General features: G+C 40.8%; 3 protein-coding genes and 1 long non-coding RNA gene across 5 annotated transcripts; 1 reads left to right on the forward strand and 3 right to left on the reverse strand.

The window, feature by feature from the left end:
- Nucleotides 1-19,764: 19,764 nt before the first annotated feature.
- LOC132072865 (uncharacterized) lies at nt 19,765-36,592 on the reverse strand. Its single transcript, XR_009418418.1, has 3 exons — nt 36,434-36,592; nt 33,536-33,668; nt 19,765-20,056 (listed from the first exon to the last, which is right to left on the reverse strand). It is a non-coding gene; the product is annotated as an uncharacterized LOC132072865 (long non-coding RNA).
- Nucleotides 36,593-40,140: 3,548 nt separating this feature from the next.
- Nucleotides 40,141-45,827, reverse strand: SMIM20 (small integral membrane protein 20). Its single transcript, XM_059470346.1, has 3 exons — nt 45,578-45,827; nt 41,864-41,920; nt 40,141-40,584 (listed from the first exon to the last, which is right to left on the reverse strand). The coding sequence occupies exons 1-3, from the start codon at nt 45,684-45,686 to the stop codon at nt 40,547-40,549; spliced, it is 204 nt and encodes a 67-aa protein (XP_059326329.1). The 5' UTR covers nt 45,687-45,827; the 3' UTR covers nt 40,141-40,546.
- Nucleotides 45,828-46,092: 265 nt separating this feature from the next.
- On the forward strand, nt 46,093-79,905 carry SEL1L3 (SEL1L family member 3). Of its 2 annotated transcripts, none has more exons than XM_059470345.1 (24): nt 46,093-46,315; nt 50,450-51,017; nt 52,584-52,710; nt 55,506-55,627; nt 56,974-57,089; nt 57,828-57,883; nt 58,922-59,054; nt 59,689-59,821; nt 60,507-60,653; nt 61,082-61,284; nt 62,824-63,003; nt 64,104-64,223; nt 64,844-64,984; nt 66,090-66,152; nt 67,565-67,741; nt 69,279-69,406; nt 70,042-70,125; nt 72,429-72,519; nt 72,631-72,715; nt 74,424-74,533; nt 75,801-75,928; nt 77,638-77,740; nt 77,835-77,907; nt 78,687-79,905. In XM_059470345.1, exons 1-24 carry the CDS (start codon nt 46,259-46,261, stop codon nt 78,794-78,796), a joined length of 3,255 nt encoding a protein of 1,084 aa, XP_059326328.1. In that variant the 5' UTR covers nt 46,093-46,258; the 3' UTR covers nt 78,797-79,905. The 2 variants fall into 2 exon arrangements, with proteins under 2 accessions (XP_059326328.1, XP_059326327.1); XM_059470344.1 differs by having other exon boundaries at nt 46,094-46,315; nt 61,079-61,284.
- Nucleotides 79,906-94,965: 15,060 nt separating this feature from the next.
- Nucleotides 94,966-115,922, reverse strand: SLC34A2 (solute carrier family 34 member 2). Its single transcript, XM_059470384.1, has 14 exons — nt 115,890-115,922; nt 115,744-115,799; nt 109,943-110,057; nt 109,703-109,840; nt 109,101-109,229; nt 108,102-108,245; nt 107,324-107,435; nt 106,036-106,231; nt 105,230-105,325; nt 102,348-102,468; nt 101,459-101,626; nt 99,965-100,081; nt 99,752-99,876; nt 94,966-98,437 (listed from the first exon to the last, which is right to left on the reverse strand). The coding sequence occupies exons 3-14, from the start codon at nt 110,046-110,048 to the stop codon at nt 97,862-97,864; spliced, it is 2,028 nt and encodes a 675-aa protein (XP_059326367.1). The 5' UTR covers nt 110,049-110,057; nt 115,744-115,799; nt 115,890-115,922; the 3' UTR covers nt 94,966-97,861.
- Between the last annotated feature and the right edge of the window lie 20,571 nt (nt 115,923-136,493).

Below are 136,493 nucleotides of genomic sequence, written 5' to 3' on the forward strand. Positions count from 1 at the left end.
TAAATCTGTTATGAAAAGTAATTTCTTTTTAGTGGTTTAAACATATTGTTATTGACATTTCATGTAGTAGTTTAGAAATGCTGTCTAAAAGGATGTGTAATGTACAATGCTGTCAATATTCTATGAGTTGATTTTCATGTTTTATTTTATAAGTGGACAGCTGTATCTAAATCAAGGGAGAAACCCTTTACAGATTGGGAAGCCTTCTGTTTGTACTGTGACACATTTTTTACAGAGTATTTCAACAGAATTTCCATTCTACAGGAAGTTTCAAACTGTTTTGTTTCTGAAGGAGAGCAATTTGCAAAGTGACAATATTTTCCATGACAGGGAAATCCCAGCTTTTAACTCATTTCTGTCCCAAAGCAAGGAACTGTGTGGGTTCACTCTCACTCCTAGCCCCAGTGCCACTTCTTGCATTACTTACTGTTGTTTTTCAGCACAGAATTTGTGTCTCCAAAGTTAGCAGGTATGATTCTGAGTGCAGGATTAGGAAGATTTCATAAAATGAGCACACCATATTTTTGGAGGTCTCTCTCTTCAGATCAGAATCACACTCTACAGCCAAAGTCACAGCCCAAGATTTTATATTCTGTGTAACCAAGCCTTGCATTTTCCAAGTCATAAGAGTTATTACGAGCTGGTTTTAAAGGGAGTTGGGTCCTGAGCCATGCAACTAATTCTCAGATCCTTTTATTTGCATGAACAGCTTCATCTGTAATCATACTTGCACCGTATGCAAACTCTTGTTTGCAATTCACATAAATTATTAATTCACAGCTTAAGCTGCACATTTGCTCTATTAGTCACATTTCTTGGAGGCTTCTCATTACTACAGCATATGGAAGTCTTCTTTCCCTATGGTGCTGTGCAGTGATTAATTGTGGGAATCAAAAGATATGTAAAAAATATAATTTAGGACCAAACTCAACATAGAAATTTCCCTAGCGCAAACCCTGTCAAGCAAGCAATAGAGTTGCTGAAAGTTTACATTGCTACAAGCTTTTTCAGTGTTTGGAGACAATGTATTTTCATCTGGTCCAACGCTGAATGGACAACAGGAGTATGAGAACTGTGTGTAGGGACTAATGACTGACTGAGAAGAGCTAATGGCTCAAACACAGTTGAGGGCTATTAATTGTGGGCAGTCATTAATTCTCAGACAACACCCAGTGTCAGTGCTGTTACTCTTATGAATAGTTGTTTAAAATCTTGTCTGTGAATGTTTTTAGGGTTAGGTAGTTATAGTCAGCACATATGGGGCATTTCCAGAAAATTAATGCTTTGTATGTTGGGCAGATTGCTTATGTCAGCTCTCCCCATGGCTCTCATTTGCTAATACATTTTGAATGATGAATTGTGGTTTATGTTTTATACACTCCCAGTATTTAAGTTACATCTATTGATTTTCAGCAGCTTCTCTGTGTGTGTGTGTGTGTGTGTGTGTGTCTGTGTGTGTGTGTGTGTGTGTGCACTCACCTTTTTCAGAAGAGAAACTCCATGTTGATATATCTGACATGACTTGTAACAACCAAAGGAAGGAATTTTAGGTAAATCACAAATGAAACCAAAAACTGCCCAGCATGTTTCAGGTTATGTGAATATGCAAGAAAAGGACAAAGAAGGTAGAGCAAGCTGCTGCCAACAGCCGTATCAGCCAGGTATTTTAAAGTCAGTTGCAAACATGCAAACACATTCCTGTTGGACACACTGCAGATTGCTCCAAGATGGGTACAGGACTGGTAAGAAAGTGCAAGTTCAAAGAACTACAAGGAGCTCAGGAAAATTATGTTGGCCTCCAATTAAAACCTTGCCAATGATGACCTAAATAATTTTTTGTTGGGTTGTATGAAATGAAGGTGTAGTTTCAGTTCCAATCCCAGTAAAGGTCTATTTGCATTACCTAAGTCATCATCAGAGAAGATGTTAATATGACTTCCTTAATGGGGAAGCCAAGACCTAAGGGACCATGGAAAATGAAGCTTCCTTTTCCTATTAGAGTTGTTTGTTCCAGGTTGAGCTGGAAAGATATTGGTAGTGAAACATAAAAATTATTCCTGTCCTATGTATGTCTCCCAGGTGTCTCAGCATGCTTACTTAACAGCTTTCGTGACTGCAAGATTCATTTTAATGGGCATTTTAAGGAAAGAAAAATCTATTGGTTTTTTGAGTATGACTACTAAAGCCAGCAAGCAGACATATAAAAAAAAAGAGAGCATATGAACAGCTGCAGATGTAATCCAGGCAGCCAAAAGACTAGTGTGAGCTTACTCTTCCAGAACTCAAAGCCTGCCAGAGGACACCCTCCCTTCTCCTTCTCCTTCTCCTTCTCCTTCTCCTTCTCCTTCTCCTTCTCCTTCTCCTTCTCCTTCTCCTTCTCCTTCTCCTTCTCCTTCTCCTTCTCCTTCTCCTTCTCCTTCTCCTTCTCCTTCTCCTTCTCCTTCTCCTTCTCCTTCTTTCTCCTTCTCCCCTTCTCCTTCTCCTTGTCTTGCAGATTTATTTATTTTCTCTACAATTCCATAGATTCTGATGGTTTTCCTCACATAAGAAAATAAAACTCAAGTTACTGGTAGGAAGACTTAGAAGGCTTACTGAGATCAAATTACTGTAAGAACAAGCCAATATAACCTCATTATAACCTTATTAATTATTTTGCTTCATATAGTGTTTTCTCTGAGGGCAGTGCATTTTAGAAGCTTTAGATTGTTCTGTAGGGGAAAATTTTATCTTTTGCACATGGAAAACAGAAGGGTCAAGGAAAGAGGTAAGGAAAGAGTTTAATTGTCAGACAAAATTAGGTACTTAATTCACCCTTATATAACATAGAGACAACTCTGCAAATCTGAGAGATGTGTATTTTCATGACGGGGGAACTGCCTCATCTGCAGATGCAGTTGTGTATTTATGCACACCTGTTTGACTGCACAACAGCTCAGATTCTTGATCTGACCACTGCAATGAACTTTTCACAAGCAGGTCCCTGTGCGTAGGTGCATTTTTTGATAATGTGGCCTCTAAGTCTTTCTTCAGAATAGTTTTATGGTTTCCATGAACTTTGCTCAAAAATGTGCCAAAAGACTTCCAAGTAACAAACATGCTTTTGCAATTTACTGAAACTTTCCCCTTATGTTCCAGAGAAGCAACCTCCCCATTAGTCACCAGAGAGACACATGAGCCAAGGAGGAAGGAAAGGGAATCAGCTCGTAAAAACAGTCAATTCCCTTCTTTAGTGTCTACACTTGGTCATTAAATAAAAAAAAGAAGTGAAATCCAAACTTTTTTTTTCCAAATGGGTCATTACTTCAGTGCAGATTGAATAGATGAGGACTATTTGCATGTTGATTTTGATCAGGAATTTTTGTAATTAGTTGCTTTTTCCTGCACTTCATACCCAAGTGAGGGCTATTGTGCATTTGAGGTACTCTGCATCCTTCCAAAGGAATGCAGTCTCCCAGGTATATCTTTTTACGCTTCTTTAGATGACCAGTGAACTATATTACCCAATAAGCAAGGGGGTTGGAGTATGTTTGCCAGATACTAATTTTACTTAGAAAAAACCTGAGTCAAGGCCAAGGCACAAAGTTCATATCTAAATCAAATTCATTTTCCTCTAAAGATAGAATGTGTTGCAGTTTGAGGTTTCCAGCTGACTCCTTTTAAAAATGGACATTTAAATACTTGCAGTGTTGAGCCTGCTTGAGTTCTAGGCCTGGTTCAGTTGGGAAATGTTAATGTAGATTTTGCAAGCTGTGTCACATGGAAGGACAAGCAAAGGAGATTATAATGTCTCTTCTGGCCTTAAGAATATGGCACTCAAGTAGAAGTTGAGTTTTCAAAGCAAACTGTCAGTTGATGTGTGATGAAATGGTAATTCCTGTTCATTTCCCACTACAATGCATTCAAAGCCCAAGAGTGACATTCAAACCTTACTTCCTGCAAGACAGTGCTGTACTTAGTAACAAACTGTGTAGTATGAGTTGTACACTTGTAACCCACAAATCCCCCTGCAATTTTTCAATAGTCAGTGATAGGTAGCAAACCCCAAGCACATGGCTCCTTTTTCTTGAGTTTTTCTCTGAAACCTTTCTCCACAAAATCACTTGAAAGATTTTGGCAGGGGCAGGGAGAGGGGGTTAGCTCCTGGATGCTCATAATACTGAACTATAGAAATCCATAAAATAATCAGTGTTACATTGTCAGAGCACGTACTTTCCACGCATCCTGGCCAGAGCAAATTCTGAAAGGCTTTCTGGCGCCAAAGCAGTTGAATTAAATTTAAGAATAGCTAAATTTAGCCATCCCTCCAGATCTCAGTTTCTGAATATCATCTGGCTGCAAATGGAGGTGCAGAAGGACTCTCAATCAAGGGTCAAGTTTTTGTAAATCAGCTGAGGCCCTGGAAATACCTGGCTGCACACTTTTAGTTTGGCCAAATGCAGGGTAGTACAGCTTAGTTTAGCCATCTTTGCCTGCAGGCAAAGCTACACCAAATTGCCTTACATTTTCTGTGGGCTCAAAGCATTCACACTGGATTTACCACATTTCAGCTGACAGATGGCAACTTATTAAACATCAGTATGCTGATGAATATTTTGAGCCCACAAGATTTCTGAGACTTTGAAAAGAGGTAATTCCTACAGTATGCTACACAGCTTCCACCTACACTGCTGACTATATGTTTGCAAATGCTTTTTGGGTATGAGGTACCATATTTGCAAAACCAAGCAGACGTGGCACTTCAGTGCCTCTCTCCTCCCTCCTGCTTTAACAAATTAGCATCCTATTGAAACAAGCAAGCTGTTTGGCACAGCTGTAAGTGTGGTTACATAACAAGGCCAAAAAAAGCAGCTCCCACAAATCCAAACCACAGATTAAGTCCAGTTTTAGAAGATAATATGTATAGTAGTGACAATGAGAATTAATGCCATAAGAAGGAACAACTCTCTGGCACCATTACTCACAATAATTATGCTTAAAGGCTCATATGTAAACATTTCAAAATACAATAAAAATACAGTATAATAGTCTGGATGGCATTTTCCATTTAAATCTTTTCCCCACACCTATAAGCTCACATTGGAGATAAGCAAACTAGTTTGTAGTGGGCATTCTTTCATTCACCTAAAAGCTGACTCTAGAAGCAGTACTTAACAGCATTTTGTGTTTACACACACACACACACACACACACACACACACACACACAAAAAAAAAAAAGATGGAATAAGGAAAAGGAAGAAAGGCTGTAGGCTTCAGAACCAGTGTGTCTTGAGCTTCTGGAATGGTCCAAAAAGTGCACCTATAGAGTCTTAAGCAGCCTTTGCTGGGCCAGAATACCACTGGGTTCCTTTCTCAGGCACACATATTTTAGAGACAGATGCACAGCCATGTTCCTCTACCTGTGAGTACTGAGTAACAAGTGTTTGGAGATTTTTGGTACGTAAAACATACTTTTTCTCACTTCATTTGGGAAATGCTTCTCATTACCTTTTCCAGCAGTTTGAAATTATTCATGAAAGAACTGGTTGGCTGTCAGATAAGCTGAATATATGGGGCTCCTGAAATGTGTACCCTGAAGTGGAACTTGACAGTCACCTAGAGGTTCTTTGCTGTTTACTTTGGTTTTGTAATTTTGCATCATCATTAATAATGAGGCCAAGAATGAAAACTAAAAGATGTGTTCTTTGTTCATAGGAATTAGAACAAGAACGACGTATCTTTGGCTACACTTGAATGGAACAGTAGTTGAAAATATAATCAGAGAAAAGAACAAGAACTTTCTGAGGCTGTAAACTATGATATACAGAGGCTTAATAAAGTGTCACATGTGTCTTGAGATTCTGACCCTATTATGTGCATTTATTTCTTATCCCAGTGGTTGATGTAGGAAAAAATCTGCAGCTACCATTTTATGAAATACTTGGTAGCTCTGGAATTGATTATGAATGACAACAAAGAGAAATGAGTTTCAGATATTCCAGAAATAGAGTTCTCATTTAAAACACACACACACACACACACACACACACACACACACACAAAAAAAAAAACACCAAAAAAAAACCAACACAAAAAACCCCACTCAATAAATAAAGCAATCATTTAACCCAACCCTAAAGCTAAATTGTAGTATATGAAGCACAAGAATGAATTCCTTATTATTACCCTAATAGTTGTCTTAGATATGTAGGGAGCTTGAGTGGTGAGTAAGGACTAGACATCCTTGTCCAGGATAGTTTCTTATAATTTATGAGTCTACACAACTCTGTCTTTGTGAACAAATCACAGAATGAACCAATAGAGGGTGACCACATAGCTATTTAAAACCAGAATCTTCTAATGGACAGAGACCAATAAGAAAGTAGTATCTGTAAAGTTTTCACTGAAAATGGTCAAACAGAGAAAGCACTCTGGCTGAACAATGTACGTGCCCTACAGATCTTATGCATGGGACAGAACACTTTGGAGCTGCTGATGAGAGTGAAACCAACACACCACTTTTCTGGTTTGATTAGGATGCTACCAAGCCAAAGTTTCACTACTGCTTTCTCAGTGCTTTGGAGTTTTCTCACCAAACAGGTCTACTTCAGAAAAGAATCTCATCCCTGGAAAGGTCACTCACAAACAGAGTATGAATAATGCCTTAACCAGCAGCCCAATGCCTTGATGCTAATTGTTATCAACATGTAAATTCCAACCTGCATACACTGGTAGGTAATTCACCTAGTTCAGAGGTAGTTCAAGACCAATGAATCAGAGAGACGGAAATAATCCTTTTAAAAGTGTTGCACAGTAAAACCAGCAAAGGAAGTTCACTACAGAAAACAACTCATCAAGCCAGGCAGTTTAATTACAGTTTTAGATTGAAGCCCTGGAATCTGTGAAGAATCATCAAGACACAGGACTGGTAAGATCAAGTAAATCCACGTAGGGAATAAATGCTTCATCTTTCAACAGATACTATTATCTATTTCATCCCATCCCATATCCACATGGCAAAGCTTATGAAAAGTGCTAAAAAAATAGAACCATAAAAAAAAATGAATCAGTTTTGTGGCTTTCTGTATTGGTAACAATGCAGAAGAAGTTTGTCTGCCAAAGATGGAAATAGTCAGTGTCTCAGTCAGAGAGATTCACCTATCAAGCTCTTAGAAAAGTAAGTAGTTTTTCCACTCCTCAGGAAGGAAACATTATCCCAGTAGATGTCTGCAATTGCCATCTCATTTCTGGGCAAAATGATTAAAAACACAGTAATCAGAAAATGCCAGCAGCATACAAGTGCCAGCTTTCTGGAGGCCTCACAGTCAGGGTTCACATCAGGACACAGAATGGAGACTGTCTTTATTGCCACTCTGGCCATCACTAATATAGAAAAAACCCTGATACTCCCGTACAGAGCCATATGTAGGAGTGCAATAAGCCATGAAAATGCTGGATTTAGAAAAAGGTGACCCTGCTCCTGGTACCTGCCATGTCTTGTTTGAAGCAGAGCTCAGAGTGTTGTATAATTGTATCTTCTATCCAGCCTTTCACCTGCAGGGTCATGCACATCCTTTTTGTTAATCTCTGCTGGATACTCCAAGGTGACAGAGGCACAGCTGATAATATTGCAAGGACACTCATTCTCAATTGTTCAGCTATTACTATTATTGAAAAGACAAAACACCAACAGGAATTCAGCTCTTTGGTAAAATATGGCTGACTGCCTCATGCTGAACTCCAACAAGACTGAGTCAGTGTTAGTCAGACTGGGAAAAATACTTTGAGGGCCTGAAAATACTCCTGAAACTTTAAGAGCTATCGCAGCCATATGGTAAAACAGGTACTGAGTGATGCCCTCATAGGTGTGGATGGCTAGAAAGCTCTTCCCTCCTTTGGTCTGCTGGAAAACTTGTTCCTTACTACTTAGTGAAGATCAACCCATACCTTGGTCAGATAAAAAATCAGGCAGCTCCATTTGCTGTAGCAAAACAAAATACAACTTTTAAGCACTGACACACTTCCTCTGTCCTCTTTGTCATGGACTCAGACCCCTGTGTCAAGATGTCCTTCCAACAGCTGTGGAAACTGGTTTGAAAACTGAAACTGGTTTGAAAACTTGCTCCTGATTTCTAAAGCAGTTGATGGACTGAACTGCAGGAACTAAAATTAAATCTAATCAACAAGCCTCTGCAACTGCTTTATCCTCTGGACCAATGAAATCAATGCATCAAAACCTTCCTCCCCATCATGGATCTCATCTCAAATAAAACTCAAACAAGTTTATAACTCTGCAAAGAACTCTACCCTGAGCACTTAGAGTTTTCTTATGAGTATGACAATGTACCATGACATTTACTAGGTACTTTGATAATTTTTAGAGATAGCGTTTGCACATCATGGTAATAGACAGTGATACTGATCCCATAAACAGCTAAGCTCAATATTGAGGAGGAATGAAAACAGGAATATAGGCAGTCAGGCAAAAGAGTGATGCTAACAAGAACAGCAGAATAAACATGGGAGAAGCTGAAGGAAAAGGAAAGCTTTTTTTTTTTTTTTTCTTGTGGAAAGAAGGTGGGCAAGAACAGAAAGGCAGAAGCACAAGCTTATGAAGATGGGTTTCTCAGCTGAGTGTCCTAAATACTGCTTAGGTTTGTGGTAGATATAATGAAATTTTATGTTTCCACTAGGAAACTTGGATAGCTCGTATCACTTTTAACATAGACCATCCTAACAATAAAAATAGAAAAGCAACAGCCTGTGTATCTGGGCCAGAGTGAATGGGACATTTTTCTGCCATTCTGGTGATACAGAATGGCTGGAATGGACCTTGAATGTGTCTCCAAGATTTAACAACCTGGAATCTCAACTGACCTTTCCCCTTTTCCTTCTATTTTTTTTTAAACAGTTCCCCAGCAGTTCTCAAGAGGTGCTCCTCCTGCAGTGTGTACTAATCACCATTTCTGTGCTCCTAAGAATTAAGCACTGACTTCATTACATGGGAAGTCTTTTTAAAAATGTGGAGAGGTGTGTGTGGGGAAGTAATTTTAAGTGATATTCCAAGCCCCTCCTCCCTGGCTCCAAAGAGTAATTACTCATCTGGAAAAAGAAACAACACTGCTATTTCAGTGTGGCTTAGGACCTTGGGCCTGGTTTCATGTTTCAGATTAATGCTTTCTGTGCCTTTTGGAGATTCAGAATAGCAAAAAAAGCCACCCTTCTGAGAGAGCTGCATCTACAGATGCAAGGCCTTCTGGAGACATGTATGCCTTGCTGCCCCTTTCCTATTTCCCCCCATCCTATTGAGACACAGAGCTATTTTCCCTCCCACTTGCATGAACTTCTAACCTGCATCTACAAAGCCACATCTGTTCTTCCTGACCCTCTGTCCAGGTCTCCAGTTGCTCGGTGATGAATATTTAGTATTCTTTGTTGCAACATAACTAATAAAGAAAAACAGATTCAACCAAACAGTTTTGAAATGAAGTGCAAACATGAGCTGCATTCAGTCAACTGAAAAATCTGGTGTTATGATATCCTATGATCCTACCTAATTCTAGTGCTAGTGGCATGGCTGGCTAGAATCCCAGACCTTTAAAAAAGGGGCCAAAATTCTTTCCTCAGCATATTACTTTGTGTATTTCAGTTATGGCTCTACCATTTCTTATATTCCAGTGTGGTGGTGCAAGAATACAGACCCACCAGGACAATGGGGAAATGCCCCACAAGGAGAACTTCAACATCTCCCATCATTCTGAGGAACAAATTGAAGCAAGGCAACACTTTAAAGAAACAAGACGGCCTGAGACCGAAATTTGGAATGTGAGAAAAATTCTCATATTATCAGAATAAATTGAAGAATAGAAATTTCTAAAACTAACATGATCCAGAAATTAGCAGCAGCTAAGGAAAAAAAAATAAATTATAACAGTGACTCAGTAACTTGTCTTTCCAATATAATTATGGACCAGAATAAAATAAACTATGAACTCCATGAATACCTATATTCTCATTGCCACACATGTAAAGAATTATGGGAAGAAATGGATATAAGTTAAATAGAATGCTATAAACTGTCAGCTCCTTCCTTTATTTGTATGAAACTATTCTAGAAATGGTTTAATATAGGAATTTCCAGACTCACTTAGACACAAGGTCCATTTAGGCCAGAACATTTCCATTTAAGTGTCCAGCAGGAAAAGTTTCACCAAAGGGCACAAGAAGCCTCGCAGAAAAAAGAAAATTAAAAATTCAAATGTGTTATAATTTTAGCCTCAGTTTCCACCCCAGCTCTCCATGCACTCTCTTCTTCATCACTTATTAAATCATGTGGGTCCTTTTCAAAATTCTGAGTGCTCTTCGATATACCAACAAGAAGCCATACTGCTATAAATTTTTCCAGCAAAAGACAGTTTATTAAAAAAAAAACATGAGAAGATTGAATTCCCAAAGCTCTGAGTAGGACATTAACCTATAAATCCCACATACACCGTTGCCAGAGGTAACAGATCGTAGCAAATAGGCTGTGCAACATCAGATCCCACTGTCTGCCCTCTGCTGAGAATATTATAGACCAGGTGATTGTCTCTGTGAAGTCTGGGAATGTTTTCAAAAGCGCAAAAGCAGACACACAGACACACCTCAGGTCTACCATATGTGTAGAACAAATACCTGGTTGATTCTGAAAAGTTCCAAGCTCTTAAAGTTCTGGCAATGTGCATTTCACTTCTGCTTTACTAAGGTAAGCCTACAAAGTGCAAAAGTGATATCACAGTACTTCAAATAATTCTTTCCTATTGTAATAACTCAGATAATTTAAAATGTTTCATTGATCTCCAACAGGCTGCCTAGAGGCAATCACAAAGACTCCTACAAAACTTTGCATATTGTCACAATCTAAGATTGTGGTGAGGTGAAAACTGCCATCTTTTAGCTCTTTAACATTGAAAAGTAAATAAATCTCCAAAAAAGTCCAAATTGTCACTCTCTTTTCCTTATGAAAAGTCAGATAGCTCACCCACAGCAATAACAGGACTAGTTCACCATGTAAGTATATAAACAACTCCTCATTCTGTTTGATGTCTCACATCCCAGTTACTCTTTCAAACCTCCAAAACAATTCAGCCCTACCTAATGAGAGTCATATGAGAAAGTCAAAAGCTGCTGCTCAGGTGAACTTTAACTTTTCCTTCCATAGGTGCACAAGAGTCTTCTTGTTCTTAGAGCGATGACACCAGTGCCACCAAAGTGGCATCATCACTTTCTCCTATGTGTTACTGAATCTCCACAGGTACTGTATAAAACTTGCTTCAATCACAGCTATCTTTCAAGAAATTCAGCTTCTGTCAACACTGAACTTAAGGTTTAGCCTTTGTTTAGTGGAAGATATTACCCTCAGTCTACCTCCAGAAAATGGTGTGACTTTATTCTTAGATTTCTGAAATCTTCTGGGACCCACCATAACTTGCAGTTTCAGGGAGCTGTTTGAAGGTCTATGAACCAGGTTCCTAGAGAATAATGCAATATAGTGACAAAGTGACCTGGGCAGGGACAAAAATTACAGGGACAACTGAATAAAGATGGCTTTTGTTCCTTGTCTTACAGTATGAGTTCATATCTCTAGCTGAAGCCACAATAGTTAATTGGTTTCTTTTTCAACACAAATAAGTTCACTTAAGAAGAGAATATACAAATATTTTCTATCAAGCAAGGAAATTTACCCCACAAAAAAGCTACTTCCTTTTTTGAAGGGATGAGAGAGTCCAGTCCCATGCCCTTGCACAAATCCTTAGAACAAATAAAACAAGAGACATCAAGTTACATAATTCTTTAATAAAACACTTAAATAAATCTGAGATTCTTAGGGAGAGTTTGGTAGTAACATGTATGTGTTTGGATTCAACACCTTTTGTTTCACATTTTCTCTGCTTTCCACATTCTGACAGCAAAATAATTTTTGTTCAAGATCATGGAAACTGCAGACAATTTCTACTGCATGTGAAAAAGAACGAAATATATCCTGAGCTTCAGTTTGTGAATGATGGGGCAACAATTCAAAAGCTTCCCAGTTCAGTTCTGCATGCCCAAATTGTTTCACTGGCATTTTGGCTGACATAGGTGAATGAAATAATCTGAGGAATACAAGCTTGAAGTCTTCTAACACCAACCAAACATTACTGCCAGTAAGATGTCTGGATCTTATAAACAGAGGTTCATCCAAAAGAAGTTTAGGGATTGAGTTAAAATACCCATTGAATCTTTACACAAAAAGTTTTAAAACAAAATCCAACAAAAGATTTCAAGTTGAATTTCATTTGTGTGTTTGCTCATTTCATCCTGCAATGGAATTTAAGAAATTCAGTAGAATATGGGGATATTTCTTCTTTACTTTTTTCATGTCTGTTGTTTAACTTACTGAACAAACTTTCTTCCAGCTGGGAAACCTAGGGAGCAACAAAGCATTATGACTGTGGTGCCCTTTATAATGATGAAGCTTTAGAACAGGAAATAAACTCTTTGTATGTGATGACAACTGAACATTATAAAATTTTATGCTACACTTTCTTAAAAGGAGGAAAAAAATAAGAATACAAAACCCAAATATTTGCCCCTTATTTTTGTATGAAAATTCATTTCATGTCAAAGCCCATAATGGAATTGCAACAGAATTTTAAGATTTAGTTTTAATTAGCTTTTTTTTTTCACCTGCTGTATTTACTACTCTGTCAGAGCTGGCATGCATGGATTTTTCTTGCACAGCACTTACAATTTGAACATAATGGCTGAAGACATTGGAGGATCAGGACAGATTTTACATTTTAAAAGTGAAGTGGTAGCAGCTAGGACAGTGTAATCTACCAGACCACCAGGGCCCACAGATTTCCAGTGTGTTGGGCTAATTCCTGATAAATTTCCTAACAATTGCTTTGTCTCATGTTCTTCTCCTTTTTGCTACCTTTTCTTTACCTAACCTCTCTGGTCTCAGATGGACATTCCTCACATGTTATCAGTGTAATGCCTTCAATACAAGTAACTTTACTTGAGTAAAGTTAGTTAACTGTATCTAAAACATCTACAGAAAAAGAATATTAACAGTATCTCCCTTTGTACCTATTGTGAAATGCAAAGTATTTCTCCTGAGCAACACAGCCCAAGGTCTCGGTACTGCTGCTTTTTCATATTGATCACAATTCCTTGCTGCAGGAATTCTACCTAAAAAAAAATTATTAATCCCTTGTTTTTGTCTTCTTATTTCTCTCCAAAAAAGGAAATAACCTATTTCAAGAGACCAAAGATTCCTCACTGCCCAGGAGTCATGACAAATTCAGCCCTGGGGAGGAGCAGTGGCTCTATGTTAGCCAAAGTATACACTGAAATGCTGTTCTGGCACTTATGGTTTCCAAAGAAGTGTCATATGACAAAGATGTCACTTGGTACTTGATAGTTTAATCAAACCCTCAGGGATAGAAGATGTTAATTATCTCGTAGTACAAAAACATTATTCCCTTCCCAAAGTGACATCATTTCAGTATGACAAATGCATCACCCTTTCACTTTTCTGACTGGAAAGCTAACACCAAATAGTTCATCAGCAGTATCATTTCATCATTAACAGTGAAAAATATTGCACAAATGAAGAATATTGCCATGAGCACAGAGGTGAAAGTCAGGCCTCTGAAACAGATTGAAGCCTCTCCCATCCTGGCCTCTTTTCCTTAGCAGTTGTTAAGCAGCAGGTTATTCTCAGGTCCTACTTACCTAACCATGGCATTGGGATTCTCTCACCTGTCTACAGATGTTTAGCTCTCTATGAGATCACTTTTCAAATACTGAGTGCTCAACATTCTGCTTGGTTTTCCATTTAAATGTGCTCTGCTGATGGGCAATCTCAGTCTGGGTTTGCAGGGAGACCTCAATTCAAACCAGCACAAGCATTTTGATTTATCCAGAAGGCCAGGCTGGTGCTGAGGGTTTGCACTCACCTCTAACAAATGGCTCTGTTTGCTGCCTGGCCAGATGATCACTTTGTCTGGCTGCACCCAAGGGACATCAGTGCTCCTGAAGCACCTGAAGCTGTCCAGGAACACAGCCAGACCCCAGCAGCCACCCTCTTCTGGCAGAAGCATTACAGTCTGGTTTTGGATTAAACCCCAGGTTTATGACCCAGAGAAGGCCTGGGGGGAGCAGGGAGCAGGCAGGTGTGTCCATCCCCAGGCCCACAGCCACACAGCAGCTGCACAGACTGGAGCTGGGGCTGGAGAGCCAAAGTGGCCCTGAGGGCACTGCCACCCCCATGGCTTCCATATTTCACCCTGTCCAGGACCCCATTTCATTATCCCTTGGGTTTATTCGTCCCTGCCCCAGCAGAACCACAGCAAGATGGGTCTCCAGCCCCCCACATCCCTGCCCTGCCTGGTCACAGCAGCACATCCTGGTCCAGCCCCAGCCCTGGGAGGGTGCCTGGTGCCCAGGGCTGGTGCCCTCAGGCCTCCTGCTCCTGGCAGGGGCAGTGGCACAGAGCCTGGCTCCAGGCTCACAGCAGTCAGCAGCACTGGCCAAAAGGGGGGCTCTTGCCAGCAGCCCGTCAGGCAACAAAAGCATCCTGGCACCATTTTAGCTGAGGAAAACAGAAAGAGCTCTTGGATCTGCTGTAAAGCACCCACAGCTACCAGCATGGCTTTCATTTATTTCTGAGAATGTCCTTGCATGCAGCCATTACTATGCAAGGGGTACATTTCATTGCAAACAGCTCAGTTTCTGCTCTAGCTGGAAACTTCTTGGATATTTCAGAGGGTCTGGTTAACCAGGGTTGGCTGAAAATGGCCATTCCAGTGGTCATGGTCCACGGTGCCTGGGCCAGCACCCCTGCAGGAAATCAGCAGATGTCATCCCAGTGGAAACCCTGCAGCAAAGTGTCAGTTTGGGAATAACACTCCTTGGGATGCCTGTCTCCTTGAAGCATGGTGAGAGAATGTCTGACTCCCAAGAGCAACACAAAGCTGTCATACATGGTCCACTGGGAATCTGGGCCCTTAACAGGCACATAGGCATTTAAACAAGGTGCAAGATTGGGCTTAGCCAGTGTTAGCACAGGGCAAGCAAGAGGCACAGCACCCACTCCCAAGGAGCTTCTGGCAGCACCTTCTGTGCAGACCCTGCACAGCTCCTCAGTGCTTGGGGGGCTTGGGAGGAAGAAACAAAGCATGAGACAAAGAGAAGGAGACATAACAGACTCTTAGTCAGAAAGCTTAGCAGGGGGTGAATGAAAGCAGGGTGAAAAGATGGATTTTTGTCCTGATGTACAAGCACAGAGGTTTCCTCCTTTCAAGTGGAAGTGAGAGCTTGGCCATGCATGGTGAAATATTGTCATGGAGTTTCATATCCCCCAGACTCACCCACTCTTACAAGCATGTTCTGTACCACAGACCTGTGTTGCTCTCTGCACACTGGCTTCTCTCCACATGGCTGGCAGGTGCCATAATGGCATGGGTACTTCCACAGTGCTTTAGGCTCCCACCCACACTTTTCTGAGTGATAGCAGAGAGAAGAAAGGGCAGATACGATGAATCAGCATATTCTCCAGCAATTCTGCTTTGCGTGTAAGTTCAGAAAAGTGAGAAAAGGATTTCCTCTCCTACAGAGTGCCATTTTCTCCTCATTCATATCTGTAGGTTTGTCCCAAGTTGCAATCCTTTGATCTCACAACCTGCAGTTTTACCTTTACTTGTACCTTACTGTCCAGCACTGCATTCACTCTCTTGTTCACTTGACCTGCCTACATGACATTTATCTCCACTGCTCTTCCAGCTCCAGCCTGTGCCACCCTGGCACAAATAGGCGGCTAAACTGCACACCAGCACTCCTCTCTCCAGGAAGCCAATCCACTGACTCACAGGGTTTATTATAAGGTCCATTGCAGACAGATGTTTTGGCACTCAGGGCCAACTGGAAGCTACATGGCCATTTTAGAGAAGTGTTAAGCCACAGCTGCAAGTTTATGAGTTGGGCTTTGCAACCTGCTAATTACAGGCACAGCTGAGAGCACATGCAGAGGAAGCTCCTATCTGCTGGTGAGTGACCACACAGCCATAGATACAGTATGAGGAAGTAGCAATAAGAAAAGCAACATACAGAAATTTACTGGAATGAAGATACCTGGTATGTTCCATTTTGATAAAGTTCAGAGATGGGAAATTCAACTTTATGAAATCCAGCAGTGAGGAAATAAACAGGTATCACTGTGATAAGGTTATTAATCATGGAAGACTGAATGTCCTCTTTAAAATGAGCAGGACAAGGTGATAAAGACTATCAGTGAAAGTGAAACATCACAAAAAAAGTTGGGTTATCAAAATAACTGATTTTTTACATGACAGCTTGATCTGCATTAGTGGGGGAGAAAAGTGGTTTTTGACAGGCAGCACCTGTACACCAAAGCACACTGCAGTTTACCCTCTCTTTTATTAGATTAAATCAGACTATGTGTACCAAGCCTCAGATGTGGAGAAAAAAATCCATTTTCAGAGGATAACAGGGAAAGTTTCCTGTGAGCCTCTGGAGCCTTCCTGGATTCTGCCATGCTTGTATCTCAAAGCTTCATTGGTGGTTCATCTTACTCACCCTTCTTTCCCCTCATGCTTCCCAGCATTTGGTGCTGTCATTAGTGATTAGGATATGTTTAATGTTCAGGTGACTTAAATTACTCTTTCAGGCTGATAGCCACCTCCTTTCCACCCTCAGCTAAGATGTAATACTTCTCAGCAGATGAAAAGCATGTATGTCTTGTCTGGGCAATGATTTACTTACACCCCCCAGAGATGTTTCACGGTGAGGTATTTTACTTTACCCTGAAGCTAAACAGGAGCAGGCATTTAGATACAGACTTACTTCATTCTGTCTTAGGGAAGAGAGGGACAGGATAACACAGGATTAACATGTGCATTATCTTACTTGTGCTTGGCACTGCCATAAGTTTTTACTATTCTCAAACCGTTCAGGTCTCTCATCACATGGAAGAGGAAGCACAGTGCTGCTTTCTGTGATTCCTTCCATGTCCTGACTGCCTTGTAGCTTCAAGGCTGATGCTTTAAATCTTTAACTTCTTTGCTCTTAATTTTCCTCCCCAGAGTCTCTTTCCTCTTTCAGGCTTACCTGTAAAGCACATCAGGAAGTGGTGGTAAGACCACAAGTCTCAATGCTTGAATTACTAGCCAGGCATCAGCAAGTATCTGCCTACACACAACTACACATCTGCAGGAAGGAAGGGGTGAAACCACCTTAGATTGAAATCACAAATCAACCTGCCCGGCTGTAGCTCAAAGTGCCTTGTAAGTAAAAATGCAAAAGATACATATAACTTGCCAAAAAAAGTCTCTGTCTTACCACTTAATTGTACATGGCAACTAAGGGAGCCCAAACAATGTAAAAATCAATCTAATATAGGAAGTATAGGAATTGTTTTATGTGATGAGGGACCTGTAATACAGTGTACTGTCTTTATATTTTCCTATGCACTCAAAGAATATGCATCTGGAATGATTACACATTTTCAGCTTATAAAAACAAACTGTATATTTATTAGTCAATAGAAGTCAAACTAATTCCTGCATCCTGCATCAAAACCATGCTTTGATAACCAAATTACATATTTAACACTAGTCCATAGAATATAAGCTCTGACAGTTCCTGATCCAGCCTCCTCAGCTTCCAGTGAAATCCAGAGTCTCATTCAGCCCTGGATAAAACTTGAAGAACTGCACACAGCAAAATGGTTTGTGTGGAGAAAGGGCAGGAGAGCTGCAGCCAGCACACAGGGCTGTGTTGTCTGACAGCTTTCCAGGCACAATGTTGAAATGCCCTGAAGGTGTTAGAAAGTGATCCCATGCTAAGTAAGGACACTGAATGGATTTCATCTATTCTGACAGCCTCAGTCCAGTTGTCCACAGCTAGAGGGAGGGAAACAAAGTGTCATATGGACAGATTTCCAGGCACCATCCAGCTTGTCCACCTTATTACTTCTCCTAGTTTTTGGTTTCTTAAAACAGGCTTGGAAATTTATATTATTTCGTTCTTCTTTGTCATAGTTGAAGATGTACATTCCTCCTCAATGGGGTCATTTGTCATAGATATATTTTGGGTTCCTATCCTCTAAAAAGAAAAAACGCCAACAAATCCCATATCATAAGCATTGTTGAGCCTCTCCCAGGGTCAAGCAGTCTCACAGAGCAAGCTATTGCATGGGGAGGAGTCTGTGATGAGCAAACCCCACCTGCCCCTGAAGTGTGCGTGCAGCAGCGAGCCAGCAGCGTGCTGAGCCATGGCTCTGTTCCACAGAGACACTTTCCACATTTATTGCTCTTGATTAGAAAAACATCCCAAAGTTTAGAATTGACATTTAAGACTGAATAAAGTTCCAGTTTGGTTTTATCAGGGCAAACTTTAAAATAGATTATCTAATAGCCTTTGTAACAATATTTCCTTTATGAGTTGAGTGGGAAGAGCATTAAGGAAGGCTATAAATCAAATGCATACTTCTGGTGAGTGCAGGAAATCCTTTATGTTTCATAGAAATAGAAATAAATGTGGATCTATTCATATTGTCTACATTTTAAACATCATCCGAGGTAGCATTTCTAGAAGCAAAATTATCAGAAGAAATCAAAGGAAAAAAAATCCCCCAAAAATACAGTGGTGCCTAAAGCACTAATTAAAAGCCATTGCCTCCGACACATAGAAGATACAAAAAAATCCCAGCATTTTTGTTTTCTTTTGTTTTTTGGTGGGCTGGGGGATAAAAGAAATACCATGGTGTTGAGATTTAAGACAATTCTCTTAACACTGATAGCAAGCCAGCATGTCCACTGGAAAATAATCTGCCCTTAGTGACTAATTCCCAACAGAAAACTTGGCTGCTTGCCAAAATGTACATACCCCTTCATGTATGCAGGAAATAATTTTCAGCAAACCCAGAGCTGGCCAAGCAGGATGGGAGATTCTGAGCAAGGCCCCACTGATACATTCTATTGGAATGGGTTAAAAGACACTCACAGCAGCATGGTATGGATGATACCAGTGAGGATTTAAATATGCAGCATAATGGTAAAGCAATTAATAAGAGCAGTTGCTAACAGTTGCACAACAGAGGAGTGTTTTAAAATTCCTGTGCTCTTTAACAATAATGTGGAGAGACGCTGTGAAGGGGAAGGAGGGGAAAGCCTGGCATGGAAGGGACATTCCTTCAGTTCCTCTCAAAAGTTTGAAAAAAACCTCTGGATAGGAAAATACTATTGAGCAGCCAATTCTTTCCACATTTGGCTAAGCCCAATGCCCAAAATACACAGAACACTACTTCACTTTGAAAGGATTGCAATACTCCTATCTGAGTCATCTGAAAGCAAATAAAATGAGACCTAAACAAATAAACCTAATTGTGCATGGAAACAAATCCAGCTCTCCAGCTTGGCCATGGCTTTGTTTTTGTTAGTTTAAAGCCTACATATGCAGTTTTAGTGGCATCAGGAGTTATACAAATATTGACAACAAATTGCCAAATGTTGTTTTTTTCCCCTTCAGTGCACAGTGTAAAGAAGCTGGGGTAATGCTTCTAGGAACCTTCCCCAGTGCACTGAACCAAATCACAGCTTGATGGGATCCACTCCAGCCTCTTCTCTGAAGAGCAGACACTAATGAGATTGAGGTTGTTGATTGTTATCGTCAGAGACTTTTATTTTTCACTCATTAACTCTGCTGAACACAAATCCAGGCTTTCGAAACGTAGCTCAAATGTTTGCACCATAGCCAGGGCATTGTCACATGCTCTGTCCTCCACCCCGTGATTTGTTGCTAGCTTGTGTCATCCTTAACCTGCTTCTGGTGGTTTGGCCAGGAGAGAAACAAATAATGATGACAACTGAGAAAACCAAGCTGCTCTCTGACATTGCTCTTTTAAAATGCTAGAGCTACTTGCTGGCTGTGGAGAGGGGCAGTCGCCTTGAGACAGAAATCACTCATGAAATCCTGCTGTCATCTGTCAAAGGTATATTTCCATCAAGTTGGTCTGAATCCTTAGCAGCTTGCTAGGAAAAATGAGAATATGTCAAATCTTGATCTGTCACAAGCCAAAGTTAGAAAAAAGAAAAAAGAAAAAAGAAATCACATTTGACTTTTAAATGAAGCCCAGAATTTCCTCTCACAGAGAGCCAATAAATTAACACATATTCTTCCTCCTTGCTTCACGTTCACAAAACACCTACAACTTTTATTATTTTATGTGGATGGATAACAAGGTTTTCATTTTGTAAAACCATAAATTTGTAGTACCAGTAAAAAAGAAAAAGAGGAATTTTAGAACTGGATAACGACTCTGAGAGTTTTCACACAAAGAAGCCACAGAAATCAGACTCCTATATTCTCCTCAAAAGCTAGACGGTTAAGACACTTATCTACAGTACTGGAAAGATTAACTGATATTGCTGTTTCTTCTTATTCATCCAGAGAACTTACAACTTGGTCTTGTACATTTCAATGATCACCTAATGATCAGGTTATTGAACACCCTACAATATTGAACACCATCTTTTTCTCCTTTTCATCAGAAATTGCATTCTACACATAAGAAACTCCCCAAAGAGTTGCATCACAAGTACTGAATTTCCATGAAAAGTTTTAGGGTTTAGTGTTAAGATCCCCAGCAAAAAAAGTCCTTGACTAATTGTAAACCTCATAGCTGTGAGTGTTATACTATCCACTCTTCAGTTATTGTAGTTTTACCTGCTCCCCATATGCAGGCAGACCTCAGTATATTCAGGAAGCCACATGCAGAAGCATCTGCAAAGGCTTTCTGTAGTGCATTGCTTATCACAGTGCCCCCAAGATCCACCCTTTACTGGCACAGTAAAGGGTGGATCACTAAATCAGTGAAAGGGATAGCAGAAAGGCATGAGAGCTTGGGGGTTGTGAGAAAGTGAAGGAAAATGATCCTCTCAATTTCACTAACTCTGGACCTTCGTAAAAAACCCACACAATGCTTGGGACTGTTCGTGCTGTGAGCAAACACTGAAATATGACAAGGCATCAAGGCATGTTGTGTTACGTGATATTCAGGCAGCTGCTGTGATGGCAGTTTTAATCCACCAACTGGTGCAACGAAACAAATCTGAAATGTAAAAGCTAGATTTCCACCAAAATATTTCATTAATATTACATGCACGTAAGTCAGGGAACTCAGACTACTAATCCCCACAGCTACTCTAAGTCAGCCCTGAAGGACAAAGCAGCAACACAGCTGCACAGAGAGGTATTCTAGGTTTCAGTTTCCTGACAGAAGTATGCAAAATTTCTCTATCAATGTTCTGTTGGCGTATTTTCTTTGAAATTGGTTGAAGGGGGAAAATACACATTGTTTTTCAGAGGAATGTAAGTATGAAATGACTGTATACCAACATATGAAGATAGCCAGATATAGCCAAATTTGTGTGAACACCTACTAGTGGAAAGTTTCACCCAGCAGAACAGATCTCAGCAATATGTTTTAGGTCAGGGGAGGAGTGGAGAGCTGAATCTTCTTCTGTCCTTGACTGCAAATTGAGAACCAAGGAGCTTCCACAGCATTTGCCAACCTCAAAACCTGTCCTGCACTTATAACAGTGCCATGCCTGCCTCTCAGAAGCCCCACCAGCCAGTCTGTCAGCACAGAGCTGGTTGACATAAGCCCCTACAGCAACAGAGCCTTGCTTACTCAGCTAAAATACCCTGCAGGTCCCACACCATGGGGGAGGAGGTTGGGACCTACCCTCAGAAGTCACCCACCAAGGCAGGAGAAAAACACACTTCCAAGTGAAAGAAGAGAGGGAGAAGGTGAGAAGGTTTTGTCTGATTTAGCAAAACACCTTCTTTTCTTGGAGATGTGCATTCAAATCACTTTTAAACTTCCCTAGATTGAAGCAACAAGGAATAAGTAGAAAGGAAAGCAGCATCTGAAGCTGTCCGTAAAACAGGATACGGGTAGGTAACAGATCAGCAGATGTAAGGGCACCTCACCAGCCTGCTCTCTCCTCATGTCTCATTCTCTCACACACTCACCCACTCTTCCTTGGGCTGGGCACCTGTTTGTCCACTGAGGCAAGTCAATTAAAACCAAATTTAAACTACAATTATCTCAGATAGGAAGGAGACTCAGACAGCTACTACTTCCAGCTGGAACTGCGCAGGGGCGCTGAGTGCTGTCCCTCCCTCCTGCCAGCTCCTGCATCCTCCAGGTGCCACGATGTGGGGATGTCATCTCCCTCCACAGCACACAAACTGCCCACAAGCATGACAAGGCAAGTGTCATTTTCCACCCTGGCTGCCACTGTGGGTGGTCATGTTGGTGTCTGCTCGCATTTGCACGGTACTGGATGCTGTGGAGTGTACAAACTGTTCCATATGGCTCGTGGAGGGAGAGAGCCATGCTAGCAGTGCATTACAAAGCTGCATTTATGTTACCATATAGAGCCCCTGATCTGTATTTGTCTTAGCATGCCTATTAGAAGGATAGATGAAAAAAATCCTATTTCTCTGTTCTTGAAAGTGCAGGAAGAGTGGCTGCCGGCAGGACTGTGCCCTTTACCTTGGAGTTTCTACCTGTCACCCTCCTGCTCGGTAATTGTCACATGCTGAACTCCCCTAAGGTCTTAATTTTTCATTTCAATAGCTTTTACTCTTTAACTTTCCAGGCTACCTTCTTGTTTAATATCTGATCTTTTCCAGCAAATTAGTTGACTGCTATTTCTGAGACACCGTCAAGTTATTTACCTCGCTGAAGTGAGTTAAGTTCCTCCCCCCACGCCCCCATCCGCCCCCTGTCTGTCTGGTTTCCCCCTCTAGTCTAGCTGAAGTGACAAACTCTCTCCCCTAGCCAAACATTTGTTTTTACAAGGTATTTTTATACCATCACCTCTTCCCTGCATCTCCCCCGCCCACCCACCACAAACATATGCTGTAGTGGGAGGACATACTGGTTTCACATAATTTGCAATGTTAAGGTGACAAATTTCCCCTCCTTCAAGTATTTTTTTTTTAAGATCTGGTTTATAAAATGCAAATTCTAACGGGTTAGCTTCTCTTGCCTTTTTTACCCTGTGCATGGTGTCGTCCTTCTTTGCTTAGAAGTCAGTGGAAAACAAAAACCACTTGATTTGTATTATTCAAAACCTATTTTTGCCATAATAATATACAAAAATAGACAAAAATAATATTGTCTAGATTGATAGATTTCTCTTTATTCATCCCAAGAAAGACAGGAATTATGATAAATTCTGAGAAAGTAGGCAAATGTAACCACTTTACTGACTTCATTAGCTGGTCCCAGTATGTTTTTCTCTGTGTTAAAATCCACATGCAGTCACATTCACGCAGTAAAAACAACCTCAAGTGCTCTAAGCTCCAGGCTTGGAACCATGGAAAACATGACTGTGGCCTTCATCATACCCAATTAGGGGTACATGTAATTCACAGTGATTCTGGTGTGGTGGATAAATGCCTAAGCCAGCTTTAAAGCAGGCAGGAACAATCTAGTTAAAACAGCACAGAGCCCAAATTGGGCTCAGCCACTCTAAATATTTACCGTATTCTGAGCAGGAGGCTGCAGGGGCATGCATAGTACTACACTTGGAGAACTTCCAGTACCTGCATTCACCACTGCAAAGCAAGGTCTGCTGTGCTAAACATCCTGGTCATGCTAGCAGCACACATGCATGGAATGGGCCAAACTGTTTATAAAAACACTGAGTTTATGTGGCAGGATGACTGAAAAATGCTTTTTATATGTGCATGGTATCTAATCAGCACACACCATTAGACTTTCTGAGGAGGGAAAAAGTCTTATTTCTCATCCTAAGCCCAAATTGAGTACTATTCCAGAGTGTAATCTGCATTTTAATTCCCATTTTATGCAGAACTTTTAGTGCAGCACAAAACAACAACAAAAAAGTATGCATCAAAAATGCATCCCTGTTAATTTAATCTTGTGACTTTGTCTCATATAAGAAGGGCAAAGAAAGATAAATTTGAAAAACAAAACAGGGTAGGTCAACTCACTGCCAGCAGCAGAGGAACAGAATGGGAAAGTACTAAAGAGTGAAATTTATTTATACTGTGCAGCAACAGGCTCCAAAGGACAAATTGTTAGCAGAAGGAGCCACTCATAGCACATGCAAAGCTTCTCTCAAATCAAACAGATATGGCTGTCACTGTGGGAAGCCAAGGAGCAGAGAGAATGAAAGAGAGAGGAAAAAACCCTCTCCACAGACTGAAAACAATTGTAGTTAAGGGACTCAGAGTAGGACATGGGTAGTGCCTTCAGTTTCACTGTGGTTCGAGCAAAGTCATCTGGGGAAATGTCTGCAGCAAACCACCAGGAGTGAGCTAAGCAAATGAGAAGGGAACAAGCAAGTTTCTCAGTAAAATGTGTGAAGGAACTGGTTGTCTATTCCAAGAATTTTCATATTGGCCCCTTTTGTATGTCAAGAAAAAATGAGTAGAGGACCACCAGACCATCAGGGAGAAACCACTCACCCCAGTTGTCTGCTCTCATTCTGGAGCTATCAGCCTCCAGAGATCTGCAGGAAATAGTTCAGGGCTGTTCAGTTCTGTTGGCTCTTAACTCATTGTCAAACCTCTGGCACATACTCAGAAGCAGGTGATATTTATTTGGCAGCACGTTCTTTTCTAGAAAAACAACATGGAATCCTTGCATGAACACCCTCCTGTTGGCCAAAGATAGAGCCCTCTTCTGTGTGCCCTTGCAGATTAACAGGTGACCTCTGTGTCCCTAAAGAAGCATCCAAAGATGTATCCATGAGGTCCATGAGGAAAATATGCACACACGTGAAGAGACTGCTTCTCTCCCTGCTGGGTCACTGGACATTTTCCTGTATCAGACATTATCTGAGCATTCACTCAGCAGTTGGACATGGCACAACCTAGCCTGAACCTATTTTCATTTGTGACAATCTACACAATATTTCACTTTTCCCATTTCTCTCCCCTCAAAAACAGCAGTAGAAAGTAGAAATGTATCTTTGGGACTGATCTTCTGTCTTCAGTCCAGGTCACAGATCTTCTTGCCTCCTAAAAATAAGACAAATGTATTTTTTCTACTCAAGTGACCACAGCTCCTGTGTACCTACCTGAGCTAGCCACACAGTGGCCTGCTCAGGTCCAGTTACCACCATAACTTCATCAGCATCAGCTTGGCACCAGCTGCAGAAACCATCTCTGCAGTGAAGGAAATGGCTGGCCAAGCAGCCACAGCAGTACCAAACTCAGTGTAGGCTATATGGACAGCAGCATCCAAAACCTGGCTCAAACACATCTGCAAACACAGGCATTAGCCTATCCTTCTTAATGTTTTCAAAATGTTCAGAGATTTTTGGGTGAAAGATGCTGCTTCAGCACAAAAGCATTCCCAGAGCAGTAAACATACTTGGCTGGACCACTGCCTTTGTTTGAGCTCTGATTTGCTTCAAGAAAATGCAGTCATTTATAGCCTGTTTCACCTTCTAGTGGAACAGCTGCTGGCTGCAAGGAGCCAAACAGCAGACAGACTCTGTCCTCCTGAGATACCTCTGGCTAACAGCATGCACAGCTCTCCTCAGAGGCCAGCATGTCACTGAACAGTTGGTTTACTCTAAAATACTGCATGTTGTAGGTGCTTCCAGCTGCCTCATGAGGTATTTGTGTCAAAACCCATGTTCTGAGGAGCCTGTGCCATCTGAGCCATGTTTCATACCTACCCCAGAAGCAATATGTTACTTTTAAAGCAGTTCTTTCCATATCACAAACCAGAAAGTTTAGAGAGAAATGACCAGCTTTTCAGGGAAGGCCCGAAGTAGGGTGGAAGCAGAGGCTCTGAGAGTTTGTAACACTGCTTATCTTATGAGGAGAACATCTCTTTGGGAACAGGGAAGGATGTGAAGAAAATTATAAATAGAAGAAGACCACAAGGAAGTCAAAGGGTGCTGGACAGTCAAGACATACACAAGGAACAAAATGCAAACACTGGCTGGAAAAGCACTGAGGAATTTACATTTCATTCAAAACACAGTAAGCCAATAAAAATATTCAAAGGCAGAAGTAGATATGGCAGGAGCCAAAGGAATTTTTGCTGTCAGAGGACTGAATGGAAAGTACAGAAAGCAGGAGTGCTGCAGGCTGCAGGAGTTTGGCTGCAAGAGTCCTGTGTGAATCATGCTGCTCACCACATAGGGGGCACTGTTAGAGATCAGGTCTGAGAACACCGTGAAGCTGCAAAACAGAGAGAAGCCGAAGCAACCTTTGAAATGGACAACACACATTGCTCCTCCAAAATATGGAATAGGTTAATGCAATGCCTAGATTCTGTATAATGTATTTTTGGAGAAGATAAGCCAGACTCTTACTGGTTTAGACATCTGTGGAGTTTGGTTACTTTCATTGTCTGCAAAAGAGCTGCTCTCAGTTTACACCAGCTTAACCCTTGTACCCCCCTTCTGCACTCAGTATTACCCATTTAGATTTAACCACAGCATCAAGAAAGAGGAGAAAGTGATGCCAATCCAGACAGGAATTCTCCTGTGCTCTGTACCACTCAGAGAAGTTTTGGATATCACAAACAGATAATGACAGAAGGTGGCACACAGAGACCCCTGTGCTAAACTAAAGCTCAGCAGCTGAGGGTCTCCCTATATATCTGAGAAGGTGGGCTCACATCTACTCCTCCATTTCAGCTTTCAAAGGTTCAAGGAGAAAGAGCTAGGGATTGATGACTCTTTGGTTTTTTAATCTTTAGCCAAACTGTTTTCTTTTATTTTAACACACTGTATTTGCTTGGCCAGTTTAGTATAGATACAGGCTCCTCCACCCACTCCTGCCACTGAACTATCTCAGCCAGCTTGCCCCACTCTAAAACAAAACAGAATAGAAATATCACTACCTTTTACTCAAGGCTGAACAGTAGGAGCTTCTTCCACAAGGGCAAGATACACTCCAATAGGCAAACCATACCTGCTCTATGTGACACATAGACACTGTCCCTGGGCTCTGCACCTGAGGAGTTGTTTGCCTCAGTGCAATGCAGAAAACAGCTCTTGCACCTGCATCACACTGCCTGTAAGAACACAGCCTGCTCCAGGACTCACACAGCCAAGCTGAGCTCCAAGAAGTGGGGACAAAGCAGAGCACACTTAAAGAGCTGATGTGATGAACAACGAACAGAAGTGTGATTGTGGCTAGAGGGAAACTGAGCACTCTCTATTCCTATGTGTACCTATGTGTTCAAGAAAAAGCTCTTACTCCTTTTAACAGGCAGTATTCAGTGACTGACTTGAGGATCACCCTCTCTTTAGACAAGTATGTAACACGAAGTATTAACAGGAAGCAAGAACTGTGGGCAGAGGTAATGTGGCCAGCAACCATGGCCACTCATGTAGTCTGTACAAGTCTGGTGCACCAATAAATGTGTCCAAGAGGCAGAAGCTTTAGCAGGAGAGGATTGATTACCCAAAGGCAAGTAAGGTGATCTTGCCATTGGTACACTCTACAGGCACATGGGAGACTACCCAGGGACTGAAACTTGGATCCTTTGCATCCCCACGAGTGCTGTAAACACCTCACGATTGGCTAGTTTTGGGGAGGGAACGCACATTTCCATATCTTTGCACAATAAAACCTTCAAAAGATTTGTTTTCATCCCTGTGTAAAGAAAGGAACATAATTTTAAATCTCAGAATTTCAAGGAACAGGACGATTGTTTACGACACATGTTTGTAAAGAAAATAGTGCAGTTACGTCAAAGGTCATCATTTACCCTTACAGTACAAAGGTAAAGAGCCTTCAAACTAGATTGTTGAACTGAGAGCCAAAGACAGCTACATTTTAACCCTGCATTCAAAACCCCCCCCCCCAAAAGAATTTAACCATAACTATAAAGAGGCCTACTTGCCCCATCTACTGGCCATTGGGAAGACTGGATTTACGCTGCAATTAAAAGCATTAAAAGGCCACAATTCAGTCAATTCTCAGGTTATCAATTCTAAATTTAAACACATGCATAAGTGCTACTGAAGGTGCTAAGCACAGAAGGGCTCTACCAAACTGGAGCCCGAGGCCAATTATTTAGCATGGCAGAAATAGAAATAACAAACAAAGAGAAAAATATATTATTTTCAAAGGAAATACTAGGGCAGTCTATTCAGTAACACCAGTTTGTTCACCTTGAAAAATTAAATAAATATGCCTTCTTTTGTTCTGAAGTAGGCCAAGGTAAATTAATGCTATAAGACAGCAGCCTGCAGAACTTTTATCACAAAGCAGCCATACATACTGCAGGTCAGTAAGGTCATCACAAGGTTACCATGCCATCTTATGGATTTTTAAAATAAGCATTAGTTTAACAAATAGCTAGATAGCAAGTTAGGTTCCCTAAAGGCCTGTTGACATATTTTTCTTCTCTGCATGCAGTGAATCCATCCTTCTGAAGTGGGTCTATTCCTTTGAGGAACAGGCTGATGTCTAAAGGGAAAACATAAATTTTGGCTTGACTTGATGAGACCTTTTACCCTATCCTAGGAGGACCACTTGCTGGATCTCTCTATTTCAGCACATGCCTCACTCTCATCATGTTCTTCAAGGGCAGTGCCTGTGCTGGTACTGTAGCATCCCTCTGCTCCACGACCGCCCCTGCTGGTTGCCGGTGTAATCAGATGTACCTAGAGAAAAGCTGCAGCCAGAAAATGACCATCAAATACCCTGGCAGCAAGCTCCCCACCAGGTAACCCAATATACCTGCAAGCTGACTCACCATGAGATCTTACACACCCATCCTCTCTCCATGTGACCCCAGAGAGCCTCTGACAGTCTGCTTAGGCAGATCCTCAGTACGCAACTATATTTCCTGCAAGGCACACAAGCTCAAAGGACTTCTGGGTCTTGTAGATTCTAAGCAGAAACAGGACTGTCAGCATGTCTATCTAGGCCCAGGCATGAGGGCTCAGAGAGGAGTTATTGTCACACCACAACAGAGAATGATGAACCACCTTCTTCAGCAAGCAGAGCTCAGCATTGTCTTCAGGAAGTACAGGTGCAACCTTCCATTTTGAGGAGCTATGACCCCACCTACCCAGGAAACTCTGTAAGAATAAACTGGCCACAGCAGGGAATACACTGTGGGGGCCTGAATATATGTATTGTTATGGAGAGAGTCCCTGTTAAGATCTATGTACTGTAAGATCTGTGTGGGTCCTAGTTACTCTGAACGAGCTCCAGCTGCAAAGTCCTTAGTTGTGCAGCAGCTGTAGCTCGTGAAGGTAACTGGAATAAAAAGGGGTGGGTCAAGAGCCCAGGAGGAGCCCTTGAGAAGACACATGAAGAGCTGTGCTGCAGAGAAGAACAGTTTGGTACAGTATGTGACTTGAGAAATATGAATACAACAAGAATACAACAACTGGTGACCCTGTGTGAGGAAGAACACGCAGCCAAACATTGAGAGAAGGTATGGGACTTGAGAAATATGAATACAACAATACACTGTAAAGGAGGAACAGCATCCCATCCCCACTGAGGCTAATTCAACTCAGGGGACAAATCTGAGAAGCAATTATAACTACATTTAAATATATCATTTCTATACCAGATAGGGAAAGAAATCATTGGCAGTAGATCTAGACCTGGTGGTAAACCAAATGATGGGTTGTAGATGAAATTTCATAAAGCACGTGCACTACTCTGAGGATCATCACAAAAGGTTTGCTTAGCCCCCTTCCAGAAGTATATTTCTGATGAGTTTTGCCTTGAGGGAATGGTCAAATGTTTCAGAAATCACTCAAGTCCAAACTCTATAAAGCAAAAAAAACAGATGACAGTGCCTTGGTGCAAATTTTCGCACAAGCTCACAATTGCAGTGTAAGCTGGGATCCATTTCTAGATGACATTCCTAGAGGTCACAAAAAGGGCCAAGAGGTTTTTTCAGCTGAAGCATGTATATTCTAACATCCCAGTTATCCAGTGACTGCGGTAAAAGAAATACTGTCAGTGTCCAGAAGTATCTGCAAGGAAAACCCACTGAAGACAGGTCCTGAGGGCCCTCTGAGCCTCTCTGAGTTCTCTGAGCATCACAAGCCTGCTGAGAGGTTCCTCACAGGCACACAGCCACTTGGCATACTTCTATTCCACACTAGACATCAGGGGAAGCAATCAGCTGACAGCTGAGGTGTCACCTGGGACAGTGCACAGAGATGAGGACTACAGGCAGTGCCCAGAACTGCCTACAGTGCAAGCCGGTTTCCTCAAGAGCAGGACTTTTGGAGTTCTGTATCTAAGCTCATCTGACTTCCTCAATAATTCCTCATCTGCAAGGTACAAGTAGCACCACCTAAGATTACTTCAATTCTTCAGCATATAAGATACTAAGTAGTAGAAGAAAGACCAGTATTTACTCATGAGTAAACAGGTGCCAACTCTGCCTGGGCTTGTGAATTCATACACAACTCTCTGTGCATGAAGACCCACCCAGAGAAATATAACTCCTAACAGCTCAAGATTCCTCTCTCCTGAGAGGATGCACAACATTTAGCTCCCTGAGCTTCAATCCTGTTGTGCTGGGAGGACCCCCTGAGAGCAGCTGGTCATGTGGAAGCTGCTGGAAAAGGAGCCATAGCAGACAGCTGTCAAAGAGGCAGCCCTGCTGAAGAAAGACACTGAAAGGATGCTGGCCCATTTTTAATGGCCACAGAGTAGTGTTGCTCTCAAAAACAACCTCAACAGACAAGGGTGAGACTTCATTAATTCTCTAGTCCTCATGGCAGACACCTTTGACAGACCAAGTTCTGGCTTATTAGGCTGGGAAAAACCCACTCTGTTCGCTATGCAAAACCAGATTTAGACATCTGACTTACATCATGGGCCCCAAGCTTATTTTGTCAATCCAAGCTGATAAATAATCTTGAAACTGCAAAAGCAAATGTCTGGCAAGAGCTTTGAATATAAACCAGGCTCTAACTGAAAGCTACAATGATGACTGTAAATAAACCATTTATGCTTTCTTTCGCTGTTGCCATCACTGTACATGAGACAATCCTTATCCCACAACTTCCCATCTCTGCCCATTTTCAGTGCTCAGAAACAATCCTCAATTCTTATTTATGTTGCACTTGGCAGATTGAGGACCCTTTTTTTTTTCTTTTTGCAAAATAAGGTGAATGAAACATACTTGTTCCTCATTGTGAATAACTTCATAACTAATTATGCTAGTTACATACAAGACCTTTGAGGAGCAAAACATAGCATTGCTCTCTAAAAGAATTTTCTTAGTTACTTAACAGAACTAAATTAAATTTGTGTTTCCTATTAACTTTTTCCTGGGAAGAAAGTCTACATTCCTCAGCTGTGAACTTAGGTTGCTGCTCTGTTTTGGGGGTTTTGTTTCATTTTTTTTATTTAGTAATAAGAATAATGCACAAGAAGAAGACAAAGACAGGGCTCTCTAGAGACTGAACCACATATTTTATATAAAAAGAAAATTTGTTTCACTGGAAAATAAGCAGTCCAGAAAATACCAAATGAGAAGTTTCACTCTACATCTAGACACTTGGGAGTAGGCAATTATCCAGCTGACTAGTCCCTGTTTTGGGGGTTCTTCTGGAGTGCAGGGTAACTATATCTTTAGCAGCAGATATACTAACATTCAAGACAAAAGAAACATGCAAAGCAACTTCTTGCTACTACTACAAGCATTAAAAATATTCTTTAAAATGTCACTCACTCACCAAGAAACAAACATCAGAAGGAACTGGAAATCACTGCTTTGCCACCACTCAGGTCAGACACTGTTGCTTTGCTCCTCCTGGCAGAAGTCAGGCAGCACTTTCCAAGCACCACCTGCATCAGGCCACACTGTAATGTCCCACGGGCTCAGCCAGCTCACTTGGACATAAAACTAGGCACAGGTGCTGGAATCAGCCCAGGGGCTGAGCACCAGCTGGCACATCTGAAATGATTTCCAGCCCAAGGGAAATGAGAGAGGAGTGTTTGGAAAGACCTTGTGTGCAGAGACTTTCCAAATGTTAGTAGCCCTCCTTTAGAGAACCAGAAGTACTGACTAGGCTGAAGAGCAATAGATGGTGTGGACTGTTTGAGGTGTACTGGAGGGATAATTCTCTTATTGGGCACTGGGCTGGGCTGAGCAGCCCGCCTTCCTTTGCTGGACAGATGCCTAACATTCAGAGAAGACTTGTGGGATTGTGCTTTCACTTTGTTTTAGGCAAGGATATCCTTTCCTGTGCATAATTCCTCTTCAGAAGCTCCCTGTCATTTTTTACAACACCAAATATACAGCAACTATTGTACTAAACATAATATTTCCCCAGATATCCAGAATCTGCAAATATAAGTGTATGTATTCCTTATTGTATATGAAGTATCCCTGTGATGTTTTCTACAATGATACAAGATGGTAAAGCCATGAGAATGATGAGGAAGACTTTGAACATAACAGCTAGCATTCAACACAGAAATATTCATAAGAAGCTGTCCATAAAGAATACATACTTGGAATATGCAGATGATTTTAAGGGCTGTCACCTGCTGTGTTTCAGGAAGAAAAGTTTAATGGTAACAGGATAGTCAACACATCAACTAACACTAGAGAGCAGAGGGTAAGAGTCCTATGTCCATCCAGGTAAAATTAACAAAGCAGACATAAATATTATCATACCTCTTGTATACATTAGTAGTACAATTTCATAAGTTCTTCATTTCTAAGGATGCTATTTACCCAGAACACAGTCCTGAAAATTCCAGAAGTTATTTTCAGATAGTTGGGATCTGATAGCCCTGCTTAGGATCTATTTCAGGACAGAGTGAAGAAGATTGCTATACTGTAAATAGGAACTACAATTTTTTCTTTGATTTATCTCAAAAACTGCAGAGGAGACAAAATTGCTGACTCCTGAAAGAATTAAGTGGTTGAAGCCTCCTATCTGTTGTAGATATTGGCCCTAAGAGCCATGTTCCTAAGCAAGGCAGTCCTAAATGTCTCTTTGGAATGAAACTGGTTTGTGGTTATGCATTTCTGTACTACCAGCAGACCACTTAACACGGACACTTCTGGTATTGGAACTGTCTGCCCGCAAACATAGGTGGAAAAAATCATCTAGAAGATGAGAAACTTTCCATAGATTTAGGGCCAGAATTAGAAATTGGTTGTGAAGATTCATGGTAGTTTCAACAGAAAGTTGCCTGCCAACTTATGTTATCTTGGAAGACAGAAAATAACACAAACAAAACATCTTTTGCTCTTCTGAATTTTAGCTAGATCATACCATCACAGGAATATTCCTGAAAAAGGCTGGGCAGAGTGACTGATGGTAAATAGGGCATGAAATGGGATAAAGACATCTTTAGAGTTTCTAGGATCCAACAGGGCATACAGATCATAATCCAAGTAGCTCCCAAAGGAAGTGACACTTCACAAATGAATCACAAAGTGCCATCTGCATCACTCAACTAAAACTGGTGGCACAATTGAAAAATTATATTTTTACCTTTATCTGTGTCTCTTCTGTGATTCCAAAGAATTGAAGCAAAGGGAAACTTCTTATGTTCTTCACAGCAGTCATTATCTGGTTGGCATGCCTGCCTTGTCAGAGCCTTTTCAGGCAACAGGCACCTAATGACCTGTGGAAACCAGAACTGGGTGTGAACGCTTTTGCACCCCCCTAAATAATTTTGCTAATGAATGCAGATGTGACAATTCACTTAACCACATTTTGTCAATTGGACTTGACCACTGCCTTTCCTCTTCTTCAAGTCTGATGAGTGATGCTTTTTCTGACTAAATAAATCCATCCTTGTGCTCTTGTACTATTTACAGCAATTTTCTATTAGCCAAGCCTGGTTCTTATGAGTCAATAATCAGTGACAAAAGACAGGATGATTAGTAACTTCTGAACTTTTGAAATAAACTGATAGCAGCAAGCATCTCTCCTTCCTGCCTGGACTGGGGAGGCAGGTCACTCTCCAATGTTTAGGTACTTCTAACAGAATGGTTAATTTTATGTGCATCACAATGCATTCAAACAGATGGAGTATGAGAATGTCCAGGTACTTCCTTGGAAAACATCTGTCTACCTGTTCTTCTTTCCAGAAAAGTACACAAGAATCATAGCAAACTGTGACATAAAGAAAAGTGGGGACAGTGAAAAGTCCCAAAGTAGAATATGTCAAAGTATTACTTGTATTACCTAATCAGGTAACCAGCTTGTCAACCTGACAAAAATTCAGGGGATATATTCCCTCTGGACTTTAGCAAAGCATTTGGAATGATGTCACATGGGAAACAATTAGTAGCTGCAAGAACTGTGAGCCAAACATGAAAGTAGCTAAAAGCAGAAATGACAAACAGAAAGTCATTGGCATGGATGGATTTTACTGGTGGCATTCCTCAAAAGACTGTCCCAAATTTAACATAACTGTTTGGCACAAAACTCAAAGTATACTAATGAAATTTTCTGATTAAACAACTTGAGAGGCAACGTCAGAGCAAAGGAGTAGCTGGAATAGTAGCTATGGGACAAAATGTAACTGCTGAGTGCAAAAAGGAATAGCAAGTTTTTGCAATGAACCAAAAGCTTACCAACTGAAAGCAACCAGGAGGAACTCTGAGACATATTGCTAGGATTACCAGACTTCATGTATGGGAATGTGTCACTCAGATCCTCACAGCTCCTTACAGGCTCCTTCATTTCATGGTGTTTCTGGCATTGTTGCTTTGATCCAGAAGCACAGAGAGGTAGGCAGACAGGCCACAAAATCGCACAACCCATATTAAAAACATACAGAACATGCAAAGAATAGAAATGTCCCAAAAGTTTTCAGGTAGGACATGGGATTTTGGATTGAACCATAAGAAATTTGTTATATGGAACATCCAGCAAGCCCTCATCAGCCACTCACAGGATAACTGTAAGAACCAGAGGAAGACAGAAGCAGACAGTGAGGATACTAAGATTAGCTGCTTTCCAGGCTTCAGAGGACTCCTAATGGTACTGTTCATCCAGAAATGGCACAAGTTACAGTTCTTGTATGAACCTTCCTCATTTATGTAGATGTGAGGAGTTATGGCTCTAGAGCTGGCTTCCACAATCACTGGCACCCAAAAATTCATATAGAATAGATAAGGGAGCAAATACTTCTGGTTATATCCATAGTGGTTTCTCTTCATTCAGAGTGGAAGAATACATTCCTACATTGCACCTGAGCCATCCACTTGTGGGTTGCTGAGAACTCCTCCCACAGGAATTTCTGAAGCAAAGGGAATACCTTATTTTCCAGCCTTGAGTGGCATTGCTGATACTCATCCTTCTGAATTATGGAAAGAAGCTGAGAGGAGGCACCTTCCCTGCAACCTGGGGCCTGAAAGACACTTTTCAGCATGAGGTCCTTTCCAGCACAAATGATTCTGTGATATTTGGCCTCTTAAGGTAAGCTAGAGCAAAGGACAGCTATACAATTCCTCCTCAGATGCTCTCTTCTCATTATAACTTTGTCTTGCCTAGGAACTTTCTTTATAAAGGTTTACTTCCAATCTGCTGGGGAGGAAACAGAAAAGAGGTCAAGAGGTGTCACAATTTGCTCTGTGAGCTGCAGAGCCCACAATGGCTGTATATGCCAATGGATTTATGTCCTGTGTTCCTCATGCTCCCCCTCAACTGAATGCTGTCACCTCTCCATACCCACCACTCCACTTCCAAGAGCTCCTCTGGGGCTACAGGAGGAACACTCTTCCCAGCAGTATCTCAAGTTTTTTCTCATCTCCTTTCACTGTGCCCCAGTCTCCTCCACTTAGCACCTGTAACTCTTGGAAGGATTACAGTTGCTTTTTTGGCATGCCAAGGTCAGAAGGGAGTACTCATTGTTACAGAAAACAAGGGAAATAGCAACTCAAAATATTGAAAATTGCTGAATCTCAAAAAATTGCTGAGGCAGCTGGGCTGCCAAAATAAGCTGACCAATTTTCTGCTTTTTTTGTATATCTGTACAAAACACTCACATTCGGTTGAATTTCAACTCACTCATATTTGCAGTTCTTTCAAAAAATATTAGTATTGTGAAAAACAGATGAGTTTTCTGTTTGCCTCCCAAAATATAAAATTTCTATTCTCAGAACATAGTATTTCAGCAGTATGAAGATCTGGGAAATTTCATTGTAATTTTCTTTTGGAAAAGATTTTTCAAAACATTTTAAATTTCTGGAACCAAAATATCTGATTCTCACACAAATTCAGACCAACTTTTCCTAACCCTGAAGAAAACTTCTCAGACAAGAAATGTTCTCTAGAGCATCAAAAAACCCCACACTTCTGTATTTACCTTCAATTGCAAAGAAGGGGATCACTACCTGTGGCTATTTTACAGATGGAACTGAAGCTCAAATTACTTACCTGCTGCCAGACAAAAGCGTGGTGGAATATGGAACTGACTACAACAGTCCTATTTTCCAAGGCAGTGCCTTAAACACTGCACCATTTTTCCTGCAAGGCCCACACAGTCTGCACGATGGAGAGAGAGACCTCGGACCACAGTCCGACCTAAGCTTTGACCTGAACTTTGTGTTTTGCTCTCACCTCTTGCAAATTGTCCACACACAGAAACAGTGTATATTCCACAGCACTTTCTAAGAAGCTGGAGAATATTTTCCTTCCACAAGCAAACATACTTTTTGGGTTGTGTGGCACAACAGAAAAAGCCAATACAGCTTTTCATTTACTGCTGCATCTGCATGTTAACATGAAGGTCAGTAGGAATGTACACAATAGAAAGAAAATGAGTAGTTAATTATTGCTAGACTGCAAGAAGGGAAAACACATGCTTTAATTTGGTTTAGAAAAGAGCAAAACATGAGAACTGCTTCTTCTGGGCTGTTTTTTCATAGGAGGGCATACATAGAGTAAAATTCATGATAACTGGAAGCTATTTGATGTGCTTTGAGTATCACAGATAAAAAATCCCCTCCCATCATTTGGAATAATCTCAAGCAATAATTACAATATTCAGCAAGAAAAATCCCACTTGATTTTTTCAACATCCTGTGGGATTTTTCTTGCTGAATATGATACTCATTTACTGAGATTGTTCCTTCTCCCACATGTGTATAATCTGGCAATTTGCCCATATCTTTTGCCATATTTACTCCTTCTCATGTGTTTGTACTTGAGGGTTTCATTACATTGTCAACAATCTGCAGTGCTTCAAAACAAAGCTGTGTTTATTCTAAAATGCTATATTTGCTCTTTATGGTACAAGATTTAATAATTTCAAAACATCAGCATGCAACAGACCAAAACCTAGTACAACCAATTTCTCTTGGGATGTTAAACCACTGTTTAAAACTTTCCTTCAGTCCTTCAAGGGATGAAGGTGTATTTTTTTGCTGTTCACCATCCAGCTATAATAAATAAGCAAAATGCATTCATGTAACAGGGTAGAGATAACTGCTTTAAAAACATTTTAAGAAGGCATTTTTATCGAAACAATCAGAACAACTTGGACCAAACTGCCAAATTCAGTTGCTCTGCAGAATGCAGGCCTATTCCCTTCCAATCACCAAATTAATAGTAGTTGGAGGTTATGAAAGTAGTAAAGAACTCTTACTTCCAGAGCAAGGTAAGAGTCCTGGAGAGCAGAGTTCACTACATTGAACTTCACTTATCACTGATTCCTGAAAGAAGGGGCTTATGTCAAGCATCCATGAGCAGAACAAAGCATTGTCTCAAAGGCAGCTGCAGGACTAGAACCTAACACAGGAGAATTGGGCAAGTCTCCAGGCAACTGGCACATGCCAGAGCAATCAGAACATTTCAGTGTAAATTCTGGATAATTGTTGGAGTACATACCTTGCTGGCTTCACAGTTTTATGCAGACAGAATAGCAAAAATCTGAAAAAGACATTGACTATCCTAATGCTTTAAAGCCATGGTCCCTCAAAAGACATTCACTATCCCAATGCTTTAAAGCCATGGTCCATCAGCCCACTTCATTAGGTGGAACATGAATGGGAAGTGATGCTCATTAATACCAATGTACACTATTTTTAGAGTTTAGATTCACTTCAGTAGTGCTCAACTGATATAAACTGCTGTAAATTCTGTACAAATTGGCAATTACAAAACTTATCAAGCTTTTCTGCTCCAGAAGGAATTAGTGATCACGACCAACAAACATGTTTAGTTCCATAAATGCTAAATAACTGACTTCAGGTACTCAAATGCTTTGCAAAATTTAGGTAATATGAAGGCAAAAAGCTCAGTACCTGCCTCCAGCAGCCACTGCTCAGAAGCCATCCAACATTTTTCTAGGCAAGATCCAGACTCAGCAAATTGCTCAACTTCACAAAGTAAATGAGTAGCAGAGATTGTCTTATCTCTTAACCCCAAACTAAGTAATTTCACATTCTGTGTCACATCATTTATACTGATGGTTCCACACTACCATGATATATGATTTTTAAGCATTTATGTCACCAAGTGACAGAAGGTGCATAATGGAGAAATTCCCACATTCGCTGGAAAATCTTTGGTTTGCAGCTTGTCAGTTATAGATGGAGTATCTGCATTTCAGCAATGTTTTATTTTCACTGAGGAGGTATTTTACATGAAAGAACTTTGCTGAAATGGTCTCATTCATGAATGTTTTGTTCAAGAAAACAAAAAACCTACGGCTCCCTGATTTCTGCAGTCTCACTGAAGAAAGGTTTAAATTATAAAAACTTCTTTTTCAGCTCTATTCTTCTTTTCACAGCAAACACTGAATTAGCTTTGTGACAATGTTGCACTGTCCCATATAATGAAATTTCAGACTGAAAGAGGGTAGGTGTAGATGAGATATGAAGTTCTTCACTGTGAGGGTGATGAGGCACTGGAACAGGTAGCTCTGAGAAGCTGTGGATGCCTGGAAGTGTTCTAAGCCAAGCTGGATGGGGCCCTGGACAGCCTGGTCTAATGGAAGGTGTCCCAGCTCATGGCAGCAGGGTTGGAACCAATGCTCTAAGATTTAGCTTTCATATTTTCCAGATTCTGTACTGATTTAGTATAACTCTGAACTGCATATAAAGTGTTAGCAAGTTCTCTTCACAGTTTAGTTAGACAAAACAATCCTTTTCCAGCCTGAGAACCAAGGACACTGTTGCAGCTTCAGGCCCAAAAATTATAAACAACAGCAAATTGAAGAAAGCAATTTGGGAGGATGGGACTTCATAACCTGAAGGTATAATTGGACAATTAACCCCAATATGTAAATTGACCAAAACTTATAAAAGTGTGAAAACTCAGACCAGGCATCCATCTTGGGTGGAGCCACAGCCAGGCTCTTGTATTGCCCAAGGTGTATCCTTTGAAGGCCTTTTAATAAATACCTACTTTATTCCTTTAACTCTGTCTAGACTGTCTTCCAGGCAGCCTCTCAAGGCACCAGAACTAGATGAGCTTTAAGGTGCCTTCCAACCCAATCCAATCTATGATCCCTACACTGAATGGGTACACTCACTCTGGCTGCAACCATCATCCAAAATGACCTGAGAACCCAAAGGAATCAAACATGGCCACATTTTCCCAGCAGGCAAACAGAAAGTATCCTAATGCTTAGAGTGATAATAGAAGACTAAATAAAAACTGAGTCATAGGAGGAGAGGTGTGTCTGAGTGGGAGAGTAATGACAAAGACAGGTAGAAATAGAATAGCAAGTAGCAGGATGCAGTTTGGAAAGTAACACTAAACATGGAGTCTTTCATCTGTTGTCCCAACAGAAGTGTGTGACATCCAAAAAGATGACAAACATCTGCTAACATTAGGAATAACACTCTGCCCATACATTTTTCAAAGCATACAGCATCCTGCAATGACCTTTAAAATGCTGTGTGTCATAATTCTACTTATTTAGCTACATTAATTTTCTCCAAGTTGACTCTGTTTAGCCTACAAAAGTAACTGGTAAGAAATGTCCTTGTGTTTATCCAGACCCACGAGCTCTGTTACTCTGTTTACTCCCCTCGTCCACTGGAGGAGCAGGAGTAAGAATGGCCAGGGGAACACACCTGGCAGGCAGCCAAGGTACCTTCCACACACACTTGCAAAACAATGAAAAAAAGCACAAATTGGTTTAAATTTTTTAATGTACAAATTTACATTCACCATGTTGTAACTTTCAAACTAGGGAGGAAATTGCAGCAGTCTGCATGATTTACTCTATCCATAATTCTAAGTGTACAGATTAGAAGAAAACCCTTTTTCCTTTTCTCAAGGAAATAAATATTTCATTTCTATAATCAATAATCATTCAGCTTTCTAACAGTCTGTGAGCTATGCACCAGCATTCTCTCTCAAAACTAGCATGTTTTAAAACTAGCATCTCTTGGGATTCCAACCAGTAGCCTTTGTTGCTCCTCATGTGCCCACACAGCATATTCAGAATTCTGCTCCAGCGACACCTAAAGACACACTTCAGTGAAAGTAGCAGCTGAAGACGTCCATCTTCAGTTCTGCAATCCACCCAGCTGCCAATTACTTTCTTCCAAATGGATCTGACCACACTTTTAACCCTACAAATCAAACATCAGAATAGCAGCAGTTGATAATTTAGAATGTTGAAGAAAAATAAACAACAGGTCTGCTACTCCAGCTTTGGGTATTACAAATAATGAAAGAAGCCAACAATTTCTGCACTGAATTTTCACCTCTGCTTAAACTTACAAAAATATATAGAAAAACAACCTCATCTTGATCTTAAACTTCAGATAATGGAAAAATCTATGACATTCATAGGTAAGGTGTTCTAAAATTGTTGGATCATTTAGAATTGCACCTTACACTTAAATTTGTCCAGGTTTCCTTTTCAACTAATGGATTTTGTAACATATCAGCAGCTAAATTCAGATGAAAAGGAGAATTTACACTAAGAAGAACTGGTCATTAAGTACCTGCATCTTGGATAAATGAGCCAGTCTAGTCCTCTTGAATGTTTAGTAAAAAAGAAAGGTTTACAAGACCTCTATTTCACCCCACTTCTCTTCAGCATTTCCCCCACTTCCCTGGAAAGCAAGTCCTGCAGTAATGATCTAACCAATGCATGTAATAAGGTCATGGCTTTAATCCTGTTTGATTTTCACCTGCTGCTGATGTTAGGCTTTCTCAAAAACAAAAATATCCTTTAACATATTCATATATTACATGTTTCATCAAGACAGGCACTCTCACATCTTTAATCAAGAAATGCCAGCCTTGAGTAGACAAACCATTTAACATTATAAAAAAATGAACTACCAAGGATAGTCTGCTATACTTGAATTTTACTTCCCTCACATGCTTTTCTAAGCCTTCCACTGTCAGCAGCAAGGATCCAAAAGCCATTAGCACTGCATTCCAAATTTTCCTTCACATGTAGTGGACTTCTGCATGGCCCATCCACCCATGAAGCCAGAAGGCACTGCCAAAGTGCTGATGAACTGTGGTCCAGCAGTTTGGTATTCCACAAAATTAGGGTGCAACATTGCTTTTTATAGCTACAGCTCAGCCAATCCATGGTTCTTGCTCACTCTGAGCTGGTTCAGAAGTGGAAACTGGCCTCTATTTAACAAAGTGTGAGGACAACAGATACTCTGCAACTTATTTGGCCAGTTAAGTCACTTTAAGATGAGTTTCATTAAAACTGTAGCTTTTCAGTGAGGAATTAGCCTGAAAAAATAATTTAATGGCAAGTTCATTAAATATGTTTTCACTGAATGTATTTTTCACTGTATTATTTAAATCCATACAAATACTGAGGCCGTACTTCAAGGGAGTCTTTAAAACAACTGATGCAAACACATAAATCAAGTGTACCTGCAGGCTGAATATCCTCTTGAACAATACCAGCTCGGTTTATTGACTGCTCATTCTCTGGAAAACAGAACAGAAAGAACACTACTAAAAAAAAAAGAAAAGACCAGATATCTTGATTGCACCTAATAAAAGAATCTTGAAAATTTTATTAATTCGAGATGCTACATAGTAAAGTTCTGTTGAGTATCTACCTACAGAATACAAATATAGTATTCCTACTTCACTGAGAAATCAATAGCTAGTCTGTTTTGAGAGATTACAAACAATAAGATAATCATCCTCAAACAATGCCTACTGTTTAATAAAGATGCCAAAACACCAGTCATTCCTTAGTCAACACCTAAGGAATGACTAGTACTTTTAGAAGTTCATTAATATGCTCAACATAAAATGAGTCAAAATATTTTTTTTCTTTTGGCCAACTCCCGTTTTCAGGCCCTGAAAGATCTTGCAAATGGATTTCATGACAGCACCTACAAAATTACTGCTTGTAAACTTTGTGAAATTCAGCATCTGAGGGATATTTTCCCATACACCGGGCCTGTCTCAGGCTTTTCTTTTTTCTTTGAAAGATTTAACCACTTCCACAAAGAGAAATGGAGAAAACTATACTATTTCCCTTACTAAATGCCCCTCCTTTTTTTCTATTTTGTCATGCACTTCACCACCACGGTGCTACTCTGAAGCAGGAAGTCAAAGCTCAGGTGGATTCACCTTTTGCCCCCACCACTGAACTTCTGAGGCCTTTAAAAACCTGCAGGGTACACATTCCCAAAGGAAGCTCAGAACTAAGCTCACCTTAAAACTGGTATTTTTCATTATTCTATCCCAATGGGAATGCACTGGCACTACATGTTATCAGGCTGTCTGTGTACAAGCCTAATGCCACTGGAGACAGCAGTATATCACAGTAATTGATTCTCCTTGCAAGGGGTCAGGCACTAGAGGCACATCCAGGTTCTCCAGTTCTGTTCACTGAGCATGGTAATTCCATTTCATCCTTTTTAGCAGACAAAATCTCAGGGACCTGTCTAATTCCAAAGGAAAAGGCACAAAACCCAGAAAGGGAGAACAGAATAGATTAGGGCAGCAAAGGAGACTTCCTGTAGGACATGAAGGAAAAGGATATTCAGTCTTGAGTAGAAACTTGGATTAGAAGAGAGGCAGGAAAAATGGGAACCAATCTGAGAGTTCTGGGGACACACTTGGGTCGAACAGCAGGAGCTGTTAACTGGTCAGGCAAAGAAACCTGTGCAAAAATGTAAGAGATGATAAATACAGAGACAGGACACAGAACAGTCAATAGGGAGATTGCTGTGGGGCCTGCAAACAACTTGGAAGACAGGTAAGCCAGAAAAGAACAAGATTCAGTCTTGGTGACAGGAAAGCCACCTCACAGGATGGGGAAGAAACAGTCTCACAGTTCAGAAAATCAGGAAATCTGTGAAAATGTCACAAAGAGCAGCTGTCAAGCCCCTCTTTGTTTTAGTTAATCCATGTGGAAAAGGTCTGTGCTGACAGCCTCAAAGTTTCATCATTGCCACTAAACTGGATAAGCTAGATACTGACAAGAAAATATTAGAAACAGCAAAGCCACCAACTGAGGTACTAAAACCCTACAAAATTATAACATCTCCACATAAAATTAGGTCAAACTCCTTTGTGCACAATTTACGGTTCATATCAACAATTTGATTATATACAATTTTTCCAAGTAGCTTTCATCTTGTTTGTTAAATTGCTAGGAACTTCTCTGAAAGTTCCTAGAGAATCGTGCAGTAAAGTCTTCTTCCAGAACACTCATGTACTTCACTTCTACAGAATTTGGGAGATACACAAGAAAAACAAGAGTGAAGAAAGAAAAGATAGCACTTCATGTTTACATGGTTCAATGTCACTCCAGGTAACTAATATTCATTCTTGCCTTTTGCATGATTATTCTGTGATGCTAATCAGAACCCCCAACTTTGGGGACACAGCATCCCCAAACAGAAATACTGAGCATTCTCCCAGAGCTCAGGCCAACAGAGGGCAGGAGCTTCTACGTAAGTTGTCAGACAGCTTACTTGACTGTACTCAGAAAATCCTCTGTACTCCAAAGGTTAAAAACTTGGGTTCAAACACCACAACTGTGGTAGTTCACAGTCTCGCCTCAAATACTGTGATAACAAATGCTCGTGCCTCTCATACTGCAGTGATGATCAAGAAAAGCTCCTTGGAAATGAATAAAGGTGATATCAGATGGAGATTCAGCACCAGGCAGTAAGTTTAGAATCAGGTATCAAATCACAAGTTTGTGCACTTGCCAACTGTGCATCAATTCATTCTATGTCCTAAATAGACATTAAAAATCCCTAAACTGATAGGAAACATCTACTCACATAATTCACAAGTACAAAGGAGGACATTGCTCCACTAGTTCTGTCCTTTCCTTACTGCCAAGACACATTTCAAATACAGTAGTTTTGGAAAGTATAGAATAAGCAAAAAAGATTTAGTAATAATGTTTTCAAAGGGAACACAGAGTAGGAAACATAATTGTAGGAAGTTTCACAAACTACAATTCCTACATAGTATCCCTGAATAAAAACTTGCTTACAAGTTAAATTTTGATGCAAGGCCAAAGCCCCTCCAATAAAACCATTAAGTTTGCTATCGTTTTTTCTTTTCCTTCCTAGAAATCTTCAGTTGTCTTGGCAGATTAATCACATATATCTTCATATTTTTGGCTTGCTTAGTCTCATAAAAAAATAAAGTGGGGTGCAAGGCTGCTTGTACCCCCCACTTTTCCCCCATTTCCGTTGTCACTATCTCACAGAAGGCGAGGAGGAGTAATGGGTGCTCCCCCTACAGAGCACCTGCCTGGAGCTGCTGAGGCTTCACACCTGGAGCTGCAGGTGCCTTCGGGGCTTGGCAGGTTTTCCTGGCAGGAAAGTGGGATTTTCCTCAGGAGTCGGTTCCAGACTCAGCAGACTGAGACCAGCTCTAGCAAATCATCACAACTGGCTGCCAAGTTTTAAGTTAGATTCTCAATGGCAGCTGGAAAACAGAACTCAAACAGCTCATAGAATCATTGAACAGTCTGGGCTGGAAGGGACCTTTAAAGGTCATCTACACCACCTCTCCTCACTGAGCTGGGACATCAGCTAGATCAAGTTGCTTAGAGCCCTGTCCAACCTGATTTTGAATGTTTCCAGGTATGGGAAAACCCACCACTCCTCTGGGCAATCTGTTCTAGTGGTTCACCACCACCATCATAAAAAATGTATTCCTTCTATTTACTCTGAATTTACTCTGTTTCGTTTGAAACTATTACCTCTAGTCCTATTGCAACAGGGACTACTAAAAAGCCTGCCCCATCTTTCTTACAAGCTCTCTTCTAGTGTTCTACAAGGTTTTTCTGAAGCCTTCTCTTCTCCAGGCTGAAGAACCACAACTCTCTCAGCCTTTCTGCATGGGAGAGGGGCTCCATCTCTCTGACCTCAACTTCTTCAACAGCGTCTCAGTCCTCTGAGGAGCAACTAAAGGATGTTGTACTGGCTAATAATCTGAAATAAGAGCAACAGCGAGCTGTATTATTTTCGTTTTCAGGTATCTCCTAGACGAGCAGAAAGCCCCTAGGGAGTCACTCGCCGAGCAGCAGCCCCGCATTCCCCCAAGCCCGGGCACAGACCGGGCCATGGCGCAGCCAGCTCCCCCCGCGCACGGACTCACTGTACTCCTCGGGCAGCAGCAGCGGCCGGAAATAAATGGGGTAGAGGGCGGCTCCCACCATGGCCACGAAGGCGCCGAAGATGCCGATGGTGCGGGACAGCGCGGCCATGGCCGGGCGGACACGGAGCGGAGCCGGAGCGGGGCCTTCCGGGGCACCGCCCGGCCCGCCGGGAGAGCGCCTCCGTGCGGCCGGCGGGGCGCAGCGCGGGCACGGGGCCGCTGCGCCCGCGCCGTCAGCCCGGCCCGGGCAGCCCGAGACGATGCGCCCCAGTCCCGCCGCCCCGCCCTAAAGCGCCTCGCCCGCCAGCGGGAGCTGGCCCGGCCCGGGACTGTCCGGGTAGCGCAGCGCCCAGCCGGGAGAGCGGGGGCCGCCGCGGAGCCACCAAGGGAGTGGGCGGGCGCGGCCCTGCGCGGGGATCCCTCCCGGGCCGCCGCCCGGCGCCTGCTGTACGGAGCTGCCAGGAGCCCCTAAGGAGCTGCGCAGCACGGCCGGGGCTCGGCGTCTTCTGGCCCAGCCCCTGCGCACCTGCGGCGGCGGAGCGGGGCCCTGCCCTGCCCTGCCCTGCCGTGCCCGGGCGGCGGCCCCTCCTCCAGGAAGCCGGATCTGCCGCATCCTTGTCGCCGAGCCGGCCGCGCAGTGCCTGCCGCGCTGGGCACCGCCGCAGCGGCAGCAGCAGCAGCATGCGGCCCCCGGCCGACCCCCGCCGGCCCGCTCCGCTGCTCCTCGTCCTGCTCACGGTGAGTGCCGTCGGCCCCGCACCTGCTCCGCGGACCCAGCCCGGGCAGGGCCGGCCCGTGCGGGGCCGCGGGTCGTTCCCGCAGCGCGGAGGGAGCCGAGCCGGGTCCGGCGGGGCTCGGGGGGCTCGGGCCGGGGCCGCCCCTCGGAGCCAGCCCCGGTGTCCGGCCTGGCTCCGCGCCCCCTGCCAGCCCCGCGGTTCCTGCGGCCTGGCTTACCGAGCTGGGGACGCCGAGCCGTCACAGCCAGGTGTTAAGCTTTCTGCCCTGGGTGACCATAAACTTCTAGAGTGGGAAAAATGGGGGGGCCTTTGATATCTGCGTACAGATGCACGACTGAACATAGTGCTGCACTGGCTTATGGAAACAACCGTGGGTTAGGGCCAGTTACTAAACTACTTTTTCATCTCTTTAGTTGCTAAGCATAAGCTCTGGTCTAAGTGTTTGTGTGCCTGTGCCATGTTGGTGCTGATGGAGAGCAGCAGATCAACACCCTTTCTCGTCATGTCTTCTTTTCACTCTTGATAAAAATGTAGCATGACGTGTTGGGCGTTTGCAGGTGAAGAACTGCACTTATCTTCAGGTTTTGTGCAAACAGGTGCAGGTTTCATAGGGTTTTGTGGAATGTCCTCAGGGCTGAACTCATGAAGGGTCCTATTGAGACCTCCAGCAAATGAAAGAATACTTGCTCAATCATTTCTGTATTATTACAGTGCTCAAAATTGTTCCGTTTCCTAATGCTTGCCGTGTTTGCCTCCCACATTGATTCTTATCCCAAGATCTGATGGGATTACTTGGGCTAAATCATTTAGATTCAGCAGGATTTAAGAAAAGAAAAAAGAAAAACAAACCCAAAACCATTTACAGGTTTAAGTTGCCCCACACAACAAAACCTTTGTGTCTGTCTTGTTGAACTTTGTCTATTTCATGATAATATTTTGAATCAGCATAGCTGACTTCTTTAGTGCGCTGGAAAACTTTTATATTTAAGTCTCCTAATCACACTCACTCAATGTGTCATCTTTTCATCCTTGTGCTGTCTCAGAGGTGATGCACATTTAACTCTGCCTTGTCTGATACAACAGGAAGGGAAGAGGCTCCCTCACCAAGGAGGAACATTGAGATGATACACACTCTGTGCACTGTGTAGTGGTAACAGAGACTTGGCCATGGTCTGGAGGTTTATGGTCTGCGGTGTCTGCCAGGTCTCCATCATGTGGGGTTGCTCTGGGTTCTTTGCTCCATGCTGTTTGCTGGATGAGCCTCCAGAAGGGTTAGTTAGGTGGGATGTAACAGAAGACTCAAATATAGTTCATGCATTTTGGCAGCACAGGCCACAAATAGTACCCAGGGACCAAAGAATACAAAGTAAAATGGGGAGCCATTTAGCAGATCAGGCACTACGGGAAGGGCACTAGACCAGCAGAGCTGAAGCAAAACTTAGCATCAGCAATTGTGTTGCATTGTGCTTAAGTGCTCTAGGAACATCATGGAAATTGTTCTGCAAAGACCTGGCTTTGGGTTTGAGAGCTTACTGCTTTGGGATCCCCCACCACAAAATTTCTGCCATTCACTGGAGATGACATGGACAAATTCATACGCTGCTGCATCTTTGTTAATGAACCGTGCCAGACCCAAGCTGTCATTGCTGGAGTCTAGTTCCCATTGCTCTGTGGTGGATAACCACTGAGAAAATTGAGAGCTGGCTGTGTGTGTGTTTTGACAGTAAGTGTGTGTGGTAAGCACACATTAGTACCCCTGTGCTTTTAGTATCTACCTGGTGGACTTTTGCATCTTGTGATAATGACATGGCACTGTGTTCATAGTATATTGCCATCTTCCTCATGACACAGCGCCCTTATCACAAAGATTAAGCTACTTACAAGTACTCTTTATTGTAAGATCAAGAAATATTAATTATAACCATCAAATATGAGAGGTTTGGGATAATTTGTTGCTGCTGCTATGGGGTTTTAATACTTTTAAACCAAAGAAGAATTGTGGTGGAAATGTAAAAGAATAGTATCTTTTGTCAAGCTCTGAAAGGTACTCAAATTAGTATTAAAATGAAGGCTCTCTCATCAACTTTTGTCTCAGTATTTGTGTATGTGTGTTATTCCAGCATATTATAGACACCATGCCATGGGTTCCAATGGACACCAACCTCCTATTGCTATTCCTTTTTCAGCCCCTTCAGTTTGCATAGTTTTTACAATACAAAATCAGAATATTCTGAGTTGGAAGGGACCCACAAGGATCATTGAGGCCAACTCTTAAAGTGAATGGCCCATAAAGGGATCAAACCCACAACATTGGCATTATTAGCCCTGTACTCTAACCAATATCCATTTTGTGGAGTGGGAAATAAGGCAGAGAGGAAGGCTGATGAGACAGTATTTTGGCTTTCTACAATAGGCAAAGTCGCATAGTCTTCTGTGGGTTTTTAGCATTTTATTTGTTGAAGGTGTATATCTTGGTGCTTGCATGTCTTTATCAGTGTTCAGCATCACTGCACATCTCACTTGCAGTGTCTCTTGTCAGATACAAGAAGATAAAGAGCATTTGGTTGCAAGTATGGTAAGTGGTTTAAGTGACAAGTTCCCTAGGAACACTAAATAAAGTGATCTAGAGCTACCCATCTGCTCACAATGGTATCTAGCTTCTTTGTCCAAAAGTTCCCTCATTCAGTTACGTCTTCCAGTGTCTGACCTTAATAAAGTCAAGGTCTTGAAGTGAACAGCACCTCTATGCATAGTTCCTCCAACAAACCTTGAGCTCTTTTGCATCTCTAAGGAAGCAGGGAACTGGGTAAAAATACCATTTGATCACACAGGTGACCAAAAATCCAAAAATCTTCATCTGTAGGAGCAAGGAGGTAGTATAGGACTTAGTTCTGACTTTTCTTAATATTTACACCCTCATAGGTCATACTGGCTTGATGTTTTTTCAGGGTAGCTCTCAAGGAGTGTCAACATATTCTCAAGAAATAAAAAACAAAGTAGTTTATCATTAGGGACTTTTATTGATCTCCATGTTGGATTGTGGGCAAGGTCTAGTCCTCCAGGTGCACAACACACAATTTCTATGATTAGAAATGTACTAATGACTAGGCCAAACCCTTTAAATGTTTTGAAAAACTCATGTTTTGAAAAAGGCATCTATCCAAGATAGGTATCCAAGATTAAATTTTATTTTAATTTGTTTAATCTTAGCAAAGTTAAAGGTTACCCAAGACAGATCTCATTTTTAGCAATCTTAATGACCATCTTCCCTGGTATTCCTATGTGACAATTGTGAATATCTTAGACCAGGGGACATGGTGGAACTGCTGTGCTGGTGGCTTGCCCTCAGAGCTGAGTAATCCCCAGTATCCTTGGCAGTGCATCAAGCTGGATGCTGGCTGCTAGGCAGAAAGAAAAGAAGCTTTTGAAGTTTTAGAGACAAGAACTTAATCACAGGGGATAATCCTGTTGTATGTCCAGGCACCCACTCTCAAACTATATATAATGTACCTAGCTGTGGAGAGCAACAGCTGAGCAAATTCAGCCTGCTGGTCTTGCTGCTCAGATTTCCAAGTCCATCTTCACAATAGGAACATGTCAAAAATGAAACACTTTACAAATATTAATTCATTGTCAGGAAGCCTTTGTTGTTAGTTTGTCCTTCAGGGACCTGCATGACAGGTAACAAAATTAGCTAACTTTTTTAGAAGAAGCAGAAACATCAGGCTGTGGCAATCCTAGCAAACAATGATACATAATGAATGTATGCCTGTACATTTTTGTGCACACTCCTCAGGCCTGATCCTAGGAGCATGTTTGAATAGTGTGACGTCTAAGTCGCTATCTTAGACCGGATTCCACTTGCATAGGGCTGAAGGATACACCCTGTAAATACAGTTTGTTTGTAGAAGCATGTGTAACTTTGAGACCTTGACGTAGGGATGTTGATGCCATTAAAGTCTTGATGGTGGCTCTCCAGTAATCCGTGTCTACTTGCTGGGTAAAAGAAACCTCATCTTTTGAAGTGAAAGTGTGGTATATATGTGCCTGTGCAGTGTTCTGTTATTATTGTGAGTGTGTGAATAATCACATAGATTCTCTGGTTAACATCTCTGTGTTTTGTGTTTTCTTCCAGAACTTTGTGCTGTCCTTTGGAAAGGAGACATTACAGACAACGGCAGTTACTCCACAGTTTCAGAAGAATGTGGATTATGTAGATTTTATCTATTTAAACATTTTAGAAAAGAAAGTTCTTAACAATTCTGAGGTTTCAGTTCAATATTTATGTTCTAAACCTTGTATTGTCAGTTTAGAAGCAGTAGCTTCCTCCGAGTTCAGGACTGGTGTGCCAGTGTATAGAAGGAGATGGAAGGATGAGAAGAACCTTTATGTTAGCAGAACTCGACTAGTACACTTGAAATTTCCAAGCATCATGGTTTACAGAGATGATTATATCATCAGAAACTCAATAATAGTGCACAGTGTGATACTGTACGCATGGATTAGCCACAGATCAGCTGGCAGCTATGGTGATGAGCAGAATGAAGACTACCAGGCTGCAGTTGCCAAGAATTACACATTTTTAGAGGCAGTTCCGCCCTTTGAACGGCCATATAAGGACCACAAAGTTTGTCTTCAGTGGGGTGCTGACTATTTGTGGATGCTCCAGGCCAATAGGATACCTCAGTGCCCTCATGAAACTGGTAGGTGCAATGTCACTTTTTTCCCCCAAGGAAACAAATAACATCTCTGGTAAGCTGTTAAAAAGTGCCTACTGGTAGTAAATAGTAAATATTACACACAGTGGTTTACTTGGGAAGCATTGTTGAACATGTAATCTCCATAACTGTGAGGTTAGAGTTGCAAGTTGCTGAAGCCATCCTGCTCTTCAGATTGTTTCATCACAGCTAGCCTGGAGGTTGGTAGCAGCCTGGCCCCCTCTTTTCTAAGCATTTTCAAACAATTTTAGTCAAAACCCACCAGAGTTTGTGAACATCATTCCTTTATCTTCAGATGGAGTTGTTCAGTCCCTTACTGCATTAATGCAGAATCAGTTCTGCAGTTCATGCACACATAATTTTCACATAAGTAGTTTCCTTCTGTTTAAAGTGATGGCCTCACACTCAGAAACATATTTTCAAGTCTCTGTAGTCAGCTAAGCTTTACAGACCCTCTTTTTTTCCCCCTAGAACCATTATGAACAAGCATTTTAGAAAAAAAAAGTAATAGTTTTAAATAAAAAATCATGTATTGCCAACAGTACAGATTACAGAAACAGCATTGCTTTTTAGATTTTTTGAGTCCTTTTTTTTTCTGCTTGCCTATCTCTAGCTTTACACTTGCTGACAATGTTTTTGCTCTCAGTGAGTGCTCAAAGCAGAACCTAGAAGGAAAAAGAACATTTGTTTCTAAATGGTTCTCTCCCAGAAAATCCCATAATGGTATTTGTGTCATTTTTTCTCACTACACTGGCATGTAAGTGCTCTGAAGAAGAACTGGAAATATCTTGTTTCCTTTAAGGGCTTTCTAAAATACTTGTTGGAGACAGCATGTGATATCTGACAACACTGTGAAACATCTTATTGTCTGTATTATCTATTTCTATTACAGATTAAATCAGTTTAATAGACAATAGAAGGAAATAATATTCAAATTTTGTTTCTTAAAATGATGTAACAATTTGCTCAGGGTTTGGTTTATTTTATTGTTTTCTTGGTGGTTTTTTGTCTGGTTTTTGGGTTTCTCTAGGCAAGCTGATGATATCTCATGGCCTTGAAGATTTTTCTCTTGTTTCTTAGGAGGGACATCTTTATCAGTTTTGTTACAGGATTATCCATATCAGTTAAGAATAGAATTGGTATCTATGCATACATATAATATAGAGAGGCACAAATGGAGAGCAATTCCAAGAGATGTGGAGAAATGTCACTTAGGCATAACCAAAGATAGGATGAGATGTAAGTGAGTAACATTAAGTAGGACTTGTTTACTAACTGGTTCTTTAAGTATCTTAGATTTAAATAAGTCTGTTCTTTCCCTGCTTCTAATTTTATCTGGAAACAGGCTCAAATTCACTTTTTGTGGGTTATTTGGTTCAAGACTGTAATGTATTTTACAGCAGCAAGTGAATTTTTGTCTAAGGACTTATTGAGAGTTTGTGTTAGCTTTAAATCTGTTGTGTGATTTAAATGTTCGACTGTAGGAATGTGAGCTGATTAATTAGTTTTATGCTTTCTGTCTGTCAGATTAAAAAAGACTGTATTTTGCAGATGGTGTCCATGTTCTCGAATTTATATATGCTTCCAGTGGGGAAAAAACAGGAATTGTGAAGAAATTTGAACAGTTTGAAAACAGAGAACTTGAGACAGTCAGACAACACCAGGTTGATTATCCCATGTAAGTACAGGCAAGTAAGTGAATGGGGCTGTATTTGGTTTTTGAAGGCTATAGAATGTACTTAAACTCTTGGGCTTTACCACAAATTCAAGGAATACTGCCTACTAATTTCATAAAAGATGCAAAAGGAGCCTAGTTAGCAGTTCCTTCTAATTCCAGTTCTGGACAGGCTTAAGCTGAAGCTCAGGAAGATACTTGCAGTATGTGTTAGTGCAGTGCTGTGTAAGAGATGCCACTGAAGGTGTAACAGGTACAATTAGGAGGGTGAGTTAGCTGTTACCTGCTGCCATGATCAGACTGCTGTCTCATGACTAATTAGCCTGGGGTTTTCTGCATTACAAACAGATGTGCATTTCTAATATTGTTTGCAGACCAAGAGCAGAGTAGGATTTCTTGCAAGGGCAAGCAGCATGAAGCAGCTTTATCACTATAAATTCCCACTCTAGTTTATTTTGCACCTGACAAGCAACTGGATAGAATCCTGTGCCTAGATAAATCTTCCAGCTTGAGCTCACTCCATTTCCTTCTACCATTGCTGTGTAAGCTTTCCTATTTTGACAGGAGTGCAACTCCTTATCCCCTGCACACTATTCAGTTACAGAGGAATTGCTCTTGTAAGGTCATCTTGCTCTGCTCTGGTCCCCCTTCCCAAAACTGTCACAACTTTCCAGTCATATTTTGCAACTTCAGGGGAGTAGAGATACATAAATAGACCTCCCTTCCACCAGATGCTCTCACCCTGGCAACATTATTGCAGAAGTAGGAAATAATTACAGGAGCTGGGACTTGCCTTCTGGATTGCATTTGGCCTGTTGCCTCAAGAAGAGTGCCAAGATGGCTTGCCAGAGAGCACAGGTTGCATGCAAATTCCTAGCTCTCAAACCATAACTGAAGCCATAAATACAGAGCAATTTTTAGCTCCTGGTCTCTTCTGGATGAGTGACAGCCTGCTGCTCTTTGCCCACCAACACAGTGCATCCTGCTTCTGGTACAGAGGCACTTAAGCTCTGGTGTAGAGTATATGGAATAAATTTATGCATCTTTTTGTCTGCTCCACATAGTTCTTGCCTTCAAGTTCAGTGTCTTCAGTGTGCTGTGTGCTGTGGTTGTGTGACAGCCTGGGGTAGTTCTGTTAGGAAGAGGAAGAGAGTTCTTCTCTTCAGTTCTTTTTCAGTTCTGTGTATGTGAGCAGTGGTTCCCCACTGTACAAAAAGGTAACAGAAGTAGATGAATCTAACTGAGATACTTGTTTGGCTTCAGTCAGGGATTTGTAAAGAAAGGGAGTCCAAGATACATAATTTTTCTTTGAGCCTGCAGGAAGAACAGGCTGGGACTGTAAGGGACTGCTCAAGCTGTTTGGCACTCTGCAGCAGTGGGGATATGAAATGAGTCAGCATTGTCCAAAACTCTGTCCCAAGAAATGTGTCCAGAACAAACACAGTCTCAGACTGGCAATCAAGGATTAAATGGAGACTGAGACATTTGAGTTTGCTGTATTGGCAGAGATGAAAGTTGAAAAGAGCAATAAATAAGCATGAACACAGGAGCAGTATTTCTAGAAGCACAGTGTTTGCCTGTACGTCCTAGCAATCAATATACAAGTGGTTGTCATTTACAAACCTTTCTGCCACATCCATATACCATCTCTGGAGAAAATGGTATTATTAGCTGTTTAAGGCATAGTTTCCATTAAGGAAAACTTAATCATCCTTGCATTTTTTTTTTTAAGGAGAGCAGGTGTTAGGCTTTCAGACCTACAGTGGTTTAGTTTAGGAGAAGATACAAGGTACTTGTGTTAAGCAATTTTTTGAGAGAGAAGCAAGGCAAGCTGACCCAATCCTAAAGTATTATAAACAAATATTGACCATTTTTATTAATTACAGAAATGCAAAAATTTACTATCTCTTTCTAAAAGTCACTAAGAAAAGTGAACTATTTCATCAGATATGATAATAATTATAGTGCTTTGCTGAATTATACACTGGAGGTACAATTTTCAAAGTCATTCAGCATTGACCTAACTGCTGTGGCAATGTTACAGAAATAAGTGTGATCAAATTTCTGTTAAGAGCACAGAAGCAGATTTAGTCTGGCACAGAGGAACTCCTTAAAATTAGATATTGTGGTATATATTCTGCTTTTAGTGCCTCAGCCAGGTTTGAACAGAAATTTCTAAGTACATAGTGCTGTTGGTGTTTGGTTTTTTATTTTTCACTGTTCCATAGTTTGCAGAGGCTCCACCTTTATTCATCCCGTGATACTTCTGTGACAGCTATTCATACCCATCTGTACTGTCCAGAGAATGGACTAATTTTTAACTGCTTCTCACAAGTCTGTTTTCACAGTTCACTTTTAGTACAGAAGACAGAGCTAATAGTTTTTACTGGCTTTGACAATCAAGGTGACAACAGCACACATCTGGGGGCTTGGTACTGGTCTGTGTGGGGGAGGTTGACTCCAGTTTGTCTTGGTTGTGTTTTCAGTTCCTGGGTGGTGTGGGATCTGGAAGTAGCTCTGACCTGGCATTCTGGAATTGATTCAGATAGCATTTCCTTACTCTCTTCTCCTGTTTGTTACCACAAAAGTCTGTGGTTAGAGATCAAAGATCCAAGAGTTTTAAGTGTGGTTTTTCTGAAGATTTGTACTTTAGAGGATGTTACAGTGTTCTGTTCTATTCTGAAGATTACATGTGTGACACAGGTTTTTGCTAAATTAAAGTGAAATGCATGCTTTTCAAATTATATAGAGGGCTTTCTCATCAGGAGTGGATTTTGTGTTTGTTTTTGCTCATACAGGTTCACCATTTCAATCTGGCTATATCTGCTCCATCACTGTGAAAAGGATCTGTGTGGTATACTCTATTTTATTGATTCAAAAGAAATGTATGGTACTCCTGCTGTATTTCTAAATGAGGAAGGTAAGGGATATTACTAATGGCTTTCAGAAGAGGTCTAATACAGTCTTTATCGATTTGTGCCTAGGAATAACATTTATAAAAATATATTATCAGACTTATTTTGTGAAATTGATCCCTTGCAAAATGCTTCTTTTTGACTGTAGCATCTCAGTAGGAAAGTAGCCACTAAATTAACAGGAGAAAATGTAGTAGTTGCATAGCATCTAATCTTCACTAACTTCAGAAATGTCTGCTTTGTCAGGAGAATAGCCTGTATCTCTCAGCCAGGAGCATACACTGAGATTAAACAGTCTCACCTCAATGAACAAGCTTTCTTATTATTACTGAAGTGTTGTTTTAAATTGATCTTAATTCCTATATATACAACATGAAAATTTTTGATAATTGGAAGTAGCCTCAGAAAAAGTCAAAGTCATTCAAGGTCTTGCCTACACTGCAGTGTGTAGGCAAGAACCAGTCTGTTTCCCTGATCCAGAAGAAAGTTAAGAGGTATCACTATCTTAGTCTTGCAACACTTGCAGTGGGGGCCTGTTGTTGTCAGAAGAGGGCTGGGAGCTGGCTGGCAGGCTCGCAGAAGAAATAAGCATGCAGAGTTTTAAAAGGGTACACCTGGCATTCTCATAACACATTTTTTTCCTCCTTCTTTAAGAGTTTGACAACTGACCTCTTCCTCACTGTCATTTTTGTCATTTTCATTTTCTCTGTCATGTAGCCAATTTCAATAATTAATGTATCCATTATAAACTGGATGTTTTTCTGTGAAGAACAAAAAAAATGGAAGTTACCAGATTAATATGAGATTTGCCTGGTGAGGTTTTAGGGCCAGTTTTATTCTCAGTGTTACCCTCGATTATCAAAGTAGCTTGTTCTGATCTTAAAAGTTCAGACCATGAGTGTGGCTTCTGCAGGTCCAAGAAGTGGAGGGTAGAGTCTCCTTGTGCTTGATCATTGCAGTCACATGCCACCAGTTGAGTGCTGAGTGGATGCCATTGTTTACTGGTCCCTTGTGCTGTTTACTGCAAGCCACAACTGCTTTCTGATGTTTGAGATCAGCTGTGACAGCCTCCCTTAGGTTTAGTCTGTTCAGTCTCTTTCACCCTGGTTTTCAGCCTGTGGTTTCATGTGGGAGCCTGGGCATCAGCATCTGAGCTGTGAAACTGAAATGTGGAGCACTGTCTGTGGGGCTCTGAGAGCTGATGTATGGCTTGGTGGTGCCAGATTTCTGTTGTTGGTGAGGAAGAAGGTGAAGAGGACAGAATCACTGTGAACAAAGCATTAGTAAACCCATTCTTGCTGCTAATGTTTCTGTGGTGTTTGTTTCCTTTTTCTTCCTTTTTTGCTCTCAGGTTATGTGCATATTCAGATGCATCTCATGAGAGGGGATGACCTTGCAGTGAAAACTAGCTTCAGCCTTCCTCTGAAGCAGTGGTTTCGACTGGATCTCTCCTTTAAGGGTGGACAGGTATGCTTGCCACTGAATTACAAACTGACAAACTCCTTAATAGCTGAGGCTGAGACAAACACTGTAAATTGTACATGCTCACATAGCAAAAGAATGAAAAATCTAAAACTAGAAGTTGTGATGGGATGTTCAGACCATCCAGCTTTGGAAAATCAACTTTGATTGATTGATTGAGTTGGATTGGGTGCATCCTCAGCAAGTTTTCCAATGACACCAGGCTGTGGGGTGTAGTTGAGAGGCTGGAGGGAATGGATGCCATCCAAATGGACATGGACAGGCTGGAGAGGTGAGCCCATGTGAACCTTGTGATGTTCCACAAGTCCAAGTGCGAGGTGTTGCACCTGGGTCAGGGGAATCCCACACACAAACGTGGGCTGGGCAGAGAGTAGATTGAGAGCAGCCCTGGGGAGAAGGATTTTGGGTTGTGGATCAACAAGAATCATTGAATCATTAAGGCTGGAAAAGACCTCAGAGATTATCAAGTCCAACCTTTGAGCAAACAGCACCACATCAGTTAAAACCACAGTGCTGAGTGCCACATCCACTTGTTTCCTGAACACTTCAGGGATGGTGACTCCACAGTTAACATGGGCAGCCTGTTCCAGTGCTTGACAACTCTTTCAGTGAAGAAATATTTCCTAACATCCAATTTAAACCTCCCCTGGAGCAACTAGACAGTGTAGTAAATGCACCCTATAACATTTCTTTTATTGTGATTAATGTTTTGTGCTCTTTTAGATTGAAGTAAGCAGTGTTGGGAAGAATTTGAAAAGACATCATCATCAATCTTTTACGTAAGCAGCATTTTCTCCTTTGTGGAGTAATATGTGTGTGTATGTTCAGATGCAGAGAATGGGGGAAGGATAGCACAGTTTATAACTGAGATTCTAATTGATTTTGAAAATGTCTGTGGTCTTTTTCTACACTATCCTTTCAAAACCACCTTGCTTTACTGTGCTTACATTAAGCATGAGCTGAGTATTTTAATGCCATGAGTTAATGTGGTGCATGATCTAGTACTAGAGTCTGATAACCCTCACTAAAAACTGATTGGCAGGTCAGTGGCATTAAGATCAGTCTTCAAATGAACTTTTGGCCTTACTGAAGTCTAGTTTTGCTGTTGCTGTGAGGGGTAGTATTTCAGCAGGGAAATTCTTACCTGTTTTGCTTAGTTAGAGAGCAAAATTTCTACCAAAAGTATTCACACTCTGTCTATGTAGAAATATAGAAATATAAAAATTTCTATGTAGAAATATTCTATGCAACTGAATATTTTTAAATGGGTTTTTAATTGGTTTCTTTCACTGTAATTTAAGATGGACTCTTTCTTGTGCAAATAATTAAAAAATGCCACTGTTACTAAGGGAGCTATGTAACAGTGAACTGCATGGCAGACTGCCAGACTTCAGGATTGTTCCTTCTCTGCTGTGCTTTAAATCCAGAAATTGATAAGTTGCAGGTGATAACTCTAGGAGACTAATAGCTTAAATTTTCATATGCTGATTTTAGAAAAGTGAAAGGGAAAGGTGGAACTGAAAAAAATGAGCTTAAATAATGATGCCTAAAATATCAAAAGATACTTACAGGTCAGAAAAATAAAACACCCCTGTTGGTTTAATATGTTTGTAGACAAGGAATTTGTTAAATTTACTCCATAATTTGTCACACTAAATTGCAGAGTCAATTTTGAGAATAAACAAATTACAAAAGAAAAAGATACTTGGAATAAGCTTAAGACCGTCAGTTGCAGAAATTCTGAGAAATACTTATTTCTCTTTCTTCTTTCACAGTACCTCTAGATAGTCAGCTTACTTCTCTTTCATATTCTCAAGTTTTAGGGAAGATTTCTATTATGATGACACTGCTGGATACTTTGTTCTTGGGGGCAGTGGGTATGTAAATGGTATTGAAGCCTTCTTTGGACCTGTGAAATACTATCGCCTCAATGTGCTGGAAACAGAACAGGTGAGCAAGGGCACTACTTGGAAATGCTGAAATATTAGCAGCCAACTATGACTGAGTATATTTTATTTTTTCAGATGGAGTGCTTATCTGGTGATAAACTAGCTATGAAGCACAATAGTATCTGGGAACATATGTCATACATGATAATTTTCTTTTCAAATCTAGCAACATTAGTTACCATTTCAAATGCTAAAAGATAATACTTTGGGAAGTGAGTGTGTTAAGCAGTTTTTGTAGATCTATATTTAATAATATAGGTACAATTATAATAATATATATTTAATATATTTAATATTTTCACTATTGCTTTGTTCCCAGAGTTTCTGATGATACAGTGTTGGATATATTTGATTAATCTGTGGTTTTGATGAAACTGATGGTAAAAGTTGCATGGATCTGGTCAGTTTTGGAAAGTCTTCTGTGATTTTTAGATTATGCTGACCATTTAAATAGGCAGTGATGTACTGGGGTCAGCATCAGACTGTCTGACACACTAATAGGGTGTGCCAGATAAGCTGATTGTAGTGAACAATCTGTCTCCTTTTGTTATTTGTGTACAGTGCATCTTTCTAGCTGAGCATACACAACAACAGATACTGGAGATGCCATTTATCCATCATTTACCTTTTTACAGATTTCTAATCCTCTTCATGACAAAGACACAGTGGAACAAATTGAGCTTTACTACGAGAGATGTATGGACATTCAAGAAATAGTTTATGATTACAGATATATTGTAAGACAAGGCGAAAAAACACACAGAAGTTGTAAGTGTTGATCTATGACATGAATCTTAAACTGTCATCTTTGGAGACCTGTTTTCTTAACTTTAACAATCTGAATATTGATCATCAAAAGTAAAATTCAATTCACCCATAACAATTTGAAGAGTTTAGTCTTATTACTGGTAGCTAAAACTGGGGTTTTGTCCCTGCAAATACTTTTGTGTCATGGAATAAAAACTTAATTATCTTGATATGTCTTCTCTAATAAGAGAGGTGCCTAAAGGGACAAAAAAATACTCTCAGGCTTTCATGTGTGCTATGCTATTTCCTTTCTTCCATTTCATTTTCAAAATTACCCTAAAGGAAAATGGGTGGATTTTGCTAGACTGTTTCTGCCACAGTTGCCTAACATTCAGTAATCAACAGGCTTCTACCAAAGTGTCCACTTTGGTAAAAGGAGAATGACATAGCTTAAATGTGTGCTGAAAACTAGCTTATGTTTCTAATTTGAATTAGATTGAATGTGTTGTGACTAGATTATGGGAAAAGAAACCTAAATGTATTTGTAAGTTGCCTGTGCTAGCTGGGTGAGTTTTTAGCTTTGTGTTAAGGATGTATTCATTTTGTCCATGAATTTTGAGTTTATGAGAAATTTTTTTTCTGTCAGAAACTTCTTTTGAAGACCAAAAAGTCAGCTTTCCTATCTTAAATATGTTGCTTTCTCTAGGTTACTATGAAAACTATTATTTGGAGTTGATTCACAAATATGGAGAAAAATCCAAATGTGATGCTTTCATGTGGGGAAAAGAGCTCAGGGAAAAGTACCACACTTTGTTCAAACTCTTACAAGAGATGGATTTCAGTAGTCCAGATGGTAATCATGTTTCTTTTTTTTAATTGTTCTTAAATATCTCAACAATATTTGTTGTGTAGTTTAGTATTATTTGGCTTAATTTGTTATACATGTTTTTCATATTAGCTAACTTAATAAAGGAGTGTTTAGTGGGTTATATATTGCAATATGCTGCAGATGGAAGGATGGCTTACTAGGTAGAAAGAATTATAGAAATATCCTTATTTTTTTAGTGGTCACTTTGAGATGATCTTTTGGATTGTTTTCACTCTTCTTATTCAGTAATACCTTATTTCTCTAGGAATTTCATCTGCATTGAGAATACCATTCAGCTTGAGAAATAACAGAATCTATTATTCTGTCTGTTACTCAGTTTCTGGGGAAATTGGTTCCTAATTTGAACTCTTACAACAACTGTGTGTTCTATATTTTATTTTTGGTGTTAGAAGATGGAAGTGATACAGTTGTAGAAGTTGGCCGAAGGATATTTGAGAAGGCTGTGAAAGGTCTGTCCAGTGCCAATGGCCTCAGCAATTTGGGCTCCTCTGTCCCTCTCCTGGTGGATTCCAGTTGTTGTGGATACCATAAGGCTTCCTATTTCCTTGCAGTTATATTTGAAACAGGCCTTGGGGTGCCTGTGGATCGTATAAAGGTACCATATTCAACATGTGCTGTTATGTCTGTGAAATTAATTACCTTTAAAGACAGTTAAGAAATGGGATAAGCCATTGAATTAAAAAAAGTGAAATGGCCCTCAGATCCAAGTGGTTGAAGGGAATCTCCAATAAAGCTACTAATAAATACCCTTTATTTATATCTTTAAATATAAAAGCAGTGATATCTTTATGAAGGCCTGGTGGTGGGAATCTTTATTCTGCTCAAGCAGAGCAAGGACATCAGTGATATAATAAAGATCTAAAAATGGTAGTAAAGTGAACAGCACAGAAAGTACTGCTTTTCCCAGTCACTGTGGAGCCAGGATGAGTAAGATCCCTTGAGTCACCCACAGTGATTTGAAAACAGGTGGGAAAAAAGTCCCAGATCAGGCAAATCTAAATTGGAAAGGTTGCATAGTACAGTCAGGGAAGAATTCTGATTTTAGAGTGTGCAAAAATGTGACACTGAGTGTATTATGGTCAAATGAGCAAGGGTAACCAAAGTAGAGCAGTTTTCTTTTGTAAAAAAGTGACTGTGCTTCAAACTGAGCAACTGCAGAGTCTGAGAACTCCTGACCTCTTAGGCAGCTTGCAAATAACTGAAATGTTTCAATGTGTTCTAGCTCAAATAAAGGGAAGGTGTTTATATGTCAGGGGAAGAATGCAACACTAAAATTGCCAACAGATACTTAATTGTGGTATAATAGTAAAATATAAAGAATAGCAGATCTGTCTGTTGCGGTTAGAGGACATTAAATCAGAAGAACCTCTTACAGGCCAATCAGAAACAAAGCTCACCTGCAATTCTTCAGAAACAAGAAACCTTAAACAGGAACCCTTTTTATACCCTAATCATAGAGTATACAGTGCTTATTATGGAGGCTGAGTAATTTCATCGTTGGATCTGCTTCTGGTAGTGTAGGAAACAATTTAATATCCAGCACAGATGGGACACCATTGGTTTTCTTACTGTGCAGGTGAAAAATAATAGTAGTGCTGAAAATTTTTTTGGCAAGTGTGGTGCATAGACCAATTAACATGTATCTCAAGGGAGATTTGTGCTGAAACCTTATCATCCATAGATTCCATCCTACTAGTCCTGTCAGATCCCTAGGGTAAGATTCTGAAATGCTGTTTGTTAGCTTCCATATGTTTCACAGGATTCAGTGTGAAAACTCCAGCTGGCTTCAGTGGGACTGGTTAAGTCACTGCTGAGTATAAGAAGTGTCAGAGTATAAACAACACTGTAGTAAAATGACATTGAAAAACTGCTGCACATTTAGTGATGACAGAATAAATGCAATACTTGAAAAGTATTTAGAGCCTAGTTTTCCTTTCCAGTGTTTCTGTGCAAACATAAGACATTTTGACTACTTTACGGGCTGTGTTTGTTTCTGTAACTGTGTTTACATAATATAGCTAGTATATCAGCTACCAGAATGAACGTTCTGTTCCCTGGAAATTTCCTGGGAAGTGCTTAACTTGTGAGATGTGCAGTGAATTCACTCTTGTTTACGTCTGTTGATTTTTGCCAGGGACTGCTATATAGTTTGGTTGGTGCTCAGGGGAACGAGAGACTCTCTGTGATGAATCTTGGCTATAAACATTACCAAGGGATTAATAACTATCCACTTGATTTGGAGCTGTCTTATGCTTATTACAGCAATATTGCAATAAAGACATCCCTGGATCAACACAATATAAAAGGGGAACAGGTAAAAGAATTAATAAGTGTATCTGATTTTTTTCTGTGCAAGTTATTTTTCATATTTGTATTATGTGGCCAGAAGATTTTTGTCTTGATTTACAAATATTGCCTCATCTGATTTGTGTCCCTGCCTGTGGCAGGGGTGTTTTTAAATGGTTTTTAAGAGTCCCTTCCAGCCCAAATCATTCTGTGATCCAATGATTGTTACAAAATTCCCCAAATTATATGTAGGTATCATTACTGTGTTTCTTAAGAAGGGGTAATCAAAATCAATATCAGACTCAAATCCTCAGAATTATCCACAAGCTTGTCTTTTATTAAAGTCCAAGCCTTATTCTTGGCCCCTGAGTCCTCACTCAGACTTTTAATTATTAATATAATTGGATGTGTTTATTAAGCAATTGATCTGCTGTTTCAATAGACAGACATCGTGAAGTTCCTGCAAAAAATGATTTGTCCTCTCCATACTTTAACCTTTTCAATAATCAAATGTAATTACTTGGTTGTTAAATAATTACCTGATAAAGTTACAATAAAATAATTTCAGAATAGGCTGCTAACAGGAGGTAACACAACTTTATTTGTAAAGAATAGTCAAGAATAGTGCTAGAATCCTGGCATAAAGCATGAAACAGAAATAGAGAGATTCTAATTGCTGAAGAACTAAAAGCTGACAGAGTTACCTAGATAAGAGTGCTGCGTGTGTCATGTCTTCATCAAGCTTTCTGCCAGTCTTTTTTTAATCTTTTGAAAGCAATTTCTGTAGAAATACTAAAGCTTTGAAAGACTTAAATATACTTCTTTGTCATTTCTGAAACCAAAAGATGGTTGCGTTTTTTTTTCAGTTGTTGCTGTCTTGGCATATCTTTCCAGTGTAGAATGGACTTACAGTTTTGGAACAAAGCAGTAAATGTTTTTTACAGGGGATGTAAGAATAGTTCTTAATGCACTGGCCAACAGAGAAGTGATAAGAATTTTAAAATCCAGAACTAATGATTTTTAGGCATAAGCAGGACATGGACGAAATTTTCATTTTGGTTGCAGATGTAGAAATCCATTGTGAAATTCATGTGGAAGTTAATTTTTTTCTGTTCACCTACTCTTCAGGCATTTGTTGAAACTATAAGACTGATGGATGATGAACTGCTAAAAGCTCAAACAAAAGAAAATGGTGATGTCTTTATGTGGTTAAAACATGAAGCAACAAGAGGAAATGCAGCTGCACAGGTATAAAGCAATAATTTTTCCCGTTCTTGGTTTTAGACACACTTAGGAATGTCCATCTGTAGACCATGTAGGAAAGTTGCAGAGGAGAGCAGACAGACTTTCCTCCTTCCACCCAGAATTGCTTCTTTTTTCCAAGTCCGGACTACTTCTCATGTTCCTGTTCAATAATATCCAATAACCATGCAAAAGCTGTAACAATGATGCAAGGCACAAAGGAAGAGTCTTCAAGTCTTGGCAACCTCCCTGTCTGATCCTTTTCCCTGGCTTTGTATTTGATACATTGCAATTCTGCTGCTGATCTGAGACCAGTAGCAGTATATTGTAATACTGAGCCATTTACCTGCATCAAATCTGTCACTTACCCCTGCACTTCAATCAATCCAGACTCTATGATATTGACAGCTGTAAAAATAAGCCTGCTGTAGAGTTAGCATCAGTACATTCCACCACTGAAAAGCTGTCTGAACATTCCTGTTAACCAGTTGTTTTCAAACTCTTGAGGGTGTATACTAGTTTCTTCTCATATCTGAAATGCATCTAAGCCTGCAAAAGTCTGTTCCTGCAATTCCAGTTTCAATACCAGCATTTATAGCATTACCACTTAAGTTATTTTCTTTTAGCAACGTCTGGCTCAGATGCTGTTTTGGGGCCAACAAGGAGTGGCAAAAAATCCTGAAGCTGCAATAGAATGGTATGCAAAGGGTGCAATAGAAACAGAAGATCCAGTGTTGATATATGATTACGCCATTGTGTTGTTTAAGGTAAGTTATATTTGATGTTTTCACTTCAAAATAGTCATTCCTGTAACATGATGTTTTAAGTTAACTGCAGTGACACATGGTAAGAGTGTATACAAATGCTTTTGCATTTACTCTGAAAATCAATCAATAGGTATGAAGCTAATGTTGATTTTTACTAAAAAGAGGCACACAAAATTTAAAAAGAGCAAGTTAAAAACAATCTTACTTTATTCCTATCCATATTCAGGATCTAAATACCACCCAAATTGTGGATTGTAATTTTTCCTAATGTCTTGTCACCTCAAGAATCCAACCAGCTAGTAAGCATAGGCTTTGGTATAGAGGTGTAGGTTAAAAAGTTTGATCCTTTCTTAGAATGCCCTTTATTAGGATTTTTTTTTTTTAGTTGGAATTAATTCCTCAGTTGGAATTAAATTATCCCTGCATGCAGTTAGTTTTTCCCTGCTAGAAGCAGTAGACAGAAGATGCTAAACTAAAGCCTGACTTCACCTGCATCAAATAAGGTGTATCAGCTAGGTGATGTCACCCCTAAGACATTCAAGCACTAAAGCTTAGGTGGTAAGGAACTGCTAGGTCTTCACCTCATTCCTTTGACAGTGGAGGATTTTCTCTGGAAAATGTTTGCTTAAGTTTTGCTTGTGTTAATTTTGAATGCACATAATCTGTTTCACCTTTGTCTAAAATTATTTTATGTGGACATCATAAGCATAACAGCTGTGTATTTCCTCTAGAGACACTCTAACATCCTTTTTCAGGAGAGCTGAGAGCTCTTACTCACTGCCAAACTGTGCACAACCTATGCCCCTTTAAATGCTATTTATTCTTCCTTAGTTGCTCAAACTTCAAGATCTGTGATATTATTTACCCATAAAAATCACTTGAATATACTGGTGAAATAATTGTTTCTAGACTGCATCACTGAGATTTTCTAAAGCTGTGAAGGAAGGATGAACACAAAGCTGCTTGTTTTGTTGTAACTGTTTAAAGCTGAATGACACTTAGTAGGTAATAGTATCAATATTAAAAGGCAGTTTGGATGTGCATAAGTGAATTTTTATCAGCCTGCATTTGTAAACAATGATTGTTTCACATATCTGTTTCCTAGGGTCAAGGTGTGAAAAAGAATATAAAACTTGCATTGGAATTGATGAAGAAAGCAGCAGCCAAGGTAAAATGCAATAAATATTTCACTGTGGTAGTTCTGTACTAGGTGCTAATAGCTATGAACTCTGATTTATATAAAATGCCTGTTACCATAATTCTGGGTCATACTGCTTGCTTCTTCCAGTGTTATCACCATGAATGGTGAAAGCCTTATTTGCCAAGTTGGGAGACTAGACTACTCAAAATCAGCCAAAATTTCTGTGAAAGAAAAAAATTCTCTGTACTTACATATTGTGGAACTTGATGTTAGTTAAGTGATTTACAGACTGAATATTTGATACAGGAGTATGTTTTTGCCTCATATTCCCAAGCATAAAGGGAGAAGACCTGGATGTCCCAAAGTCTCCTGATTTATTTCCATACCAGGGAGAAACATTGAGCACCACAGAGCAGAGGAGCCTCGCTCCATCTAATGATCTAGGACAGCCAGGTTACCCAGGCCATGATCTGGTCCTTAGAATAAAAATGAGAGTGCCTAGACCTTGAATACATTCCTAGCTCTTAGAACCAGAATTAGTTAAATGACTGATTATGACAGTAGGACTTCACTGCTGACCACTATCAGAAAAGATTTGTGCCAGTTCTGGGATTCCTTTGAAACAGGAGAGACTATCTGTTCTACTGCCTATTTGGGAAAGGCTTAAATAAACTGAGAGGCTTTTATGATGTGATCAAAATACCTCTGATTCAGGATCTGAGGAGCAGCTTCCTGGAAGACTCCTAGGGACATCAATTCCTTACTCTCCTTGAACTCAAATACTTGGGTTCTTGTGCTCCAATGCACATTTTCTATACAGAAACAACATCATAATTATTGAAAAGTTTAACAGCTCTTGCATTTTAATGTGCAAGTTAGTAACACTGCTGGCATACTTACAGCCCCATATGATCCACCAGATTATACAAGGAGGTGAAGACTCATTGGAACAACAGTAAAAACTGTCTCAAGACTTTCTCTTGAGCCAAGATGCAAAGATGCAACTTAGTAATAGCAGATAGCAATATGTTAAGCTGATCTGTATGATGTTGGTGAAATGCATTTTGAAAGCAGCAATACAAAGTTCTGTGTACATTGCTTTCTATTTATTCTCAAGGAAATGTTCTAGTTTAAAAGAAGTGGGTTTTTGATTGCTAATCTTGTCAATCAGTTTCTGGGAGTTCACAAGAACAAGTGTCCTGTTTGGCTTTGAAGAGGAGACAGGGGAAAAATAGTCACAGTTTGTTCTTGTCAACAAGTGAAAGTCATGGCTGAGACTCTGTAGAATAAGATGACACTGGAGTCTTATTCCTCACTCTGTATACAAGGCCACAGAGGAAAGTAGTGAGGAAAAAAAGGGTTTGTAACCCCTAGGCCCATAAGTGACATAAAGCAGAATCAAATGTGTGACCTGAGACTGCTTTTCTCCTTCCCTTAAGGGCTTGCCCCAGGCAGTGAATGGATTAGGATGGTATTACCACAATTTTAAAAGAGACTACAAAAAAGCAGCCAAGCACTGGTTAATTGCTGAAGAATTGGGAAATCCAGATGCATCATACAACCTTGGTGTCCTGTATTTGGATGGCATTTACCCTGGAGTACCTGGTAGAAATCAAGTGAGTAATTATTTAATGGTACTATTTCTTACATTAGGGCCCAATTTAGAAGTTTTTGTCTCATTCTTGAGATTGCTCTGTTCACCCTAAGTTAGATTTTGATACCTTTTATCACAAGGAAGAATTTTACTGGGGGATTCAGTCAAATTACTTAGGGAGAGAGATGTTGCTCAAATATCTCAGTCAAAATTATATGCATGTGTTTCTATTCTTTTAATTTAGAAACAAAACAGGTGCAGGTTTTACCCCTTGCAGTGACAGCAGCCAGGAAGGATAGTGTGTGCTCTCACATCATGTGACCTTTCAGGTTCTCAGTTTTGGATTGGAAAGTTTTTAGGGAGGGGATTCCACAATAACTGAAAGAGGCACAACCTTGTCCCTGAACCCATGAACAGCTATGCTGCATTCACACAGCTTCTGTGAGCCTCAGAGCTGCAGTGAGAGCTCTCCAATCCAGACTTGAAAATGTGACTCTTTGATACAGTCCTGGTAGACAGCCGTATTTTATTTTTCTGTGACAGAACCCATTAACATATGTGCAAAATAAATTTTCCCCTAATAGGAATGGTCTACTTTATTTATATTTGGTTTAATTAACTTAGAAGTGTATGAACAGCAGCAAAAATGTAATGAGGTAGACTGTAATAAACATTGTCAGACCTCATACTTAAAGCTAAAAAATGTTTCCAGTGTGGCCTTTGAGTTCTGAGATCTGGATATACTCCAGACAATGAGTATTTCTGCTGCCAGCAGAAATGGGTATTTCAGCTGCTCACCCACATGTGCATCTGGCAAACACATTTTCCTTCCCCAGGGACCAAAAAACACATCTCAGAGTGGACTGATTATAAGAGTACACTTAAAGTGCCCAGGTTTTTTTGTTCATCAAAGCCAGTGGCAAGAGGGAATGTGTAGTCCATGCTCACTAACAGCAAGCATACATTGATGGTTAAAAATTTCCTGAAATAAATTATTTCTGTTTGTATGCTAGTTTGGTTTATTTACCAATTACTATTCCTGAGGGTAAAATGTGGAGTCACACAGCCTTCCCACTTCTGTAGCTTTGGCCCTGCTTACTCCATCTATGTTATCTTCTATAAACCAGTTTCAAAGATTTGAGCACTGTAGTTGTGGTCTGCTGAACATACAGAGTTGCTGCTGCTCCACAGCCTTATTTGGAACAAGTTCTGTTCTCCAGGATGCCTTAATAATCTTCCTACTAGTGAACAACCAATTTTACTTTTGTCAGTGCATGCAAGACTTTTGTGTTAGTGAGTGTTAGTTAAACATTTAGACACTTTTCTGTTTGATGTTCCATATATTACCTAACTATATGTTTTTCAAAACTTTCTCTAGCCTAAACTATTAAAAATTTAGAAGAATTCAATTAATCTAAGTACACTAACAGTAGTTGAACTATCTTGCCCTCATTAGCTAGCTACCTATTTTTCTTCCTTTGATGAAAAGGGTCCTGAGGAAGAAATCTCAATAAAGATTAATAATGCAGAGTTGCTAATTGTGTCTTGTTTCTTCACAGACAGTTGCTGCACGCTATTTCTATAAAGCTGCCCAAGGAGGACACATTGAAGGGACTCTGCGATGCTCTCTGTATTACATCACAGGAAATATGGAAGACTTCCCTAGAGATCCAGAAAAAGCTGTAATGTAAGTAAGGAAACCACTTATAAAAGGAGAATATATTTCTGATGTGATTATTTTGATTATTGGTGATTTTTAAGTCCATGGCCTGAATACCTTGTACTTCACAGTGCTTACCTCTGTGGCAAAAGGTTCTTCTGCAGTAATATTTGATCTGCATGAGTATGTGTATTATTTAGATGACCAGTAGATTTTAAGAGATATTGAGTACTTTTACTACTTTTTTTTCCAGAACAGCTCAGAGAGATTGTATTGAGCAACTCTGAAATGTTTTATCTAACAAAGCCTCTCTATTTTTTTATTTCAAGAAATATTTGTGATGTGGTAGAATTGGCATTTTGCATCGAAAATAGGCAGATAATTTTTGATAGCACCTATTAACTTTGGTTTGTTTTCTTAAAAAACATTGCTGAGAAAAAAACATAGGATGTCTCTAATACACTTTTAGAGATGAATGGACTTCATGTACTCAGTCAATTGTCACAGGATTGATGCAGTGATTACTGTTTAATCCCAGAGTTTGTCTTACAGAAGAAGTTAGATGGTGATCTCATATCCTTTTGTGTTGTTTGAATCTACATGTGTTGGGATAACATTACTGGAGCCATGACCATTCAGTTTTTGTTTGTTCTATTCCACAGCTGGGCAAAACACATCGCAGAGAAAAATGGCTATTTGGGTCATGTAATCAGAAAAGCTCTCAATGCTTATCTGGAGCTTTCATGGTATGTTTCTTCTGTTCTGTACATTTTCTATTTTCACTTACTTTATAGCAAGATAAAATAATTAATAATGGGCCATCACTGCAAAGAAAAAAAAAGCAGTAGCACTACAAAAATCAGTTGCAAAACCTCCATTGACATAAAGGGAAGGAGGAGTTGACCCAAAATGTAAGTCAACAGTTCTGACAGAATTAAGTGAAAAACAAGGGGTTTGTAGTGTGAAATAATTGTGTCAACCCTGGTTCTCATTCCATAATATTTGTGTAATGTGCACTGGATTAACCAGAGGAACACCTTTCACTTTTACTATTCTCTCTATTACAAATCTTGTATTTTACCTTCTCTCTTCTGTATATTTCTGTGTCATGAGAAGTCCAGCTGCTGGATTAGATTTGTTGGGTTTTCTGTGTATGGTTAGTATTGTCTTTTGTATAAGTATAATAGGGGGCTATAATATCCAATGAGCCAGTCAAGAGGTTTCAAAATAGTGTCCAGGTTAATGCTCCATCTTAGCAGCCTCTGTAGGCATGAACATCAGATATTGTGTGTGCAAACATCAGACTGTCATATGTGATCAAAACAATGGCTCATTTAGTCCTGCAGCTTCCCCCTGTAAGTACTGAATTAGTGCTTCAGGCTAGGGAGATCTACAAGAAACTGTCAGTGAACTGTTCTGGAATAACCCATTCCTAGAAGTGTCTTTTCACTCAGTCCATCACAGACATTTCTTCTTAGACTTGAACTCACTTCTGAACACTGAAAAATCTCTTGATATTTTTGTAGCATGTTCTGTTGTGCAAGCCTGTGACTCTGCCCAGCTCACTTTGCAGTCCACAAATAGATGACAGGTAAAGCATAAAGATTCCAGAAAGTCTGGGCTCAACAGCTAGGAGGGAAAATGTCCTGGAGTCCTACTTGAGATGCCAGGGTGTAAATTGCATAGGTATAAATTGTTCCACTGCCAATCCATCCAAGTAATGTGTTCTTCAGTCATTGTTTGCGGACACGTGTTTTACACATCTGTCTGTTATGGTAGTTTGATCTTCAAAGACTGAGGCAAAGGCTGTAAATGTAATTTCTTCTCTTAGTTGCCCTTGGACACTTAAGGATCATCCAATTTCCCAGCTTTCCCTTGAATTCCTTCTGTTGTCCCAGGTCTCTCTTGTTCTAGATGTTATTACAGGGCAAGTACAAGGAATAATTTGTAATCATGCAGAAGTATCTGGATAACAGGAGGTTACACCTGCTAGGTCTGTACGGGCAACTGCTTTCACAATTTGGTTTGAAGTGGTTTTGCTTAAGCAGCTACTCTTGAAGTCAAATGTGTATTTTGACTGTATCTTCCAGTTAAACAAGCCATTGAACCCTGAAACTTGCCATGGTTTTTACCTTTGTGTTTTGGATAAAATCATTAGCAGCACTACTCTTTAATAGGAAATTTCAGAAGGAAAAAAGTACACCAAGTGTGGTTTTTTATTGTTTTGGGATTTTAAAACTAACACACATGATTTTAAAGACTTCTTCTTAATTTTAAATGCATAGTCTTCATAGTATAGAGTAGATGAGTGGCAGAGAATATGAGAGATGCTCTCATCTATATCAGAATACTGAATTGCTATCCTGCAAATGCAATATTAAGTTTTACTACTTGCTTTACAGTCAGTGAGATGCATAAAGTCCTTAGAGGGACAGAGACTGTTTTCTATTCATACATTCAAAAATATGAAGAGAGAAATTCTTTTTCAAAAAGCTCTGTCCTAAAAGACAAGACAAAAACAAGTCACATAAATGAAAGGTAAAGCATACCAAAGAAATACACAGATGAATGTTAGACAGATATATACACAGGTATATATACAGATATATAGGCAGCTAAGTTAAGATATCTAACATATATACACAGACAGATATATACATGGCTAAGTTAATTATAGATTTTCTTTGAGTAGAGTCTTTTAAGAATGTTTTATCTGAAACATTTAAATATAGAATTGGGCTTAGTGTCAATTCTTCTTTCCCATCCGTCTGGCACTTAGAGTAAACACACACTGGAGCCAGTAGCTTCAATGCAAGAGGAAAAGGGCTGCAAATTTTTGAGATGCAGCCTGGCTGGTTACACCAAGCATTGCCTGTGTATGTCGCTGTTGCATGGGTTTCCCAGCCTCTTGCTCTGAAACTTTGTGCCAGCATTTTGCTCATAGTCAATTTTATGCATTTGGTTTTTGTTTTTGTTTTTCTTTTAACTGTAAGTAAAATACACGTTATTTTTGTAAGGTTTTTCATTAATTTATTTTATCTAACATTAGGCATGAAGCTCTGCTGCATTACATTTTAGCAGCTGAAACTGGGATTGAAGTGTCACAGTCAAATTTAGCACACATCTGTGAAGAAAGACCAGTGAGTAAATGAATGCACAACTCATTATCCTGAAAGGACCCTTTGTTAATGATGATGTGTGCCATTAGTCTCTTACCTGAGATATGAATGAATCAATTATTTTCTTTATAGGACCTAGCAAGAAAATACCTAGCAACTGATTGTGTCTGGAGGTACTACAATTTCTCAGTTTCTCAAGTCAATGCTCCATCATTTGGTATGTATAAGGAATTTTTTCTAAATTTTAAGGTTACTTTTTTTTTTAAATTTCAAGGGCTGCATTTGTCACAACTTCTATGTGAGTAAGCAGGTTGAGGGAGGGAAGATAAATTCCTGCTAATCATTCATGTTTTGATAGGAATATCAGGGTAATTAAAGGTAATTAAAGTGGTTTATTTCAGCACAGGTTTTTTGAAAATTTCCTTTTTATTACATTAAATGGGTAAAATTTTAATAAAATAAAAAAAATAAGCCCTGAGGAAGGGCTAGATGTTTAGGAGTCTGAGCAGTTGACTCAAAGTTTAAGAAAAAAAAGCAGGTGACTTTAGGAGCTCATGCTGTTTAGTTTATCAAAGGGAAAATCCAAAAGCAAATATACTTCCATATCATAATTGAGTCATGAGAAGCTAATAAAGGCTAAGGGAGTCCTTATCTAATTTATTATTAGTTTTCCTCTTAGGGTACAGAGTTTATCAACATCAGTAGAGCTTACCTTGGAGAGCTAAAGGATTCTGTAAGGTCTATTTGCAAATCAGTTACATTCCTCAGGCCTTAAATTTTACTACATCTAGGCCTTCAATAGCTAAGTCATTTTGGTGTCTCTGAAAAGTTTACTGAATATTTGAAAACATTGATCTGATGGTCTCACATCTGAATGTCTTACAGTCATTTGTAACAAGCATGTGGAAAAGTGGAGTGTAAAAATAATTTGTGCTATCCGTTTAAATGCACAGTGTGGGAAATTTAAAAGTGTGGAAACTGAATACCACGTGGATATAGCCTGAAGCCAGAGGAGCTGACAAACACTGTTAGCTTTCCTGAGGAGTTTGTAGACACCTTAGCAAGGTGTAGTTTGGTTGACCCTTTGGTAGATCCACTGGTACAACCTCACATGAGAAAAACTTCTGAAGGTCAGACTCATAGGAGAAAACTGTCATTCCATTTCAGCCCGCTGTAAAAACGTGTGGGATTTTCTTGTGTAGACACACAAGCCTAAGTGTAGAAGAGTTTCAAATTATTTGAGAAAAGCTTAGGTCAGGTAAGTGTAGGCACAGTCATAGGAGTTTTTAAATTCAGTAGCACAGATCATCATGCTTGCTCCTGTCTGGCTCAGTGCCCTCTCTTTTGATGCATTTCATTATGGTGCAATGTCACAGAAAGATGCTTGTAAAATGTTTGCTAGGCATTGCTCCCTTGTAGACCGGGAGAATTGTATCCCTACTGTTGTCCTGGGTTGAGTTGGATTTGAAACTAATGAAATTATCAGCAGCAACATTTTCTAACTTTTGGGAACGGTTCAGCCACCATAGTGTCAGGTACAGAGCAAACACATAGATGACATGATTTTAAGTTTCATCAGTTTAGTAGGGCTAATCTGACTAAATAAGGCTTCAGGTTGTCCAAAGACAGATTCAGCAAGTGAAGAAGGAATGAAATGTAAAGACTCTCAAGCCTCAGATTTTGTAAAAGCAATGTCATTTATTAAATTCCTTATAGAGAAACAAGAGAGATTTCATCAAGAATAATTATTTTCAGTGGGAGGCTGATATAAAGTGGCCACAGAGACAACCAGAGAGAAAGTGTACATTTGTCTTTTAGTATTGTGCTTTAAACAGAATTACTGTTAATTTCTCCATCACATTAATAGTTGGGTAATTCTATTGCTGCAAATAATCTAAATGATCTTCTGCTGATTTCTTCCACAGCTTATTTGAAGATGGGAGATTTTTACTACTATGGCTACCAGAACCAGTCTAGAGACCTGGAGCTGTCCATGCGGATGTACGCCCAGGCTGCCTTGGAGGGGGATTCACAGGTGGGTCTGCACTCATGGCAAAACACCAGAGTGTGGAACAATCAGAGAATTGAGCTGGGACTGGTTCTTCTGCTTGGCCTCATCTGCACCAAAGAAACCTGCTAGAATAGATTACAATTATTTCAAAATACCTTGTGAGTCAGTAGTTGCTGTTTCATAATAGAAGATAAACTTAGCATAGATTAATGGTCTTAAAATTAGGCTGCTTTGTAAGCTAAAGGTAAATGGCCTAATTTGGTGCTACCTTACCTTGATGCAATTGACTTAGTTGTGACCTCAGTATTTTTGCTATTGCAAGAGGAAGAATGAATAGACTGAGTTGTATTCCAGTCCTATCATCTCCCATTTTATGATAAAAAAAGAAGACTAGCCCATTTCCCTTGGTATATTATACCAAGTGAATCCAAGGGTGAATTTTGTTCCCTAATAAAGGTTTCATCTTAAAATGCTTTATAATTAAAGAATACACCATGTCACATTACCAAAGACATGCAGTGTTTCACCACTGAGTTTCCTGTTCTCAGGAGAGAACAGGAGTGTGCTGGGTGCAATATTCTGTTCTTCCTGTCCCTATGGCAATATCCCCAGATGGGGTATTGTATATGAACTTGTCAAAGGTATGGGTGGGTTTTGTTTTGAGGTTATGAGGATAAAACATTACTGCTAAACTAGCAAAGGAAAGAAGAGATGCATAAATAGTTACTTTAAAGTATGAAAATCAAAGTGATAGGGAATCCTGTAAAATGTGTCATGTGTGTTCATCTTCATGACTCTGAGGAGACACAGGGTTGCCTAAGACTTGCCCAAATAAGCAAAACCATAAGATTAAGGACTTCAATTGTCTGAGGAAATTTCTGCTCTCAATTTCACTACTCAGATTCTGTTTATCTGTGGAGCTATGTGAAGGGGAATGGAACAGTAACAGAATAGAAATCCATTTCTGCTTTCACTCTGTATTTCCCTAGGAGAAAAAAAATGTCAGTTTGGTATGGTGAATGGACTTAAAGAGCAATTCAAAATAAGAAAGAAACCATCTGGAAAAAGATATGAGCTAAGAAAAGAGTGGCACAACATCTGAATGTTTCTTTGGCATTTTCAGTACTTACCTGAGTGTATGGTTAGGAGAAAAGGCTCTCATAATTATTCAGTGAATATCACATTATACTAACAAATTTAGGGAAGACAGTTATAATTATTTAGATACTTGGTGCTTAAATACAGATATGAAAATTTAATGTTTCAAAGGTGTGCATTTTTTCCCTGTTAGGGTTTCTTCAATTTGGCCCTTGTCATGGAAGAGGGCAACTCCATACCTTCCTACATTCTGGATCACTTGGAAATTGATCAAGCACTGCATTCTAGTAATACATCACTTCTTCAGGAGCTCTATTACAGGTGAGTCTTTTTTACCCTTAATCAGCATCTTCTGGTTTTCCACGTGAGTTACATTTACTCTGGAGGACAGCACCTCCTGTAATTATTAACTTTGTTCACTTTTGTGATTTAAGGCAGGTTACAGTCAACATACTTAAAATTCTTAAATTCCCTAATTATATTTCAGTTTTTACCTGATTATATGTGGTTACCTGAAATAGTAGGGACTGGATTCAATAATCCAGGAGGTCTTTTCCAGTTCAATATATTTCATTTCCTAAGTTAGACACTGGTGATTTGTATGCAGTCCAAACCAATAGTTGAATTTTAAATGTAGCATAATTTAATACAGAACTTAAAAATATGTCACTGGGATAACAGCAATCCTCCCTATTGATTCTGCAAATATGTCCAAATATGGTGGCACAGAATATTGGATATCTGAGAATGTTACAGGTCTGCTGCCTGAATGACCTGTGCCAGCACTATTCATGGACAAATCACCTAGTGTCCTCTGCTTCCAGTACAGAACTTGGGTTTCCTTTACCCAGGTAAAGCAACAGGTGTTGGAAGGCACAGTGGGAATGTGAAGCTTACACAATATTTGGTGAATTTGTGGAATTGCCTTTCAAATATTTGAAGAAGCGGGAGCTAATGCTCAATACATGAGGCTGGGAATGATGAATGTGTGCTTTATCATCTGTTTTGCCACTCAATGAACCCAGAAAGGTGGAGATGACACCAATGTTGAAAGCTCATTTGTCTCTTCACCAACAATCTGCTGAAATTGTTCTTCACTGTAGTTAGACTGAACTTGTACCCTAAATTGCTTCCAGTGGACATGAAACTGTTAGTCAGATACTTTGGGGTTCTGGACCATCTGGGGTTGTGAGCTTGAGTCTGAATTCTGCCTTCACTTGGGCTGAATCACCTGCTTTGCTGTGAGAGTAATTCCAGAGTTGACAGTGCTGAAGGGTTTTCCCATCATCATACAATTTTGTCCAAAAGGGCACATACTTTTCTATATTTTTATATATATACATATACGCAGTCTATGACTTTATAACTAAATTATATGTATATTTATAACAAAATTTACGTAGAAAAGGTATATATATATATATATATATACACATCATCACTCTTTCCTTAGCTTTGTAGAAAAGGATCAATTGAAGCTTAAAACAGATGCCTGTGATTTAGCTGTCTAAACTCCCCTGGTAGGTGAAGTCCTACTTGATAGAAATAAGAAAGCTGCTCAGCTCACCCCACAGGAGGTGGGTACCTTGTGCTAGTCACCTAAAACACTCTTCAAGCTCTGACTTCATTCTATTAGACAGCATTGTCTCTAAAAGACTTTTGGCACCAGTGTTCTGTGTAGGCAACTAAATTTTGTACATCTAATTTTAAATCAAGTCCTTCTGCTGTTGAGTCACATTACTCAGAGCTTGTTCTGTGACTGCTTTGAAAGTGTAGCCTGGATGCTTAGACCCATTGTTGACTAGTAAGAAAATAAAAAGACACATTTCTAGGGTAAGGTATTCTGTGCTTAATAGGTTTAAGCTGGTATCTTTCTGAATTTTTACTTCACCATCTGTGAGATAGTGATGATGATATTCATTTGTTTTTCTGATTTACTGGTTCTGCAAACCCATTTGAGAGGCCCAGATGATTGATGCCACAAAACTATGGAGGAGGACTAATGAGTTGTTTTTATCTTCTTGTTGTAGGTGCTGGAATAATAGTAACCAAGAAACAATTAGCCCATGTTCATTAGCATTGCTTTATTTTTACATGAGAGTTCTCTGGAACAATGTTTTACACTCTACTCTGGTATGTATTGCCCCTTTATTACATGCACAGCTCATTTGGAACTTTAGCTTTGCTTTGCACTGCTCTAACTATATTTTTTAAATTATTGTCACAGATCTACTTCATGGGAACCTTTCTCTTATCAATTCTTGTTGCATTTGCAGTGCAGTCTTTTCAGTCCTTGTCTGGTAAGTATGTGCCATAGTAAAACTGATGAAAGAGGAGTGATCTTTTTAGGTCAGTAAAAACCTTCAAAAATGAAACCAGAAGTCTTGATTTTATAGAAGTACCTCTGAGCTTCTTTAACACATAAGTCATTTTTTTGATCATTAAAAAGGAGTAGATGAAGCAAAGCAAAAAAACCCTGTTGGTTACTGAGGAACTTCTCTTGCTAAAGGAGATTCTTAATAAAAGCCCTAACTGCATGTGATTATTCCCCATCTCTCAACATGCAATACTGTTACAGTAATGATATGACTTTGATTCCCTGTCTAGTCTCTGCAATATGCAGTCAAAGTGTGTTTCCTGTTTCATAGGATTGGATCTCTTCAGACGCAAGGTGGGAGAAAAAATGGGGTTCCAAGAGCTGGTACATCTGAGTAACTTAGTAAGAGTCAGTTCAGACTCAACACCAGTAACAGAATCAGAAAATGCATTCAGTCAGGAGTTACAGAACCTGTCATAATAATTGGGAAATCCTGCTTTCTTTTCCTACTAGTTATTAATTTAGAATCATGCAATAAATTTATGAAGTATATAGTTATAGATCTTCTTTCAGTATTTCCAAAACTTTGAATATTATCTTTATATGTAATTTTACATCCATGTAATATTTAAATATTAACTAATAGACTTCCTAGACACAGTGGGGTTTTCTTAAATAATTTCTTTTGAAATTCTTCTGAAGCTTTTAATTCCCCTGGAAGAAGATCAGAACCATTCTCACATGATGTCCCTTCCTCCTTAGGGAATGACAGTGAGGATGCTACCAGAGCAGTACAGCAAGATGAACCTACTCTTTCAAATGATTTATCACAGCAGGAGTCAAACCCTCAGAGTCCTCTAGTCACCAGCTGAAGTGCAGTTTTCTTAAGGTTGACTTCCATTGGGAAGACAGGATATGAACAACTACGAATCTAAGAACTGGCAACCAACCCTGTACATGACATTAATAATGCAGTCCAACAGCTGAAGTTGTAGGGAAGTTCATTGATCTGACTTCTCCACTACAGAGGAAAACCATCCCTATAATTTATTTAACTCCAAACAGATGATGCAGATTATCTCACTATACCCAACACATGATCGTACTGTATGTCATGGAAGGACCTGGAAGGAAGCCTGCAAAGTCTGTGCCTAATTGAAAAATAAGCAAGCATCCCACAGGTTTTAATGAGGTTTTACTTACATGTCTAATCTCTTATTAAATTGCTTTTACTGCATTTGAGCTTATTTATTGGTGAAATTAGAAAAGTTTTCCAAGTTTGAATCACTGAAATTACATAAAAGCGAAACCCAGTCACCAATACTTTCCAAGTTCCATGGAAACCTGTCAGGACTCCAGTATATGCAATAGTAAAAATGTGGTTTTTGGCATTTTATATTCCATGCTGATTTTTCAATGTGAAAAGTGTTTTGTTTTGAAAGAAAAAACACCAGGAATATTTGCAATATCTTCATAACATATTAGTTATGGCTTTTGGTCAAAGTTTTACAAGTATCCACATTTTCTGGTGGACACAACAAAATGTTTCTCTTCCTGCCAAGAGCCACTGATTAGAGAAAGGAGCTCCCCAATGAATAAATAAAAGAATATTCAAGTGTGATCAGGTGACACAAAGTGAACAAAAATTATTTTTGTATTCTTCTGTAGATAACACTGGCAAGGATTTATTTCATGTTCTGTAATGACTCTAAAAGACACATTTAAGTGACAGTGTATTTGATAAATGTTGGATGGAACATACAGATAACATGTATGGAGTGCAAATACCTTCTGATTTAAAGTTCTCTTTAAAGCAGCTGTAGGAAGGGTCTAACCTTTACAGCAGGTGTGCAGTCACCTCTGCAAAATGATGTAGATCTCAGTCTATAAATTGCATCAATCTATGCATTATTGAGGGTTAAATCCACTTGCCTTGCACTACATTATTTACTCTTGTAAATAAAAATATTTTTTTAATTCAGCCTGTATGTGAAGGAATTTCTTTTAAGCCACCTCTTGGATGAAATACTATCTTGCTGTTGCAATCTCCCAAGATCATTATTTACATGTCTGTTTTCTTAGCTTCAAATGCAACAATCAGCTTTCTCTTTCTTTGAGGAATACAGTCTTCTCACAGAGCAAACCTGGAATATTTTGCTTTGTTTTTCAAAACAAAAGAACAAAGTTTAGGAGGTTTCAGTAAGAAAAGAATGATTTAAAAGGAAAAAAAATCATTGACCTTCAAGAGAGGTTTTTTATATATAAATGTCTATACATACATATCATCAAGGCATATTTCACCTGCAGAAAATTGAAAATTCGAAAGTGTTGAGAGAAGAGTTGATGCTTTGAGGCAGCAGCTCCCTTGACAAGTCATGGGATAAAAATGAAGATGTTGAAGCTCCTCCCCCTCCCTCTGTGAAAGTAAATTGTGTGTCATGTTACCAAGTTTTTCATTTATTTGATCAAGAACTGTGCAAAGAACACTTTTTGTTCTTAGTACAGTTGTAGATACAGATTTTGTTCTTTGTATGTATAGGCAGGTATTTTAATGTGTGAGAAGGGAGCTTGACTTTTACATACTAAACTGTTGTGCTCACTGGGGTTAGATTATGTGTATTTGATATCCATTGCAAATGCTCCCTGTTATTTTTGAGTCTGTTTTGAGTTGCAAAAACTTGTGCAGCTAAATTTGCGTATATCAAATTCCTTAACACAAAGTTTGGCTATTTCAAGAGCCCTCTCAATTGTATTTTTGTCACCTAATAGAAGAAGGCTGTGCAGCTGTATTAAACTGGAGCAGGTTTAGATGGTAAACCCAGAAGCATTGCAGAAAGTCAAGTGTAGCCCTTGAAGACAAGCAGACAAATGTCACAACATAGGCACAGGGTTAGGTTAGGTAGCATATGGCATGCACAGTTAGATGTTCACAAAATACTGTTTGGGCCTGCATAAGGCAATTCTTGCTTATAGTTAGCTACACATTAAAGGTGTATTTTGCTACAAATGTCACATGTAGCCAAACCAAAGCCCCTGGTGAAATACTAATCCCATAGGAGTTTGTCAGTGCTGGTGTGATTGCAGCCCATGTGTTGCAATCTGGGAGTTCTCCAATCAGCAGTGGTTTAGACTGTGTAAACACAGATCAGAGTTAAGTGTTAGCACTCCAGCTCACTCTGTTTTCCTCACCAAAGCCCATGTTCTGAACTCTAGTAATTAACTAATTTGAAGAGTTCTGCCAGAAACAATTCAACATCTATATTTCAGAAGGCAATTGCTGAAACTGCAATATATTTCATGATGCCAGCAGTTAGTAGTTCCATCTTTGTTTATTGTTACCTATTACATCAGAAGTTCTACCAAAGTATTTTAAGATAAGCAGCTCTTCACAATAAACTGGCAATCCTAAAGGCTAAAATAATATTAATCACATTGTTGTCCTTCACTTCTTATAGAAGCCAGAGGGCCATTGACAACCTAGAGAATCAACCAATTCCCAGTGAGAAAGAGAATGGTTATTTACACAAAGCAGCTACATAGTTTGCTACATCCACAATGAAAGCAGGGAGAGAAGGGAAAAGAGTTGCTGCATCAATAATTATTTTTCATAAATTGAAACATTATCACTGAAGTTTATAGTTTCTGCAGCCCATGTTGAGTGTTCAGGGTGGGAATAAGGAAATAATAAATCACAGTTGTAGAGCTGAACTGCTCTATATAGTTTGCCTGTACACAATTGATAGAAGTCCAGCCATCTGAACAACACAGGTCATGCATAAGGCAGGGTAAGTGCTGACCATTTTTCTTCTCCCTTGGTTCTGCTCAGAATCATCTCTAGCAAATAAATTATGGACAAGAAAGAATTTCAGAAGGGTTATTTACAAAGTAGGTGCCAAATTATCTAAAATGAATACAGTTTACACCAAGTAAATGGATTTGTGTGTTACAGAAAGTGACAGAGGAGAGAGGTTGCTGCCTGCAATGTATCAAAACGCTGTGAGAAGAAGGGAGAATCAAATAGGTGAAGATAGGCTAAGAAAAATAATAAAAAAACTGCTCAATGTTGAGCAGTTCTGAGTAGTTACCAACTACAGCTTTATGAAGAAAACAATTCAGACCAGTTATGAAAGATTTGCATCTATGCTGAGAAGTTTGCTCAGTTCTGAATCACACGGTAGGGTAGTAGCAGGACAGCACCAAATGTGGGAGGCACCCATATGGGGGTGACTGACCATGGCTGCGTGGTGTTGCTTCCCAGAAGATACAGTGAAGAGCTTTGCATCACAGTAAATAAGCATGAGGACAGACTTAAAGTTCTATATTAATACCTTGCAATATCAATGTCAATATTTAGTAATAGAGGGAACACTTGTAAATTATTCCTGATATACTGATTACATATTATAAACATACCCCTTGCTGGTATTTTTGTATTCCCATTTGAACTGGAAGAGCATAGATGATGTTTAAAAATCACATGTGAAACATGGATTATCTGTGAAGAGAATTGATTTATAACAGATTATTGTCTGTGTAAATTGCCCCCATTGACTAATGGACTATGACGTTTAGCACTGGCTGTTGACCCTTATCCTGAATGAAAGATAGCACAAAGGCATGAAACAACTTGAATAAGCTTTGGCAGAGGAACTCCATCCATAGAGTCTCATCTTCCTCCCATAAATGTGTGAACTCTGTTAAAAGACTGGGATGTAGGAAGAGAGCAAAAATAAAAGGCTGGATTTTTTCTAAGAAAAAGCCCAAGGGTAAGAAAACTAAAGAATATCAAAGGGAATCTGAGCATGGAGCAATTTCTTATGCTGTCTTCTAAGAAGTAGGTGACAAGAACAATTACTAAATAATCAACAGAAAATTGTAAATAAAGATGCTGCAACCTCAGCAGCATCTGGAATATAGGTGTATAGGAAATGCATCACAGCCTCATTATTTATCTAAATATCTAATTCCTGTGCCAGGAGACTTCATTATATTTGCAATAAGGAAAGTGAGTCTATAGCTAATTAGAAAATCAGACCAGATAAGGAGACATGAGTAACCCAAATGGAATGGAAAAGATACTTGCATTATTACAGTATATACTTATGTAACAGTTACAGTAAGCAAGGAAAAAAACCCAAAACCCACAACCAAACAGAAGCCAAATCACCTGCAGCAGATCAGATATTCTGAGGCACTGATGTTCCAAACTGAAATTGCACCAACAGTGCTGAGTACCTGTTGACTTAAGGGACTTGAGTTATTTGACAAGTGCTATCAGATACGCATCCACCTTTGGGCATCTAAATAATCCCTTAGAAGAAAACTGACTACAACAGCTTTGTTTATAACTGTTCAGGGATCTTTCTGTTAACATATTCCTTGACCTTCCTTCCCTCCCCAGTCTGCATTTTTTGATTTCTGTTGTTTCTTTCATTTGTCCACACTGACCTCTCCTTAATCACTCATGAACTGTCTAGATATCTCCTAATGCCTAGCATTGCTATTTGCTCTTATTGGTTATGCCAGGTGAGCAGGGAAAAGCACAAGTCCATTAGCACACCTAGCACCCTTTTTTTGATAGTCAGCCAAGGCGGGAACTGAGATACCTGCTTGGCATTATCTGTCTGTCCATTACAGCATGTGCTGAGAAATTGATTTACGCAGCAATAGTGATAGTGCAAGTTATAAGCAAATCTCCCTGGATAGACTAGTAATGATAAACTAACCAAGGCCAGGCTCTGCTGTCTCATTGTGATGAGTTAAACTTCTCCTGTGAACCCATTTGTCTCATCTGGTGCTTCTTGGACCAGTCTTGGTCCGTAAAACCCCCAAATGGTGCCCAGCCATTGTCTAGGAGGATTCTTCTCAAATGGGCTTGAGGTAGGTCAAGCAGCACACCCCCAAATAGGTAAGATAATCATAACCCAGTGCCCAAGCATATCCTCCAGATCTCGTTCAGTTTAGTTGTGCAGATGAACCAAGACTCTTTGCCTCTCTTACAGGCCATAAAAGGCTCCATTCCACCCCCAAGCAATGACTGAGATTAGTCCTCACAATTTCACCAGCCTGTTTATCAGTGTGAGCCTTCCAGCAGCCCTAGCATGGCCAGAGCTGTTTTGAAGGCTTGCTTTCTTAAGCGTGCTCAGCCTGTGTTTGTAGAACACTGGACAGTCTTTCCAAAAAACACCAGTACTGACTAGCTGGAATGAGAAATTAGTGTCTCCACTCATGTTTTGTCTTGTTTCATGAAGACCAAATTGTAGTTTTTCCCTTCTCCTCTGCAGAGTTAGTAGTTGCAGTAACACTGTCCCTGATTCCTTGTCCTGTATCAGCTCTGTCTTGTGTCCTACCCAGCTGACAAGGTTTAAAGGCTTCCATCTCTCATCAGTCCTGCATTGCTCTTCCAAGCCAGCTCCAGCTGCACAAGGATAACCTTTCCAGTATAATTTGAGTTAAACACAGTACACTAGTCCTAGAAAACAAGTTAACCTTTGCAGTTCAGTTGGTTACAATGCCAGCAGGGGAAACCCAGATACACCCACTCCAATGCGGAAAACTCTAGGCCAGTTCATTAAACACATATGAGAAGTCACAGAGGGCCAGGTAGCCTGATCAGAAGGAAGTGGGTGAGGCATTCTACTGGCAGCTGTAAGTAGTCTCAAAATCACAGACACTAGTTCCTGTGAGTGAGTTTAACTCTGACATCAGCTGGAGAAGCAGCGGAGCGAAGCACAAACAGCCCATCCAGGAATTTCCTGGACAGCACTGATAACAGCTTCCTCACGCAGGTAGAGGAGCTCCCACAAGGAATAGTGGGCTTCTCAACCCCAGCCTAACACACAGGGAGGGCCTCCAAGGCTGGAGATGTGAAGGCTGGGGGCAGCCTTGGCTGCAGTGACCATGAGCATTGGAGTTCAGCACCAGACAAGGAGGAAACAGGGCAGGAAGCAAGATTGCAACTATGGGCTTCAGGAGAGCTAACTTCTGCCTCTTCAGGGATGTTCTTGGAAGAATCCCATGGAAACAGGCACTGTAGGAAAAAGGGGTTCAAAAGAGCTGGTTGATAGCTAAGGATGACTTCCTCCAAACTCAAGAACAGTGCCTCTCAATGAGCAAGAAGTCAGGCAAAGGTGTGAAGGCACCTGTGTGGATGTTTATAGAACTCCTGTCCTTACTCAAGTGTGAGCAGAAAACATACTTGAGATGGAAGCAGGGTTGGGCCACGCTGAATGAATACAGGGATATTTTCAGAGTACATAGGACTGAGACCAGGAAGGTCAAGGCCCATCTGATATCAAATCTGGCCTAGGTTGTGAAGGACAAGAAAGGCTTCTTCAAATACATCAATAATAAAAGGAAAACAAAGGGTAAAGTGGGGCTGTCACTAAATGGAGGGGGACTCTGGTAAGGGAGGATGCAGAGGAGGCAAAGCTACCAAACATCATCTTTGCAACAGCCTTCACTGGCAAGACCAGTCCTCAGGAATTTCTGGCCCAGGAGACCAAGGTAAGGGAATGATGGAAAGAACACTTTCCTTTCAAGGAGAATTAGTTAGAGAACAGCCAGGTAACCTTGACATCCACAAGCCTATGGGCCCTGACTGGATGTATCCATGAGTGCTGGGAGAGCTGGCAGACACCATAGCAAGGCCTCCTGTGATCATCTTTGAAAGGTCATGGAGATCAGGAGAGGTGTCTGAGGACTGCAAGAAAGCAAATGTCACACCAGTCTTCAAAAATGGCAAGGAGCAGGACCCAGGAACTACCAGCCAGTTAGCCTCTACCTCAATCCCTGCAGAAATGAGGGAGCACCTCTGTTCTGGAGGATCTCTATCCACATGGATGACACAGAGGTGATCAGGAATAGTCAGCATGGACTCAGTGAAAATAAAGCATGCTTGGCTAACCTGCTTGCCTCCTTTGATGAAACAACTTCCTGGATGGATGAGGGGAAAAACAGTGGATGTTTTCTACCTCAACTTCAGCAAGGCTTTTGACACTGTCTCTCACCTCAACAGGTTGGAGAGTTGAGCAGAGAAGAACCATCTAAAATTCAACAAAGACAAATACAGGGTCCTGCACCTGGGGAAGAATGACCCCAGGGACCAGCACATGCTTGGGGCCAAACTGCTGGAAAGCAGCTCTGCAAAGAAGGACCTGGTGGACACCAAGTGTCCATGAGCCAGCCGTGCCCTTGTGGCCAGGAGGGCCAGTGGTGCCCTGGGGTGCATTAGGGAGAGCATTGCCAGCAGGCTGAGGGAGGTGATCCTGCCCCTCTGCTCAGCCCTGGTGAAGCTCATCTGGAGTTCTGTGCCCAGTTCTGGGCTCCTCAGGACCAGAGAGACATGGAGCTCCTGGAACAGGCCCAGAGGAGGGTGACAGATGCTGAAGGGACTGGAACAGCTCTGTTGTGAGGACAGGCTGAGGGAGCTGGGCCTGTTCAGCCTTGAGAAGACACAGCTGGGAGGGGAGCTCATCAATGTCTGTCAGTACCTGAGGGAGGGTGGCAGGAGCACGGAGCCAGGCTCTGCTCAGGGGGGCCAAGCAACAGGACAAGAGGGAACAGGCAGAAACTGATGCCCAAAACTATCTACCTGAACATGAGGAAGAATCCACTGTGTGAGTGACAGAGCACTGGAGGACAGGTTGCCTAGAGAGGTCTTAGAGTTTCTGTCACTGGAAATATTCAAGAACTGCCTAGATGCAATCCTGTGCCATGTGCTCTAGAGTAATCCTGCCTGAGCAGGGAGGTTGGACCAGATAACCAAACAACTCTGGTCTCTTCCAACTCTACCCATTCTCTGATCAGAAATTTTTCCTCTAGATCTTTTTAAGTCTTTACTGCTCAGCTGTGTCTGACTCCCATCAAGTTTTTATAATATCACCAGCAGCCTTCAGAAGCACTAGTAGGCCAATATTTAAGAGTTGGTTTTCTGACCTGAAAAGCTGCCATAGGTTAGAGACATGAATCCAAATATTCCAAGGCCTAGAGTAATTGCCACATTCTTCAGATAACCAATTTAAATTAAGAAGATTAAAAGTGGTTATCTACACTGATTAAAAGCATGTCCTTACAGAGGCCAAAACCCACCCGAGGAGTGACAGCCATGCAGAGATAACCATGGCAAGTGCCTGTGTGAGCCCTTGGTGCCCGGAGCCAGAGGCTGTCTGGCAGCAGCCTTGCTGCTCAGCCTGTTTTTAGATCTCTCCTATCTTCTACCCTGCTTTAGTGTGCTCTGCAAACATACCCTCTGTGCTTTTACAGTGTTAAAAGGAGATAAAAAGCCTCATTTTCATATCTCAAACATCCGGTGCCAATGCACAGGACATCCCTGGTGCTTGGATACTATCAGCCCCACTGGGGGATAGTGCATGACAGAGTCGGTTACACTCTGTTGCTGATATGATAGATAGAAACCACCTTGTTCAGCATTTCAATTAAAAAAATACCTATGCACTGTTCCAAGAAAGCTTTCCTACCCCATATAACAGTTTGGTACTTTCTTTTTAATTGAATTATCTTGCAAACCCCTGCCTATTTACATTGTGCCCCCATACCGTTATTCCAGGAATATTTAGATTCTTTTGTGATGCAGTAAATGATTTTTATGGCCATAAGTCTGCCTATAAAAACCATAACATTTGAATTCCCGAGGCACCAACCCACCCAACGACCACTTGCAGATGAAAGCAGAAATTTAGATTTCTTCCCTGCGCCTTGTAGATTTAGATATCTACCCCTGTCTCATGGAATTCCAGAACTATTTGAAGGGATGATAATGGGAGTTTAATAAACACCTCTTCTGCAAATATATAAGATACCTGCAATTGATTCTTTTACTTACTCCAATTAAAGTGTTTTCTTGGAAACATTTAAATGGTTGCACTGGTGTTAACAAATACATGCCTAGGAGAAAAAATTTCAAGATGCAGTTTTTGAAGATACACAAAATAATGCTACTTCACTAAAGAATAATTGATGCAAACTATCTTAGATGTTTATCTCACCCTTGATCTCAGACACCCCAGGACAGCGGAGCTCCATCACACATAACAGTGACTTGGAAAGACAAACATCATCACTCCAAATGTCTCCCTTTCCTCCTTTGCCCCGCTCCATGTGCTCAGCATGATGGATTTCCCCTTGAGTCAGCTGGGGTCAGTGTCCCAGCTGTGTCACCTCTCAGCTCATTGTGCACTGCCAGGTTCCTCACTGGTGGGATGGGGTGAGGGGCAGAAAAGGCTTTTACACCGTGTAGGCACTGCTTGGCAGTAACACAAACATTTCCATATTGTCAACGCTTTTTTGTGCATAACTCCAAAACATGACTCCATACTAGCTACTATAAAGAAAATTAACTCAGCCAGAAACAGCAAAACAAACAAAACCAGAGTTTTGTGCTTTAAATTGAGGGTAGCTGTAAAAGAAAGCAATTTTTGTTTGACTGTGAATGATAAATAAATGAAAGCAATGGAAAAACAAAAGGAAAAGGGACACATAAAAAAACCCCAAACCCCACAGTCACTGGAGTCCTGAGAGTATTCTGGAGAATTTTACAGTCCCCATCACTTTTCTATACAGAAGGAGAAGAGCAGTTATCTTGGTCTTCATTGCATTTCTCTGATAATTACAGTGACTGTTTTTAGCAGCACAGAAGAGCTTAGAATATTCTCCTGGAAATGTCTGTGCAGCAGAAGACAAAGTAGTCCAGCAGTGATTCATCCTTGCATGGATTATCCCAGATGCTATTAGAAAGTTGATCTCTACTCTTTAGTGGGGAGATAATGGTCCCCTTTCAGCCAGCATCAATGGGTGAAGTCCAGACTGACAGTTCTTGAACCCAGCTTGAGTTCACAAGCCATGTCAGATTGCTGATGTTGAGCAGCAATCTCAGACTTTGAACATCCATGACTGGTCCAGGACATGGCTGGACTGGGGTCTGCTGCTTGTACCCTGTAAATTTTCCATGTTTTTCCATAGCTTTTGTGTCACCAGCCCCAGCATAAATCTCAACCACTGAAGGGAAGTCCACCCCATACATTGGCACAGGTGACCTAAATTCATGAGGTGTGTAATCTACATCCCAATACAAATTTATTTTACCTTCATTAGATTCATAGAACCATTCTCTCAGTATCCTCCTTCAAGACCTCTGTTTGCTAGGAGCACACATAACAGTATCCTCAGGATTGGTGTGCCACCAACAAAAAAGGTGAAGAATTAGACTATTCCTTTGACATCAGATGAAATATCATACAAACCCAGCAGGACAGTTTCTGATAGAAATGGGATATTTTTGCAGAAAGACTAGACTTTTTTCTCTCCTACAGACATAATAAATAATCAACACGTATTTTCCCATCACACCCACCACACAGCCAACAGAGCAAGTTCTGACTGCATTTAAAACCTCCACACAACTCATGACTGGGGAAGAGAAAGGAAAGAATAACACTGCTACAATAAAAATCAACAAAAAGATCCTCAATGAGTACATCCTTCACAATATTTCTGACATCCCCAAGAAAAAAATTCCTTCCCCCACATCTCCTCTGGTTCAACAAAGTACTCTGAATAGGAACCTTTTTCCTTCCTGTTATAATACTGTGGATTCAAACCAAGTAACAGGCACCAAAGTATAAAAACATTGAACATTTACCTGCTCATTAAACAGCCACAGTTTTAGACCATGTGTCTCCAGGACCAACCCTGCCCACCACAAGCAAAACTTCAGGCACACAAATGCAGAGCTGTTCCTGTTCTCACACCAGCAAGCCTAAATCTGACTGCCCCTAGCAAAGGTTGTTTTTCCTCAGTCACTTTTCAGCTGTTTTCCATCCCTTTATTTTGCTTTCAAGCTTCCCCACATGTGCCTCAGGAACCTTGATTTAGCTATTTCAGATACTTTCTTTTTCTAGAGCAATTTTTCTCATCCTTTTTGAGCTGAAAAACTACTTGAAACTTTCAGTGGGAAAAAAGTTTTCCAGCCCATCTTGAATGGCATTTGTTTGTAATCCAATAGATATAAAGTAGCATTTTGGGGGCTACTTCATTATTTTTCATTTCTACTTAATTTTCTCATTTCCATGTATGGAAACACATGTGATCATTAAAAAATAAACAACAATTTTTAACTGCTTGTGATATCTTACCCAGCACCAGTTATCCTACTGCCCATCATACAGCATGCACATTCAGGCATAGGCAGGCCTTGAAAATTGTGCCCTGCAGAGGCTGAGGTCAATGCCTCCTCCTGAGGTGAGCAAGGCACCTGGCCCAGGTGAGGAAATTTTAAATTCCTCTGGGATTTACAACGAGGAGAATTGCCAGGATGTGTCAACAGATGGTGCTGGAATGGCCCTTTCTACTGGTGAGATGTGAAATCCATTCTCAGCTCTGTGATATTCTCCATTAACCAGAGTTTGCTTATTGAAAATCCTCTATGTATGCTACAGGAATTCTGACATCCAGTCTTTTTAAATGCTAAATCTGATGTGAAAGCAATAAGTGAGGAACAGAGCATTTTGTAAAACTCATGTATTTGACATTTTGGCTTAGATCCATGACTGAGCAAAAGAGGGAGGAGCCCCCACTGATCTCTGTCTACATTCTGTCCTGTGTCTGAGCCAGCCCCAAGGCCTGGTGTCCAAACCCCAAGAACCAGGGTGTCCTCAAGACCCAACAGCTCCATCAGGTTGATGGGGTGAGTATGGGGACAACCCCAAAAAGCAGACCTGTCTCCTGTATCCTGCTGCATCATTTGAGTCTTCACTGCCCTACAAGCACCCTCATGCACCCAGGGTTTTGTTTTGCCTTTCTGGATGCTCTGGCTGAGTGGTCCTTCCAGCTTGAGATTTTGACCCCCAAAACACCTTCTGTGACGACATCTATAGTGTCTCTGTGGGAACGTTATCATTGACCAAAAATCTTGTTAATTACTCTTGCCCAAAAGTTACCCAATGGGGTGTCCTGAGACTGGGTTTTAATTAAAAGTGACAAAGGCTGAGTAAATGTAGCTTCAAACATTCCTGCCTGTGTGTGGTGTGACAAGCCTCCCTGGCAAGGTGCTGCTGCACATGGTGTAAGAAGGCCCAAAAGCTTTACACTGAGCTGTGCCTCAATGTAATTTATTCAAATCACCTGTTACACGTGGTCAAGACATCTTAAAAGCATTAAAAGCTGCCTGTCAGGTATTACCCCTCTGACTCATCTCCAAGAGGGGCAGCTGAATATGACTTGGTAAGAAGTTTGTTTTGCTAATTGAGGAAGACTCTTTGTGGAGCTCTCAGGCAATATTTGTATCCATCACAGGACAGGTCATTGCTACAGGAGAAGACCACTTGGTCAGGATCTCCAAATTCACCAAGAACCAGATCTCTCATTCTCTGAAGGGACTAATGATGACCTTGAATGATCCACAGATTAATCTCTCGGACACTTTTTCGGTAACTGGTTTCAACAGTGTTATTTTCCTAGCTGGAATATCTCAGTTTTATAGCCACTGATTATACTCTGGTTACTTTCCCTCATGGGTCATCCTTCAGCTGCCAACATCTGTTCTAAGTGCACCCACCTGAATTCCCTGCACACAGCCCTCCATGTGTGTGCCCAGCCCAGGGGCAGTGGATGGAGGGTCTCCTCCATCCCTCCCTCCCTCCCTCCCTCCCCTGGCAGAGCCCCAGATGAGCCCCCTGGGATGGGGTGCCCCTCAACACTGAGCTGCTTTCCCACAGCACCCCAGCAAATGCTTTGAGCCCATCTTATTTAGGGCTTTGCTGAGATTGTGAATCCATGGCTGGTGGTCCCCTGACTAGGAGGGCTGGGCTGGAGCCCACATCCATCACATCCATAACCATGAGGTTCTTAGAGAAGGACTGCCACTCCATGCATCTGGGCTTAGGATGCCTTGCTTGGCTCACCAGGCATTTTGTTTTAGTCCAAGGGAAGTAAATCTCATTCCTTTCCCTGTGTTTCAAGGTAGTGTTGAAATTGCTGCTGATGAATGCAAAGTGCTCTCTGCCTGCTGCCATGTACATGCAGTCATTCAACCATCAGGTCCAGCCAGCCCCAGCATCAATCCCACATCATCCCACCCCTGGAAGTCCTGGCCTGCTTTGGAGCTCTGTTCCTCCAGCCCCACTCCTGCTCTGTGATTCCTCAATCCCCAGCAACCCAAGCTTGCAATGTGATAGAGGGAGGAGACAAAATAACATCATTCTCTGCCCTCCTTTTCCCAAGCTGGGTGAACATCAGCTTGGGGGTTCCTTGCTTTAGCAGTGTTGCTATGTTTGAGGGGAAGGAGGAAGAGCTGTCACAGGCACAAAGGGCTGAAGGCAGAGATGGGGTCCCACCTGGGACACAATGGGCTGCTTGGGATTTCTTCTTTCCCCTGTCCATGAATAGAAGTGTCAGCTCTGAGGACAGTGAGGACATGCCCAGCCTGGTCAAAGGCAGCTAAGTAGATTTCCCCAGGATATACTCAGACTCAGCTTCTTTCCACTTCCAGCACAGAAGGCTGTGGTTTGAGCCATCGTGCTGTCATTTTTATTAAGAAACACTCCTTGTGTCTTACCTGTCCTCAAGCACAGGCCAAAGGATGCTCTGCACCTTGTAGGTGGGAGCAGCCATATGCATCCCACTCTGCTGGGATATGTTTGAGACTGTTCCAGCACACTCTTTGAGGAAGACAAGGAAATTGCACTGATAGGTATCTTGAAGAATATCTTTTCAGATGATATAAGAGCAGTAAGCAAGAAGCAAGAGTCAATATCATTTGTTTGTACTATGCAGCAGCACCAGAGCCAGCCTTCAAGCTGGCAACCATTTGAGATTCAGTGCCTGAGGCCATTGCATTAGTCAGTTAAAATAGTGCCTAATGTTCTCCTCACTCACATGAGCACCCATTTTCCTAATGTCAATTATGGCCATGTATTGCCTCACCAAGGGCAGCATTTGGTCCACAAATTGTTGGCATGTCCTATAATTTATGCATTTTGCATTGTGTAAAAAAAACCCCAGTCGATCAGCTGTGGTGTTGGTTGCAAAAGATCTGCTCCTGTAATTACCCTGGTTGTTTATGTCATGGTAACGTGTCATTAGACGTTGAGCCATGTAAAGAGATTCATACGCCAAAAGTGTAAATGGCAATTAGGGAATTTCATCAGGTGCTGAGTAAGATACAAGGCTTGTGACAGTTTAATTCCAGCCTTTGCTCTGCTTCCCTTGGTGTGTTCTTGAAACACTCAGATCTTAGCTGTTAGGGGAGACCTGCTTAAGGACAACTCCATTAAATCTGTGTGGTTACTATCCAATATGCAAAGTGAACACTCAGTTCTCTCATATGGATCTTTGTAGTAGAATTGTCATAAAGGGAGTAAGATCCAAAAAATATTCTGTAAAAAGATCATGAGTGGGTTTATACAGTCAGTGTCATGCCTCTGGCATGTGGCAACACCAGGAGGGGCCATTAGATAGTGAAAACCTTCTAAATGCAGACAGAGTGCCTGCATGGAAGGACAGCCCTCTGAATGACACAACAGGAACGTGCCCTGGCATTCCCTGGTACTTGTGTGGTATCCTTGCTAATGCAGTTCTTGAAACAGTGGATTTGTGCTTCACAGTCTCACTCTTTATTCTGAAAAGACCTGATGGGAACCTGTGCTATTGATTGTGTGTGGGTTCAGCTGCTGCCAGTGGCACCGCACCAGCTGCACCCCCAAATAATTTACTGTAAATCAGGTAACAGCCTTTCCCAATGGCACAGTGAGGGCTGTCCAAAGGGCCTGGCTGAGGTGAAGGTAGAGATGATGGAGCATTCAGACAGCATTTCAGACTGACCAGAACGCTGCACAGTGGTACAGTTCATCTGGTGCAGTTCAATGCAATGTTATAAAGAGTTTGAAACTGGGGGAAGTGAATGTGACACTTCAGCAGAGACTAAAAAAGCACAGGAGCACCAAAAGGAGCTGTGGAGAGCATGGTGAAGTTGCAAGCAGAGGGGAAGAGGACAGAGAACAGGCAATGAGCTGAAGCATTGTTTGCACATTTTGAAAGCTTCTGATGAGTGCAGAGCTCCATGACTGGTATTGGTTAAATAGTGATAGGCATTGCTGAACTTTGTCCCAGGCAGTTTGGAAACAGGGGTGGGTGGCACAACGTGTGCCTGTCCTGGGTGTGCTTTGATTCCCCACAGACAGAGAGTCATGGAAGGTGGTAAATTACAGTATTTATGCACGAGTGTAAGAAGCTCTAAGTTTTAAATTATGGGCCTAGGGTGATTACTGCACTTGCAGAAGAAACCAGTTTAAACTTCAGTGCATTAATATTGGTGTTATAAGAAATACTTTTGCTATCTTCTTTTCAATAAAGCATGGTGTAATTGGCAATGAGAGGTGCTTTTTGGGGCTGGTTCCTCAGCTACTATTGAGCTCATAATTAGGAAGCCTAATAACATTTTCAAAACTCTTTAACACATTTAAAGAGCACTTTTTATTTCTCTCTGTCTGGCTAACTTTAAGCTCCATAGGTCATGTGTGATTAAAAAAAAAAAAGAGTAAGATGGATATTTTTGCCAGTTATAAGGCAGCCATCACTCAGGCCACAGGGTATAAGGAACATTGCAGAGACATTCTGTTTGCTGGAGAATACAGGAGGAATCTGAGCCTGGTACAGTGACACAGATAATTTGTGGTGACTTGTCGTGCATCCTGTTGCCACAATAGCATTGGCTTTGCTCTTGCATGCTTGCCTTCACTAAGGACAGTCTGTAGCACTCTGCCAGAAAATACCTTGACCCACACAGTTGCACCGAGCAATTATTTTTTATTTTTCTCATTATGAAAATCTCTCATTCATATGAAAATGAATGAGAGAAAAAAGCACACATAGGTGCTTTTCTTTAGTTCTCAGTGCTAAAAAAACCTTCTCATTTCTTGCACATTGTGTTAGCTCAGGCTAGGGTTTGTCTGAATACTTATTTTTCTGCACCTCTATAAATAGATGTTATGAAAATAACTTTTTTAAACTTCTCTTTATTTTTACATTCAATGCATGAGGACAGACAAGATGAACATTCATGACAAAATATAAAGACATATACTGTCCTTGAAAGAGGTAAAAGATAAAGTGTTTAAGAGTTTAAAAAAGTATTTTAGAAACATTGTATCTCCAAAATTTCTCATTGCAGAAAATTCAATCTTTTAGAAACATATTGTTCAATATCCTTGTGCATTAAGCCATATTATCAAAGTCTATAGTTGTTTTTCGTCTTTAGGAAATCTGTCTCTGCATTACTAACAATCTTTAAGTAACCTATTGATGGAGCCAACAGTCTCCATAATACACAGTATACACAGTTACAAACAATTGAAAAGTTATATTACAAAATATACAGTAGTGCCTTTTTACATTTTTATAGATAAACATTGCATAGTTTTCAAATATGTAATATATAACACAATCACGAGCCTTTTTCTCTATAAGTTATGAAAAATTCTGTACACTCAAACAATTATAAATAAAGAGTAAATATCTTTTAGTAAGAGTGTGGGGGTGAGTGTACCAGGACATAGCATGCTGTATTAAACAGAAATACTCCTTGGAATCTGCTTAACACAATGGCACGGTATGACCTGGAGCAAGGAGAGGAGACGTTTCAGAGAGGAACCATAAAGTACTGATATGCCTGACAATTATTACCCTGACTCGTTTGCAAGAATTGCTTTCCCACAGTTATTATCACTGCTCTTGAAGGCTTCACTTCAAGAGGCAAAATAAGGTGCATGTTGTTCAAGAAATGAGTAAAAGTAGACTAAAATGTTTCCTCTTGCGATGGGTGGTCAATGGAAACGTAAGATAACTTGAAAACAATTCTGGATATTTTTCTCATATTTTCCCAGAGAAATAGGGCATGGGAAATGCACATTGGGATTTAAAGAAACAGATTCAAAAAGTATCCAGAATTGTGAGAATAAAATGAAGAAAAATTACTGAAAATATAAAAATTCCACTTTAAAAATGAGATGCTGACAAAATTGTTTCAAATATATGAAGCATAAGGAAAATAAAAAGAACATTTGACATAATTCTGCTGTTTGGTACTACACTCCAAAAGAGCAGAACTATACCAAAACTAGATGTTTTTGGAATTTCACTCTGATTCTAAGCATTTTGTCACTGGCTCACAATTACAGAAAGTTAGAATCTCAGTTTGAATGCAATTTGCAAACACATAGTTTGCCAGTTTTACTGTTAGCTTAAAAAAGTAAATGAAAACAATTTTCACTTCTAAAATGTATGTATTTACTTGATTGCTGAATTTAACCTGCTGAATTCCAAGCCCTGCAAAAAACAACTATTCAGAAGTAATTGTGTTCTAGCAGCACTGAGTAGCTTTGTTACACTAAGGGTCTTCTCAGCATTTTCATTACACATTTAATTTAAAATTCAGCCACTTAAATGGGCTTTAAATGACACTTGGTTTACACTCAGCCGTCTAATTTTTTTTGAACATTAGTGATTGGACTTCAGATATTGTCCCATACTCAGTAATGTCTAAGCTGTTGAAAACCAGCAGAAGTACTGAGTGCATCTTTGAAATGTTCTTCTTCTGAAATTATGCCTTCTGTCAGCCCCTGATTCAGAGCAGTCTCACAAGCATTTACTGAAACATCACTAAGGTAAAATTTGAGCACAAGCAGCTCCCTATCAAGTATTGCACTACCCATGGATTTGCTAGGCATTGTAGTGACTACACTCCTTATGGATTTTATTTGGGATTTGGATTGCTACATACAATTGCCAGTAAAATTCACATTATCTCCAAGTAGGGTGGTTCAGAGCACAAAGGGGTGGTGGAAGCCCCTTTCTCTCCAGTAAACGTTGCCAAATGCCCTGTGCTAGCCACAATCTGCTCTGCGGGCTCCCTCTGTTGTAGCACTAAAGCCAATCTCCGCTGCTACCCTGAAAACTCCTTTTGTGGCTCAGGCAAATGGAGCCACAGCTGCACACACATCCCCGGGCACCAGCCTGGGCTGGCACAGCTCTGTCCTCTCCTACGTGTCCTCCTTCCTGCACCAGCCCATAGCTGTGGCATTACATGGTGAGCAGGGCCTTCTAGAGAGAGGAATGGCCGCACAATCACATCCTCAGTCAGCCAAGACCTTTGGTAGCAACCCAATGTCTCCATACAGAGTTCTTAGCATTCAGCAGGCAGAGGGAGCAGCAATTGCCTTTAGCCTGAGATAGCAAAAGGTTGTAGCTCCTGTCCCCACTGTTAGAGGAGACAGAGAGGGCTCCAGTGGACTTAGGTACACTCTTATGCCAGAGTAGGACTTCTGAAGGATGTCCCAGCATTTCATTTTCCTTCACATACATAGAATATATTTTGTCTATTCTAGGATTCTAGGAAAGCTACTGTTTTCCATTTTGACCACTGCAGACAGGTCAACGAAAACACTGGGATTCCCCCTTTTATTTTCTTCCCTTTTTTTCCCCTTCCCCCCCACTTTTTTTTCTTTTAAATTTCAAGGACTTCTTAGGTATTATGAAGTAATTTCTGCTGAGTCAGTAGGTCAGAAAGGCTGTTCTACAAGTGCATTATTTATTGGGTTTTTTAAGTTTTAATTGATTGCCACTTCTTTCATCCCTCTCTTCTTGGGACTACATCAGGATTTCTTTTGTTTGCTACCGATAACATTGGAGGAAGGTACCACATAGAAGATCCTCTGTAAGCAATCTGTCATTAGCTTTGGAACTGAGCAGAGATATTCTAGGGACTCTGTCAAGCTTGTTTTCACACCCTTCCTTGATGAGTGATGTATCACTGGCTTCAGAAACCTAACAAAATGTTCACTCTGTCCTCAGTGCAAGGTCCAAGGTGGTTTTGATGAGCCTGGCTGTCCTGTGCTGTATCTCTGCTAATATGCATGGATCCAATACTATAATGCTGTGTTGTTTGTGCCTGTTTTGTCAACACAAGCTACTGCTGGTGCCCTTCTTCCACCTCTTTCATCATCAGCCATTGCCATGGTGTTTTCATAAACTTCCATAGTTTTTAGCTGGTTGTCTTTGGCACCCTCCTGTTCAGCATTGACTTTGCAACACTTGCAGAAGCCACAGCAGTGTTTCCCACAAAAAGCAAGGGAAGCCATAAGTATATTGTCCCAGGGCTCTAGGGAGTGCATCCACACAGGTAGGAAATCCCAGTTTTGGAGCTTCTCAGGCAGTGAATGTGGCTTCCTTTTCTGCATAACATTAATTACAACCACAGCAATAAAAAGAAGAAACAGGGGAAGGCAAACACCCAAAAGGACTCCCCAGCCTGCCAGTGACAGAGCAAATACAAACAAAGGCAACAGAAAGAAACAGAGGAGAAGATAAAATATAGCAAACCATCTGTACTGGGCTGTTATATTTCCCAAGGTCTTGCTCATGCGGATTGGCAGGCGGGTATAAGGTATCGGATAAAACAGAATAATCCCAGAGACATTGAAGAAAAAGTGGCACAAGGCAATCTGAAAGCAAAAAACATTTGAGAAGTTCATTAGCTAAAACACCATAAATACTCCTATCCACATCATAATTACTTCCAGATCTCAGGAAACAGTACTGTTGTCAATAAGGTGTGGGAACCATTGGGTTCTGCATCCATAAATTTTCAATGAAAACATGGAAAATGTAAATTTGATGTTGCACACTGGCTACAGAGAAATTTTTAATGGTACAAACTTGGATTTTACAAAAAATTAGCCATAAGTTTATAGGGCACTGAGGAGATTCCTGGAAGGGGACTTTGTCTTTGAGTCTTTACAATCCTTTGATTCACATACTTCAAAAAAATTTTAAACAAAAATTAGCATTAAAAGGCACAGACTTGTGCTTACAGGAGTCACTTAGACAGAATAAGCATATATTGAACAAAACAGTACATTCCCTGCTCACCTTATCCTATTTTAATTTTGTAACTGTTATCAGACTAAAGTAAATATGAAAGTACAGGTGTTTATTTATAAAGGGCATTATAAAACCAGTATGTTATCATGAAATCTGAGCTTTATCAAGATAGCATCTTCTCATGATTACATCTGTTGCCTGAGGACAATAAAATGACTTCTGTAATTTTCTTGATTTATTTTAGCTAGTAAAGACATTCATCCTATTCACCAAGGAAACGTCATTATCTTTTCACTCTTAATTGTAAAGCATTCATTCAAATGTTATCTGGTGCCAGGTTCTTTACTGGGTGGAAAATGGGAGGTCAAAGCCAGGCTTCCCACTTTTAAAATAGTTTGAGACCAAAAGGAATCCAATAAAACCCAGTCAAAGTAAGTTTACAAGGAGAAAAATAGATGCCAGGATGTTTACTGCAACATCGGGTAGATAGAGAGCTTGCCAGCTTAAGGATTGTGCAACCTTCACTTACTTTACAGGAGTCCCTGTACAATTCATGAACTGACTTAGGATCCTCAGAAGAGAGCTTACAGAAATCAATAACCCTCAGAGGGTTCTCAGTATGTGGGCACTGAACTCCAAGCAGAAAAGACCCCACGCTCAGGGGTCAAGTGGCCTCCCCTGTCCCAGTTCTGAATCAATAATTGCAGATCAAGAGAATTTATAAAAGCAAGATTAGCTATATATTGACATTCTGGGAATTTTTAATGCAACCTTTTTGCTCTAGCAGTTGAAGAGAATGCATTGTTATTAATAGCACAGACAAAATCAGGAACAACACGAACAGCACATTTGCATCACGTCCCCTTTTGTCAGGTTTTTCTTCAGAAAACTTACAACTTCTAAATGAAGTCAAGAAAGCATTGTTTTATACTGACCTGTAATGAATATTTTAATGTACTCCCAGGACTTGCCAGAGCTGCAAGTATAGCTGTTGTGGTTGTGCCAATGTTGGCTCCCAAGGTGAGCGGGTAAGAGCGCTCAATGCTTATAACGCCAATGCCTACAAGAAAAGAAACACGACTGGGTTGGCTTCAGGATGATGGAGGAGAAGAAACATGGGGATAAAGAGCACAGTATTTACAACTTACCAACAAGGGGTGTAATGGCAGATGTGAAAACAGAACTGCTTTGGACAACGAAGGTCATACCAGCCCCTGCGAGCATAGCCAGGTATCCAGCCAGCCAAGTAAAAGGAAATGGAAAATCTAAAAAATAGAGGGAGAACACTGCTGTTAGCATAACAGAGTGATCCATGTAACAATAACACAGCAGGGAAGACTGTTAAGCATTTAAAATATAAATATATTGTTTGCATATTGGGTCTCAAATGATGATTTCGGGGCCAGTTCCATTACTTTGATTTATCCTGTTTTCTGTGTGCCTTCTACAGCCTTGCACCACTGGATACACTTTGAGATGGATTCCAGACTAGGTAGACATTTGTCCCAACCCAGGATAGCATGTGTGTTGTGATACAATTAGGTACCAGAAGTGTTTCCTCAGAGGTCAATACAAAACCTTCTGGGTGTTTTAAAAGCCTTGGTTTCAGGAACCAGGCACCCACTGCATGGATCAGATCTTCAGAAAGCTCTGAACACCATCCTGAGAGAACCAAGCTGTTTGCTCTAACTAGTTCCAAGTGGATTATCTCCTAAAAATGCACTTGTTAACTCTTGCAGAGAACAGCTAATTACACTGATTAGAGAAACTAGGCACAAATGTCCCCTGTAGTCTGCAAATTTATGGAGAGAGCTGAGAAGTGAGGACTTAATCAGCTGGGAAGACACAGAGGAACACAGAGCAGATCCCACATTAAATAAGCAGAGGCTGTCAGCTGTTTACTTTCTAGCCCTTGTTTTTAATTTGGGCAGTGTTCTTTGCCCAGGAGAAGACAGCTTGGGGACCACTTTGTTGCCTTCTCTATTTCTGTGCACCCTCACTTCAGCCACAGCGTGGGATCTGTGCCAGGACTGCTTTTCTCTGCTACAGCTCCTAATCTCTCCATTAAAGAGAGTATGAAGGAAAAGCAGCCTGGTGAAAAAACCTCGTAACATTTGCACTCAATGGATCCAGGCTGAAAAAAATCAGCTGGACAACACAGGGAAAGACAGAAAAACACCACCATTCAAGGCTGCCTTATCCTGCTGAAGAGAGGCTAAGCAGCAGCACAGGATAAGATCACTAATTACTACATACTTTTTTCAACTTACTTTAGAAGGAATATGCAGGCCCTGTGCCAGAGCAGGCAATCACAATCTCAGCACTTCGGTGCTATCTTTTGAGGATGGGAGATCTACATTTGTAACAGCTAATGATTATACATCTAGAAACAGAGCCTGGACTTTGGTCTCTAATGATGTTAATCTGCTGCATTTCTCAATCATGCTGTTCACTAATAGATTTTTAAATTAAAGAAAAAAATACTTGAAAGAAAAACTGTTGGGCAGTGTGCATGATTTTCATTCAATAGTATTTTCTTTAAAATATTCTATAATGTCTTTCAGAGAACAGGAGACATCAATAAACATGCTCAGTGTCCTTGTCATTCCTAAAAGCAATCCTCAGGAAAAGCAGATAGTTACCAGTGTTGATTGTCTTCTTGATAACACTGGCCACTTGTCCTTTAAGCACAGAGTTTAATAGCTTAACGATCGCTATCAAACAGGAGCAGAGAACAAGCAGGGACAAAGCCAGAAGGATGAGCCCGATACCAAGATCAGGCAGGTCTGAGTTTACAAAGATGTGTTGGCCTGAAAAAAAAAAAAGGAAAATGAATTAGCCTACCCACATTTTCGCCTGTGATCCTAAGCCCCGCTCTGGTTTTCGTTCGCTCCCCTAAGAAAATTGGACCAAAGCAAACACAACTGGAGGGGTTGATGCAAAGAGGGAAAATGCCACCTTCCCTCCTCCCCAAAAGCCATGTCTGAGTGAGGCAGGAGAGGTGCTTCTACAGACATGCTTACAGAATGCACAGTGGGCAGTCCTATGGGCAGGCAGGAAGCTGGTGACCATGAGCAAGGGAGAGGAGCACCAAGGCAGGAGAAAATGCTGGGGTGCTCCAAGCTGCACGGTGGGTCAGCTTTTCCCAGAGGTGGCTGCATGCCTGAGCAGGGCTGTTCAAAGCCCTGCAGGGCATGCATAGGGATGGGATATCCTAGCAACCATGACAGCAAAGTAACCATAGCTCCGAGCCATCTGAACATCGAGGGTGACATGATACTGAAACCTCAATTGCTGGTATCAGGCAGCATGGAAAGAGATCCACCTGCAGCCAGACACCGTGGTGCTGCTGCTGTAACTCCAGCTGTGAGCCACAGCAGAGCACAGGCTCCTCAGGCAGCACCTGCAGCACTGCCACGTGTCCGGCGCTGGCCAGGGCTCCTGGATACACCTCAGAAGGGAGCTGTCAGCACCATTAGAAATCCATATACTTCGGTAAATATATTGCACAGGAGTAGTTCTACTACTTACATTTACTGATATAGTCTGTTTCAGTTATATTCTTGAGGGTCCATGTGGTGTTTCCTTCACTCCAGCAAAACTCAGGAGATGTGCAGTTTTCGGAAGGTGGAATTGTGACATTCTGCAGTGTCTGTGATTGCCAGACAAAGCAGAGAGTTCAGTCATCTACAATCCTTTACCAAAAGCTCATGTAGAATTTTCAAATTTTACTACAACCAAGATTCATCAGCTAAAAAGTCAGAATTGTAAGCTGGCATCACATTAATGACATGGTAACATTTTGCATTCTTAAAATAAAATATTATGCTGTTACCCAAGTCAATCAGTACAACATCTGAAGATTAAAATAGCCTCAAAATCTACATTGTAATAACCATAGCACCAATCCACTAACAGCTAAGGAACTTAACTACTGATGAGTTTCTGTGGAGTGAGGTTCATGTTTGGCTGCAGCTGTGGGGCAGTTGCATTCCTTTTCCAGCCACTGCCACAGCTTTCTTGATGAAAGAAAGACCTCTTTCCTGACATCTCCATGCAGCTCATGGTCTGATGAGTACTACAGCACTCTGAGTCAGAATGCTACAGCACGAGTGCAGCCTCTCTTGTTGGATGAGCACAAAGTGCTCCAGCTGATTTTCTGTGCCTCAGTTTCCATGTCAGTAGAAACAGAAGTGCTGTTCCTACTTTAATTTTCATGTTCAAGGGCTGTCTAAGAGCTCACTACAAGCACTATGATTAGCATTACTAAATTACTGAATTTCTGTGTACACCACAATAAAGGCTTCCTTACAAGCCCTCCTAGGCCAGACATGCTGCATTCTGACACCAGGTCCACAAGGCATTATGCAGACTAAGGAAGAGCTTGCTGACTGAGCTGTACTTCCACACAAGAGCAGCTGACAGCCAAATGGACTCTGAACCATGCTCCTGAGCACTAAGCATCTTTCCAAAGTGCCTGAGTGATTTTCTTTTGCAGAAATGGGGAAAGAGAAATCATATTTCTTTGCTGGGCACTGCCTACAAACACCTGCATTTGTACCTCTCTCCAGATGATGCAGGTGGGCAAAACTGGGAGTGGATCTGGTGCCCCCAAAACTCCAGGGAGCACCTGGGCTCCAGGCACCCCATACCTGGTAAAACTTTACAAACTCAACACAGTCTTGTTTCTGACCTTCTTGAAGTTTTTTCAAACATCTTCGTTTCAAAGCAGCTTCACTAGATCAAAATGTTTGTTTTGCTTTAAGCATAAGGGGTCTGCATGTATTTATCCTGGCCATGAGTCTGTTTAATAATTTTTGCTAGAAATTAGTTTAATTTCTAGCAAAAATTAATTTCTATCATGGCTACACTTTCCTTCTAATTTCTAGCTTTAGAAATTAGAAGGAATGTGTAGCCGTGATATTTTCTGAAAAAGCCTTTCCTTAGGATTTTTCCTCCTGAGAAGCTAAGAGGCCTCAGGAACAAAATGTAAACAACGATTATCTGCTGGATCTGTGATTGGTCTCATGTGGTTGTTTCTAATTAATGGCCAATCACAGTCAGCTGGCTCAGACTCTGTCCGAGCCACAAGCCTTTGTTATTCATTCCTTTTTTTTCTATTCTTAGCTAGCCTTCTGATGAAATCCTTTCTTCTATTCTTTTAGTATCATTTTAATATAAGTTATATCATAAAATAATAAATCAAGCCTTCTGAAATATGCAGTCAGATCCTCATCTCTTCCCTCATCCTTGGACCCCTGTGAACAAGTTCACAGGAATGCAATGATTTAAATTATTTTCCTTTTTCCCCACCAAGGTCAAATCAAAATTTTGGGGGTTTCACATGTTTTGTAATTTGACTGTAAGCTTGAACAGTAGGTACACAGCCAAAATACAGGCAACACAGAAAACAGTGTGTCTAGAAATGAACATTTCCCTGCACTTTCCGAGCAGTTTTTTGCCCTGTGCAGGGCTCGGGGCTGGGGGCTGTGCCTGGGGGGCAGCGAGGGGCAGCGGGCCGGGCTCTGCAGCCACAGGCACAGCCAGGGCTGTAACCCCAGCGGGCTCAGGGGAGCACAGCTCAGCCCCATCCATCTCCCAGGCAGCGTTTCACTGCCCAGCCACAGCGCCGTTCAGTAGCAGCTGAGCGCCCAAGTTCAACCTCCACGGCCTGTGGAGGTTGAAACACTTAAGGACTCCTTAAGTATCTTCTGCCTCAGGACTTCAGGAATTACTTTTCTATACGTGCCAGCAGGTAGAATAGTCTAATTAGAGAATCAAAGGATATTTAATGCTGTAATTGCTGGTTAGCTGAACGATGCAAACCAAACACTGAGCTCCATAGTTTGCCAAAACACTCATTGGTGTTGGTGTGGGCAAGAGATTCCTCCGAGCTGCAGGGCTGCTTGGGTGGAGAGGAGCAGGACACGGCCCCACGGAGCCTTTCTCCAAGGGCGCTTTTCCAAGAGGGCTGCAAACAGCCAGCTGCCACCAGATCACCCCCACACACGTCAGACTGGAGCTGATTAGATCAGCAGATAAACGGTGGTTGAAACGATCTTTCCTCTGGCCTGTGGCACAGGCTTTTTCCACTTTCAGGGAGTTGGAAGACTATCAGGGTTTAAAGGCGTTTGGGTTTGAGAGGAGTAAAAGGCTTGGCACCAATCCACCAGCTCTGATAGGCAAGGGCCTGCACAGTACTGAAAGCAGCCAGGTCAAGGTCACCACTGGTGACCAAGCCTGGTTTAAGTGGAGCAGAAACTGCATTAAATTTTTTTCATTCTTTTTCTGCTGATAAAAACCCCACCCTCATTAAAAAATCTTATTTCACAATCCTGTGATAAAGAGCATCAGCTACAGATCAGTAATATATTTCCTGAGGTACCTGACAATTAATTTAACATGATACTCACCACATTGGTTTCAGTCACACACCAGATCTTTACCAGGCTTTTGTTTTTTGCTGATTCATCGTTCATGGCAATTGCATTTATTACTGATTTATCAAGCTTAAAAGGAAGAATAAAAAGAATTTTAAAAAATGCTTTATTTTCAGTTTGTATCACATACTTCTTTTCAGCTCTACTCAAATAAACCCCCCTTGGAAGTTCAACCATATAAAATCTGCATGACTCCAATGCTGGAACTCCTGCCCAACAGGTAGGAGGGGGGTTACTCCCAGAAAAAAAGGTACAACGGTGCATGAACAAATGCTTTGTCTCATTCTCCCCACATCATCCACTACCTCATCTCATTCTTTCTGTTTAATCAGCTGCTCTGACACAACTGCCTGACTGTATTTACTGTCATTTCAGAAGCTGTGTGCATCCCCCTGGCCTCCCGATGCACACGATTATGTCCCATAATTTCAGTGTCCTCATCAGGTCCCGTACTGATCCTCTGGCTGTGTCTCAGCTAGTGCTACCTGCAGATGCCCAGGCAAGAGGCTGCCTTCCCATCCATCCCACATGGCTGAATTTGTCCTCACCAGCCTTCCCAGCCCTCCTCCCCTGTCTGCCATTGGTGCTGTGAAATGTGGGGGAAATAGAAACTGGAAACATAGAACTGGGGCTTTATGAGATGTGAATTAAGAGAAGAATCTGTTAATGAACTTTACCCCCAAGAACACAGAGATGGGAGAGGAAGCCTTCTCATATTCAGAGCATTTTGATTTGACTGAATCAGGTAGGCAGCTTCCTTGAAGTGAGAAAGAGCTTACCTCAATGATGAGCTTTGTAAAGGGGTCTGTGATAACTTTTAGTAGCTCTGGAGCATCCTCACCACTTTCAAGTTGAAAGGACTCAACTATAACATTGGTGAGATGGAAGAGATAGCCAGTAATGACTTCAACAGGTAACAGTGCAAATACAGCCAGCCAGTTAAAGAAATCGTGGATTGTTGCCCCAGCAAAGGCCCTGCAAGAAGAAATTAAAAAACAGAGCTGCTTTTAATTAAACAAAATGTGTATAACATCAATTAGATATGAAATCATAAAAGTAGAGATGAAGGGCATTTCAAGATGGGAATAATTTAATTTCTGGGGTCAAATGCAATAGCTACTTTGTTATGGAGTGCTAGATTGTCTCCACACTGTTGGCCAATTAAAGAGCCAGACAGGTGAGTAAAACAAGAAAAACTAGAAAAGACAGAAGTGATCCATAGCATGAGGCTGCCAAGAGTACTTTTTTGAAGAAAGAAGTGGCTGTACAGCCTGTGTTTGTTTTGCCTCTCACCTGTTTTTAGTACATTTTTAATCCTCAGCCAGTCATTGCCTCCAGGACCAGTTCTCCCTGACTCCTGGGACAAGAGGGCTCTGCAGTTCTCCCACATGTTTCTGCAAACTGTTGCTGTACAGGTCCCTTCAATCTTCTCCTCCAAAGCCTGAGGAGCCACAGCTCATTCCTCAGAGGCTTTGGCCAAGAGTATTTCAATATACCCAGTGCAGAAATGACAAGGTACCACAGTCTCCTATCACTCCCAAGTGCACTGCCCAACTCCAGTGAGCCTCCAAGTGCTCCATGAGCTCTCTCAGTGGCAATGTCAAGTGTCAGTCTAAAAGATGTCACTGTATACATCAGACAGCCAGAACATTTCATTTCTTTACAGTTACCAGCTCTGGCTTTCTGCAGACTTCAACATTGAAATCTCTTTTAAGGAAACCAGACCAAACTTATGTAATACTAACTTCGAGTACAGCCCTCCCATAGCTGGCACATAATAAAAGATGGGTGGTGTAGTGAGAGCACTTGAAAATTTATTCCTGTGTAAGATCATTAAGAATGGTGAATTCTTACAAACCCACAAAATTTTTAAAGGAACATGATATAGTTTTTTTTTCCGAGCATATAAGGCCATACATGTAGGCAGCTTTAAACCTTTGCCGTGGCCATGCTTGTGACTTTCCTATCTAGAAAGGTTGAGTGGCTGTAGTAGTGACAGGGAATATAGAAGAAGACCTAAAAAAATGAAAGAAACAATTTTCCAGATCCAAAGTTTAAGTACAGTACCTTCTAAATTCATTCCTGTCCCCAGCTTGCATAAGTGCCACAATTGTGTTTGTAACTGAGGTGCCAATGTTTGCTCCCATGATGATAGGAATAGCTGCTCTAACAGTCAGCACTGGCAAACAGAAAAGGAAACAATGGATGAAAAAAAAATCAAAAAAATCATATTATCAGCAAGCTCTATGTTTCAACAAAAATTTCTATTGCTATCAGTGAAACCCTGACTTCCCTTGATGTCAGTGTAATGATCTGCTTCAGTCCAAACAGGTTTGCTTTGATCAAGCCCCCTGGGAACATGGCACTCCCATAGTCCCATAATCCCTACTGACACTATGGCCCATGGTTGTCCATTTTCATCACATGTTAGAGGTACAGATGAAAATAAGGTCTCTTCTTTCCCAGGCATTTTCCTACTTACTGCAGAATTTTGAAATGATGTCACAGAAAAAAATGCAGTTCAGTAACTGCCTAACATGACAAATGATGCAGATAATTCCAAAATTAAGTCATTCAGTGCCAAGGCTTCCAACGATTTTCCTTGCAGTTGTGGTTTTATTATTATTACTAGTACTAGTACTACTATTGCTACTACTAGTATTAATACCATTATGATTCCTTTTTAAAATCTGATTTTATATCAGGGAAACAGCTGTGAAAAACTTTTCCTACAGTCTCTATTCTTTTTACCCAAAGCTTCTACAATTGGAACACAAGTGGGAATGTTGGCACCTGAGACAAGGTTTATGAGTGATCTCTAGGAAGATTCTGTGAGCAGACTCACATGTGGAGGACACCATGCTGACTATGATGGATGAGGATGTGCTGGAACTCTGGACCATCACAGTCACCAGAACTCCGATCACCAGTCCCGCGACAGGATTTGAGAGCACTGAATCATCTTTAAATATGTCCCCTGCTGCTTTACCTATAAAAAACCCATATTCACAGAGTGAGGGAAGTACAAGGGAAAGTCAGTGTTTAATTCAAGATCATTCAGCCATTTAATTGATACATATATAATCATATTTTTTATCCCAAAAAGTACCGTGTAGCCCAGGGATCCAGATTCATGTCCTGGACTCTCAGCTTCTCAGATTTTAGAGGATACTTTATATTCTCTCATTTCAGTGACTATAAGGCCTGCTGAACTCTGCAGAGAAGCATATAATGCCACAGCCATCAGCAGAAAGACTGTAGGACAAAAGACCACCCATTGATTTAAATGTAATTACTTGGTATTTTTGGATACTTTTATAATACTGATTAATTCAGTTCCTGTACCTTTCTGTGTTTGCAAAATACTTCAACAGAAGTGCACATATTTATCTGATAACCACTCCTGAGTCCATCAACTGAATTCAACACTTCAAGGTAAATGTAAAAAATACATTTCAATAGTTTTCATCTTTGAAGGATTTGGGGAACATTTCAGTGTGAGATATTTTGGTCAAGAGCACAATTTTTGTATTTCACCTTGTTGAAATGTCTTTCACATGGGACAGATTTATGTATAGATGTATTTTTTTAAACTGTCACTAAAGTAATGGGAAGCTACTGGGAAATTGGGGCCAATAACCCCTACATCAGCTCTTTGGAATTTGAGACAGAAAGACCCTTTCAAACAACTGAAGGTCAGTGTTTAATCAGAGCTGCTTCCTTCTCAATCTGTGTCTCATCACACATGAAGAATGTTCTTGAAGAGTGGTAGTTGTAATTAAGCATCTCAGACAAAATTTACTGCCTTATTAATTTATTCTTGATATTTTAGATATTTTCATACCTCCTACCAGTTGAAAAGCAGAGCTCAGTACATCCAGAGAACACACAAACATGTAGAGTAAGCAAAGGAGCATAATGAACTTCCCTATCCCATAGAGTACACGAATGACTTTTCCTTTTGTATCCAGATCTGCAAAACAAATACATTATGTATGAAAGAATCATTTGAATTTTTCTCTGGAATACTCTAGTGCACAAACAGAGACAGTGGGGACAAAGACAGTGACATGGCTCCAGTGTGTGATTAAACCCAAAAGAATGTTCTTAATCACATTTTAACTGCAGAAGCAGGTATTTTGTTTGCCTACTTTTACCACAAAAAATCTTTTTGGTATGTGACAAAAGCCTTATGAAATCTGACATTGACCCTTGGTTCTATAGTCATTCTTCTGAGTAAAAAAAGACCAACAGCTGCCTGGATATAAAACTGTATTAGTGCTGGACTGTTTTACATTTACCTTCTCATGTTTTAAGGAGGCTAAGAAGCATGATTTTGGGATTTTTCTTAGCTGACTGAATATAATAAACCCATTAACTCTTGAAGAACACGAGACAAGTGATGGGAAAACAAAGTAAGTAAGTTATTTACAGAGAAGTGGCTACCTGACCACTTGACCCCGGTGTCCTGCAGTTCTGGCAGAGCCCACGGGTCTTCTTCTTCTGGTCTTGTCTCATCTATCAAAGCTACTGTGGAAAATGCAGGTTGAATTTCCCCTTTATTTCCAAGTGAAGCCACATTGCCTGATGAATTAGAACATTTAAAAAATTGTTTAATTACTTTCCATCTTCTCCAAGGATCCCCAAATCCTATCTATTTTTTATAACTCAGAGTGAGCACATTACCTTTGTGATTTTCTCCTTCTTTCCCAGCCATGTTCTGGTTTTGTTTGGAAGAGTCCCCAATATAATTGTTGGTTTCAGGCTTTTCTACCTCCGGCCAGGGAGCCATGATCTGTGACTAACAAAGCAGTGTTGATTGAAATGCAAGTGCAGTCAAAATATTCACCTTATAAGAGTGCATGTGAGAAATATGATAAGGATAAAGAGCACAGGAGATGAAAATTAAATAGAAGCAATTTTCCCTTGAACACAAATTTTTGCTAAACTTTATGAGTTATTCTTCTACTTGGGAAATTGATTTCTCAATTTTTTTAATCACAGTTTATTTATTTGTGTACACAATTAAAAATTATATATATTTTAATCTCACATCTATATTTTCATACACTTTTAACTGTCATTAAAGCAAATATTCCTCTGCTTTCCAAAAGGTAGGCATTTCTTCTCTTTAATTAATTTTAACTCCATTCAACAAGAAGTCAGAGAATTGTTTTGTTTTCTTCCACCTTTCGGATTTAAGCAACCTCCTGGTAATTCAATACACAGACCTTTACCTTGTAATTCAATACACAGAAATGTTTTAGCAAAAAAATTCCTCCCTAAAGCACTGCTTAGTTTGGGTTGTGAATGATAACACAATGCCTTGTTGCCTTTACTGGTTCATTGCCATGGAAACACGAAGAGGAGAATCCTGGACAAGGTGGAAGAAGAGCCCAGAGAAGAGGACAGAGAGAGAGGGGCCATTTGCAGGTCTGTATTTGTCTGTAAGCCACAGCTGATGCTGCAAATGGAGCTGAGCTGGAAGCAGCAAGGTCCAGCTCATGTCACACAGGCTCTCTCTCTGAACCTCTTCCTCCCTGACCCCTTTCTGGGCACGTTTGAATGCACTCTATTATTAATGAATAATAACTTAAAAAGTGAGACATCACATGTCCAGATCCTGCCAGCATGGGTGCAAGCACACATGGCAGACCTGGTCCAGGCACAAGAGGTGGCCATGCTTGGAAAAGTCCTCCCTATTTACTTCACCAGTATTGGAAGCCAGATGGAGAGACATGAAAGGGGGAAGTGACTATGGAAATAGGAGCCAATATGGGCCACAATATTGCCTTAACAGACCTGGTGACATCAGCCAGCACATCTAAAAACTCCATGGAAAGGATGGGAGAAGTGAACCCTGTCCAGGAAAGCCCCACCTGCAGGTCTGTCTCTTCCATGCTCTCTGCCCCACAAGTCAGTCAGAGCTGCCCCATGAGCAGCACGTCTGGCACCCACATGGCTGAAACCCTGGTCAGCAAATTTGCCTCCAATGCCCCTCATACACAGAGCCCCTGTGCCCCCTGTGCCTCCAAAAGCCAGAGCTGGTTTCATGCTCCCATAAACAAGGTTCACCAGCAGTTAGCAGTCGCTCTCAGGGAATATAATTAGTCATTCATTTAGTCATAATCCTTTATGTAGCTGATGGCGAAAATGTTTTGTGCCTGCCCACATCAGTAAGCCACACATCCTCCTCCTCCCTTTAGCTGGGAAGGAAAAGTCACAGACAAAATCACTTGTGTCTTACTGTGACACAAGTGGGTATTGTTTTCTGGCACTCCACAAAGAAAAGAGTATCTCCTCTTCCACATTACCAGGAAAAGTTATTCTGCAATTCCATTGGCAAAAATTACACGTTTTGCATTCTTTATTTGTGGTGTAAGACCCAGAGCAGCTCCCAAGATACACAAAGATCTTCAAACAGATGAAAGAAAGTCATTCTTGCTTGTTTCAACAAGGATTCCCATTTGCTTGGAGCAAATTCTCGCATTTCCATCCATGCCAAAACAACCTCCAGCCCCACCCAGACAAAAACACCTCCATCTTGTTAAACAAGTTTCATTTATATATGTTCAGCATTTAAAGAGCTATTAAAAAATAACTGCTCTGCACAAGTGATTCTTAAGTGAAATGTAATCATGAAAATATATTGGAAAGTCAGATGTGAAGCTGCAACTTATTCCAGCCATGGAGACACAGAATATGCTGGACACCACCATCCCCAGAGATGCCATCAGCACTACAGCTCTTCTGTTACGCTTAGTATGGAAATGAAGGATTCAGCCTGCATTATTACTGCATGGAAACTGAGCTGATGCATTCAGTGGAGAAACTGGAGCTTGAAAACTTCAGCAGACAATCAGCCTCTATGTCTCCTAAATAAAGTCTCTCCAAACAAGAATTCGGCAGAGCATTTTTCCATAATAAGCATCTCCCATGTTCCTGAGGTGGTCAGGAGCCCACAGGTACGTCATGTATTATTATTGTTTTTGCTTTATGTGATTAAACATCATAGAATGAGAGTTAATCACCTCTGTAGAGGAAGTTTTTATAGGTATGTATATAAAGTCATTCATATGAGCCCTAGCCAACCTCTGATTTGAGAAGGTAGAATTGAATACTGGACACCTTCACAGCATTTGCCTTGAGCATTTGGGTTTGCAGAGGCATTACTAGAATGGCCCATGCTGTGTGAGTGGTATTAATGACTGATGCTAGCAGAACCATGTATACCCTTGAAGTCCTCCCATAGTTGTCAGCTTTCCCAGATCCCAGCTCTTGTTAAGAGGAATAGCTGAGAAGATAGTGGAGAGACACTTGATACTCTCTGCTGGAGTCCTAGCCACGGCTACTTACTGTTAATTAACCGCTGTGCTGCAAAGATAATCTACATTCTACTGTTTTCCCTTTAAAGAATTTTTTCTTGGCCCAGATACAGACATTAGCACCCTGAGAACACACTCAGAGGCCAGTCAGTGTGCTGTGGAGGAGCAGGGCAGCGGGGTGGCCGAGCGACCGCGTCGCTCCCCGGCTGCTCTCACGCGCCTTTGCAGAGGCTGACGTCAGCTGTGGCAGAAAGCACCAGCACTGCTGACGCAAGACACCAGTGACAATGAAAACCCTCATAGTGGTTTACCTGTGAGCACCAAAGACAGACACATGCAAAGGAACATGTTAGAGAGAAGGCCAATGGCAACGCACACTGCAACAACTTGCTGTGCTCAGCTGGACGCACCAGGTCCAAAGGCAGGAGAGCCACAATTGCTGGATGAGGCACTGCAGGGATGAGCTCTGCCCAACCCCAGGTGCCTCAGTGCCACGCATCTGGCTCCTGCCTTGGCTGACAGGACAGCAGGCAGGGTGCCTGCAGCCAGGGTGAAGTCACGGAGCTCATGTCAGGACAGGCGTTGGTGCTTTGGATATCCACCTGCGGGGAGCGGTGCTGAAACGGGAGCTGATTTCCTCCTGAAGGTGGCAGGTCACAATGTGCTATGCATATTGCAAAGGGCTGAAAACCAATGCCTGGGCAAGGTGTAATCCAGCCCGTTTCAGTGAACCTCGTGGCAAATCCTCTCACACCATCGTGTGTGCTTCTGTCGTTGTGAGTATAATCTTTCCTTGCCTTTGGAAAATGCTAACCATGTGTGACATCCTTTCTAACTTCAAAAGAAACTGAACCCTCTCCCTTCTAAGAAGGAGATAGATGGGAAAAATCAATGGCCTTCAAATTCTGAAAATGTGAGAGAGAAAAACTCAGAGCCAAAGTGGGCTTCTGTGGTTTTTATGTCCATACTCTCTCATTACAGCATTTCAAAGAGTTAAAGTCTCTGGGGAAATTATCTGAGCAACACTAGGTGTCATGCAGTTGCCCTATATTGCATTCCTCAGTGACTCACGGGCTGTAACAGCTTTGCCTGTGTTGCAGAGCTGCACTCTCTGTGCTTTGCAGTTCTAAATCAGAAACAGCTGCCAATCTGTTTGTTTTGCTGGAATTAACACAGCTAAATGAGCTACCCCCTGTGTGCCCAGCCAGCATTGTTTGTACCTCTCCATCCATGACAGCTCACCCAAAGGTGAGCCACATTGTGCCTCACACAAGAACTATGGAGCAGCAGCAAGCCTTAAAGAAATCTCACTCCTGGGGAACAGACCCAGTCAAAACAAGATAAAATAAAAAGTACTGAAGGAAAGAGAAGTATTTTCAAAACTAACTGATAATAACTACAACCACCAACGTGACCATACATGCACCTACAGGCTGCTTAAGCAGCTCCATATCAGATTTTGGGTTCAGCCAGGCTTTCCCCATTCTCTCTCCCTCTCACTCCCTCCTTCTGTCTCAGCTTTTCTACTAAAGTACCTCACTTCCTTATCATTCACCACAGCACTAAAGTTTTTATCTTAAAAAGGGATTTATTAGCTTTGGATACCATTAGCTTGGTATCCAAATATATGACTTAGTAAATATGAATATTTATCACACCTACTTCACAGGAATAAATACCAAGCTATATGCCAGACTTTCTTGAAGAAATAATTGTCTCTTTCCTCTCAAAATGTACCACTTGCAGCATAGAAGCACATTATGTAGAGACAGGAAAAGAAAGCTTCTGAGCCAGCACAAATTCTTTCAGTAGCTTTGCATCAGCTGATAGTTTTGCCCCAGAACCAGTTCCATGGAAGCCACAAAGCCCCAGGTGCAACAGAAGCAGTAACAACTTAAATAAACACCAGCAATGATTCAGCCTTGCTAGGAGCAAGTCTTGTCTTTGCTCTGGCACCAGCTGCTTCCTTGGGGCTTTTTCTTTGAATAAGTCAGCAGGATTAGCCGGGATGTAAACTTTCAACTCATGCAGTAGTAAAGGCAGAAAGAGATATGCAAAAGCTACAAAAACACTGTGCTCAGTTTTATTCCCATGGATCTGTAAGACTCATTGCTCACAAGCCTGAATCTAACACATAACAAAACTAAAAAAACACACAAAACAAACTAGAAAAGACAACTAATATCTATGTATGTGCATGGAGAGAATAAATCCCAAAGATTAATTTTTGAATTCACAACGAAGCAAAGCTCTGGACACTGCCCCTGAGGAGCCAGAGCCAGGAAATACCAGTGAGCTACTTGAAATGCCTAGTAGGTATTTAAATAAAACAATTACTTTTTCAGAATAAAATGCCAAAAAAATTAATAACTCTACCAACAAAGAAATAGTACAGATCTACCCCATCCCATAGATAAAATACACAGTAAAGAATAAAGAAAGGAAAACAAAAAGACGTTAAAAAGACTTACTGATCTAATGGAAGAGCTGATAATAAAAGTTACTGAGAAACCAGCTGATTTCTGCCTGCTGCCACATTTGTTGGGCAAACTACATCAGAGTCTAATGTATTCCTTTTACCTCCGTGTATCAAACCAAATTAGCATAAGAAAATGTTTCCATCAAGAACAGCCTGACACGGCCGTGGTGAGGCACACAGCCCTTACAGAAGATCTATGCTAACACATGAACTGACCGTATTTCCTTCCAATGTTTCATTAATCATATCCTAGACATTTTCCATTATCCAATACCACTGATCACTATGACTTAAAATCTCACTTCTTTTCAAATAATAGTTAAACAAATACCTTCACTTGATATAGGCTTTTTTGGGGGGGAGGTGGTTTTTTTGGCAGCTGCTAACAAAATATTTTATTTCTTTATCATATTTAATAAGAATAAACCTAGCTCATTGCAGAAAAAAAAGCACAGTTTATTTTCAGAGCTATGTTTTTTATCACTTCCTTAAAACATAGATGCAGTTAAAGGAAAACAAGGTAAAAATATTAACAAGAGGATGACATTTCACATGCCACTCCAGTACCCCCATTACCTCCCTTTCGTTATTTCTTGAACTGCAAAAGCAGAGCTTTAGATTTACAAGTTAAAAAAGTTCAAAGGAGAAGAAAAGTAAACTCAGTCTTAGTTGTTTTTACTTACCACGACTTAATTCCGAGACAATAGAGTGAACGGATCAACTGGGCAGCCACTGAAACCTGCAATATATATAGACAGGTGTTGAGCAAAGTTTGCTTTCATCACTGCACACTAACATTCCTATTTTACAGTCCAGAGGCACTGCCTACCTGCAACTTAATGATCACAATAAAACTTTTTTTTGCAGGAGTGGGCAGCAACCACCACTGATAAAACTATGGGTTATTTCACACTTATCACATTCTAAAAAATGTCCCATCAGCATTTAAGTACAAGTTACAAATGTGCTCATGTGAGTGCTGGAGAACTAATTGTTCCAGCCTGAAAAATTGCTGTCCGCCTGATCATTCAGTAATCTTTTTTCCAATAATAATTTTCCAAAAATATTTTGCAGTCTCAAAAGTCTGTCAAAAGAGTGTGAAGGAGATGTAGTACTGTTATTTGTCTGTTCAGGTGCCTATTAATCTGCCTAAGAACAGAAGTGAAGGAGAATCAGATAAAAACGGTGTAAGTAGGAAACACGTAAGAACTCCTTAGAACAGAGGATGGAGTTTCATTCTTATCAGTGCTCAATGTTTACAATTAAGGCTAGCTCATTAGCATTTTGGCTGTGGCTCTACTTCCAAAGTAGATTTAAAGGTGTAAGGACACCTTTGATAATCGCGTTCAGAACACTGGAGATGAAGACAAATAGATGATAAAGAGATAGGTTATTCAATAAAAGAGTGTGGTACTACAGATTAGACAAAGCAGCCACCAGCATTGCTGTCTGTCCTAGTGCTGATCATCTTCACAGGGAGCTGCATGGGGGGACTGCATCAGGCACTGCAGCTTCATGATCTTTGATATTTTTCTGTTTCTGTAGTCAACTTACGCTGAGAAAATATGCTGCAAACTAGCCATCTAAGCAGCAGATCTGCCTTGTCTGCTTGTGTGCAGTCATATCTCCCAGCAGCTTAGTGACTTAGTAACTCAGTAAAGTAAAACTCTTGCTTTTTGCACCTTTCAGTCCCCTGGAGATGTCCAGCCTTTGGAGCGGTGAGTCACAATTTCCCCTTCTGCTGCGTCGGCGTCAGAAATGTTTAATAAGCTGTGGCCAGGAGAGCTCTGCAGCCCCGAGTGCAGCATCACATCCTGGCAGCAGAGCCACCAAGCGCCTCCCCTGCTGCAGGTGGCTCTGCTGGTGCCGACCCCACTGCCCACACCGTGCTGGGCAGGGCTGATGGTGCAGCCCAAGGACGGGAGCACCAGCCCTGCCTCACCCTCCCCACTTGCAGCTTGCACAGAGGTGGAAAGGATGCAAAGGAAACCAATTTCTCTTCTGTGTGAAGTGGAGAACTGTGCAAAAGGGGAAAGAAGTAATGGAAAAAGGACCCAATGTTGTCCTTGGTGGTTCACAGGCTCAGTTTTCTTAACAAAAGTGTACTTTAACATTACATCTTTAAAAGTACATTTTAAGTCGTGCCAAACATGCAGGAAATCAGGTGAATGTTTTAATTGGGAATACTTGTACTTCTTTGAGTTATGGCTTATTTTCTTCTGAGTCACTGGTTGTGAAACCCAGGTCTTCTGAGTGGGAAGTTATGAAATGTGTACATTTCAAGTACCCAAGTACCCTGTGGGTCAATCAGAATGTGGTGATGTCCTCTGTTTTATTCCAACATCGCTAATTCCATTTGCTAAACACAATCCTAAGTGCTGACCAAGTTAATATTTTAGAAAGACAAAAATTCTATGTCAGACCTATTGCACTAAAAAAAAAATCTTTAGGAAAGAAAAAATAGTCATTTACACAAAGGCAGACAATCTACAGTCTGTCTTTGGAAGTCCAGGGTGAATCTTCTGCAGAGTCACTCTGAAAGAGCCTTCATAAGAAGTTTGTCACAAGGGATGAAGGTGGTGTTATTTGTTCCAGAAGCCTTTCCTTCATTCAAAATCAGAGGAGAAGCTGATGTTCTTCCTGGAACACCGGGGCAGTCAGAGTGGTAGTTCAGAGTGCTTGTTGGCACACACTCAAATGATGCTGATGCTGCTGCTGCTGCTTGGGAAGTGTGAGGCAATGCTCTATCTTTCCGCTTCAGAGCTTACTTTGAAGCTACTGACTTAATTAAAAATATACATATATTGAATAGGAAACACTAAATAAAGTAAAGAAATTTCAAGGGTCCTGGTTTCCTCTAACAAAAGTGCTGGAACACTCTGCAGCTATTTGGAATAATACCTGTGAAAATCTAGCATTTAGCAGGAAGTGCAAACACAGAAAATGTCTTAAACACAGAATAAGAAAAAAATTCCTAGCATGTGCAAATTCTGTGAGAGGTGAACTCTGTCCAGTCACTGTTATATGTTGCAAGAAGTTATGACACAGAAAAGAAACATGTCCACATAACATCTGTGCCACAAGATGCTTTACAGATCTCCCCCACAAAAGGGGTACCTGCTGTGCAAGTGTCAACCCCATCCTATCTGTAAGACCCAAGCCCTAGTTTAGCAAACCAAGTGCACATAAGTCACAACTAAAACAAAAAATAATTACAAGGAAGTGAAAGAACTGGCCATTTATCCTGCAAAGGTGTGTCAGTGCAGTCCAATATACATATTCACTGACAGTAATAATAATGTGATGAGGTTTGCTCTTTTATAGACACAGCTTCAAAAGACAGCAAGCATGAGCATGGCTCTCAGCTAACACCAGGAGAAAAATCTCTCTCTCTTACATTTTAATTTAATTTTTAATATTCCACAATCCAAAGAATCCACACCTAAACAATGTATATTCAAAAGGGTGGTAATCTAGAAAACAGCAATATGGCTCTTTACTGAAGAGAACAGGAATTGTTTCCATCATTTGGAAACAGAGGTGTCTATTTTCTCTTGTTCAGAAACCTTGACCAAATCTAGTTGTCTATATTTGGGAACAACATGAGTGTAAATCTCTCTTCCAGATATATAAAACACAAAGCCCTGATCATAAAGAGAGAGGCCAGTGTTGATTTCAATAGGAATTGCAGCCTGAAGAGTTATTTGGTTAAGGACTTACACCCATTCAGCTGAAAAACATTTTCCTTCTTTGTGTAGTTACCTGGAAAAATTTAAGTCCTGGCTTTATGTATTGTCTGAAAAGTATTCTTCCTATAAACATTTTAGCAATGAACCTTGTTAATGGAAACACTCAGTCAGATGTGTTTTTTGAGTATGAACTTCCATAGTGGTACAGCTGGGTATTTATTTGAAACAATGCTTGTAGCAGACTTTGACCCTGACATTATATAGGATGCTTTGATTTTGTAACAGAGGGTAAGTGCTACAATTCTGCTGTTCACTAATTAATTTATTTTCCATTGAGAAGTGTAAATTTGTCTTTGAAGGAAATCATTGGCTTTTAGCTACCCTACACTCTTCTGCCTATTACTGCCATACATACTCAGAACTTTTTTTTCCCAGTATTTCTGCTATGGTTGAAAATAGTAAAGAATAACTCCTAAGTCTACTTTGACAGGCATAAGAAAACCCCTAATTTCATGTATAAAGAAAATGGATCCTATCACAGGGTTGTCTGTTACAATACTGTGTATTTCATTTAACATGAATGATATGCAAAAAAAATTAATGGAGTTACAGCAGTTAACATACTTCCAGAACTGAGTAATGAATAAAGTCATAAAGAGACAGTACTCAACAGAACCAATGCCAGGAATGGAAGGGGGAAATAAAATGTGAACCAAAGGAGTCACAAAAAGAAATCCTACAGGAAGGGCTTTCAACCATACAAAGGAAAATAAACATTTAAACACCAGGGAAATATTTTTTATGAAGCAATTATATGGCAAACAATTTCAGACAGATAGAAGTGTTTGCAAGGAAAAAGAAAATCTCTTTTGGTCTTACAACAACTGAGCAGTTCCTTCAGCATAGAATGAGTTTATTCTCATTACCACCATGTCTCAAATTTTTCTGACAGTACAAATGTATCCTCAGACATGAGTTAAGGGAGTTATTTTGTTGACATTTTCCATGATAGCTATGTTTTCATTAAAGTAGCTTATTACAGTTATTTTTACTGTTCCTGAAGTATCTTATTTTAACGTCCTATTTAGTTGATGTTTTGCTACAAGATGCACTGTTCTCAACATTTACTGCCATGTAAGGGGCTGCTCATCTGGAGCCTGCAGTCCAGGCTCTGGGGTGAGGGCTTCAGAGCAGGGGCAGCTCCCACAGCCTCTGACCCCCTGCCAGGGAGGCATGGCCAGAGGCAACAAGGCACAGGCTAAAATGGGGCATGAAAACATAGAACCACCAGTGGCCTGCATTTGATTTCAGCAAGAATGCTAAAAAGCTGGATCATGTAATTTGCTTTTACTACTAAATCCCAGATATATTTTTAAACTTTGCTTACCATAGCTGTTTTAAACTTTCACTTCTTGTCTGGAGTGTATAACTAAAAGGTTTAACTAAAGGTTAAGATAATTCATTAAAAAATAATCTCCAAGACAAAGACCTGGTGATGCTTTGGCATCAGAAATTTTTAATCACAAAAGAAACCCAATATTATTCCCCTCCTGCTAACCTTTCCTTACACTTTTTATAGTCTCTCCCCTAACCTTACCCTGACACCACACTCCTCATTCCCCACTCCTGTTCACTCTCTGAACCAATCTTATATTCCACAGGCCTCTGGTTGCCTCCCACTTTGGTCACACATGAATTCAAGTGGCACCTTCCCAGCAAAAAAGTGATGGGGAAGAGGAGGAGAAGTGAAAGGAAATGTGAGAGCTCTTAAATAAATAATAATATTCACACTCTTAGGCAAACCTTAACTTACGGATTCAAGTGCTTTGGGAAGGTAAGCGATGTTGGCTCCCTTATTATTCAGACAGTTTCAATATATGTTTAATTTTAAGAAACCCATTGTTTTCCTCCTACGTGGTTTGTTAACTCTTGGCTGACACTGGGCATGGTGCTGCTGGTAGCAGGACAAGCCAGAGTAATTACTGTCAGCCAGCTGAGCATGACTGCAGAGACAGAGGCTCCATCTCACCATCCCCACCCGTGTGCTCCTCCTGCTCCTGCGCCGTGCAGCCTCTGCCTGCTGCCTACAGGGCACACCCACACCTACTTAGCTTATCCCCAAATTAATTCTGACAAAAAGGCAGATTTGAGGGTGGCATAAAATGAGGATTTACAAAATAAATAGTCTCTCAAGAACACACTACTCATTCAAAGGCCATATGCACTAATTCTGCACAAAAATGTGTATTCCAAATAAAGTATGGAACACCTCAAACTTCAGGTGAAAAATTATCAATTATTTCATCAATGACACTGTTCTGTACTTACTGTTGCAAAATGCTTGGCAATATCTCCTTTCTGAGCCTTTATTCATGAAACAGCTTTTGGACAGCTCTAGGTGACTGACTCACCTGAAGGTGATCTGATGCCATAAAGTGAGGGAATAAATCTCTTTTCTTTAAAATAACTGCCATACAACTAATTGTCCAACTCCCTAATTCTGTACAAGTCATTAAACTAGATCTGGAAAATTAACAGCAAAATGAAACCATCTGGTATTCAATAAATATCAAACACAGTAACTTCCCTTAATGTATAGTTTATAAGGAATTACCTGTGATTATCATCTAATAAAAAGGCCTTTGAATGTATCTGGAGAAAGGCAACAAAGATGGTGAAAGGCTGGAAGGAATGTCCTGTGAGCAGCTGCTGAGGGCTCTGGGTTTGTCCATGTAGGAGAAAAGGAGGCTAAGGAGTGACTTTATTGCTCTCTGTGGCTTCCTGAGGAGGGGAAGTAAAGAGAGAAAGACAGAGAGGGATGATCCCTTCTCCTCCCTTCTCCAGGGATAGGAGTCATGACAATGGTTCAAAGCTGCACCAGGAAAGGCTTACACCAGACATTAGGAGGCATTTCTTTAACAAAAGGGAAGTCAACCCCAGATCAGACTTCATAGAGAGGTGGTCAATGCCCCAGGCATGTCAGCATTTAAGAGACATGTGGACAATGCCATAAACAACATGCTTTAACTTTTGGTCAGCCCAAATTGGTCAGGCAGTTGGACTAGATGATGATTGTAGGTCTCTTCCAACTGAGTTCTGTTCTATTCTATTCTATTCTATTCTATTCTATTCTATTCTATTCTATTCTATTCTATTCTATTCTGTTCCATTCCATTCCACTCCATTCCATTCCATTCCATTCCTGCCAGGATAACCAGGAAAGGAATCCAAGTCGAGTTATGTGTGAGGACAGCCCTCTCCTGTGTGAGCACTGCAGTAATTTTCTTACTGCATTAGGCAAACTAGTCTTGCTGCATAGTTGAGAGATCTTGCAATTAGGAGTGTGCTAAACATCAGAAAATTTGTCTCCTTCTTTCACAGCACCATCTCTCAGTGATGCCTGTGCCACAAAAACAGTTTCAATCCAGTCCTGCTGTCAGCCACTGAAAATGTGGATTCTTTTAGAGGATTTTGTTCTTGAAAGCATGACATTGTACATGGTGCAAGAACCATTCCCACACTCCTTGCAGTATAAATTGGATATAAGTCTCAGCCTTAAGTCATACATGAAGAAATGCAAGGCTTTTTTTCCTTAAATACTATCCCCAGGACTTTCTCTAGATTTCAGGTGCCTATCTTCAAGATACATGCAATCAGTGACTTCACTAGAATAAGAAGACATAGCTTCTATAAACTTTTGAAAGATTAAATCTCCTGTTCACACACAATTACAGTTCCTATTGACTCAGAAGTGTAAATGTGTGTGTGTAAGGCATTATATTGACCAAGGCATGCAGGCAGTGGCTGCTTTTTAATTGTTTACAGTTCATCTTTTTACACAAATATTTTTAGCTTTATAAGGGGTAATTAAGGGAGTAACAAGACCAATAATTGCTTTTACAAAGGAAGACTGTAATAGACACAAGGCAAACCTGAAGAGGAACCCAAGACAGAAAGGATTTTCTCTTGTGCAGGGATTTTGCTGTTTGCTTCCCTTAAAGGACAGAAACTGATGGCCTTTTATTGCATTGTGTCTCTTTATATGAAAAATCATAGAATCACAGAATGGCCTGGGTTGGAAGGGACCTTAAAGAGACTGCCTGGTTCCCACCTCTCTGCTGTGGGCAGGGACACTTTTCATTAGACCAGGTTTCTCAAAGCCCCATCCAACCTGACCTTGAACACCTCCAGGGATGGGGCATCCACAGCTTCTCTGGGCAACCTGTTCCAGGGCCTCACCACCCTCATGGGGAAGAATTTCTTCTGAACATCTAATGCAGACCTGCCCTCTTTCAATTTAAAACCATTGCCCTTTGTCCTGTCACTCTCTGCTTATGAAAAATCCCTCTCCATCCTTTTATAAAGCCTGGAATCTATAAAGGCTTTTCCTACTGAGTACACCAAGCAGAACTCAAAGGTATTAAATAAATATCCAAACCTTTGGGCTCAGTGATGGCATGGTCACACATGCAAAATATTCTCTGTTGTATTCTTAAGCTGAATTAATGAAACAGGAATTTGAACATTTCTTGGAATACAGAGCAATACTTCAAGGATATCTGAATACATCATCAGCTATTTTTCCTAAAGGAAGCAGATCTCAGCTTTGGCTGGTTGCTCAAGTGCAAAGAGGAAATACTACAGCAAAGACCTTCTTTTTTTAAAGAGTGGATCATGTTAGCTTTTAAAAGCATTATAAACAATTCCTCTGCTCAGGAAAATATAATTTTACCTCTCTAAAAAATTAATTGATAAACCACTGGCTATGTAGTTTGGCTGCTCTTTAAAACCATTTCAAACTTAGTCCCAGATAATATGCTCATTGATAAGCTAGAAATTTCTGGCATAATATGACCTAATTAACCTCTTGCTTTTAAGTCTTGCAAAGCATCTCTATCAGTTGGCAGAAACACAGTCTTAATAATAATTTAGTGTATTTTCATTGAAGTTCCTGCACTTTCAATAAAAATTATACTATTACAAACCTATGACTTCCATTACTTTCAAATTAAGTGTTTCTTTGTTTAAGTAACAAGCATAAATTAGCTCAGCAAGAGGAGAAGAATTGCTTCTTAATTGTACTGGAAGAACTTTTTTTTTAAACCTGAAGGTAACAAGTGTCATTTTGCATATATTAAGATTTAAAGAGGTGCTTTTGTTACAGCTGATGTGTAACTCAAGACTTTCAGAGTTGTAAAACTGTAACTTTATGCTAATTTATATAAATAATGTATAGCCCATTTACAATACCTTACCTGCTGTCCTTGATCCTCACACCATGCTTGGATTGGTCTGCTATTTTTTAATCAGCTGTCTCCACAGGTCTTGTAAACTGTCCCTGGTTCCAGGAAATAAGATTTGACCTGCCAGCCTTCACCCCTGTCAGTCCCAGCAAGGCTTGGCACATGTCGTGCACCACAGAGCACATTCTTTCATTATTGGGAGAGTTTGGTTCTTCATTTGAAAAATACTCTTGAACAAAATAAAAATGTATGAAGTACAGAGCTTGTGATATTCAGAGATGGTGAAGGCAGACATTTCAGATAATTGTTATGTATGACTTTTCCCCAGTCTGAAGCCCTTGATCAGGAGTAGTTGTTCCATGCTTGCGGCTGCTCTTCTCACTGAAACAGCAGCAGGAATAACAACCAGGATCCTTTTTCAGCCCAGGTGCACTAAGGGCAGCAGGGACCACTGTGCATGGAATGAAAGCCTGTGTGAGGCACCCACAGTGAACCTCAGTGTGCAGAGACAAGCATGGAGGGGGTGCAGATGGGGCAGAGCTGCCCACCTGCTCTCAGGGACATGGGCACGGCCGTGCTCCCTCAGGGATGATAAACACACACCACAGCAGGTACACAGCACGGTCCTGGCAGCAGCTGGGCATCACTTTCTAGATGTGGTGCCTTGGGAAACACATGGCTGTTTCTCAGGAGTGAATAGATAGTGTCATGAAATACAAGCCCTGGAAAACTGGAAAATGGGAACACAGCAAACTGCCAAGTGGGAACTGGTAGGGTTCACACTATGATTGCACACACCAAACAAGTGCACAAGACTCAATCCAATTCCCCTTTTGCACACAGAAGCAGTCCCCATTAATGTTGATTCCAGCTGCAGTGAGTCTTTCACATGTGTGATACATAATGCACTTGTCTGGTAAGCTGGGAGCGCTCTTCTGTAGCTGGACATTACAGAGATTAAGACAGCAAACCATCACAGCAAAGGGTAGCATGAAGAAGGAGAAATAGCTTTTAGAACCCATTTATTTGTAATATCAAGCATGCTATTGTTTGCCTTTTACTGACTTACTGATATTTCCTCAGAAAAGCCACTGACTCTTAGTCCCATCATTTCTGAAATGTGTCATATTTACTATGTGGAAGATTCAGCTGCTGGTCTTGCATTTTGAAAATTAAAGCAGACCATAAAATGGCATTAGTGCAAAGCCAGCATGATCTGTTCAGGAGGCATATAGAACAGCTTCCAGCATTTTGTGTAATCACTGAACAAAATACATAAGGCTAATTATGCCTGACAACAGTATAATAATACTTGATTTTTGCATAGTGCATTTCACATTAAAGGGAATCAATCTGTTGAATATATGAGATGCATGTTGAAGATACAAGATTAAGACAGCTATAAATGGTTAAGAGCAATTTCTGGTGAAGGACAAGATAATGCAGCCTGAGACAAGTGCCATACCCAGATACTGGCACATCTCTGTAATCCTTGTTTTAAAGTTTCCTGTTTCATGTGGTCCTGAGCTTAAAATTATTCTCTGAAAGCAAAGACAGGGAGATGCCCATTTGAACAACCATTTCTGAGAATTTTCTGTCCTTGAACTACTTTCTAAAAAGAAGTGGTTTGGTGGCAGCTTTATCCTGGCCAGTAAGCACAGACACATTGGAGTGGCCAGTTTGAGATGGCTGACAAACTTCCTGCTGAATTCTTCAAAATGTGCCGCCTTTCAGTAAGGTGACAGATTCATATCATCCCCACCAGTGGAGCAGCTTCCTCTGACTCCCAGTGCCCCCTTGGCCTCCAGGTCAGGCTGCCCGCAGCACCTCAGCTCCTGCTGCCACAATTTGACACAGTATTTGGGTTTACACAAGCTTCAAGGTAACGGTGGGAACCTTCCTGCCCTAGCCACAGTCCTTGCTGGGACGCTTTGCTTTGAACTGGACCCCCAGAGCACCTTCAGTGCAGAGAGTTCCACCATCAAACCCCTTGCTCCCCATTCTGCCCATGCCTCACCCCCTCCCAGGGCAGCCTGAGCAGAGCAGCCACAGCTCTCTGGCACTGCCAAGAGAAGGGAATTCACTGTGGGAGGGAGCAGCCCCAGACTCCCAGTGCTCCAGGTGCAGGGGTGGCTGCTGCTCCAAAGGATGCAGGAGCAGCCCAGCACGCACGGCTGCTCCCTCCATGCAGCTGCCCCAGCACAGTGTGCCAGCCCCCACCAAGGGACACCATCCCTGGGGGACAAACTGGGGCTCACAGCTCGGGGCTGGGGAGGAGCTGGCAGGGCTGGGGAATGGCACAGCAGGGCCACCAAGCCCCCAGCTGCATTTCTGACAGAGAGCTGTGTCTGCAAGCACAGAGTGCAGGCTGTGCTCTGCCAGGACAGGCAGAGGGAGGGAGGGAAGGGGAAGGAGGATGAGGTGCTCTCTGCTCTCAGGGCAGGAGCTGGCCCTCACCCCCAGCCAGAGGCAAACCCAGCTGTGCTGTGATCTGCTGCCTCACAGAAACGTGCACCAGCTCTGCTGAGCAGGGTCAGATGTGCAGCTCTCATCCTCCCCAAAGGTTTACAACTTGCCAGCAGGAATGAAAGCTCACAGGCCTGGAGGTTCAGGGTGTAACTAAGCACATGCTTAGTCTCGTCCACAGATCCTGGTGATACTGTAAATTCTTCACAGATAAGAAAATGCACAGGTTTTTTTGTGGGCTTTGGTTTGCAGGAATTGCAAGATGTGTTTTGTGAGATAACCTCTATCTTATCTTTATTTTTTCTGTTCTAAAGTAGAACAGTCTGGATACTAAAGCTATTTCTGCCACAGTATTAACCCCATCAGGTAAAACAAGCTTCACTCAAAGAATTTTAGCCTTGGCCTGGGATTCAAGGAGTTAAAATGTGGCATTAGTGCTACAACAGAGTTTCTAGCACTGGAAGATGTCTCCTTCCACACTACAGCAGGAAGAGAGCCAGAAATAGCTTGATAAACTACTCTCCCTGCTACTCTCCCTACTTCTCTCCTTCTAAACTGTTTTCCTTTCTCTGGCTGAACCAAACAATGGTTGACTGCTAATACTCTTGCCATCCAGTCATTTTGGATATCTATATGTGACTGATTTCTAGTATTGCAGTCCTCATGTGTTTTTTGGCATAATACTCAGGACCAATACCAAGTGACTGATACATGTCTGCCAGACACCTCCTCACCAGCATCACACTTCTCACACTAATACTTCTCCAGATTTAGGTATCACTTTTTTTTCTGAGAATATATTCAGTTTCATAGGAGCAGAGATGAGGAATTCAGCAGGACTAGACAAGAGATGTTTTTATTCAAAACATTAGTAGGTTAACACATCCACCTGCACCCAACTTTGTTTTGTCAACCTCCATATGTTCATAATTTTTGTCTCAATATTTTTTTCTAAGGCCTTGCACACTACAACATGCCTGCATTGTTTTGGTCACCATTTTCTCCCTCCTTTCATGGATAACATGCTACACTTGCCATTTCCAGTCTCGTTATCTCCCTCCTGGGCTGGCAGCCATTTAAGCCATCTGACCCACATTCCCCCTGACCTTTATTACAGAATTTCTTCTCCCAAATGACCAGCCTCCCCAGTGCACTAGAGCCATTTTAGGTGTGTTCTATATATTCCCACCCTCCTGGTCCTAATTGCTTCCCTGTGTTTTACCCCTGGAAGAGAAATATTTTTTTCTTTTTCCCCTCAAAGACACACCATTTACCTGGTGATCAACAGGATACAGATACCCCCATCCCTGCATTTCTTTTAGTGGTACAGAAAGGAAGAGACCATTTGAGGCATGTTTAACAAATCCAGTTACCCCAAGCACATAATGGAGTAGATCTCCTCTGCTGAGGGGTACAAGCAAGGACAAACTATCTGCTATTAAAGACAAAATACAAACCTATCATTTTCACAGACAGAAAAGGCTTGTATGGAGGATTTGCTCCTTTACACTCATGAGCCTTTTGAGATTCTCAGCTTTTGAACATAGTAATACTTTATAGAAAAAACCATTCTGAAATCCCCTTTAAGTAGGTCTCAGAGGTAAGAACTTCCTTACAGAGCATGTCATCACCTCAGCTGCCATTACATCACACAATAGCATGTAAGAGCACACTGAATTTGGGGTTGCATGGAACTCACCAGTATTCACCCAATGCCATTTCATAAAAAACAGTGTTTCCTGAGAAAAAATACCTGAGAAGAACAATGGGGCTCAGTTTTAGTCATTACAGTAAATAATACTTTCCTACCTGACAGCAGAGAAATGTTATTGAAGTGTGTCACACAGAGCAGCTGGCAGAGCCTTCACCTGGGGCAGCCTTCATCCTGTGCCAAGCCACACAGTCACACCTCTGCAAGGTGCATGCCCAGAGCAGGACACTGCTCACAGCAAAGCCACAGCAAGCACAGCCAGCTCAGGAGGGCTGCTGAACCTTCTACACCCACCCTGAAGTGAAAAGGACAGGGCAGGGGCCTTTCCTCCTCCAAGGAGGAGGAACCACTCCATAGACCGTGAATATAAAACCAGCAGGTGAAATAGCTTATAGGAAAGTTCTCTCACCTTTCGTGGAAACTTGGTCAGGCTTGCCAGCACAATTTGATCCTTGTCCCATACAGAAATCACTGGGTAGGAAAAGCAGTGTGTCAGCTCTCAGAAATTCTGAGAAGGAAACAACTCAAAATCCCCCTACCTTTAAGCCCTGTCAATTACCTTTGGGGTTTTTACATTTGATCCAAAACATCTTGTGCAATTTATTACTTATCTTTTGTAGAAGGCCAGCACAGTAAACATGGACTTGTATTCAGCAATGGTGTACATAAGGGTAATCAGTAAATTGGAATGGAAATTAGGTACATGAAGATGATCATCACAGCTTGATGGAAGGACATAATAATCCAGAGTCTTATTGGCCATATATTCAGGGGTTTGTCATTTGAGCACCTCAAGAGAAATGAGAGCAGATCACTCAAGGTGCCTTTCTGAATTATTCTGTAAAAGTCAAGGAGTCAGGAAAGGAGGTCAGAGGTGGAGGTAAGTGTTTGGGACCTATGACTTACTAGAGAATGCTGATTCATCAAAACTTTTTGTGATTCATATGTTTTATAGCAATAAAACTTCAGAAAGAAAGGTTCTTGGATGGAAAATTGCTGTTCAAAAAAGAGGCGAGATTTGTGGGATGTGAGCCCAGAAAGTTTAGGTCATGAGTAACTCCCAGTAAGGCTTGATTGTACATTCTCTTCTGACCACAGCTGGCCATGCAAACACCCATGGACAGGGTCACTGGGAGAGCAACTGCTGGGGACAAGAGCTACTTGAGATAATTTTCCCTTGAGAAGGTTAGGAGTTGATTGCCCAAGCAACTGTGCAGCAGAACTGACTTTGGAGCAGAGACAGCCATCCCCTCATTTAGCTAACCCAGGTGCCCTTCATACAGAGAGAAGTGAACAACAACTTCGATAGTAACCAGCATATAGAAATTTTATGTTTGACACCAAATACCAATTGCCTGGTCAGTAAGACTAAAAAGAAACAATATAACTAGAATTATTTTTTTATTAACCCTGTAGTCAGAAAATGGTTGCCCATATCAGATGTGTATCAGTCTTTGAGGATACTGAGGACCCACGTGTAAAATTCTGCATCCTAGTAATAGCAATTCACAGCAAAGATTTTAATTTTTGTTTTTTAACCCAAGCATTTATAGGGAAACAAAATAAAGGTCATAATAAATGAAAGTTTAGAAGTTAAAAGTTCAAAGAACACAAGGAAGAAAGGAAAAAAATTATGGGTATAGCAAATTATTACAGTAGCATGTGAAGAATGTAGTTAAATGCAAAACTTACTGTGCTTTTAAATACCCCAAAATAAACAGATGTACAAAGCCATTTCCAATTTTGATAATTTCCTTAAACATGTCTCTTCTACTGACTCACAGGAGTAATTCAAGGACAACACTTTTAAGAGATGTTCCTGTGGAAACACCTCCCTCATGCTGTTGCTTGCCATATTATATATTTCAGATATAAAAGCAAAACCACATGACAATTACTCCTTTCTTTGAGCTTTCCTTGAGACTACTGCCCTTACATTTTTATGATTCAGATGTTTAAACTTGATTAGATCTAGCAGTGACTGCTTGCAACAACAACAAGCAATTGACAAGAAAAGGCAAAAAGTACTTAGAGCTGTGTGGGTATCATCAAACAACCCGAAGATCTATAGAATTTAATGGCATTACCAAAAGCTGGTATTTGTAGTGATACACCAACAAGAAAGTACATTGTGTTTCTAGTGCTGATCTTAACTTTCCCTCTTTAGACAAATACAGCTTCTCTGTAAAACCCTTGTTTTTACTTTCTAGTCCTTGACAATCCGTGGAGAGAGACCGGCTTTTCCAGAAGGTGTTCAGAAGGTAGCAGCATACCACATGGCTCCTACAAAAACAGCTTTTTTTTTCTCTGCTAATCAAAGAGGCAGCATACAAAAGTGCTTATTTGAATTCTTTCCCTAAACTCATTTTCTGAACTCAAGCAGTACCCTGTGACCCCTGCTGACAGATGGGTTATGTCAGGACAAGAACTCTGGTATCCTGAGCTGCCAGAAGGCAGTGATAAGAATCTTCCCTGGCCACTGGATCAGGCTAAGGACTCAATGATTTTAGTCACAGCAGCGGTGAGCTTCTCCTTGGCAAGATGGAGCTTCCTGAGCAGAGGCACAGGGGTAAGGCCAGAACCAAGGAAAAGAAAAGCACTATGAATGGTAGAAGAAGATGCCTCAAAAAGAAGAAGAGGGGGGTTGAGGTGGAAATCCATGCCCTAATGTTTCCAGTTAGGGTGTAGGCTAGACCACAATCTGGACTCAGTGTCTACCAATGACCTTCACAGAGGTCTAAGATATATTTACATGTTCAGTGCAGTCAATATTTAGGTTTTTTATTCTACTGCTAAACCAGCTCCAGAACTAAAACAGTGCAACAGCATCTCCCAAGTGGTGCTGCAGAGAGGACATTGTACAATCCCATCCTGCAGCAGCAATGCTCTCCAGGTGTTCCTGCACTGTGGCATTGAACCACATCGATTTCTCTTGGAGACTTCAGCCAGGATGATGCAGAGTGCTTGGCAAACATCAGCAGTTTTCAGCAGGGTGAAGAAATATTGGATGTTGACTTTTTGTTGACACAGTTCAGGAAAGAAATGTCGTGGGATATTTAAATAGGCTAAATACTCAAGAGCTCTCATCTGTGTCTGACTGTTGATTGTACTCACTACAGAAACCTCTGCTTTGCCTCTGGTGACAAACAGCATGCAAGCAATGAGGAGATTACAAGCCAGCTTCCCATGACTGCAAGAGAAAAAAAAAAAGGATAAATTAGATGTTAATTTTCAAAATAATGTTTATTTCCCTTTTAACCAGAGAATTACAGTTCTGTACAGTTAAGATAAAAACCCAAGCCAAACCTAACCAATATCTCCTCAGGTGAAGGAAGTGAGAGGAATATTAGATTTAACATAAAAGACACCCTAAAATATGAGTTTCTGTTCTAACTCCACTGTGTTCATCTTTCTGCAGTAGCAGAAGTTTTTAGGTTAAAAAAATAAAGAGGCATGACAGGTTCCTGGTCAATGTCAAGGGTAGTCCAGTTTCACTCTTTGCACTAGCTCAAGTTTCTAGGTTGAATTTTCTGTAGTTCATTTCTGGTATTTCTAAAAGAATCTGAAAGAGGTTGCATCAGCTTTTAAGGAGCTGTACCTGTTGCTCTGAATTTATGTGTATGTTGCAAAATTCTTTTATGTTTATTTTAACTACTCTCAAAATTCAACTTGCCTTCTAAAGCAGTTTTCTTTATTCCAGAAGTAACACTAAGACTTTAAATAGATATTTTTGCCAGCTGCTGAACAGCAGCATGTCTCAGGCTCCTTGCTTGCTTACATTGGTCTCCAGGAACTGCTGGGACAGAGCCCAGATACCTCTGAGGGAGCAGAAATTCAGAGTGGTTGGTGATGCCACCACATCAGGGCTAAGCAGTGTCTGAACTACCAGGCCACAGTGATGGGGTGCAGCATTTCTGTGCTGCAACTGCCTTGATTTGGGCTCCAAACACCCAGCTCTGTGCAAAGGCACTGTTTGTGAGCAGAGGAGCCTGAGTTGGCACCAGTCGAGTCTTTCCTGAGCCATCACTCAGTGTCTGGTGTGGGCCCGTCCTCTGTGACTTAGAAGCCCAAATTCCACAGACATCTAATGAGGCTGTTTCTGACATTGCTAAGGGCTTAATTTTGCTATGACAAACACTCATCTTCTGCCCAGAACAGACAAGTTACAGGCTCACACGAGGAACCACAACAGCACATGTTTCAGGGCACCTCTTCAGTGTTCCTTATTCTCTTAGCTGCTCATGTGGTTGATCACCAACAGTCTTCATGACTCTGAATATAATTAAAATATATAATAAAGCCGTGTATTAACAAAAATATTCAATAATATTAAATATTTCCATTTTAAAAATCTAGCCATTAAAATAAGAATAAAAGCTAGCCTTGTAAGAGAATAGGCAGGGGTGGGACTGCAGGCAGTGAGAGACAGATCAGCATGGGCAGCAGGGCTCCAGAGTTGCACTTGGCAGCTGTGCAATTTCCACAGCAACAGAGGATGCTCAGAATTAGCTGACAAGAAGCTCAACCTCCGAGGCATTGATCATATTAAATACTGTAATATGGGCTCCATACAATTGCACTTCAGCACAAAACTCCTGCAGAACCATCTTTCTCCTTTTCTGTGCCTCTATGCTCTGCTATTCACTTGTTAAGATTTTCACCAAACACAGGTAGTATTTTCACCATCATTTGTAACACTCATGCCTGGAGGGCTTTGCTAAGAGCAGCTTGTTTTGTTCTTGTGTCTTCTCCTCAGTGCTAACAACCTCGTAGCCAACAAAACAGATGGAGCTGAAATACAGCTCCAGCAGAAGAGTGATATTAATGGACTCACCCCATTTCACACAATGGGAAAAGAACATAAAAAAGGAATATAATATCAGAATATAATTTTTCACATCAGCTCCACTTCTACTTTGCAGTATCAGAATGACCAAATGCCTCCAGCTGAGATGTCACTGAACCACAGATAAAGACAAAAGCTGAGAACCCTCAGGTTTTTCTGGCCTCTGAAAATGTCAGATTCTGCAGACTAAGCCTTGAACATCTAACCTTGCTTCATTCCTGAGGAGACAGCTTTATGATCTCATTAAAAGAATTGTTTTGTTTGGAAAGCTTGTTAGCCTTCCAGATTGAGTCAGCTTAGCTGAAACTATCTATGAACGTTTTATTTGATTTCAAAAAAGATAGACCAGATAAAAAGGCTAGGCAAACACCAGCCAAATAAGAAGACTTACATACTCATGGTTCCCAGGTACTCTCTTTGTTTTCTTTGGCTTTTAAGTCATGATTATTCATTGCTATTTTTAGCACCAGCCACATGTTTCTCTGAATATTAAATAAACCGGCAGCATCACATTCCTACAAGGAAAGGAAAGTCACACAATACAGCACCTCAGCCTAGTTCCTAGTATGGAAAGAGTGAGTCCAAGTGAATGAATAATACCCCCTGTGAGGTTTGCAGGTACTGTGCCTTGACCAGACATGTTCAGGTACAAGCTGGTGTAGAATTGGCCCCAGTATGTTCATTCCTGGGCCATTGATCAAAAGGCACAGTTTTGGGTCAGCAGCACCAGCTCCCCACCCCCTGATTTCTCACGGAAGAGCTGCAGCTTCCTCCTCCATAAAAATAAAATTTTAAGAGAGGTAGATCTGGATAAAACAGCCTTTGCAAGAAATAACTTTGAAAACAACAACAAACAAACAGCAGGTTTTAGCGCTGTATAGTACCCAGCACTGCAGGTATTTGCAATTCTGACCAATTAAGCACTGCATGTTCAGGATGTCTAAAGTATAGGTCTTATTTTGGAAAATTGACAAAGTTGAGTGAGTACAAACCAGCAAGCATTGGTTTGCATAGCAGACATTGCAGGAAAGAGGGGCAAGTGCAAGGCTGCAGTTCCATTTCCTCACTCATAGTAAACAGCCCATTTCTCACTAGAGTAGGAATTAAATCAGCTGGCCAATAGAAAAGCTATCTCAGCATTAATATTAGAATATCACAGATGTATTTTCCATTTGCAGACATGGACCTGCTCCAGAAAGACAAGATGAAACACCCCCTTGAAAACTCAGGGAAGGAGAACCAGCAAAATCACTTGGGTGATTTGTCCCTGGTGGAGAAAGGGGCAATGGCACGCAATGGCACTGCCACTAGTTTATTAATAAGTTAGAGACTGCTCTCCACTCTGCTTCTCCTCCAAACCAGAAACTGCTTTCTGAACTTGACCAAATAACTGATCATCAAACCCATAATTCTAAATTAAGTTGAAACATCTAGGATATAGAAAATACTTAATTGTGAACAAAGAGACCAGAAGATGAAAAAGGCAGTAAGTGCTTTAATTGGCAGTTTCCAGGTAAATGATCCTCAGTTAAAACCATGAATGGCACACCAAGCCTCTCTGTCCATCAAGAATGGCTTGAATATTTTTCCTCATACAATGGAATTAAGTATCTGGTAGTAATCAAATTCTGGTTTGAGCATACTTATAACTGTCTGCCAACCTGCCAAACTGAAAATAAATTGGGAAAAATGGAATTTAAGGGCAGAGCAAGTAATTTTTCCAAGATAATTTTTTACTTCAGAACTGAATGCTGCGGTCAAATCCATGTAAAAATCCATTTTTCATTTTCTGTATTCATTCTACTATGATTATAATTAGAAGATAAATTTTAATGGCTTTTAAATTGTAAATAGACATTCACATTCACAGATAAGAAATACAAATTATGTTATAATGTGCAAGAAAAATGGTTGCAAAAATTAAAGAATGGTTTCCATGTCAATTTGTTTTGTCCTATGGTTTCTCCTCCATTATTTATCTTACACATTCCTACTACCAGACCTTTCCCATGTCAAGCCAATGTGTTTACATTAAAGAATATGACAGCAGTGGCTGACAATAGGTGTGTGTACCAACACCCTTTTCCCATAGCTGGTAAAGTTTTAATTCATCTCCACCATGTATTTACATTTGGAACTGCATCACCTGTGACCATCTGATATCACCTATGCTGGCTGATAGTCAAAGATTTACTTCCCCACAGGCAAACAGCTGGATCACACAAGCCTTGTTCACACTCAGCTCTGCTCACCATACCTGGGTTATAACATCACCAGGGATGCACTGAACCACTACATATTCCTACCAAAAAGAGAAAATCAATTGCATTGCCATAGAAATAATGCAATCCCCTTGCCTAACCATGAATTTCTGCACAACAAATAACAACTAAGAACCTTTTTTTTCATTGTGTTTGCTATTTAAATCTTTGCTCTTTCCAGAAGGTGTTTGCATACATAAATCCAAAGGGTGGTCAGTAACAAGGAGAGCCAGGTTATGCACAGTTTCCCCAGAGGAGACCAAGGGTGTGAAAGGTGTCCCATGCAGGAGAGGGGAGCTGCAGTTCTGCACCCACCAGCACAGCTGGCACCCAGCCCGCCCTGCCCAGCCCCTGCCCAGCCCCTGCACCTCCAGAGATTGCCCTGGGAGGGACCAAAAAGCAGAGCAGCCATCCTCATTGATCCCCGGGATCCTCATTGATCCCTGGGATCCTCATTGATCCCTGGGATGGGTGAGCAGGCAAAGGATTTGTGAGGGGTGGTCCCACACCAGTGGCAGTGCTGCAGCCCCAGGTTTGTGGAAGTCTGGCTATTCCAGAAACAGATTTCTCAAACTTGTTTCTGCTCTGTCTACACTCACTAAACAAAAGGTGTTGGGCCACACCCTGCGTCATGCTAGGTGACATTCAGATGTAATGCAACATCTAATTTCCTGAAACCTGTCTTGCCAAAGTTTGTAATGACCTCAGTCAAGGTGCTGAACTCCCACCTTGCTTTGACACAGACACCAGCTCTTCTGCTGAGTAATGCTGCCCTCCCTTCCCTTCACTGCCAGCCTTCTGCTTTTTCTTTAACTCTCCTACAGTTTCCATCAAGGCGGTTTGCCTTTTCAGGTCCTCTGCAACTCTCCTCCACTTTCTGTTAGCATCCTACAGATCTTTGACCTTCATTTCTTTCTCTTCACCTTCAATAATTTCTCCCAGAATCCCAAGTGCAAACAAATTATAGCTACAATGTTCATAGCACTAAAGTGTTAGAGGTAGAAAAAGTCTTACTTTCTTTTTTTGAAGTTAGACTCATTCACATAATAACGATAGCATCTTGTTTTAGAGAGCATGTCCCATGTTTTGATGACAGGTTTTGTGTATGACTTCCCTAAAATTTTATATAAAGTATAAAAAATTAACCAAGCCAGAGCTACTGCTGAGCTGAATTGTGTTCATAAAACACGCACTTCAATTTCCTAGAATCAAAGAAT

The sequence above is a fragment of the Ammospiza nelsoni genome, chromosome 4, assembly GCF_027579445.1.
Source record: "Ammospiza nelsoni isolate bAmmNel1 chromosome 4, bAmmNel1.pri, whole genome shotgun sequence".
Taxonomy (NCBI): domain Eukaryota; kingdom Metazoa; phylum Chordata; class Aves; order Passeriformes; family Passerellidae; genus Ammospiza; species Ammospiza nelsoni.

What these genes read in the sequence shown, in the direction of transcription:
- SMIM20 (XM_059470346.1), bottom strand. Translation starts at nt 45,686, where the DNA reads ATGGCCGCGCTGTCCCGCACCATCGGCATCTTCGGCGCCTTCGTGGCC. An exon ending in GCTGCTGCCCGAGGAGTACA is followed by an intron (nt 41,921 to 45,577) that starts GTGAGTCCGTGC and finishes TCTGTTTTCCAG; the next exon opens with AGAATGAGCAGTCAATAAAC. An exon ending in AGAGGATATTCAGCCTGCAG is followed by an intron (nt 40,585 to 41,863) that starts GTACACTTGATT and finishes TTTGATTTGTAG; the next exon opens with GGTTAAAAGTGTGGTCAGAT.
- SEL1L3 (XM_059470344.1), top strand. Translation starts at nt 46,259, where the DNA reads ATGCGGCCCCCGGCCGACCCCCGCCGGCCCGCTCCGCTGCTCCTCGTC. An exon ending in CACCAGGTTGATTATCCCAT is followed by an intron (nt 52,711 to 55,505) that starts GTAAGTACAGGC and finishes TTGCTCATACAG; the next exon opens with GTTCACCATTTCAATCTGGC. An exon ending in GATCCAGAAAAAGCTGTAAT is followed by an intron (nt 69,407 to 70,041) that starts GTAAGTAAGGAA and finishes TCTATTCCACAG; the next exon opens with CTGGGCAAAACACATCGCAG.
- SLC34A2 (XM_059470384.1), bottom strand. Translation starts at nt 110,048, where the DNA reads ATGGCTCCCTGGCCGGAGGTAGAAAAGCCTGAAACCAACAATTATATT. An exon ending in CAGCATGGTGTCCTCCACAT is followed by an intron (nt 107,436 to 108,101) that starts GTGAGTCTGCTC and finishes TCTGTTTGCCAG; the next exon opens with TGCTGACTGTTAGAGCAGCT. An exon ending in TTACAAAGCTCATCATTGAG is followed by an intron (nt 105,326 to 106,035) that starts GTAAGCTCTTTC and finishes CTTCCTTTTAAG; the next exon opens with CTTGATAAATCAGTAATAAA.